Source organism: Tachypleus tridentatus, chromosome 1, assembly GCF_004210375.1.
Source record: "Tachypleus tridentatus isolate NWPU-2018 chromosome 1, ASM421037v1, whole genome shotgun sequence".
Taxonomy (NCBI): Eukaryota; Metazoa; Arthropoda; class Merostomata; order Xiphosura; family Limulidae; genus Tachypleus; species Tachypleus tridentatus.
Window position 1 is genome coordinate 27,761,374 of NC_134825.1, and position 142,816 is coordinate 27,904,189.

The window sequence follows — 142,816 nt, forward strand, 5'->3', positions numbered from 1 at the left end:
ATACTTGTTTCTGTTTTTATTTTTTCAATATATTCTGCTAGTAACTACGATATTTATAATATAGTGTATAAACAGTAGTCTTTTCAATCAGTTGTTTAATGCAAATTACAAAAAAAAAAAGAATCTTGCTAAATCGATGAAAGGTTATACCGTCTTCGTTGCACTTTTATCTTGTGCATGATGTACGGTAATTCGAGGATCACTCGACTCGTATTCCGAGGGCTGCGTGTTGGAATCGTCTTTTCAGCCGTGGTGGCGTTATAATGTGACGTACAACTCACTATTCGTTGGTGAAAGAGTAGCCCAAAAGTTGGCGGTAGGTGGTGATGACTAGCTGCCTTCCTTTTAGTCTTACACTGTTAAATTAGGGACGGTAGTGCAGACAGCCTTTGTGTAGCTTTGCGCGAAATTCAAAACAAACCAAACTGTCAGTGATTTATTATCTTTTCTGACGTAAACGACAATAAACTCTTACAACAAATTTCGTACCATATGTTTCGTTTTATTCAACTTTTAAATAATGTACTGATGTTTCCTGGACAAAATTACACTGAAGATTTGATATTTTGTTATGTTCTCGCTAGACTACTTTAGAAATTATCGGCTTTCGGAGACCAAAGATCAAACGAAATTAAAATAACAGATTAATTTACGTTATTGGAGCTTTCGGTGTTTATCAAAGAGGAGAAAACATCAGAATTATTATAAATTCATTAACTTATTTTCTATCTAACTTGCTTGGCTAATGACATAATTAAGAGTATTTAATAAAATTTGATTTTTTTGTCAATATGTTACTCTTTAGCAACATCTGTAAACACTTTAATGTTTCGCCAAAATGTGAAACGTTTCAATCGATTTTAAAGATTAGAACATCAAGTAACTAATCGTAAAGTCCTTAGCTTATTCGGTCAATAACAATTATCTCGTAGGTCCAGCACAATCAGGAGGTTAGGGCATCGAATCGTCATCTAAATCACGGTTCAATTCCCTGTCACACCAAAACGGCCTTTCAGCCTTTGGGACGTTATAATATATCGATCAATCCCATTATTAGTTAGGAAAAAAGTAATTCAAGAGTTTTCGGTGGGTGGTGATGACAAACTGCCTTCCCTCCATTCTTACACCGCTAAATTATGAATGGCCAGCGCAAATAGCCCTCGTGTAGCTTTGCACGAAGTTCAAAAACCAAACAAATGTATGCCCTCATAAATTAAAATAATAATAATTAAATGAATATTTAGATAATTAGAAATAATTACTAAGTCAGTTATAACACTGTCGCTCTAATGCAATCATTCTTTAGGCGGTGATGGATTCGATAATTACTAGTTTAAGAATCATTACAAAAAAAAAGGATTTCGCCGGTTCCTATCTTGGGTCAATAAAATGTTTACTTTGAAAGTTGGAACTATGAATAACAGTGATTGAATTTGTCCTAACTATATAATACAGATTATAATCTGATTACCCCTTGTGTAAACGTATGACACATGCGGAGAGTATGCGACCACATGTTTTCCTTCTTAGTGGCTGACACCGTTGGTAAGACGTATATAACAGCAGTTGAACGTTTCTAGAATGTCTGCTAAATACTTAATGTATTTGGTCTAATACCTTTCTATCAGAAGAATCTTATTGTAATTTTTCATATTTATAAAATTAATTTGAAACAACTTTTGAATCATTATTTGAGATTTACCTAAATTTTAAAAATATAGATTGAACTTATCAAAATCTCCTGAAAGAACTCAGAAGATGAACTCTTAATGTAACTTTTGTGTCGAATCAAAAACTAAAGGATAGATTGTCAAAGGTAATTGACTGAGAAGAGGTCATATATACGTAAACGCCATCTGGTGTAAAAACATGAAAAGGATATTTTTATCATATTTCAAAGTTGAAAATATCTTATCACCTTATATTTAGATCATGGAACAACACGATAGTTGTCTAGGTTTTTGAAGATGATTGTTGTCGAATTTTGCGAAAGTCACTAAAAGATTGTTTGCGCTAGTCATTTCTAACATTGAAATAACAGTCTAGGGGAAGACAGCTTGTGAACACCAAGAACCACCAGCTTTTGGATATTTTAATATAATAGAGGGATTTGACTACAATGGATTTTTTTTGTTAGTACTTGGACGAAAATCACGAAATGTTTCATCAACATTCCGAAATGCTAACCACTAGGACTCACTCAACTCCTTTGGAAATAGGAGCCATACACGGAAGATCAACTAGCACTGGAGTACAAACCTATTTCACAATTCAAGTAATAACAATATATTATATTTATACAATGTTGGTGAGCTCACATTTCCTGCAAGAGGAAATGAAACGAAGGAAATAAATCACCATTAAATATTATAATGCTTGTTGCAGTGGGAATATTTCATATTCTGTACAACAAGTTTTGTACACAGAAATATTCCTAGAACGCTTACACTGTAGAGTTCGTTAATAAATATAAGGAGACTGTATATCTCACATAGTCGGTCAAAACTTAATAGAACACTGGCACATTACCAACACTTCTCCACGACTGTGCGCGCGCTACGTATAATAGTGGAGAAGAGGCGAGAGTTTTCCTCAACAGCTTGAGCATTTGTCCTTTAGTAGAACATTCTGTCCTGCACCGAGCACTGAGAGTGAGCGAAAAGCGTTTATCTGGATGTGGAAGTCATACGTTTAGTCTTTCCTTTATTTCACAATGAAAAGTCGTAGTATCAAAAATTATTCTAAACTGTATTGAAGCACTTCGGCTGAATTTTCTTACTGGTATCTGTATTCCTGTCAGAATTATATGCTTTAGTTCGTAAAAGACCACCACGTTAGTTTAGGAATTTTAGACATTAAACTAACATCGAAGACTGAAAATTACATTTTTAACGGGGTACAAGTATACCTCTGGTGGCTGTGAATAAACTGTATTTTAGAATTAATAATTTAACGATCTGTGCCATGGAATGTCCGACCCCAGACTGCTTGGATGGACCAGTTTTCGTTCTAACTGTTCTTACAGTAAACACATCAGAAAACACATCTTCTAACAGAACTACACAAGAAGATGAAATAGAATACTACTATTTTTACAAGGTATTTGTCTTCTTTCTTAATTAATAATCTAGCATTATGGAACTGTTACGATGGCCTATGTAAAATGACGTAATGAAAAGGTTCATGTGCAAAAAAACATTTTCTCTTCTTTGAAGCTCAAGTACTTAAAACAATTTAATTATTGAATTTCATAACATATAGAATGTAAAGTGTTCAATAAGCAAATGATAAACATATTTACATATTTGTTTTTCTTTAATTTTCTCATAATTTTCACTGCGCTAGAGAAAATAATTATCTCACATTTAGTACCACCTCTATATTAACTTTTAATTAATATTTATAGCATGAAACAATTTAATTGTACAAAGTGTATTTTCAAGTAGAATTTCTCAGTAAAAGAATGTAATATATTATTATTTCTATTATTATTAAGCACTATGAATTTCGTTATAACTTTTACAGTCTTACTTACTGTAAAAACTGTAACTTGTAATAAAATATATTTAATTAGCAAGCAAAGTCAAAACGAAACTACAACAAATCTGGAGCTGCGTTACGGTAATGATACATATTTTCAAACATACTCCATATTAATAGTTTTATTTTAAGTTTACCTACAAATTACGTATTATTTTTTTACAAGTTACAACTTTTACAACAAAAACTTCTTTACACTAAAAACTTGAGAATGATCAAACTAGTGATCGAAACATGTAACTTATTACTGATAAACTATAACTTGCAATAAAATAATACATGAGAATATACTGTACGTACTTCTGATAATACATACTGTTAGATACATAATGCCACAGTGTTTTCAGTACTTATTCTTTTTCTTTTTGAAATACTGTTTTTCGTTCAGACATTAAGAGTAGAATAATGTGAGAAATGATCTAAATCTAGAGGTTAAGAAATTTTCAACTGACGGAGGATTAGATGGATTTATGCTAACAACGTTTTAGCGGATGGATCATACAACTTACTGTTTGTTAATAATTGTTTTTTTTAGTGTGTAGTTGTTTTCTTCACGAAAAGCTACACATCGAGCTATCTGCATTCTGTCCACCTCTAGTAATCGAACTCCGAGAATTTAGCGTTTTAAGTCCGTAAATTTACCACTGTCCCATCGGAGAACTAATTTATTTTACTATAAAAGATAAACTAGTGTCCTTTTATACAAGTACCATCAAACATGTGCTTAAAATAACTATAAATTACTTTTATTCTATGGATATTAATTATTAGTATAATATTACACATAATTTCCTTGATAAGCAGTTGATTGAACGTTCTGGTCATTTCAACCTTAGCTTTTTACAGCATATCTCTTTTAACTTAAACAACAAATAAATTATTAAACGCAATTTATATATATATTTTTATTATTTAACTGTGATTATTTTAATTTGCTTTAATTTTAGACGTGATATTATAACCCCTAAGTTTCTGACGTACCAAACAATTTCAAACTATGAAACGATAAATGTGATATAACTGCAATATAAACATAAACACAAAATCGGTGTTTAAACTTACAGAATGTAGAATGAAATAATCATGAAACAATCGGTTTTGCATGATAAAATTTTGTTACGTGACATTATTAATAATCCATTAATATTAAGCCTATTACAGTTTTACTGGCTTAATTTAATCCCTCAGTGTCTTTCGCTAGAACAGCGGTAAGTCTTCGGATTTACACTATTGTAATCATGGGTTCGTAGGACAGCGGTAAGTATTTGGATTTACACTATTATAATCATGGGTTCGTAGGACAGCGGTAAGTCTTCAGATTTACACTATTATAATCATGGGTTCGTAGGACAGCGGTAAGTCTTCGGATTTACACTATTATAATCATGGGTTCGTAGGACAGTGGTAAGTCTTCAGAGTTACACTATTATAATCATAGGTTCGATTACTCTTGGTGAACATATCAGATAGCCCGATGCTTTTTCGCTACAAGATAAACGCACGCACACGCATTGTCCCTTGGGGATTTTCAATAAATAGAAGAATATGTAATAATGGTATTCTAATCAATCTATAGTTGTCATATTCATTGCCGACGATGTGTACTTATTTTTTTACCGATTTGTAAAAGAGAACACACAACACCATTTATTAATAGGCCTGGTATGGCCAGGTGTTTAGGGCCCTCGACTCGTAATCAGAAATTCACGGGTTCGAATCCCCCTCACATCAAACATGCTTGCCCTTTCAGCTGTAGAGACGTTATATGTGACGATCAGTCCCACTATTCGTTGGTAAAAAAGTAGCCCAAGAGTTGGCGGTGGGTGGTGATGACTAGCTGGCTTCCTTCTAGTCCTACACTGCTAAATTAAGGGCAGCTAGTGCAGATAGCCCTCGCAAAATTCAAAAACGAACATTATTAATAAGTTATTACTAATTATTATATTTGTTTTAATTATTTAATTAGTAATATTTATTAAATATTGATAAGCCTTAGAGGAAGAGTATCAGTAGAGGTGAGTAAAGTTGGATGACACAACACGCATGTCTCTCTCAACTCACCTAACTTGTTTGACTTGTACAGAACTAGAAAAAAACATTATATGAAAGTGCCACTTTTGACACAGGCACTTCAGAACACAAAGCACATTCCAATTTATCGGCAAGTCACCTTCAACGTTTCAGAAATACCAGTAATCAAATTTCGAACGCAAATATCACAAGTTTCTCCAAACCTGATGCGATCTAAGGTTTTTTTACTGACGTATACAATATCACACTCTTCCCTATTTAATAGGCCCGGCATGGCCAAGCGTGTTAAGGCGTTCGACTCCTAATCCGAGGATCGCGGGTTCGAATCCCGGTCTCATCAAACATGCTCGCCCTTTGAGCGTTGGGGGAGTTATAAAGTGACGGTCAATCCCACTATTAGTTGGTAAAAGAGTAACCGAGGAGTTGGTAGTAGGTGGTGATGAATAGCTGCCTTTCCTCTAGTCTTACACTGCTAAGTTAGGAACGGCCAGCGCAGATAGCCCTCGAGTAGCTTTGCGCGAAATTCAAAACGAAAAACAAACCCTAGTTAATTTTGTTTCCTTGAACGTAAGATTTTTATGATATTTAAAATACTGATTCTTTCTTACCCTATAGATTTTTTTAGGGACCAAAAAATACATTTAGAAAACATTCCAATAAATCGCATCCTTAAACTTAGAACATTTTAAGACTTTTATTTTCAAAAATAACCCCACAGCTTGTTGAGACGGATGCAATGGCTCGTGATTACGAGAAACCTACTTAAAGTAAAAATGTATCACAGTTAGCTTGAAGATGACCTAAGAAGGTCGAAACGTTGTTCTCTGCTTTATTATTTGTAAAAGTGTTAATACCAACAGAAGGAATGGATACGTTGTTTTTACAAACACTTAAAAGTTCCCTAAAACCTTGGTATTTTCCGTGTTGTCCGCCCGCCAATCAAATAAAGGTAAGTACGTTTTGGAAACTCACACTGGTACTGACATATTGTATTTGATCTTCAGTGAATCTTAATATGTGAACAATATGAGGGAAGCTTATTATGTCAAATATTATGTCAATTTGACATTAAATTATGTAAAATAATAAAATAGTTTAAATTATTGCAATACGTGTTGTTCAATCTGTCGACAGAAGTATTTCTAGAAAGACCTTCATTTTAAAAAAGTCCAGGTGAGTGAGTACAGATAAACATTACCTAATTATGTGAATGACTAGTAAAGGAATTGAAAGAACTGTTGGAAATCGACGCTAGTTTAAAATCACCAATATAAAGGTAATCTTCACAAAGGTTCACAATAAGAATATGCCCATATTAAATTTCTCACGGATATTTTTGGATAGTTTAATACATAATGAGGATTTGATTTTGTGTATTTAAGTAAAAATTATAAAATGGGTTATATTAGCTCTGCTCGCCGCGTGAATCGAAACTCGGTAGTTAGAGTTATAAACCTTCAGATTTATCGTAAGGCTTATACGGTAATTGCATACACTTTGTTTTTTTTTCAGGATAAATAATTTTCACACCAAGAAAAACAGACAAATAAACACAATTATTACAAATAAATTGTAAATAGACAGTTTTTTCTTTTAGAAATTATATATACTTTCTTTTTATTTCGCGCAACGCTACACGAGGGCTATCTGCGCTAGCCGTCCGTAATTTAGCAGTGTAAGACTAGAGGGAAAGCAGCTAGTCATCACTACCCACCGCCAATTCTTGGTCTACTCTTTTACCAACGAATAGTGGGATTAGCCGTACATTATAACGCTCTCACGGCGGAAAGGGCGATCCTGTTTGGTGCGACGGTTATTCGAACCCGCGACTCTCAGATTACTAGTTGAGCGCCTTAACCACCTGGCTGTGACGGGACTTATATAAATACATACTTACTTATTACTTAAAACTCCTTTAAATTTACGTAATAAAATTTGATTTGTGTCTTGTAATTCAAACAAGGTTATTTTTATTTCTATGCAACAACTTTACAGAAAAATGTACATTTTTTTTTACATGAATAAAATACTTCGTTCGTTCACGAAACGACCAATAACTCATATAATAATTTATATCAGAGCCCTGTATTCAAATAACAATTTGGAATATGTGCAACGTGGAAAACATGACATTTGCTGTAAAACGTAATCATCGGAAAAAATTCCACAAACATTTTGTATCTCAAGTTATATAATGTTGTAATATCAACTCTCGGACTGACTTACCACTTTCGATTATGCAGATAATTAGTATGTAGTTTTATATCAGAAATACTTCCATCAGAATGATACAGTCGCTGTACGATTCTGAACATTAATATTCGGATGAATGAATCAGTACGTGGTCTTCAAATGTTTCCCTTATCCAAACATTCAAACGTCTGTCCGTAGCGAAATGACATCATGCGAAAACATGTCGACGCCGTTTCTGGTATTTACAATAGTAACAATGTGTTCTATTTGTGTTTTCAACTAACACAGGATATTTCCAAAAAAAAAACGTTATGTCCTGATGGCTGTGAACGGAAGATTAATTGTGTTTTATGCTGGTGACGCTGAGTTTCCATTGATACTTGAGGTAATATTTTCATATAAACAAGTCTTAACAAGATATTAAAATAATCACACTTTGAAAGCATTCATTATATGTATATTTTCTATGAGCTGAAATTCAACACTCTCTTTTTGTATTTTGGGTGGTTGAATATGCTTTAAGTTACCTTTTTACGTTACCTTTTCAAAGCAAAACATTTCATTTAAACGGGCATATCTGTTAGTCAGTAACAAAAATATATCTTCTGATGTTTTTCTATGTGTATGAAGAATCACTGTCTCTAAATATCGGAAACCACAAGCATTACACATTGATTTCAAATGGTTTTATAAAAGAATAACAAACATAACATACAATAACTTAACAACAAACACAAAGAAATGTGTTTAATTCATAGAAAAAGAAATCTTGATCGTTTATGTTACATCCACATGAGCCTATAACTGGAAAAGTTCGTGTTGTGATTTCTGCAACACTCTGCTTCTGTTGCTATGTCTTCTTAGTACCTGCAGCACTAAATCCGGCTTCTATTACTGTGTCTTTCCAGTATATAACCTACTTTGTTTCCAAGAACATCTTATTACGAAAACCCATTTGCTATGCGTGAACCCATCCCGGTAATGGTAATCGTCTAATTCCAAAACGCAAAGCGGTGACATTAGTTGACTAAGAATAACAACATTTGGAAGGAATTAACTCAGAAAAAGGTCTTTAAACTGTCGAAGTCAGAGTATAATCTCTTTATCACAGCATACATCTTCACAAGCATCAGAAGTGACAGTTGTCATACCGACTCATCTTATGGAGTGTTAGGGCCCTTTGCCAGCGTGCAAACTTTTAAAGTTAACTCTGTACACTTTGGTAAGCACAGTGGTTACTGTGAGAGCTTACGAAGGTTAGTTATTGCACAAAAGCATCTTGTGGTGCTTAAAGTCTATTTCCTTTTTATAAACAAACTAGGTATTCACTAGAAAGAGTTTTCTTAAGAAACGTCCTTAACATTCATCATATGTATTGCTTGGCGTGGATAACCCTAAAACACTTAGGTGTTTACTCATTAATTTAATATATTTTCACACAACATGAGTTTAACTGTAAGATAACGAAAGAATAAAAAGCTATATCAAGCTAAATGTGAAATGTTCTCTACTGTATACAACCGAAAAATGTATTGAAAGGTTTCGATAACAATTACACACGTAAATGAACTCTAGCTGTATTATATTACTAAATTTTAATGAGTGCGCTAATACCCCACTAATTTGTCTGGAAATAGTAGCCTATGAACTGAAGGTGGGTGCTGTTGATTATCTACCTTCCATTTAGTTTATGAGCTAAAAACTACGAATAACTGAGGGCGCACTTTGTGTAATGTTGCACGAAACTTGTAAAACAAATAAATGAAAAATACAGTAATTTCAAGTTGAGATGACGCCTATTAAAGCATTCGTTAGATACCACTAGTGATTTTTAAAGATTCTATATCGTTATATATCTTTGCTGTTATTGTATTTGCACTAATAGTATTTATCTTGTATTATATGCATTATTCTATTTGTTTAACAGATTTATTTCCTTTTACCACATTGGTCTTGGTATAAATATTAATAATTTAATGTTTCTTGAATTAAGTTAATTTAAAACTAGTTTCATTTTTAGGGATAATAGTAAATGTTATTACTTACATTTCTCAGATTCAATATACCATTCTTTCACATTGAAAACAATCAATCGGACATTAGATTGAATGACATATGATTGCTTTTGAACACCAGTCAAGCTTACGCTATTTTTATAGGAACTTTAAAAACGATTAACGTTACAAAATAAAAAAAATTAAGACCTCATTTCAGGATCAGTTGTGATTAACTTATCGATAGCGCCACCTGGTATAAATGTTTTACTTTTGTTGTGGATATTCAAGCTATCTGGAGTTAAACATCTCTTACAATCACAGCTTTTGATTTAATGAAGCTAACTTATGCATGTACATTTGATTTTCTTTCTATGCTTTTAGAAAATTGGACATTTTGAATAAATGTTTTGAATCGCTCAAGTAAACTAAATCTTACGAATTTTAAGTTTTACACAACTTAAAACTTACTCATTTTTCCTTTACTTGTGTATTATACAATTGAATTAACATTTTCTTTTCTACACGTATTTCTTTTCTAGCCTAACAGAATATGAACATATTTTGGGGGTAATACAATTAATGTGTTATATAATCTTGGTCTACGCTCGATATATCACAGTCCATCGTTCGTTAAAAAAATACGCTACCGAATTACTGTAGCTAATGTACTGAACTTCTATGAGGTAAACAATAACTAGTTTTATAGGATTTGTACATACATGTTAATCAATAGCGTGCTCTGTTTTGCTATGCAGTAAGCTTGCTGGGAGATTGATTTGATAGCTTAGACTAGTTAGCCACGTCACAGTGGCTGTACTTCCAACGATAATTTGTTATCGAGTCAGTTCTCTTGGAGTGATAACAACAGACAACTTACAATACAGGAGGTTTAATTACCTCCCTAGGGTTTTATAGACTATGAGATTTTGTTTTTCACTCGATTTAGCTAATTCGTCGGTCTCAAGAGGCATTTCACCTATACATGCTTCGAATAAAGAATATACCCCTGAGATGCAGTGAATGAGGTATTTAGGATAAACTTTCTTGAATGAAGACAAATCCTTAGAGCAAATTAATCTCAATTACAGTTTCAAACAAGCGACATAGATACAAATATAACTGGTTTATGATTTTTGCGATCATCAAATCATTAAAAACATTTTATGTATAAATCATGTGAAAAGGTTTCGGACCGCCAATTCTGCACCTCAAGAACAAAAAGAAAGAGTTATTCCATAGTTTTAGTTTTAATAAAAACTATTTTAAATTTATGTTAAATATCATCACTGAGGCTAATTAGCTTTGATACTAGGGTCTACTATATTGGTCTGGGAAAGGTATATTTGTCGCTAATGGGTTTTATAAAAAACAAATCAATTACGTTTTTGAATAAGAATTTAATTTCAAAATCGCATTTTTCTTTTAATATTTTCGATCTAATTTTACTTTACTCATATTACTCACTTCATAATTGATTTGGTAAACAGGAAATTACTGCAAAAGTTACTTCCATATTGGTTTGTTCGTTCACACTATAGCGTTACTGCGTGTTTTATCTAGCTTCGAAAATCAATTATCACAGTTAACAATAATTTGCATTTATTAAGAAGTTTACACGAGATGTTTATTTGACAAGAATGCTTGATTAATAACCACTAGAAAAACGACATAATTTGCCCTCTACCTTTACTATTGTTCACGAAATTTCTCACAAAGCCACTAGAGGGTTAACTGCACTAGCCATCCACACTTGTTATATTTTGTTAAGTGATAGACTATAGGAATGGCAGCTACGTTGTCTACTCTAATCAAGTATTAAAATCTAACTGTTACCCTTATAACGCCCCCACCATTCTAGGACCCCTAGCGAGTGAGCGACAAGTCTAAAGTATTTTAACACTGCAAAAAAACGTGTTTTGACATTTATGGTGGCTTTAGAAAGGACAATCCGTTGTGTAGCTTTGTGTTTAACAATAAACAAATGACCAGAAGTTCGCAATTTTGTATTTATTATTTTATTGGTAACAGGGAACGAACCACAGGACGTCGAGTCCACAGTCCGATACGTTAATAACTTTGCCGTGTTTGGCTCTATACTATAACTGTTTGATAGTTTACCTGAGATAAAAAAAGAAGTTTGCACAGTTATAACATTGTTTACCTATAGATGTGTCTAGGACGTACTTTTTGTATATTACACTTTTCATATCCTTTATTCATATAATTTCTTTATCCTTTAATGAAGAACTGTCTATAAAAAATATAGGCCGTATTTAAGAAAGGCTTAACTAATTTTTGCTGCTTTTGTTTTTGAATTAAGCACAAAGTTACAAAATGGGCTATCTGTGCTCTGTCCACCACAGGCATGAAAACCCGGTTTATAGCGTTATAAGTCCGCAGGTATACCGCTGTATCATTGAGAGGGCAGGCTTAACTAATGTAAACTTTAGACTTCGGTGTCTGGATTATAATTCTCTTTCTATTATTCAAGAAATCCTTTATTTAAAAAAGTACTATTGCAATAAAGATATTGATATGACCACAAATGTTTTGTGGCTATCTGCTACTTTACAATAAGTGGCTCGTCGGCTGCACATTTTGTTTATAACACAGAAACGAACCCGTATACTGATCACTTATATTACGTATATGGAACTTGTCTTAAAGTTAAAGAACCAACACTTAATATCTGAGAACGAGAATATAAAAAAAAAGTGACATTATTACGTTTCGTGACACAGTAATTTAGTTGTGTACGTCAAAAGCAAGTATATTTATTGTTCTTAATAATTATATTTTTACTTATTTCCTTCTGAAGTATTTAATTATTTAAATTTTAACTTATAATAGAACCACGGAATGCACTACGGATAGCATGAAAAATGAAGTGATTAATCTGTGTGCTGAACACTAGAATTCCCTTATGTTAGGCTTAGTAAGACGTTTTTATTAGTTATCATTAATCTTAGTAAAAAATTTCTATTTGTTTACGAAACCTTAGTACGAGTGTTTTATTTGTCTCAGAATCTTATGAAAAGCTATAATGGTTGTCTACACAAAACTTTCTTAATTTTGAAATAACAGATTAAAATGAAAGCAACAAATCAATAGCATCTAATTCTGCCTAATTTGGTCTAATATAGTTTTTAAGTTTGATAAAAAACGTAACCATGCTGCTCTTATTTAATCTAATACAGCTTTTAAGTTTCATAAACAATGTGATTATACTGCTCCTATTTTTAACACAGATTCTTAGTTTGTTAAATACCTAACAATACTGCTCTTATTTAGTCTAATACAGTTTCTAAGTTTGTTAAATACTTAACTATACTATTCTTATTTAGTCTAAAACTACATCTATGTTTCATAAACAATGCGGTCATTCTCCTCCTATTTTGTCTAAAACTACTTCTATGTTTCATAAGCAATGTGGTCATTCTCCTCCTATTCTTTCTAATACAGCTTCTATGTTTGATAAACAACGTGACTGTTCTGCTCCTCTTTTATCTGATCCAACTTTTAAGTTTGATAGGCAAGTGACTATGCTTTTGGACTGTTTAGAAACAATTAATAATGTCTAATGTTATGTAGACTGTGATCGAAGAAAAACAAAATAGAAACGATTAATACATAAGTTAAATATTCGTTATAAAACTAAAGCTATGAGTCGGTTTATGGCCATGACCATGGAAATTTTATCTAAAGATATATATATAGCTTTTCCAGTGGATTATATTTGTTGCTAAATGAAATTATTTATAGATTTTTAGCCAATCACCATTCTGTTCGATAAACATATTTTGTTTGTATATTGTACTTTGAAAATGCCAATTAACAGTATTAAAGTTTGATATTCACTGTCGTATTAACAAATGATAAAGATAGGGACAAAATAATTTCAACGAGCACTTGAAACCACAAAACGAGGAGTGTTAAGAGTGGTATAAGTGGTATATATTTTGTGTATGAAACATAAAAGAATCCTGGAAATTACGTCCCCAAACAAAACCTCAGGGCCGTCCTGAAGATGCTTTTTCTTATAATAAATGTTTGTTCATCATATGGAAGTTTAGTCGATATCTATTTGTTTGAAAGAAAACACACCGATAAGGCTAAGATGTGTATCAATTGTTTACAAGTGTGCAATGCTGCTTTTAAAGCAAAAAGAAAGGAATAATGAGAATGATTAAGTGCATTACTACTATTAAAAGTTAGTAGCGTGACTAGTGCTAAGAGTTGGCAATGTGACTAGTACTAAAAGTTAGCAACATGACTAGTATTAAGGGTTAGAAACGTGACTCGAAATTAGGGTTAGCAGCGTGACTAGTACCAAGGGTTAGCAGCATGACTAGTATTAAGGGTTAGGAACGTGACTTGAACTCAGGGTTAGCAGCGTGACTGGTACCAAGAGTTAGGAAAGTGATAAGTACTAAATATTAGTAACAATTGAGAATTTTAATGCATCGTTATTCATAATGCGAAGCCAGCCTTGTTATACAGTTATCAGACTTAATTGTTTTAATACTGTATTAAGTTATTTGGATCAATATATTAACCATTATGAAGTAGGCAACTGATGTTATGTGTAGTTAATTAAACAGTAAATTGCATTTCCTGCTATGCAATACAGGATAATATTGTAACTGATCGTTAATTAAACGTAGTATTTGTGGTGGGAAGATTACATTAACAGTATTTTACACTTTTATAGAAAGGTAAAATAAGATCAAATTGAAAATATGAAAAGTAAAGAGTATACTATAAGAAATATTTCGATAAACAACTTGTTTAACGACAGTAAGCAATGGAAGATAGAAAGCATATTTAATGACAATACATTTTCATTTCGTTTGTTAATTTTCTACGTATACTTGTGAGTAACTGCATCATACTGTACTTATCTGTATTTGTGACTTGTCTGTATAAACGACCGAAATTATCATTAACAACGAAAGCACCAAGTGATAAAGCAATGCATTCTAAACGTTATATATAAGAACATAAGAAAGTCTTGTTTAATTTGTTATATTTATTGCCAGGTAGATTTGTAGTTTTACTCTAAAAACAACCACTGAGTGTTGTCAATAAACAGTTACTGAGGCAGTCTCTGAACGTTTGTCCATAAATAACCACTGAGGTAGTATCTGAACGTATTATTAGTATACAGCCACTGAAATATTAGCTGAGTGTGTTGTCAATAAATAACCACTGAGGTAGTATCTGAACGTATTACTAGCATACAGCCACTGAAATATTAGCTGAGTGTGTTGTCAATAAATAACCTCTGAGGCCTGAACGTATTATTGTCAGCCACTGAAATTAGCCACTGAGGAGGCAGTATCTGAGCCAAGTTGTGAATGAATAACCACTGAGACATTAGACAGCCCTCGGGTAGCTTTGCGCGAAATTTAAAAGAAACAATCAAAAACAATACTTAGAATATAGTCGATAAACAGCGATTGAGACAGTCCTTGAACGTACCGCAAAAATAACTGCTTAGACAGTATGTGTGAGTATTCCGAAAAAAAACATTCATAAAACAGAATAGCCTTATAAAACAATGAATAGAAGGGCGTAATATTTACCAATAAAAAATTAAATGTTTTTGAGAAGAGTTAATGGTTGTGGAGAACACATATTAGTATGTTAGATAAAACCTTATATTTAGTTATTAGAGTATCGTACAATATGTGATATTCTTTAGAAAAGTAACATTATAGTTTAGAGTTAAACATTCCACTAGAAATAACAACTACGCATCCTTTCTTTGCTATTTCTTGTTCTAAGGAAGGTGTCTGGGCATAGAGTCATAGAAGGAGAGAGGAGGTAGTGACTAATATAGCGCAATAACACTGTTGGTTTGAATAACTGTTGCTATTCTACGAGTTCTGGAAAATAAGTACTTCAAAACAGTTTGGCTGTGAACTTAAGATTTTGATATTTGTTTTTTATGACAGCAATACAACTGTGGTCAAACTTTTTTAGCTAACCATCCAGAAAGTATTAAACCCTGAGAAATACTTCTTCAAAACGTGTTAAGCTTGAAAATATACTTTGTGACAGTGACATTCTATTTTTAAAACTCATTTTTGGCCCTTAGAACAAGCTTTCTTGATATCTTGACATTTAGACAAGCAGACATTTCATTGTTAAGTCCCATACCTATTTGTTTCTGTCTGTACTTATGCGCATTAAATCCATTGGGAAATACAGAGGGTGAGTCGTGTGACATATTCAACTCATGTTCAAAACATTCAATATTAGTTTCAATCATGTCCCAGTAAATCACCTAAAAAACTAACTGATCTTCTCGTAAGTCTTATCCGAAATACTTTAATACTTTATTACCAAAACTCCTGTTATCTGGCATTATCACGTTATCAACTCCCCGGGTTTCCAACAAGTGCAGTCAAGTTAAACTACTAGTATTTGTTTCAAGAATGTCCACAGCAAATTGCCTCCCTCTAGTACAGCAGTATGTCTTCGGATTTACAACGCAAAATCAGGGGTTCGATTTCCCCTCGGTGGGCTCAGCAGAAAGCCCGATATGACTTTGCTATAAGAAAACACACACCCACATCAAATCCACTCGGGTTCGTGTAGTTTCCGCGGAAATCATTTATTACCAAATCCTGAATCCACTGCTGCTAAATTAGATATAATTATAACAAATGTCTTAGCAAAAAATTTATCAAATACGTATCTGAAATAACTTGAGAGAATTTGTTTCACGGTATTTATATTCCTAACAAGATCATAAAAAAAACCCATCTGACACTTGTTGCTATTAATTGAAGAAATAAATTATCTGACTTCTTGAAATTAATGGTTCGTCTTCTTGAAATGTGTGCACCTAGAAATTTTGAAATTCAGTAAAAAAACTTCTTACCACCTTCACTAGAGAAATCTCAAAATGAGCCGTTCTCATTTCAAGAGCAAACGAATTTAACTTTTTAATCCTTTTGAGAAAGTTGGTTAAATTAAGACTATTTTATTGAAATATAGTAGAACATAGTTAATATATAGTAGAACATAGTTAATAGTAGTAGAACATATAAGGAATATTTTTAAATGTCAAAGCATTTTAAATGCTTAAAACATAAATTCTAGAACCCGGTTTATAGACACGTAGTGACAGTGTGGTCAGCTTTATTTATTAAAAAGAGGCGACTTGTTGAGAATTAACCACAAAGATACACAATGGGCTATCTGCATCTTGCCCACCACGCGTATCGAAACCCTGTTGTTAGCGGTGTGGGTCAGCCACTGGAGGGCTTTTTTGAAAAATGGACAAATGATATATTTTTGTTGTTCTTAAGCATAAGGCGACGCACTGAGTTATCTATGCTTTGCCCATAGTGGATATCACAACTCATGTTCTGCAGTATAACACCTCTGGCTTATCGATGAGTCATCAGAAGTGAGGGGGGATATATGTGAAATAAATTAATTTTTTATGCAGAACTATTTGCTGTTTAGACAATGTTTACACTATTTTTAAAAAGTATATATTTTATCAAATTTTATATTACAAATTATGTCTGGAAGTGTGAAATATTGACAAAATAGGTTTAAAGCTGCTGTAAATATGTGTTAAAAATACTTAAAGCAAACCTGAAACTAGGATAATTATTCAAAATTATAAAATATTTCTAGGAAATACTAGAAGTAATCGCTATTTATAAGAATGATATTCTTGGTTCAGTGCTACACTTGAAACTTTACTTCTTTTATCGATGATCGCGCCAGTCTGGCCATCATTATGTACTAGTGTTGGAAACCACAATTTCTTATTTAACAAAGTCTATAGAAAGAACAATCAGGCCACCCTTAGAACACATGCATTCACAAACGTCCTATAAACTTTTCAGTGTACAAGAATATTGGCCTCCGGGACCATGTTTAAGCACACTAAAAACCGAAGAGTCCATTTCAGCTACCTTAATAGGCTTGACAGATATTCTGTCATATAGAACTTTTGTAGTTCTAATTTCTTCAGCCATCTTTCATATGATAACAGCAATTGATTTCAAAATGTAGCCAAAAAGTTAGGAATGTGTGACATGTAAGCCTACAACTTCAAATTCATTTTATTTTATCTTTTGTAACACCATATGGAAATATATCTAGCTTCATCTCAATGTATCTTTGGGCCGATAGGCTCTCTTTCGTTACTATATCTTACAAATAAGAAATTTGATCCAGACTGGATTGAATTATTGTTATGGAGCTTAATACTGACCTAACTGCTTTATTGCGGGAGTTGCTGCCCATTGTAAGATATCGCACTAACATATACAAATTACTCACAATTCATTTAAGATTAGGTTGTTGTTTTTTCCACACAATAGCTACTGTTAAATATACGATTAAGAATTACTTCTGGCTTCATAGATATCCATAGTATCTGTAAAAGTTAATTTGTGTTACGTTTAATTGCTTTAACAACCACTCAAGGTAACTTCTTTTATATCTTCAGGTACAATTTTACAATATCTCATTAAATCAAAAAAATTCGTGCACGGCCTAGAAATTCCTGTATATTATGTTTACGTAATTTAATTGAAAGAAGTATTTGGAACTAACGTATGAGAACAATAACTTACTACAGATAAAGAAACATTAGCAGTTGATTTAGATCTCCCAGTTTAAAAACGTTTCGTTAAGTAGATTTAATGAGATTCTTGCTTCTTGCGTAATTTTTCTTAGTGAAAACGGCCGTTTATTTCAACATGTGACTGAAAGTTTCTGGATTGAGCCCCACATTATTGTTTACTAACGAAACTACACGGTTTCACCAGGTTTAAATTAACAGTATCTATTCTGTATTTCAATCAATCTATAGTATCTTTTTCACATTTAACCATTTCTTACCCCTAGAAATGAAGATATTGTTTTTTATATTATTATTTTTGGTACCTTTACTTTATCATCATTTTGAACAACGTGACCAAAACTACTAAGCAGAAATGTTATATTCTATTGGTACAATAAGAGTTAATGAACTGAGACAGAACAGCAGGATGTCCTAAACCTCACCCTTGATATTATTAGATGGATGCCCTTTTCTGAAGATGTTTCTTAATTGATAAAATAATTCAAAAACTTTTTATTTGTTTTATAACAAAGCCACATTGAGCTATATGTTGTGTCACTGCGGGGAATCGAAGTCAGGATTTTAGTATTGAAAGTGAGTAAACTTACTCCTGTTCTACCTGGGGACATAATGTAAATTACGTTTCATAACTAAGATTACTGACATTTGATGTAAAACTTTTGACATACATTCATTATCATTTAAAACATTATGGATTTGTCTTTGTTAAACTGTAGTTTCCACAAGTTCTTCAAACGTTTCTTCTTCAAAAATACACATATGATCAACAAAGAAGAACATGGCATATATTCTTCTAAGCCTAGAGATAAGCATTACATTTTTAGATACAATTTCTTTGAGTTAAAGAAACACTTGTAAATTTCTGTTCTTATTCGAATTCAATTTTTTTTGAAATTATAAAAAAATAAAAAATGTTTCTATATAAGAAATGATGCTTAACCTCGGAAAAAAAAATGATACAATAACCTCCATTACAAGCACAAAATAATTTTCGGAAGTTCTCTTGGAAAACCATTAAAGACGGAAACGGACGATGGATGTTTCTTTCAAAATTTTTGATACTATTCTTTAGGCCTCGTTCTGTTTCTAAGCAAACAGTGTCTATAGACGCCAGTGTCTTGCTTCACCGCTGTTGTATTTTTCCGGCTGTAATAAAAGCTGTTCAGAGAATAAGTCACTACTTATCAATAGCTATTATTTTAGCTTTTACAATCTAACGATCGTTTCCAGTAAAAAAAAAAAAATTAAACGTGTTTCAGATCTGTGTATACATACTATCAACAATCTAAACGCTTTTGATCTTCTCAAGTAAGTGTACAGCACAATGATCGAAATGTGTTACGACGTTAAAATTTCAATAATCAGTACTTTGTATGATTGTTTATATCCTAACAAAAATATGTTTAAAGTGCTGTTCAAATCAGTGAAAGAAGTTACAATGTGTTTCAACAAAAGTGAAAAGCTTAAATTTAAGTTTTCACAAGTAGAAAAAAGCTAATTATGAAAGTCTGTAAAAGATCAAATGTTGAAAATATTACATATAGATTTATTATTGTGGAGTGAAAAGTCTACATTTTTAGAACAGAGGAGTATTTTAAACTTCATTGCACAGATTGTGAATTTATAGGCTACATATTAAAATGTACACACCTTCGCAATAACAGAGAAAAAGCTTTTAATACATGAAAATCTCAATCTAAAGACGATAGAATTACGAAAAAATGAATAGAATACTCTAAATGTTCTAAGACAAAACTAAAAGCAAAGCTGCAAATCATTTTTCTATTATTCATCTTGCAAGTTTTTACTCAGGCTATTTCAAAAACCATCACGTCTTTTACTGTGTATGAATATTTTTTAGTAACAGTTGTAGTGGGTTAGGTAAAAGTGATGACTCGTAGTTCTGCTACGAAGAACATAAACACACATATAAGAGTTAGATTTGAAAAACTGACCATTAGCACGCGTTGTAAATATAAACTCATGAGAGACTAATTCATGCGGTACAGATGATATGTATAAATACTATCTTATAGCGTGATCAGCCAGACAAGAATATATTTTAATGGCAGCAAACTGACCAATAGAATTACTCAATTCAGGAACGTTATTTGTATTGGTAGAATACATAATGATTCAGCATGAGGTTGACTTCTAGAACAAAATGTTTTTGTTTAATTTCGAATGTTGTGTTCATTCTGAAAAAAAAAATTACTAAGCAGTTCTTCCCTTGCTATAACAATGACAAACTGATTACTTCTTTCAGGTATTCTCAAAAAGTTATACAAAAGCTATCTGCGCCAGTTGTCTTCAATGCTGAGATGATGGAGAGAAGGCAACTAGTCGAACGATAATAAATCTATAAGCGCTGTATGTAGCAGCTTGAATGGTATGTCTTCTCAAGGAGTAACATAAATATTTGCTTAATCTTTCAGCTACGTGAGGTGTGCAACAATTTAACGAATATGTCGTTGAAGAAATATGTTTACACTTGATTTGTGTCGCTTTTCCAACGGAGATCCTTTTTCATTATGTTGTACACTGTTCCTTGAAAGACGTTTAGGACTCTTTCCATAGTTCTTTGTGTTTGAGTCATTTCACCTGTTAAAAATGCCGCACTTTGCTTATTGTAGCTGAGGTGTCTCTTGTTGTAAATGACTTTTTTTTTTGGATAGCAATGGTGTATTGCTTTTCAATCGTATTAAGTCTACAGGATGTTACCGTCCTGAAAACTTTAAGTCCCCGGTCTAAACACAACTCCCCGTCGCGCCAAACATGTTCGCCCTTTCAGCCGTGGGGGTGTTATAATGTGACGGTCAATCCCACTATTCGTTGGTAAAAGAGTAGCCCAAGAGTTGGCGGTGGGTGGTGATGACTAGCTGCCTTCCCTTTAGTCTTACACTGCTAAATTATGGACGGCTAGCACAGATAGCCCTCGAGTAGCTTTGTGCGAAATTCCAAAAACAAACAACAACTAAACACAACTGTATTATATAAGTAGATATAATTTACGTCGAAAAGGGATTACATATTATTCACGAAAGAGATTAGTTCTCAGTAACATAACATCACACTATCTACAAAACACCAATTGTCAAAGTATAGTTCTGATACATTTCATTCCACCCTAACTTCAACTTATCACGGAATTTACATATTCAAAATCGTTTTTATGTATCGTATTCAAGCTTATTAACTTATGAGATACATCAGTGTTTGTTTTCGAATCATCATACCATCTTAATATAATCGAAGTAGCGTGTATGTCAGTATATATGTATGTAACCACAAGTTCCGCGCCATTTACTGAATGGCACCACAAATAAAAAGCTTTAAAGATTCATAGTTTGGTTATTCAAGATTCATACAATTAGAGAAAACTCTATGATATATATATATATATATATAATAACCACTTCTCTATAAAAGAACATAATTTTAAATAAAAGTATTATCCACATTACACGAAAACGACTTTCACTACGACTACACATGAAAGTTTGATTTTACCTTCGTTGATGTAATTTCAGATGTAGCATTAAGAAACTGAAGTTTCTGAAAATTGTATTTTTATTAATAAACAATACCACTTTTAATGTACAAAAACATTATAGTTTAATATTACGAATAGTAATTAATAGCAAAAACAGCCGACCATAGGGTTTCTGCTACTAGTAAACTGAGTAACTGGTTTATTCGGATTATTAAACTCACGGTATCAAATCATTAGGTCTGTTCCGTCTAGAAACATTAATAATGTGTAATTAATATTTAATTTTCCATCACAAGTTATGCACGAAGTGATGACTTTTTATGATCTGTAAAGTCTAAACCATATTTCAATAAATTTTAGAACATCTCAGCCGAGTAAGAATAATTGTAATTTGTTATTCCTCTACATTTTGAAACAATAATAATAATGTTCCATAGTATCTTGAAATATAAAAGATAACTGAACATTTAATTCTGATTACAGTAAAATTAGAGAAATGAAACCACTGATAAAAAGATAATTTAGTCCCAACAATCTCTTTCTCTGTGTTGTTTCTCAATAACACTGCACCGACGGAATGTCTGTACAAACAGCTAATTATGATAGTACATTAAATAATTATCGTCTGGTATTTGATTACGAGGGAAAAAATAAGCACAGCGACGAAATTCAGTCTTGATGTTTCTGCTTGGCAACATCTGTATGTTTTTATGTCTAGCACACCAAGTGTACTCAGTCTCAATGGTATGTATATGCTAATTTCAGACGTTGTTCAAAGGCCTAAAATTTTAATCATTAAATTATGATTACCATCACAGACAAACATTATGCAAGGAGAAAAGTATATATAAAAAAGAAATTTATGTATACAGTTTTTATATGACATTTGGACGTTGATAGAATATCAGCGTGGCTATATAATTTTTTCTGTGAGATTTGTTTTTTCTTTAGTAAATACATCATCAGCCTAAGTTTCAAAATGAATTTACTGATTACATAACATAGACAACAATAATGTGTGAACAATCCGTTTAATCAACCTTATACGTTCATTTATCGTGCTGATATACAATTTCAAATACGAAGTATTTTAATACATTTTTGTGTGAAACTTTAAGATAATTTCAAGACAGCTCTCGCTGAGAATTATAGTAAGCTTCTTTCTTTACAGATATTGTTTGTGTTATACAAAACAAAACAGCTCTAGAAACTGAACTTTATAAGGCGTTAGAGTTACTTTTCTTCACAATAGCTGTAAGGACTTGTTCCACAATGTTTACAGGAATATAAACAAACGTTAATTTATTAATGTCTATTTCTTCACAGTTCTTTGAAGCTTCTACAAGAACGCATTGCTCTTTTAATGCTAAATATATGTGAAGTAAGTGATCCGTTAAATTTCCCAATAAAAACAAGAAGTATTTTGTATGTTTTGTTTATGTGTTTTATTTTCTGTGGTTTTTATTTTAATTACAAATACATAATTATCTGTACACACTTTAAAGAACATTACGTGAATAAAAGTAGGCTAAAGATGCTGAATGTAAACCTTTTCTCGTTTTAATTATAAATACGTAATTATCTGCACACACTTTATAGAATATCCCATGAACAGAAGTAGACTAAAGATGTTGAATGTAAAACTCTTTTCATTTTTATTACAATTACGTAATTATCTGCACACTCTTTATAGCATTACATAAACAGACGTAAACTAAAGATGTTGAATGTAAACCTCTAAATAATTTTTTTGAGAAATGCAAACTTCTTTTTGCAAAGTAAATCTTCCAACAATATGGTAAAAAATGGTAATTTTTAAAGATAAGGCTGTGAGTTCATTTTGGTCACTGATATAAAAATTCACATATAAGTGTTTTCTACTACACAGTAATAATGTGTGGTAATATGTTAATGCATTAAGAAATGTATTATCACTCAGATTCCTGAAAACATTGTTAAACAGCCTGTTGTTTTATTTAATTTTTATATATTTTTGTTAATCGATAGAATGAAACTTCATGGTATCCACCATCCATGTTTTATGTTTTTGGTGTGTATAAGTATTCGTATAAAAGGAATAGCTCCAAAATTATTATATTGCTTAATTAACTGGCAATAGGCGATCAACATCAGCCCAATAAAACTTAATATAAGAAAAGTTCAAAACATTTTCTTTAAAAAATTATCAAACTTTTCAGTTGTAATCCAAATGTCACGACGGAGATTGCCTGTGTTATTAGCATCGAAAAGCGTTGAGGATATCCAATCTACCATATAAAATCCAAAAAAGTATATTAGAAGCCAGTTAGCAGACGCATAAAATTAGTTAAGAGTGTAAAATTAAGTGTTTATGTTCCCAACGTCTAAGAGGTAGTAAGAGTTGAGACGTTGTGGGTATAAACACTCAACTGGGGCTCGGTCTAATGACGACTAGGGTTTTGAGTTAAGGATAACTAGTGCTGGAGTTCGAAACGTTATGCTACTGAATAAGCTTGGTACTTTCAGATGTGAACGCATTATAAATGAAGCAGTCAGTCACTTTCTTCGATTAAAAGAGACAAGACACTCATGGCAGTGGATGCTGCTCACTGACTATTCTTTCTTACGTCAGTACACACAATGAGAAACGAATATACCATTCTCATCCTCTTGGGGCAGAAGAAACCAGAATTAAACAGCGGTCTTATGTGCTTCTAGGGCACAGGATGAACATAGCTTTAAATAACTAATACCTGAATCATAGACATCTCTGACGTGGCCGATTATCCCAAGTGCTCATGAGGTGCACCTTACAGAGAAAGTCTAATTGTAGTTTGTGTTTACATTTTTCCCACATTTACACTTACACGTAAAATTCTTATCTACAATAAATACTGGATGAGATAACAGAAACAACATTAGACCACACATATCTTGTTTGTCTAGAATATCTATAAAATTGTTAGATCTCCTCTTTTTTCTCCATTTTATCTTTCCATGCGTCTTCCTCCGACCAATGCAGTCTGATAGGTAGGATTACTTTAACGCACTTCATTCGCAAACACTTAAGCACATAACTGTCAACATTCTGGTTCTTGGTTGAAAAAGGGTTGTTGATTCTCCTGTTGTTTGTAGCTTATTCGGCTAACAGGCACAGCAGTTTAAAGCTGCACAAGACACAAAACAAGGTAATAAACCACAGCCCACTAGATCCAGGGGATGTATTTATTTACAATTGAATCACGTACTGACATATATGTCTCACTTTTAAGTCGTTCAAACTACCATAATTCAAGACCTGTACTGCAGCGAGTTATAAGGCTTACAAAACTCACAATTTGCTATAAACGTAGCAGTTAAATTATCACCTTGACACCTTATTAGCCCAAAGTTAAAGCCAATTGGTTATATTGGCCTTATTAACTGCTATTTGTTATTCTAAAACAATCAGTGCTCGTGTAATTATCAAATCTAAAGAAAAACATAAATAAATATAAGAAATTTGAGTTTATTTATTGGCCCCCGGCTAGTACAGCGGTATGTCTCTGGATTTACAACGCTAAAATCAGGGTTCGATTCCCCTCGGTTGGCTGAGCAGATAGCCCTTTGTGGCTTTGCTATACAAAAAACACACAAACACACACAGTTTATTTATTGTAATATCAGGTAAATTCGGACTTCCTCTTGGACATGTTATATTAAGAATGTTATAACAAGTTATATTTAAAATAATTACGCATTTCATATGCTTACAACCTAGAGATATTAAAATCTTTGAATAAAGGTTGCTGCTCATTAGCTTGTTTGTGATATTCGTTGATGTTACCTATACGTTTAAGTTGCAGTTAAGAATATATTGTTATAAAGTTTTCATTAAGAACACATAGATATCAGCCTGGATATTTTTAAGGGTAGGTGTAATAATGATTTTATTTTCGAGATACATATGGCAACTTTGACTGTAGTTTAATTTTTTTACTAAAGACACGCACCTTTCATTGGGACCTAGCATGGCCAGATGGTTAAGGCCTCGACTTGTAATCTGAGGGTCGCGGGTTCGAATCATCGTCACACCAAAGATACTTGCCCTTTCAGCCATGGGGGTGTTATAATATTACGGTCAATCCCACTATTCGTTGGTAAAAGAGTAGCCCAAGAATTAGCAGTGAGTGACGATGACTAGCTGCCTTCCCTCTATTCTTACACTGCTAAATTAGGGACGGCTAGCGCAGATAGCTCTCGTGCAGCTTTGCGCGAAATCCAAAACAAACCAAACTAAAACCTTTGATGGGAAATTAGCGAAATAAATATGAATCCTAAATATTTTTTTTTCAAACATATAGCTATGTAATGGGCTATATGCACTGCGCTAGCCGCAGGTATCGAGCCCAGATTTTAACGTTATAACGTCACACGTTATAACTTGGTAACTTGGCTTCTGTTGTAATTTCTTTCTAATACATAAACGATATTATTTTAAATAAGATATAGAACTGAGGTTCGTTACGTACTAAATAATTCATTCAAAAGCAATATGCTTCCTCCCCAATACTAGTAGTACGATACGCTACTTTCCTATATTTCTTAATATATTTGAGACTCTTATATGAAAACATCTCTTCTAATCTCAGTCTCAGATTCAAAATAAAAGATACAGTTTTCCGTCACTTCTATTTCAACCACAGGGTAACATTTCTATTGTATAGTTAATTCTAAATATTCTGAATCAATATTTCTATGATCAATTATGAGTCAACGGAAAGTTTACTGACGTTCAACACTAAGATACAGGGTTTCCTTTCTTGCTGTGGACAGATCGCACGTGACCTGTTGTCAAACTTTGCGTAAAAAAACAACAACTGCTATCGTGTTTTATACTAATTCAGCGTGATTTTTCTATGAAACAGCAACTCAGCAAAGCAAGAAACGTAAGGACTTTTTTATTGTGAAATTAGTTTAGGTTTTTGAATCATTTTTCTGAGAGCAGTTTCACTTACAGTGTGGTTATATAACTTTTTTTTTTCTGAGCAACAATTTGACAAAGCTGCACAATAGCTTATCTGGACTCAGCCCACATCGGATATATAAACTTGATTTTTATCATTATATTCCATGATATTATCACTGAGTTACATGAGAACTAGCTAAAAATAATTTCTGTTGCATAAACAATTAATATATAAGGGAAATTTGCAGATATATTAATATTAGCCTTCCCTTGTTATTTCAAATATGTTTACCACGTTTGATTTCTATCAGCTCGATATATTTGAAACTATCGTAAGAACTGATTGAAAGAAGCTTACTGAATATTACTTTCACAGAGTTTGAGAAAAGAAAAAGGTGGAAACTCTTTAGGGTTAGACATGGTTTAAATTACGTCTTCTAACAACATAAAGAGCTTGAACTCGAAATCTGAATATTATGTTCAAATTAATTTACATTGAATTAAAACTTTTACCGTTTATTTATTCATCCACAATTGTTTCATGTATTTGCTGCTAAAATAGGTGTTTCTAATGTTATCTTTACTTGTTAATGACAAATGACGACTCTAAAAGAGTTGATAATATTGATTTGAATCAGGAAAATGAGCTTTAACATATTTATAACTTCACGTGTGTTCAGTAAAAAAAAAAAAAAGTCATTGGGTTGTTGTTTTTAATTTCCCGCAAAGCTACACGAAGGCTATCCGCACTAGCTGTTCCTAAGTTAGCAGTTTAAGACTAGAGGGAAGGCAGCTCCAGTCATCACCACCCATTGTCAACTCTTGGGCTACTCTTTTACCAACGAGTAGTGGGATTGGCCGTAATATTATAATGCCCCCAAGGCTGAAAGAGCAAGCATATTTGGTGTGATTGGGTAACAAACTTGCGAATCTCAGATTACGAGTCAAGTGCCTTAACCACTTAGCCATGACGGGCTTACAAAGAAAGTAAAGCTTGCAGTTAGAAAAGCGTAAATAGAACGAGATGGAAAATAAATAATTTTTCATTATTAATAAATATGATCTCTAGACAGTGCCTTGTTGGTCCTCCTCAAATAAAATGTTGTATAACTAATGTATAAATTAAAGACAGTTTAATGTTTCATCCATTAGCTCTTTTATGTAATTGAAAAAAAATGTAATTAAATGGCTTTATAGATTTACCTTGCCAGTTAATGACACCACAGCTTTAAGCATTAACGTTGAAAAGATAAAAAAATTTATCTAAGGTTTTATTTCGGTTTAATGTTAGGCAGTAACCTACAATAATTTGAGTAGACAATTTTCAGCTGGTAACCTAAGCGTAATAAAATGCTAGTCCACGAAATTTAAACAGCATGTTGTGGTGGTGCTAATAGGTATTAGTGCTATATTCAGTATTAAAATATTGTATAAAATGTTTTTGTGTTTACCCTCCAATCATGTACATGTGTGAGTAATAAACATTCCGAAAATTTAAAGCCATTTTTGTCTCAGAAGTCCAAATAATAAAATAACATATCAACCAGCTAAGTACATATGACTTGGTTTAGTAGCAATCGTGCCATGTTGAAGATCAAAAGGACAAGGGTTAGATCCGTCATATGCCACTGAGTGAGTACACTCTGTGTTACAAAATGCATTATGTATTTATGATGACATTATCCTGCAGTTTAGCTAAGACAACTTTATAGGTGATGGGTGATGCTGACTGGACTACTTCCTTTTGGTGAGTAGTTTGAAATTACTATTTCTTTGTAAAATACTCATGTAAAAGGCTGTTTTTCGAACCAGAATTTGTTAGTCACGGTGGCTCTAATAACGTTTGAGTCAAATGCTAAAACATGTAAACAAAAAAATACTGTAGTTATTGTAATCAAAATGAATCGTCTTACTTAAATGCACACTGTAATATGTGAATGATGTAATATGTGAACCAAAGTTTTAGTAAAGTGTTTTAAACAAATCGAGAATTGAAGAGTTACACTAGATCCAAACAGAACAATGAAACATTAACATTGACAAACGTTCTATAAGATTTGTTGTAATATCTTTCATAGCAGTCATTAGTACTTTGCCATGATTTATGGTAAAAAAAGTGTGAAATGGAAACTAGAGCTGTGCACACTTGTTTATTTCGAAGTTTCTGCGCATAGCTGTAGAAGAGTTTTCCGCGCTTCTCTCTTCCTAATTTTATTATGATATAGTAGAGAAACGGCAGCTGAGTTAATAGTACAAACCATCAAATTTTGCAACTTTTGTTTTACCGAATGAATAAGATTTGTGATACCAAAGATCTTAAGAAAAAGGAATACAAAACCTCTCACTACAACACCTCTTGATAACTGTGATACTTGATAAAGAGTAAATTAGAGGATTTAAAGTTAGTAATAAGCAGCAATACAATCATAGACACACATCCGTATGACTTAATGTCAAAATTATTTCTGAAAACAGGGGATACGTAAACTACGAAATGTCAGAACAGTGAGAAGAAGATAAAACATAATATGTGTGTAGGTTTCACATAAGGACGCAGTAGAGAACAAAACTCTAATATTCTGTGTGAATAAGAAATCCAAGAGTCAAACAGAGAATTAGACCATAATAGGCATGTAGAGTTTACAAAACTCTAAAACCAATCTATCTGCATAACTCTTTATGCCAGAAGAAGAGGTCATATAAAAACTGTAATACTATTAACATAAGAAATATGAGTCGTACAAGAAAAATGAGGTATAAACGAAGCATTATAAATCTACTTACTGATAACACACTCAGTTAGCGTAACATAGATCTAAATCCACCTATTGTTAACACACTCATTTAGCCTAACATAGAACTAATTCTATCTACTGATAACACACTCAGTTAGCCTAACATATATCTAAATCCACCTATTGATAACACACTCAGTCAGCCTAACATTGATGTAAATCCACCTATTGATAACACGCTCAGTTAGCCTAACATAGATCTAAATCTGCCTATTGATAACACACTCAGTTAGCTTCACATAGATCTAAATCCACCTACTGATAACACACTCAGTCAGCCTAACATAGATGTAAATCCACCTATTGATAACACACTCAGTTAGCCTAACATAGATCTAAATCCACCTACTGATAACACACTCAGTCAGCCTAACATAGATGTAAATCCAGCTATTGATAATACACTCAGTCAGCCTAACATAGATCTAAATCCACCTATTGATAACACACTCAGTCAACCTAAAATAGATCTAAATCCACCTTCTAGTAACACACTGAATTAACCAACACCGAAATAGACAAAACTTGGATACTAGTAAACATTCAAAAAATTAGTTAGTTAAAGATGTCATAAATACAAAATACAAATAAAAATAGATATTAAAGACTGACATTAATTATAATAATTCCTCATCAAATTAAACTATCGGATGATAAACGGTCCCCTGCTGGAACAGCGGTAAGTCTACAGATTTATAACGCTAAAATCAGAGAATCGATTCCCCTCAATGGACGTAGCAGATGGCCCGAAGTGGCTATATTATAAGAAAACATACACACACTCTCACACACATGTTTGATAAATATAAATATAACTATATAATACAGTGTTCTTACTTACTTATGATCAGAATACATTGTTTCATCAGTTGGGTACCTTCGCTGTTATCAATATTTTCGCCTATAATAATAAACACAAATTCCATTACTTATTTTAACAGTAAACACAAATTTCATTACATATTTTAATAGTCACAGCACAGGAAGTCACACATTCTCTGAAGAAGAATCACACTTTATAAATACTGTATAGTCCTTTCAGTGACAGGCAGTAAAGAGACATTGTAAAAATAGCTTCAAAGACAGGAGCTCTCCTTCTCTTAGCACTAACTGTTTTGCTATATTCTCTCATTATCTGTGTTACTTATCTTTGTCTTTCCCGTTTCTGATGAATGAAGTTTCTTTGACAGGCCGTCAGGCATCCATAAATAACGTTCTCAACACACATGTTTAAGCCGAAGTCAAGCGCCAATTTTCCATTTTCCCAACTCTTTCATAGATTCCTTCATATCAGACTCTGCTATCACCCTTGCTCTCAAAGGCACAGCTAAGGCCATTGTATATTGGAATTTCATTGTATAACAACTCAGTAACTGCGACATAACTTTACCTTCTATCCGACTTTTATCAACGTGATCAAATATTTCAAACCTGATAAAATAATAAATCTTTCTCAACCAAACTGTAATAACATTTTGATCACGTTTCCAAAGAAACACATTTCAAGGAAAGGAAAATCCAGTCGAGGTTGTGACTGATGTCACAATTATGTTTAGGAAAATGATCTTTGAGAATGTGTTAATAAAATAATTTTAATAAACAAGTCTCAATGTGTAAACTAAGACTAAAAACACTGAAATAGTACCACATGCTTTGATGCGACGTCAAACAGTATTTGTATTAAAGTTAATTTATCTTTAGATACATTCAGGTTATTATCAGTTTTATAAAAAATAAATGTTTACGGTTCTTGTGTTTTTCACATCAAGTGTTATGATACAAAATTAAGTCAATATTTAAGGATACGCCAAACTTCAAAGCTATGCATTGTCTGAATCCAACTTACATAAAAATGCTAAGACACGATGAGTGAATAATGAAGACCTGTGGTGAAGTGTGGTACATAAACATTTTCTATATGAACATAACACGTTGATCAAGAATATCGTTCAGTTAATGTTAATCTAGTGTTTGTTGTCATTTACCTAGGGTAGCACTTTTGTCTTCGAGTAATAAGGATAAGTGGTAGTCATGGGATACTTAAAGGTTATGACTTATTTTATGTTTATTTGGGAGTGACCAGTTACGCAGAGTGCTAGTTACGAGAAAAGAAAATAACGTAAGACTGATTAATTATGAAATAGGATCTCTACGTATTTAGTCACAGTTAATTAAATCTCCAGTAAGGTTAAATACACTTTCACTTTGTTCGTTTAAATAAATATTGTTTATTATTGCATATTTGTGTTAAGTCGCTCCTTACGTCTCACAAACTTAGTCACTGAACCCAGTTATTTCGCAGTAAATCTTGACGTATTTTCTGTTATATAGCGGACCTGTTTTTTCACTCTTGGAAGAAGTTAGTGCTATCTGAAAATACAACAGAAATATAATGGAAATGTTTATCGCAAAATTTAGGTTGTTTCTGAAATGTATTATTTTATGGATTTTAGAACTAATAGCTCGTAGACATGTGGCAAACACAAACACCACCCAAAACTGATAAAAAGTTTTCACTTCTAAACAGAAACCTTCTATGTTCAACTGTTAGGCTTCTGACCAAATAAGAACCCTAACAAAACAGTAAAAATATTGATACACAGAAAAGACCCGTCGCGCCAAACATCCTCGCCATTTCAGCCATGGGGGAGTTATAAAGTGACGGTCAATCCAACTATTTGCTGGTAAAAGAGTAGCGTAATTGTTGGCGGTAGGTGGTGACGACTAGCCGCCTTCTCTCTACTCTTGCATTAGTAAATTAGGGATGGCTAGCACAGATATCCCTTGTGTATCTTTGCGCAAAATTCAAATGACGCATTTTTATTTTGTTTTCGATAAAACATAATAAAAAAGAAGTGCATCACTTCTATAAATTAACCCAGTGCCATCAGATACGACAATAATGAGCCAAACGACAAAAATCTATTTACAAAAAGTTCTGTTCGAAACTTAATTCAAGTTTAGAAAGCCTGCTTTGTCAAATTTTGGTAATCCGATGTTTGTAGAACTCTATGAAATAAAGAAAATGAAAATATCATCATGTTGCATATGAGATAGCAGGTTTTCATGTGTAAATTTTAAACTCGATTTTCAGTCGCTGAAAGAGAAGCCTTATTATAAATTTATAAGAATAATATAGTGTATTGTCTGGTTCATTTAAAGCTCAGCTTAAGTTTCTTATTTCAGAAACTAACTCATATTTATATTGATATTTGTGACCATGGATAAAATTGATATTTGTGTAATTTTTTTGTACGAGTTCAAGTTCAATCACAATGTGGCGACAACAGCTTGTAATATCAATCATGTATTTGATAAAGGTTCGGCTAATGAGCGCACATCACATCGTTGGTTTGGGAGATTTCGCTCTGGTGACACAAGCCTTAGGTATGAGGCTCGGGGCCGCCCTCAGACAGCCATTAATGAGAAAGAACTGAAATCCTTAACTGAAACAGATACCAGTCAAACTGTGAGAGAACTTGCTGAGAAAGTTACTGTTTAATATTCAGATACATCACGAATTCACATAAAATCGTGAAATAAGATGAGTTGAAATTTGTTCCTCACTCATTACTCACTAAAAATATGACACGTGTCTCCACGAATGTCATGAAAAACGGACTATTTACGACAATCGACGATGATCCGGACAGTAGCTTGACTACGAAAAAAGACCAAAACCAACTCTTCACCTTAAGAATAATAAGGTCAGTGTTTGGTGATCGTCAACAGGTGTGATTCATTATTCATTTTTAAACCCAGAAGAAACAATCATAGCAGAGAAATGCTATTGTGAACTCGAGGTATTGCCTCAAAAGTTGTCGCGAAAACATTCATCAATAATCAATCTCAGTGGACCCATACTGCTTGCTGACAATACATGGCCTCGTGTCTCACGCGTTACTGTTCAAAAACTAAGCGAACTTCAGTATGAAACTTTACCTCATCCACCATATTCACCAGATCGTTTCCCTACGTATTATCACTTATTAAACGTCTGAACATTTTTTTAAAGCGAAAATCAAAACCAAAGCTCAATTGAAACAGCCTTCGAAAATTTCATTGCATCAAAGGACATCCAGTTCTTCAAACATGGCATTTTTAAAATTGGAACTTATTGGCAGAAGTATATTAAGTCTATAAGAGCTTATTTTATTTAAATAAATTAAACAACAAAAAATGTACTTGTGTCACATTTTCGTTAATAATCCGACATCTCATATGCAACAGACCGATAATTACCTCGATCTTGGAACTCGCACGAAAGTTCCTTTATTAAAGAAATAAAATGTTTTATAATAAATAACATTATAAACACGCTTTAAATAAAAATGTTCAGTAATAATTGTCTTCGTATACAAGTCAAGAACGTTTCACTTATGGAAATCAAAAAATCAATATCCCCATGAAAGCCTCGCAAAGTAGCACGCAACATGCAATCTATGTGGTAATGGGAATTATTATCATTCTTGTTAGGAACGAATATTTTACAAACTACGAGTCATTTTGGTTGATGAGGATTATGAAGAACTGACTTCTTTATAAAATAACCTTGATTTTCGATACTTCTTATTCTACTTTTAAATAACAGGTATGTGTGTGTGTTCTTGTAGCAGAGCTACAACGGCCTTTCTGCAGAGTCCACCAACGGGAATTCAACCCCTGATTTTAGCGTTGTAAATCCGTACCAGCGGAGAACTTTAAATAGAGGTAGTACATGTTTTATGACACAAGGTTTTCCAGGTCTCAAAGGTATAATGGAAAGACAAATAAATAAACTAAGTAAACAACCCCAGCCTGTGATCTTTTATTGCCTTGAAATTCTTAAATTATTCTAACCTGGCTATTTTTTACATATAGAATATCTTAAAAACAGGTTTTACTTTTATCTCAAAGAAAAACTTCTAGTTATTGACAGGCATTAAGGAGCTAAAGCTTGTAATTCATGAAAAGTAGTTTTGATAGTTAGATATATATGGAAGCTAATATTACGCAGGCCTGCTATAGTTTTACTTTCTTGAAATTTTTACATGTTCCACAGTAATTCCTCCATACTGAATTCGAAAATGATACCCATTTTTCTCCATCTCGTACAGATTTCTCAAAGGACGTAACATGTACTTTTACATAAGTGAATATTTTTTATTGAAATCTGGTTATATTTTGTTATGCTTAAAATGTTGACAACCACTAGCTGTAGATTTCTTTAGACCAATCGCGACGTGAGAGTCTTATCGATCGTTTTGGAACCCATGAGAAAAACACTTATGGTAAATAAACGGTTAGCAGATGATGTGTGATTTCTAGATAGTATTTCTTTGTGCGTGCACTTTAACATTATTTTTTCTGTTCAGTATTATTTATTCGTCTATATGCAACAAAAAATTTCAGAAAAGACCCAAATTATTGTGTTATATCTGTGATAAAATTTGTTGCAAAGAAACAAAGGTAAGACATTACATAAATCGTAAAAAAGTGTATTTATGCGTATTTTTTAATAAGACTTGGGGACAGAGACAAATCCTTGGCTCCGCATAAAGCCGGTATCGTTTATATTTAGAAGTTGACACAATAGACTAAAGATAAGAATAAGAAAAAAGTTTTGCCTTTTGGAATTCCATTGGTCTGATATGAGCCTATAAACCATGAAGGTGATTCTATATCTGCTTATGTAACGTTCAAAGCTACAACACATCCGGATAAAAGGAAATTTCTCATCCGAAACTTTAGTTTACTATAAGGTATGTTTCTCAAGAATCTTATGTTCTCGTACCTACTTCTTGATAAGTTTTGTCTGATTCTAAATCTGATGTCAATAGCAATGATGATATGGATTGTTTTCAACCTGAAACGTGTGGTGAAACATAACGTTTTACATAGACTTTGGACTAAGAACTTATTTTCTCCATGGACCTCATTTTACTGGTACAGAAATCGTAAGAGTTTATTCTATATTTTTTGCAAGACGTTTCATTGGCTTATTACAAAAACATTGCTGAATTAATACCAGTGCTAGAAGCTGCAGAAGGTGACTGTTCATTGATTTCTCCAAATGAAGTTTAAAAGATGTTCTACTTCACAATGATAATGGATAAGCATCTGTTTCTATTGATCATTCAGCTTATTGAAAGAAGCATACAAATACAAAGAGCATGACTAACTACTTTGTGGTAACTTAAAACTCCTTCATATGTTGTTTTGTCAATAATCCGGTTATACAAAGTTTCCATGTTTTGTTTTGTTTTAATGTGACACCAGAACACAAAATTAGTAATGAATAAAGAACCATTGACTGCGCAGAGTCAGCCTGATACCAAGATCGAGAAACATTGATTGTGAAAATTTGGTTAACGCAAAGAAAGTCCTATTGCCTCCACTTCATATAAAACCTGGCTTGATGGGAAGTTTGTAAAAGATGGCAACTGTTTCAAGTATTTATGTAGTATTGTATAGCTCTTTCAGAAGCAAAATTTAAAGATTAAAAAATTGGCTTCGGATGAATAGGTCGAAAGTACAATGAGAGAAGTTGAAAACCAAGCGCGGATTGTCTTTAAACATGTTATTGACCAACTTTTTAGGAAACAAGAAAGAACCAAATTACTTAAATATCGTCAACAAAATCCTCGATAAATTCAAAGAGTTGGATTGCGATATGAACTTCAGAGTTCATTTCTTACACTCGCATATGGGCCCGGCATGGCCAAGCATGTTGAGGCGTGTGATTCGTAATCTGAGGGTAGCGGGTTCGCATCCCCGTCGCGCAAAACATGCTCGTCCTTTCAGCCGTGGGTGCGGGAAAAAAGTGACGATCAATCCCACTATTCGATGGTAAAAGAGTAGCCCAAAAGTTGGCGGTGGGTGGTGATGACTAGCTGCCTTTCCTTTAGTCTTACACTGCTAAATTAGGGACGGCTAGCACAGATAGCCCTTGAGTAGCTTTATGCAAAATTAAAAACAAACAAACACTCGCATATTAATTATTTCCCTGAAAAATATCGGTGTAATGTTCAAAAAAAAAGGTGAAGGATTCAATCAGAGTTCAGGAAGGTGGAGAGGAGGTATAAGGGAAGGTGTAACATCAGCATGATTGTCTAATTATTGCTGATCAATGAAACGAGATGCTCCAGGCGCAATACATAAAAGAAAGACTAAAACCTTTATTTCTGAGACTAAAAGATGTAGGCTTAACACAAACAAAATCAAGATGAATGAAGATACATATTCGTTTGACATCAATGTTTTTCATTTTTCTGTTTGTTTATATCTTTTTAACAAACATAATACTAAAAATGTTTATTGTAGTCAACGAAATAATAATTTGATCTCAGTAGTAATTTTTTATTTCTTCTTGATTTACAAAAACTCCATACGTGATAGAATCCTCATTGCTGAATTATGTGAAATTGGTTATTAAAACCAAAACAACATTCTTAAAGCTTAAATTATTTTAAATTAGTAACAAACTAGAATAGCCAGGTAATAAGTTGTATATTATATTTTATTACGGCCCAGCATGGGCAAGCGTGCGACTCGTAATCTGAGGGTCGCGTATTCGCATCCCCGTCGCGCCAAACATGCTCGCCCTCCCAGCCGTGGAGGCGTTATAATGTGACGATCAATCCCACTATTCTTTGGTAAAAGGGTAGCCCAAGAGTTGGCGGTGGGTGATGATGACCAGCTGCCTTGTCTTACATTGCGAAATTAGGGACGGCTAGCACAGATAGCCCTTGAGTAGCTTTGTGCGAAATTCAAAAACAAACAAACAAACAAAATATTTTATTACTTGGGTTATTTTAAGGTTAAAGCGCAAATGTTTGTTTGTTTTGGAATTTCGCACAAAGCTCCTCGAGGGCTATCTGTGCTAGCCGTCCCTAATTTAGCAGTGTAAGACTAGAGGGAAGGCAGCTAGTCATCACCACCCACCGCCAACTCTGGGCTACTTTACCAACGAATAGTGGATTGACTGTCACATTATACACCCCACGGCTGGGAGGGCAGCATGCGCGACGCGGGCGCGAACCCGCGACCCTCGGATTACGAGTCGCACGCCTTACGCGCTCGGCCATGCCAGGCCTTTAAAGCGCAATTGTTTACGTCGTTATTGAAGAGACTAGTCAATATTGAAGAATGTTTAAGATATATCAAAGTTATAAGTAAATGTAAAGAAACAAAAATTAATATCTTGTCTTTATGGTTGGTCACTCTTTCGATGACTGGAGATCATCTACTCCTAAAGAAAGGTAGTGACAGCAGAAACTAAAATATGAAACACCAAAATAGCCTTCACTTTAAGTTTACTGACGTAGAAATAGCGTAGATGTGAATACGCTGGAATTTTCAACAATATATATAACTTATTTGTGAGTAGAAAAGTACTCAATTTTATTTTTGTAACAGAAGTTTTCTATTGTTTTAGCAATCTCGATCCTTATACAATGTGAAGATTTATCCAGCTTGATAGTAGTTGCATACGCTTATTCATTCCAGTAAAAGAGTTTCACTAGATCCAATCCGCGATGGGAAATACACCTCATAATACAGCTTTGTGCTCCACAATAAACAAATATCACAACAAGGCTATGTTTGCGTTTCTATACAAATAACCTTTTTTTTAAATCTATGATTATGTGTTACGTAAGTAATTTTATTTATTGACCCCCAGTGACTTAGAACGCTAGAAACCCGGTTTCGATAGCTGTAGTGGAGAGAGCACACACCCACAGATATCCCTTTGTGTAGCTTAATTACAAACAAAAGTTTTATTTTTCTCCACCTACTAAATAACGTTTACAACAACGTACCTCACAATAACCCTACTCAACCATTTTTTTTAGAATATAGAAAATTATATAAACATATGTTGTACACAACAAGCTCATCATTTTCTGACGAACGAGAATATTGATTGATCCAAGAATCGAAACCAAAACAGAAGAAACAACCGAAAAAAGTTACTTCTAGTGAACGAAAAACAATTTAGAGCGAATACGTACTTAGATACAGTCCTACCCTTGTAAAGAACTTATAACGAAAGAGGTAAAGTATAATTGTCCTCTGGATCTTATGTCTGTTGTTGCTTGAATTAGGAGCTGTTTAATATATTTTTCTTGAAAAGAAGGTCTTTAGGTAGATTAATGGCATCAGTCTCCATACAAAACATCCTTGTAAAGCGTCACCTAATTACTCTTTAGGGAACCGCTTGCAGCCCTAATTACAGTAGCAAAAAATCAAAGAAAGGCGGAAATAATTTCATGTTATTTCATAATAGGTGCAGAGCGCACATATATCAAATAGGTATTACTCTAAAGCTGTTTTTCCTTTTTTTTTCCTCAATAGATTTGAAGGAAACACTAAAGGAATTGAGTCTAAATTTAATGATAATTCAGTCGCACAAAGTATGTTTTAGTTCTCTGTGGTTACACTATTATTTTACTCGGATGTCCTTTAGTGAAATAATAGTTGAAGACAAGTATTAGCAAAACTTGGTCTTTGTAATTAACCGGTTACTTAATCAATTTCTTACATAAATTAGGTTTTAGTATTTCAGTATTTTACTGCCTAGTTTTGAAGTTATGTCTTATCCCACACATCTATATACACAAAGCTATAAAACACAGCTATCGAAATGTTAATTTTTGCCTCGTAAACTTGCAGGCTTACGGCTGTGTCACTTTAGGTCTTTTAGTAGTTTTTATGTTTTCAGTTTTGTTCTTTGTCCATATATTAAAATCTGGTAATAAACAAATATTTTTAACCTTTTTTGAAATTGAAGTTTTTGTTAACCCTAATATAGATGGCAATGATTGGATTGTGTTGTGTGGCTTTCAATAATTAAGCAGTGTACCTTTGGTAAAGCAAAAAAGTGAAATTCAAAATTATAACAAAGAATAACTTGTTATTTTAGTATGAGGTACACGCGTTATATAACTTACAGTGCCGCATTATCAGTACCGAAAATTCAGTAGATAACCCAGTCTTTTGTAAGATGTAACACATATGAAACTTTTGAGTTGGTAATACGACATTATACGATGAACTTTCTTTTGAATCTACAAACAATTATTTGTTTTATAAAACATACATTTTCTTACCATGTTTATGCAGTACGTTTTTTTTCTTATATATTCAGTTGTTGTTAAGCTCAAAGTTACATAATGAGTTGTCCACCACTGGTACTCAAATCTAATTTGTAGCTTATTTAGCCTGAAGACTTACCGCTGAGCCATTATGGAGCATTTCTTTCCGAAGTGACAGTTTTCAACAGACAAGCGCTGTTGATTATAAAGATATGTCTGTAGTTACATATTTTTGTCATATACAGACTTTGTAGTTACATGTTTCAGGCTTATATTGAGTGAAGTTCGTATATAGATTAGGTTTTCGTGTTTTACTGCATAGTTGTGAAGTTCAAGTATAGATTAGGCTATATATTGTGTTTTACTGCATAGTTGTGAAGTTCAAGTATAGATTAGGCTATATATTGTGTTTTACTGCCAAGTTATGAAGTTCATATACAAATTAGGTTATTGTGTTTTACTGCCAAGTTATGAAGTTCATATATAAATTAGGTTATTGTGTTTTACTGCCAAGTTATGAAGTTCATATACAAATTAGGTTATTGTGTTTTACTGTCAAGTTATGAAGTTCATATACAAATTAGGTTATAATGTTTTACTGCCAAGTTGTGAAGTTCATGTGTAATTTACGTCTTAGTGTTTTAGTGCCAAGATAGATGTAATTTTCATATATAAATTCGATTTTAGTACTTTATTGCTTTGTTGTGAAGTTCATAGCTCAAGCTACACGTCTATAAAATTTATTCATTTTATTCACATATTTGAAAATTATGTATTTTTTCATATTTCCTCCAAATATATGCCTGTGAGATATTAGTTGAATTTAGATATACCAGAATATCTTGGTTTTAAAGACAATTTGTTGTATATTTTTTATCAGTTACCGGAAGTCTGTATAGAAACGTATATTTAACTGGTAAACTTAGAAACGGTATGGAGGAGTGACCTTACTAATATAAGTAGTTTCTGTATGAACATATAAATACCATTATTGATATAAGTAGTTTCTGCATGAACATATAAGTACCCTCAATAACACAAGTAGTTTCTATATGAACATATAAATACCCTTACTGAAATAAGTAGTTTCTGTTTGTTTCTTTTTTAATTTCGCGTAAAGTTACACAAAAGGGCTATCTGCACTAGCTGTCCCTAATTTAGCAGTGTAAGACTAGAAGCTACTCATCGCCACCCACCGCCAACAATTGGGCTACTCTTTTACCAACGAATTGTGGAATTCACCGATATATTATAACGCCCCCACGGCTGAAAGGGCGAACATGTTTGGTGCGACAGATATTCAAACCTGCGATCCCCAGATTACGAGTCGAACGCCTTAACCCACCTGACCATGCCGGACAAGTGGTTTCTGTATGGACACCAACCCACCCTTATTAACACAAATTGTTTCTGAATGGGCACATACCCACCCTTATTAACACAAGTTGTTTTTGTATTGAAACTTACTCTTACTAACACAGAAAATTTATATATGGAAACGTTTTTTTACTGACACTAGTAAAGTATGTATCTAAACGGAATTTTTCCAACACACTTAAAGCCAGTGTAAAAAAAAAAAAAAAAGAGTCTTTATAATGCAAACACATGTAAAACCGTAAGAAAAATTGTCATTAAACGTAATCTTCCTCCAAATTCTCACTTCCTTCTTCCCATCGTACATTAGAAGTACACGACCCGTATTTATGATATTAAACTACTCATGTTGTACGCTATTAATTTTGTTTTTGGAAATCACTGGGCTAAATCTCCCTGTAGTTAATTTCAAGTCTTTCGTTAAAATCGAGTACAACAGCAAGACAACATTCATTTGATGATAACTGTCGTTCATTAAGAATGCCATATGGTATTACATCAGATTTGGCTACGAGTTTTTCTGACGAGTACATTCTATAAGACATCTAAACATCATTAACTACTCTACTACATTTGAGATGTATGCTTATCAGATACACAGATGTTGCGGTCGTTGAACAACCAAAGATATTTCATAACGTTTAAGATAAAAAAAAATATATGTGTATAATTTGAAAAAAATCCTTTTTATGTTTGAAACAAATTATATTAATTCCTACAACTGAACATTTAAGACAATATCCTTGTTCATATATGTGTATATATACTATACTTATATTGAAGCATTGTTTGTTGGAAGTACGACTGAAACGCTCGTTTACAAGATATGAGGAGACCTCTGTTATACCTGAGAAACAATTCCACGTTATTTATGTGAAAAGTTAAGGTTTTCTGTCAAGTGAACGTTTTGATTTTATACCTTATGGTTATACGTAGTTTTCAGTTATCTTTAAAATACTGAAATACTTTTTCTGCGAACGGTAAAATCTCTAGAAGGCTCTACATATAAAACTGCTTTTGAAAATGTGCAAAACAAAGTAATTAATAGAACCTTTCCTATCTAAAAAATTCATTAAATTTAATGAGTGTTTCAAGCTTCCTTGAATACATAGCATAAAAAGAATCCTTGAAGTAAACCGTTCAATCATTCTTCAGAGAAAGATCTAAGATTGTTTAGCTACAACATATTACAGTAAAACGTTAAGAAATGGAAGATGAAATAAAACCTAGTGTTGTAACTATTTTGTATTAGCATATATATTGAAATATGGTGTTACTTGGGATATAGAAAATAAAAAAGAGAATCCTCAACTGTGTCCCTCGCTACGACTACAGATTTACAACGCTAAAATCAGGGGTTCGATCCCCTCGTTGACCACAGCAGATAATCAAATGTGGCTTTGCTATAAGAAAACACGCACTCTGTGTGTAAAAAAACACTATATGTATATGTATATATATGCATATGCTTTGTGTAGAAAAAAGTTACATATATTTTACTTTGTTTTCTTTAGCATAGGAAACCTAACATAAACAACCATAAACTTACCAAAGAAAGTCAGTTTGAGAATCTAATTTCTTTCCATTTTTGTTTCTTCCAAAATATTGTTCACACGTTTTCAAAATTTCATTAATAAAAATACATGATAATTTTTCCTCGTTTCCTATCGTCTAACACGCGTGACTTGTAAGAGGTTTGTTTGTTTTTGAATTTCGCACAAAGCTACTCGAGGGCTATCTGTGCTAGCCGTCCCTAATTTAGCAGTGTAAGACTAGAGGGAAGGCAGCTAGTCATCACCACTCACCTCCAACTCTTGGACTACTCTTTTACCAACGAATAGTGGGATTGACCGTCACATTACAACGCCCCCATGGCTGAAAAGGCGAGCATGTTTGGCGCGACGGGGATGAGAACCCGCGACCCTCAAGTTACGCGTCGCACACCTTAACACGCTTGGCCATGTCGGGCCTTGTAATAGGTAAATAATAAAGAAAGAAAATATTTACTTAACAGTTGATTTTAAATCATTTTACTGGTTTATTGTCAACGTAATTTTATTGCTCGAAGAAACTTCTTTCGTTGTGAACTATAGTAAGAAATAAGTAAACAAATTAACGAATCGTTCTGGACAATAACAGCGCACAAACACTAATTTCATTGTCAATAAAATACGTCATATAGAATTAATGAATTTTAATCTTTCCAACAATCGTCTTTGAACGAACAGGTGAAACAATGTGGTTCGGAAACAAGTAACTGTCACTAACCGTTATATATATGTGATAAAGCAAAGTAAGACGAGCTTGCAGTTATCCAGGCATTGCAATAAATTAGTATTACAGTCACCCATATAAGGGTTGTTGTTTGGCAGTAATGAACACATTTTCGATTATAAAACATTGTTTTACTTTAGTGTGTAATCCCAATCAGTACTTTAATTAAGTTCGTTCTAATCTGTTTCACTTATTTACTTACTCAGAATATCTTGTTTTTATTATGCTCGTCATCAAGATCTAAGGCAATTTTTCCATTTTTGATTGCCCACTGACGGTACTCACAAAGACGTTGTGTTGGCGCTTAAAACAGACAGTTTAAGTAACGTGTATTTCAGAGTAGACTCAAGTCGTGAAAAAGGATTACAGTGGTAGGGTATTTCGTTTTGTGTGTCTTAAACGCTAAGTTTGGTATAAATATTTAACAGCACTAAAAATAGTTCAGTTTATGTAGGGATAATTTATTTAGCAGCATAGAAATCTGGAAGATTTCTTGGCTTCTTAAATAGCCAGGTTAAGAGAAAATAATTTGGTTCAAAACTGTCAGGAAATAAATTAACAAGTCACCTTGAGTTTAACCAACTTCTGTTATTTTAATTCTCTTTGTAGCACCAGATACTTTCCTTTATCAACAGCTTGTAAAGTATATTTACTGTCTAGCAGCTAAGCTTTAATGTGCGTACTTGACTTACACAGAGAAACAGTAAAGTTTAATGTGATTGTTACGATTTTATATGTATATGTTTAGATAACAGCTACTTGGGTGGATGCTTAGAATTTCATAATCCTAAAAAGGTACAGCATATAAGCTGCTTGGAATGTAAACAAAATTACTTTTCATCACCCGCCAAGTAAACTGTGAAGATGTTTCTTATGTAATACATTTAATCTAATTCACTATTTCTTAAGGTATTTGCTAATAATGCTGAATTAGGTCTAAAATCATGGACACGTTTGATATGACTGACATGAATTTGCAAACTTATTTATGTAGCAATCTGGAAAGTTTGATAAAGTCTACTAAGTATGTTTCAGGCAACTTATTTATCAAATAAGCAGTTACCTCATATAACGTGATTCAGCCAAGTTTAAACTCATATCTTATGGGTTTACGTATTTATACAAAACTAAAAAAAACTAAGCCGATTAATTTTATATTTTAAACAATGACAACTTGTCTGTGCGTAGAGACGATAATTTGTTGTTAATAGTATTGTCACACACATTGCGAAGGATCTCATATCAATAAATAAAACGTAAATAAGGCGTAAGTGTTGTATATACATCATTTCGCAATATGCTAATGAAAAACTAATTTTGTACGTATGTTCAAATACGATTTACTAATCATCAAGTTTTACTGTAATGTCATGTTGTCATATAATAGCCAAGTTTCAAATTGATTTACTGTAGCTCTAACAAAAATATTTTTACTATAGAAAGCATGTATAAGAATGTCGTATTTTATTCTCATGAACATGAACCCATTAAAACTACCAGTATATAATATCTCTAATTTTAACGCATATATACTATTTATTAAATCAAGTATTTTACCTTTAGCTCGGAATATAAAAATTCAAGTAATGAATGCTCAAGTAAAATGGTAATGACAGTCTTAAAGTATTTATTATTTAACATATTACTAACAATCATATACGTATTTATTATTTCACATAACTTTAACATATTATTGACAATCATATACATGCGTGTATTTTTAGTTCACACAACTTTAACATACTATTGACAGTTATATATGTATTCATTATTTCACATAACTTTAACAAATTATTGATTGTCATATATGTATTTATTCTTTCACATAAATTTAACATATTATTGACAGTCATATATGTGTTTACTCTGTCACGTAACTTTAACAAAGTAATGGTTGCCGCATTTATTATTTATTCTTTCACATAACCTAAACAAGATATTCACTCTTAGGCTAGATTGCATCTTCGTTTTGTGCAAGACTTTTGTCAACATTGTATATTTACTCTATTTATTATAAAATTAAGTTATGGAAATTTCTTTATTAATTGTTGCGAAAACATAGTAAATTTCTTTAAAAATATTTCATAAAAGGAAGGTGTTTAGTATTTTGTGTCTAACTTACTTTCATTTACACACTGATAAAGATTCATACTTATGTTATATTCTTCTTGCACATGAGGTTCCACTGAACAATAAAAAGTCTGTAAACTCAGCTCAAATGAACGAGCTTTGAGTGAGCTAGTTCAACGTTAAATACATCCTGGTTTATAAAAAGTATGTGTGTTTCTTACTAAGAAGGAGACATTAACCTGAAATCTATATATATATCTGGTAAGATGTTAGTTGACCCAAGACGGCTATGTTAAGATGTGTTAGGAACTTGGTTGCAAAACAAATTAGTATAAAGTTGATGAATTTAGAATTTTAAAAATTAAAGATAGTTACTCAAATTAAATAAATGTCGTGGGCTTTTTGTGTCCGATCTACTTTAATTATATCAACTCGAACTCATAACTTATGTTTCCATCCTTCTAGTAACGAGTCTGATTGAAAAACAAAGTTTAAGGCAGGAAACTTAAGCAGTAAGTTTGTTTTATATGTTACAGGAAAATAACAAAATAACATTATGTCAAAGTTTCTGCCAAACTAACGTCAGATGTGCCTCTGTTTGTATAAGTTTGAGCTGCTGAATAATCAGTAACACAAATATCCTGAAAAACCTGAGACGGTTGGAGCATCAGTTCTTCATGTTCTCTCAGATGAATGCAACTTTTAACAGTACTTACTACGCAGAAGAAGTTGAATGCATCCTCTCTGAGACTGATAGAATACATCATGTTTTCAACTAAAACCTGTCTTCTTGTCATCAAAAAAATACATCTTTATTGTTAGAAGGGCAACAGCTCGTACCTTTTGAATGAGAACATATCCAATAAAACACACTATCAATAACAGAAATGTAAAGTACTAATTTTCATAAGTCAACAAAAAATTGTAGCATTGGAAACTTAAATGCATATTCTTATGCGTTTGCAAGATCCCCGCTAGTACAGCGCTACGTCTCTGGATTTACAATGCTAAAATCAGGGATTCGATACTCCTCGGTGGGCTTATCAGATATATACGCGTTTGGAAGACTGTTTAAAAATAATTCTCAGTACGTGAAAAAATATTCCATACAGTAACATATTTATAATTCTCATGTATTATAAATAAATTGTTTGCGTAGATTTCATTGAGTTATATTCTAAGTTCAAGTGACGTAATAAGCAATAAACTGTTTTCTTTTCATTATTTTCTCACAGAAATTGATTCAGGGTACTTTCTACTCAATATCTTGTGCTATTAAAGTTACGTTAATGTAATTAAAAAACTGCATTTCGATTACCTATTCCCAAATTTTTAAAAAATTATATAATAATAATTTTAAAACTGATACAAATATACTTTCCAGCTAAAACACAAAATAAAAACATCCCATTTAGCTATTAAACTGAAATATCTATACTGATAATTTCACATCTAGTTGTTACGCAAAAAAAAAAAAAAAATCAGCAACTTTGGCTTGTAATAGATTGATTCAGCCTTGAGTAGGAGGAGATTTCTACCTCCACAAATGTAGCTTTGATAAATATTACACTAGGAAGGCGTGCGACTCGTAATCTGAGGGTCGCGGGTTCGCATCCCCGTCGTGCTAAATATGCTCGCCCTTTCAGCCGTGGGAGCGTTATAATGTGACAGTCAATTCCACTATTCGTTGGTAAAAGAGTAGCCTAAGAGTTGGCGGTGAGTGATGATGACTAGCTGCCTTCCCTCTAGTCTTACACTGCTAAATTAGGGACGGCTAGCGCAAGTAGCCTTCGAGTAGCTTTGCGCGATATTCCAAAACAAACAAACAAACAATTACGCTGGAATGACTAGCCGTAATCTAAGTAACATGTTATTTATATCAAGGTCATTAATCCACAACCTCAAAAATTAGTTGAAGCTTGTTGCATTACGTCAATGTTTATCTGTCTTTAATATGCGCGCGCTACGTACTATCTAAATGCGCATAGCGCGCACTTTATTTCAAAATATGTAAATCAAAAAATGGATGTAAACATTTATAATTGTACAACTGTACAAAAACATACTAAGACCTTAATAAGTTATAAAAGGATCTAACATCAGATCTTAAAGTAATATTGTAAGGCCTAAAACAAGCATAATAATAGATTTAAGTGTCTACGTTTAAAATTACTTCGTAAAATTCTAGAAATCCTGTATTTAAAGAAGTACTGTTCCAATATAGATATTGGCCGCAACTGTTTTAGGTTTCTGCTAGTCTGTAATATTTATACATATTAAATACTGTTAATGTGAATCACAGGCTTCAAGGTTGGTAACAAATAGCTGACGATTCCATTTTAAAACTATATTAACTCTCATAAGACGAGATGCACTCTTGGTGATAAATATCTTTCAAAGAATATCGAGGCTTTTTTATTACAAATGCTTCAAGTTTCCATCCTTAACAACAGTCATAGATGATAATATCTTATCAGGTACAGTTTTATGGTGTCATTGTTGGAGGAGGAAACAAATGCATATTTTGGGTCCCCTGGCACGGTAATATTTTCAACATCACATGTCACATTATCATTTAGTGAAATAACATAGCAGACGTAGGCTTACACTGCCTGAAATACGATTTGTATTTTATTAATTTGTCTAGAGGTTGGAGCCCCTTGATGAACATTAAGGAAGCAAATGTCCCTTCTGTTTAGTTATCTGGCAGCGCTGTTGGCATCCTGCAACTAAAGTTTGTGTTCATGCATAAAGCTAATAAGAATTTGTTAACCATGTTTTTGGTTTACTGAAATTTTGTTGTAATATTTCTGTCAATGCACTTGTATTTAATCTTCTCTACCTCTTTTGTCAAAATTATAAAAATAGCTTTACGTTTACGGGTTAAACATAGAATTGTTACAATAAACACAATAATATTTAGTTTAACTGAAAGTTTCACACTTTGACACAATTTTTAATGCCTTAATTTGTTATTGAAATAGGAATAAATAATTATCAGTTTTCAAGCATTTACTTCGATGAACAAAAGGTTAACCAGGCAAGAAAAGAGAATTTGTCTACAAATTACCAAACTGTTGTGAAATAAATCGAGTTATTATTCTACAAATATTTTGCTATATGACCTTGAGATCACATTTAACTTATTTTAATTACAACATTATTACAAAATAATAGCACCTCTATTAAGACTATTTGTATAATAAACATTATTTTAAAGAAATAGTCACAAGTTTTGCAATTTCTGCTCAATAAAACAAGTAACCTCCCTTTACGATTGTAAGAACAAACCAATAGATACAAACAAAACTACAAGGAGTTATATTTATTTTTGTGGTCGTTCTCGATAAATCTGGATTGACCATCAATTACATCGATAATACGTCTTGTGAGAAGTATTTTGTATTGATAGTTAAAGTTCTACTTGAGGAAACTAAAGTAACACCTATATTGGCTGTTTAAACCAATACTGGACATTGTAGTTTATGTTTTGAACTCTTAGCAACTTGTAGTTCGTATTTGTGAAACTTACTTTACACTCCTGCCACAGAGAATAGTGTATATACACATTTACGCGTACATTATAATGTACATTACACAATATAATACTTTTTATTCATAGCAACTTTTGCTGCAAATATATGATTCGAGATAAGGAATTAGCCCTGCTGAGGTTTTTTTTTAATAAACTGATTTCAATACTGCTAATTAGATTAATTATTTATACTCCATTAAGTGTAACTTATTGTGGTTAACTGAAACCCTACGTATTTTACACTTTCCTTTTACTTTACTTATTTCTGATAAGAGATACAAACAACAGACAAATGATATTAGAATTATTAATTTTAAAACTAACAGTAAAAAAGAATTACGTTTAAAAATATCAGCCCTATGTTATTAAAATTTCATATCCTCAACTTCTAATCTAACAAAATGGTAAAAAGAGAATCATGTCTTCAAACTTAAGCAGTAAATTAAAATATGAAATCAACAAACTTTAAATCACATTATTGAAACAGAACTTAAAATTCTCCACCTGTACACCTCGTAGTTAAAACAATACCATTTGTCTTGAAACTTTAATCTTAGAAGTGAAATGAGAATAAGATGTCCGTTCCTCAAACATAATAGTGACTTCAAATATTAAATCTTAAAATATCAAAACTTGTACAGAACTCTTAGTTTTAGACTTCGTTGTTAGACTAATATCACATGATCTCAATCACTAATTTTAAAAATAACATTAAAATACTAGGTTCAGAATTTAGATTCCAAAGATCTCAAACATCTACCCTAAAAATGCCATTGGATTTAAAAGCTCTCAAACCTGAATCCTAACAATGTCAATAGATTCCAAAGATCTCAAATCTAAGCCCTAAATAATGTCTTTAGATTCCAAAGATCTCAAACTCCAACTCTAATGATATCATGATATCATTAGATTCCAAAGATTTCAATCTAACAATGTCATTATTGTCCTTTGTATTGAAACTTCACACATAATTTCAAATATTAGAGTTGTGATTTCAAATTTTAAAACTGTTACATTAAAATTAAAATTTCTACATTTCACAACTTTAAAGAACATTAGAGATCCCTAATCTTCAAGTGTCAAACCGAGCACTGAAGAACAATAAACTAAAACTTCTACATCTATAAATGGAAAATTTGATAATACAGTAATAACTCAATGTGAATTTATATTACAATATACAAACCTGATATCACAATACTATACAAACCTGAGACATAACTAAAACTACAAATAATACTAGAATATTTGTAAAACATTACTTTAATGATATTATAAAACCTCTGTAACGGTTCTTTATAATTTTATACAAATATGCACAAAATTGTAATAAAACGACAAAATTTCTGAAAACTTGTAAACGAAACGCTATATTATGATGCTAAAATTTTGATCCATCTGAAAGTTATTAACAATGTTAAAATATTGGACATTCTTTTATAATAATTGTAATAGTAATATTAATAACTTACAGAAATTTATAAATAATCTGAATAGTATTAGTATAATGTTAAGCATGTGTGAAAGTAACATTAATAATGTTACTAGTACCTTTTACATTTTTAAAATAATTTTAACAATTCCACTAATAGCTTTTAGCACCTGTAAAAATTGTAATAATCTTAACAATACCATCAGTAGTTTTCGACACTTCTTAAAACTGGAACAATGCTAATGGTACTGAAATTTTATATGATGTGTAAATAATCCTAATAATACCGCAGGTAACTTTAAACACTCGTAAAAATCACAGTAATATCAGTGATATTAAAAACTTACATAATTTGTAAATAATTCTAATGACATCATTAGTATGCTATGTTTCTGAAGCATTAAATCAGTCACGATAAAGTTTAAAATTTAAAATAACAATTTTTGCTTCTGTGGTAGATGATAAAAGCTCATAACTATAAAGATTGAAATGAAAACAATCTTTCCTTAAAGTACCTTTCTATATTTTCATGTCCAAACTCAAACTGTGTAACATATAAAATTCAAAATCATTAATATGTTAACGTGTGACTGACAGAATCATTACCATATTTAAGGAATAAACAATCACGGGATTTAGACAACGTTTTCTCAGTAGCAGCTTATCATTCAAGGAATATTAATACCATGACACTAGGGAATTAATATGACAACTGGATGAAAATGAAACATTCAAGCCTAATGACAATGGTTGTCGTGCTGGTTTTAAGTTTAGTAATTTTTGTTTTAATCTAATAGAAAAGGCCATGTCTTGTGTTGTTTCCTTCTGTAATTAGATGGGATATGAAACTATATATTTCAGTGTAATGTATCTTAAATCAAACAATATCCAAAACCAATGTCGAAACAACTGATATTACTCTAAAGAACAACATAAAAAACATAAAGTGGAAATGTTTGTGTGTATTATGATAACTCATAACGTTGTTCACAGGGAAAATATAAAGTATACTACATTAATGTATAAATTAATAAAAATGTCGATAGTAAAGCACAATTATATGTGTTCGGTTTATAGTATTCTTTGCTTTAAATTCTATAATAAAAATACCTTAAAAAAGATAGCCATACGTATAACCTTATCTACAACATAGGTAACTCACGATAATTTGAAGCAATACCTTCCACAACAAGCAAAAATAAGTTTTACTATGTAACGAAAACTTAATGATATTTAATTGCTGAAATAGAGTCGGCGCAGCAGCGAACAGTCACTGGTGAATGATTAATGTAAAATAGCATCTGATAAGAGACGTTGTACTTCTTGAAATTGAAAAATAAATCTCATTTTATAGAAGGTAAAATGAAACAAATCTATATATAGTTTCAGTTCCTTTAATGTAAAAACTAGAAGATTAGTAAAAAGAAGCTTTTCTCTGGGATAAACAATATTTAGAATATTGTTTTCTTAATTTCGTGCAAAGCTTTTTTTGTTGTTTGTTTTGTATTTCGCACAAAGCTACTCGAGGGCTATCTGTGCTAGCCGTCCCTAATTTAGCAGTGTAAGACCAGAGGGAAGGCAGCTAGTCATCACCACCCTCCACCAACTTTTGGGCTACTCTTTTACTAACGATTAGTAGGATTGACCGTCACTTTATAATGCTCCCACGGCTGAAAGGACAAACATATTTGGTGCGAAAGGGATTCGAATTCGCAACCCTCAGATTACGAGACGAGCGCCTCAACCATCTGGTCATGCCGGGCCTATATTCAAGAAAACATTTAACAATTGTTAAAAGTAACTGATTATGCTAACGATATTTAGCAGCTCAGATTGTTCCCGTCAACCTGTTGCTAACAGTATTTTGAATCTCAGACTGTACATGTTATCGTGGTTTTGAATAATACATGAATAGCAAAATTTACTTTTCCAATGAATAAATGTTGCTATATTTTAAACTCCAGCTGTTTGAATTTACATGTTTCTGAGTCATACATGTAGTGACATCTTATACTTATTTTATTTACATTGCACTAGTATTATATAAAAACCTTATTTTATTCATACTAACGAGTGGTTAATAATTTGTCTTTCATTATGTGATAAATTTTCTCCCATTAAATCTACTTCAAGTACGTCTCTTCCAGTTCAAGGCTCTCCATGTAACATTTATATTCAATCATTTATATATTCTAAATCCTTATTCTGAGGCTGGTCTCACTTCTTGCAGCTTATTTGTGTAGAAGCAGTTATTCCTTCCGTCTAAATTCTCTATCAAAACCATCCACACCGTACAGTATCCGAGAATAACTTTGTAGCTTAGAACATCGTAAAAATATAGATTGCTATTCACGATAGTTCGTTAAACGTGAACATACACAAGGAAATACTAAAAAAAACATTTATCGATGTATAATAATTGTTATTTTTAAATAACAATAAATGTCTTAGGTACCAAAATGCTAAAAACAATTCATTATTTATTTTTATATATCTCTTAAAATTAATTTACAACGAAAAATGTTGCATCAGTGACTTACAGTAATATTATTTAATTAAATAACGTGTCATAAGTTTGTTTGTTTTTGAATTTCTCACAAAGCTACTCGGGGGCCATCTGTGCTAGCCGTCCCTAATTTAGCAGTATAAGACAATAAGGAAAGCAGCTAGTCATCACCACCCACCGCCAACTCTTGGGCTACTCTTTTACTAACGAATAATGGGATTGATCGTCACATTAACGTCCCACGGGTGAAAGAGCGAGTATGTTTGGTGTGACAGGGATTCGAACCCGCGACCCTAAAACTACGAGTCCAACGCCTTAACACGCTTGGCCAACGTATCATAAGAAATATTCAATATCTGTACTTAACAACTGCTCTTTACATCCAATTAAACATTTTGTTTTAATATTTTACATCGACATTCATCTGTATTAGATAATTAGTTTTACAATATCTTATTACTTATTACTCATTTAATTAAAAATTTTATATAAAAGAAATGAGACAACTAGAACGTAATTCATAATCGCTTTTTCGGCTTTTGAAATGTAAAATTATTTTATACAACGTTATCGTTCCCTTCACATTTTGAAAGTCTTTTATTTTGTTATCATATAAGCTAAACTAGTTATTATATCAAACTAATTATGTGATTCTCATGGATTAGATTTTCCAATTCAACCAAATTAACAAGGATGTAAGAAATACAACAAAAATATTTGGTCATAATTGCATGGCACTTTTACTCCGTTAAATGTATATAACATATAATTATAGGATTTTTCTCTGTTTTCTTGTTTCTTTATTTTTAAGGGATAACTTTGAAAATGGGGTTTCTGCGTTTTGTTACCGTGTGATTTTACCCATATTTTTTCTTCATAAAACATCAAACTCATTGTTAAGCCATCTGTTGGCGAAACGCAAATAATATTTTTGAAATTTCTATGCGATACTGAATGCAAAAACTTTTGAAATTCTTTAGTCGTAAAACGAGTCATCGTGTCAGTAGATGCTATCTATTTAATTGTTGTGGTACGTCATCGTATCAATAAATGCTAATTATTTAATTGTGGTAGTTAGTCATCGTATGAGTAAGTGCTAATTATTTAATTGTGGTAGTTAGTCATCGTATGTGTAAATGCCATCTATTAAACTGTTGTGGAAAGTCATCGTATCAATAGGTGCTATCTATTTAACTGTTGTGGTAAACTTTAATCTGGCAACTGATAGAAACAACGATATATTCTTAAGGTAAAATCCACAATTCTATCCCTCACTTTCCCCCTGGTTTAGTGGTACGTTTGATGGGTTGTAACGTTAAAGCGGGGTTTAAATATCCGTCATGGGCACAGCACACATAACCCATTCAGTAGATTTAAGCCTAATAAGAACCAAACTATCCTCTAACCTGGACATAGACATATATCTCAATGTACAGATATCTCAAACTACCTACCATAATGGATACAGAGTAGGTAGCCTATTTTATATATTTGACCTTAACAAGAAACTACTTCCCACATGGATACAGAGCAAGTAACCAGTTGCATATACTTGTGTTTAAAACTAACAGAACAGAGCAATTCTCACGGTGGTACAATTATACAAAAATATTTCTTTCCTTATTTACCTTTAGATATTATAATATTATTACAACCTGTTGTTTTAAACGCTTATTAAACCAATCAGATCTGTTTATAAAACATATAGAATAGGGTTCATGAGTTCAGTTTTTAAGCAGCCACACTTCGAAAATGAGGAATGCATTTCATGCAACAGATGTCCATAGAGAATGTCTAGTATGACCATTCTGTTAGAAGAAAGTCCAGAGTAGACTATTCGTGCTTTTAACTACCTTATGTAACTGTTTAAACCCAAAACGCTTAAACAAGTTGCTTTAACACAGCATATTCTAACAGATAATCAAATATATTCGAGTTCACATTTATTAGCTCAACTTTAGATTATAAAAAAATATTTTTAGTAAAATATTTAACTTCCCATAAATTTAACAACCATAAATTTGGTGACTCTACATATTTTTACACATACATGCACTCATGTACTTGATAAAATAAACATAAGTTTCTTCAGCAACCTAAGTTTTGATTCGATTTGAGCACCACGTGACTTAATACATAACACTTAAAATATTACGAACAGAATACTATAAAAGCTGTCAATAACACAGAAAGAGAAACATAACATAACCGTTCAGCAACTTTGATAAAGCAATGTGTCAATGACAGTTCTTTTGAATCTGGTTTCTGCTTCAGGAAATAAAAGATTAACTGTAATCACAAGTTTTCACTTTTTCAGACGGAACAAATCACCTTCATGTGGATTATATTTACGATGATTGTCGTTGGTAACAGCTCTGTCCTGGTGACATTGTTGATGTCGAAAAACCGAAAGTCCCGGATGAACTTCTTTATAATGCACCTAGCACTTGCAGGTAAGTACTTCCTTTTTTTATATCTACAGGCAGCTTGCATTAAATCTTGCGTCAACGCAAAGCTATTAATATATGATTAACGATCCATTTGTGATAAGGCAGTATCTGAATAGAAGTGAATTAACGTGTAAAAATTTATTATCTCATGTTTGATAAGAAATAAAAATCTTAACTGCCAAAAATTGAAGTTTCGAACAATGTCAGCCTCTCTCCAGCCTTTTTAAGTTAACGATGCATCACGTACAGTTAAACATGAAACATGGATTGATGTTGTTCGTTATTTATTTTGCTTAAAATTTTCTTAGTGAGTTAAAAAAAGACATTAGATACCCTTGTATAATTTCCTTCGCATCTTATTCGTTCGACAAGCGTTTGATAAAAGTTGTTTTAGGATTATATTTAATAAAATATACATAGAAGATGGATGTATGTTTAACTTAAAAATGGTTTTTACCAAGTTTCATATCATTATGACTCAACATGTATATTTATTTTACGATTAAGATAAAACATTTAATGCAGGAACACAATAGTTTTAACATAGGTTTTCAAACAAGTTTCGTAGCGAGATGACGACACTTCTTAACATTCAACTAAAGGCTTTAACAAGTTTTGAACTCCACGTAATTGTTCCTGATATTCCACCGTCGTAAAGAACATCTTAAAAAGAAACATGAAATACAACGTTTTTAACGGACGCCCATATTTTAGTTTTTGTTTAGAGATAAATAAATTGCATTCAATTTTCTAAGTCATTAGAAGGCTCATATGTTGTTGTTAAGGGCAAAGCTACACAGTAGACTATCTAAGTTTTGTTTATCTAAGGGAAAAAACGTTGTAAAACCACAAACTTACCAATGACCCACGGAAGAACTGTCGTTTCCAAGTGTTCAAGCACTGTAGTCAGTTCAATAATAGTTCGTAACTCTTTCCATCAGTGTATTTGCAGGCTATGTAGCTTGCAACTTCTCAGCAGGTTTATTACTTTACTGTATGACTTTTTTTTTCAAACGTTATGACTCTAAGGGGAAATATTGATCACCTTTTAAATGTAAAGAAGGAATTACTTATGAACTTCCGCGTAAATGCAAAGAGAAGTACATAATAATATGCCATATATATCAGCTATATTCAATGCTGACGAAAGCTTTTGTCTAATATTAGAACTCTTAAGGCCGTAATGCTATTTACATTATAAACTTTACAGACAACAAAGGTTAACAACTGCTTCCAAGATTAAACAAAATATCTATTAATATATCGATGTGTAATTTTTTTGTTCTAGCAACATCTGAACAACAAAGTAAATCAAAATAAGTGTGAAGTCTTCTTATAAATTTCGACTTCCATTGGCTCACCGGTAGTTCTATAGGCTTACGACTCCAAATGTTGGGTTTCGATAACTTTAGGGGGTGACACAATACAGATATCCAGTGTGTACCTTTGTGCATAACAACAAATAACAACACTCATAAAATCCATTACGAGTCTGATTTTTCTTGCTTGATACAGAGTTTCCTTTTACATAGCAATTTCATAGCTACATCAGTGTGTTGTGAATATATTTAGAAAAACTTAGATCATAAGTTGCTTATTGACATAAATATCAAACTGAGAGCTAGTATATAATATAACTAAGAAAATAATTGTCATTTCCTTTTCCAACTCTGCCTTTACGTATTAGTTAATACAATAAATATTACTTCCTGGTGAATTACGTTTTCCATTAATATATGGATTAGACTGAACAGTTATTTCATCTTAATGTGTTTTATTTGTGTGTAATTTAGATAAATATAATTATTATTCCATGTTGTAAAATTTAAAATTCATATATCAAATTACTGAATCTTTGTTAGACTTGTCCGTGGGTTTGATCCAAGTTCTAACAGATGTTATCTGGAGGATGACGGTAGACTTTTATGGTGGAAGGATAGTCTGTAAGCTTGTTCGTTATTTACAGGTAAATGAAATAGCTTCTTGATATTTTATAAAACCTTATGAGGTATCACTTTTTTCTTTTTACTTCATCATTGTATTCTATGAGATATCAAAAATTTGTTTCTATTTCCCGTTCAAATACCGTCTAACAGGAATCCCTGGTGACATCTCTTAACATTGTTTACAATATTCTTAACAAGGAATATATTAACAAGTATAAATGAAATGTCTCTTTGTTTTCTGTTTCATTTTTAGTACCATGAGTATCATATCTGATACTCATTTTCATGCTTTATATATTACGTATTTGAACTACCTGTTCAACAGGGTGAATTAGGATAGATCTCTAAGAAATGTGTTCATTGGGAATAAGGGTTTCAATTCGCTACTTTTTCTTCAATAATTTTAAACACAATGTAGAAATAGTTGGCTGGTTCGGTGATATTTTTTGTGGGTAATAATACTTCGTTTTTTTTACTCCAGTTTAAGATAGAAATATTCCTCTGATTATATCTTAATGATAGACAGGTTCGTCTGATTACATTTTAGTTTAATAAATGATTCAAAATTATATTTCTTCTTAAATTACAATTATTTTCTGTGAGGCTTGGAGGAACACTCAAAGGTGCTTTTAGCTGACATAGGTTTTCAGTTAAAGTTCATTTTATATCATTGATAAATATAGTTAAATATATATTATTTTCTTATATAATAATATTCAGGCATAATCTGGGTATGGGGATTTATAAAACTCCTCTAACATACCAGAATTAAACGGATTTCTTGAATGTGATATATGGTTGGATAATTAATTCTAATAAAAAAGTCATGCGAAAAAGGTTTAACCAAAAAGGATTCAGCGTGAGAAGTAAAAAAATCAAAATCAAAATTGACGGCTAACCAACAGCTACACTTATAGCATTGATATGGATTTTTACAGCAAATATTCGTTCATTAGTTCAACTTGAGGCATGATGGTAAGTATGACAAAATACGCGGGCTAGCTATCTAATGAATGTAAAATTCTTAGCAATGCCATAAGTGTAGCTACCAGTTTGGCTATCAGTTTTCATTTCATTCATTTAAGTTACACACTCAATCTCTTTATAGGTGCGCACCTTTATCACACCTTAGGAGTTTTTAATAAAATATAATTTTTTGTCAATACACGCCAACAAACCACACCAACTAAGAAAGTGACACTTGATAGTAATCAACATTAACTTTGTGATCGAAACCGTATTATTGGGAACAGACTTTACTTTGCAGAACCAACCAAATTATTTAAACTATATATGGTTGTAGTCTTTCCTAAAATATTTTGATAACTTCCTTTTAGCAACGCCATGGAATCTAGGTCAACAGTTTCTTGTCATTACCCACATGTACTTGATACAGCCGTATCAAACATCATTATTTATATTAATTGCTTAAAATAATATGTGTTATAAAGTTAGCAATGAATAATAACTGTTAAACTGTGTGATTCGTTTGAAAAGTCTGAGCTAAAAGCTGCTATTCTGGTTTGATTGGCCTAACTTATAGTTATCTATCTGTACGTCATTTCACCTTATAGTTTTGCTATTCAAAGTCAGCCGTCTTTAATCCGACTCACAAAAAACTAGAACCTATTCACTTTTACTCTTCGGTAAAGATGCAGTAAAAGCGTTAGACCGAAAGCTCACTTGACATACGCATGGCGCGCGTAAAAGTATTTGTTAAATTTGAGCGGTTTTTGTTGAATAACTTTGTACATGTTCCTTATATTTACAACAAATGAAACTCCTAACTGTAGGGTATAAAGATATATAAGTATACAAATTGTGAAAAAAAATCTATGAAAATGAAATATGTTTTCTGTCATATAAAGTTTCCGAAGAAAAAACAATATTTAGAAAATAAAACTTGAAGATGCTATACCTCATGTATTTCTTTATAGATTAACCTGAAATTTGTATGAACGTAATAGTCCAGTAGAGCACATTCACTGAAAATATGTGATGATTTGGATTAAACATAGAAGGTGAAAAATCGCTAAACCATCACTTCTGCTAATAATACAGTATGTCTTGCAGCAGGTTGTTTTGGCCGTATGATACACTACCGAACGTCTTGATTGTAATATATTTAAATGCTGTGAAACGTTATAGGATATTATACGTAGTTTATACTTTTAACAATTGAAAAGCTTTATAGAATAATTTTGTTTAATATTTCGGATATTTCTGTATAAGGGCTAAGAAACAGGTTCGTCGATCATTTAGAGCTGTGCTTGTAAAGTACTTGTCTGTATGAAAACAACAAACTTGTTCAAAAAGATATTATTTTCTCTCTAGGTAATGGTAACATATTCTTCAACATATATGTTGGTCGCTCTAAGCATAGATCGTTATGACGCAATTACCCACCCAATGAAGTTTCGAGGAAGTTGTAAGTTTGGCTTTGTTATCTATTTTAGTGTTACAATTTACAAAAGATATATATACCTTTAATTGGAAAGGTGCCACAAAAGTCTTTTTACAGAAGAAAAAGAGACAACACTGTTTCTAAAAGAGTTTTTCTGAAACCAAAAAACAATAATTTATAAATTATGAACATTTGCTCTTTTTTTGACCAAAGAAATGTTTCCTGAGTTTTGAATAAGCGTATGACTGAAATATGTCTATTTTAAGATATTTGTAGAAATTTCCCACTAATATTCTTATGTTAAAGAGTTTAGTTGTTTACGTTTTAGCTGGATCGTTTTGTAAGTTAAAGCGAGTATTATTAATTAATTTAAGTTTTGTTCAAGTGAGCCGTTTATCTTGTAAAACATTCCCCTGAACAAATTACACAGTTCTTTTTTATATTATACTCAATATCTCATTCCCCTGAACAAATTACACAGTTCTTTTTTATATTATACTCAATATCTCATTCCCCTGAACAAGTGACACAGTTTTTTTTATATTATACTCAATATCTCATTCCCCTGAACAAATTACACAGTTCTTTTTTATATTATACTCAATATCTCATTCCCCTGAACAAGTTACACAGTTCTTTTTTATATTATACTCAATATCTCATTTTCAGTAAACGGTATAAACATCCACAAGAAATTACTCGTTGGTAAAAGAGTATCCCAAGATTTGGCGGTGGGCGGTGATGGCTAGCTACCTTCTCTATAGTCGTACACTTCTAAATCAGGGACGACTAGTGCAGATAGCCCTCGTATGGCTTTGTGCAAAATTCAGACAAGCAAACAATTTATTTTGCCAACAGATAACTAGTAATGGTTTTAAATGACTGAGCTGACTATGATGTTACTCCTAATGTTAGGAGCAACATATGTAAACTATATCGACTTCTTTGATAGATTATTTAGGCAGAGTATTGAAGAAGAAAGACGGAAGACTCAAAACGTCGTCCTCTACACTTGTGTCTCCACAATAGGCAGTTGCCGTCCATTCTACAAAGTTATATCAGTTTTATTTTTCGCCGCGAACGGTTGATGTTTTGACATTATGAGTGCAAACTACTCGAACATGTCAAGTCTTAGCCATTTTATGCTTAGCAAATGTCATAAAACTTGTGCGCAGAATTGTACTTTATTTCGTTTGAGGCTAGTCCTTGCAGAAAATCTTTTTGTTATTTTGTTTTTTAACAGTTTTAAACGATTAATAATCCAAATATGTATTTATATATATATTCTTCCCAGGGAAGCGAGCTAAGATCCTTGTGGTATCCGCGTGGGGAGCAGGCACGTTAGCCTCCATCCCCGCCATCTTTCTAAACGAAGACTTGATAGTCAAAGGTCGAGTACAGTGCTGGATTGACCTCAGTCCATGGCAATGGAAGGCTTACTTGATGCTGGTAGCAGTGTCTTTATTTTTCTTTCCAGCTCTGATTATTTCTACTTGCTACAGTGTGATTGTGTACACCATCTGGAACAAAAGCAAAGCCATGGGGTATCCAAAGGTTGAGAATAATTCAATTCTTTCAAAACGTAAGTTGAAGTTTCAGTAAAATCCTTGATCTCGATGAGTTTTTCCCTGTAAGTAAAAACAGAACTAGAACACCTGTATATTCTTCTCAACTTCGAATTTTTAGAAAAAAATTATTGCGAGTTTCATCTTCTAAGTTTTCTTGTATACACAATGAAATATTGTTGGCATGTACGTGCAAACATTAAACGTATTTCTGAAATATTTCTCTGTTACCAATTTTAGCGACGTTTGGCGGTTTTTTTTTTGTACAGGTATTTTCCTAGTAATTTCTGACAACATTTTGTATTTCATCTCAGATAAGATCCGGAAACAGTATTAAATTGACAAGTACATTAACAATAGTTAAAAAAAACTACCCTGTTTTACTATATTTAGTACAATAATAAGAACAAACGTTACTGCTCTGTAAATAACTAACCAAAGTATACCTATCGTTACTACACTCTTATTGTTTGTGCAGGAAGCACCGTACGACAAAACGCTTCCTTTGACAGTGATATAGACAGTAGAAGAGCGAGCTCAAGAGGAATAATCCCGAAAGCTAAAATTAAATCTGTAAAGATGACTCTTGTGATAGTCTTTGGTAAGTGCTCAAGTCTGTAAGGATGACCCATGTGATAGTCTTTGGTAAGTGTTGAAGTCTGTAAGGATGACCCATGTAATAGTCTTTAATAAATGTTCAAGTTTGTAAAAATGACCAATGTGACAATATTTTTAGATATACTACTCTGTGACAAAGGCCCTTGTGATAATTTATTCACACTGGAAAGAAATAAAGATTTTTAAATTAAAACAAATATTTTAATACGAAGCACATTGATGTTGGAGATAATAACCCATAGTGTGAGAATTACAGTCTACATCTAATTCTTTCGTATGTTTCGTACAACAACATTTGAGAGGTTGGTACGTTTAGCTGTAACAATTTGTGTTTAAGTCATCTGTTCGCAGGTACTGCCATGTAAGATTTTAACTGTCGTTCGTAATGTAATAAGATAAAATTACAAATTTAATTAAACACAGGAAAGCTGACATTCAGAGATAGTTTTATATATTTAAATTTATTTCACGTTGAACATTATTCATACGTTATTGATATCAGAAAACCACGACACGTAATAAACCGTTTAATTTCGTATGTTACGCATTGTAATTTATTTCGGACGAAACTACGATTTATTACGTTACGTATGTTAACATATTACTATTTCAAATAACCGTAAATTTGATTTTAAACTTAGAAGTTAATTAAATATTAAGATATATCAAATTTATGATATTTGCCAACAAGATTGATACACAAACGTTTCTTTTTGAAACAAATTTATTTGAATATACAAACAAACAATACCATTTATAATAATGGTTATTACTAATAGTTATTACAAATAATGATTTGTACACAACACTTTTACAAACAATACCGAATTTTATATCCGGTCTAGAACTGAATGTTTTATCGACGATCCAGGTCCACGACGAGCAAATTAGTTAAGAGTTAATATCGTCGTACCTCGCTTAAAAAACTCTGTATATTTTCGATTATTTGCTTGTTTCTTTTTAAATTTCGCATAAAGCTGCGCTAGGGCTATCTGTGCTAGCCATCTCTAAGTTAGCAGTGTAAGACTAGAGGGAAGGCAGCTAGTCATCACCATCCACCGCAAACTCTTGGGTTACTCTTTTACCAACGAATAGTGGGATTGACCGTCACATTATGACGCCCCCACGGCTGAAAGGGCGAGCATGTTTGGTGCGACCGGGATTCAAACTCGCAACCCTCAGATTACGAGTCGAACGCCTTAACCCACCTGACCATGCCAGGCTAGTTTTCCGATTAATAAGCATTAATAACAACCATAAGCTTCTGAGGCCTATAACACACTAACTGTAGCTGTTCAGTAATATTCTTTTTCTGTCTTTCGCTAGTTGCTTTTTAGACAAATCACAAATCCAGAATGCTCACTAAAGTTCGCTTGACAATAATACCCCCAATCATTAGTATTACATACACACCTAGTTCAATGTTGATTCTTACTATACTCTGCCTTCTATCTTGACATTGTAGACTAGGTGTCAACATTGGTTTTATACTTTTTTGTTTTACCTTCATTTCCATTTATGTCTATTACTACATTTATTTATTTATTTTTATTTTATTTTTACATTTTTACCGAATGTCTGGCGCAGATAGCCTCGCTGCTTTGTGCCATAAAACACTAAATCAATCAATCAACTTACGAGAACAGGTCGAACTTGCGCAATACACAATCAAGAATATACGTTACATGCAAAAAAGAAAACTATACAAAAACAAGCGTAAGCATTACAATAAATGTAAAACAGTAAGTCTGTTACACGTGCAGTGTGTTTTTATGAGTAAAACTATCCACAAAAACAGAAATTTTATTTTGTTTTTTGAATTTTGCGCAAAACTACTCGAGGGCTATCTGCACTAGCCGTCCCTAATTGAGTAGTGTAAAACTAGAGGGAAGGCAGGTAGTCATCACCACCCACCACTAATTCTTGGGATACTCTTTCATCAACGAGTAGTGAGATTGACCGTCACACATAACGCCCCCACGGCTGAGTCGAATGCCTTAACCCACCTGGCCAGAAATTTATACTTAAAATTTCCAATAAAAGCAAGAGTATACTCGTAATTTCTTCCATGAAACCTTTTTAATTGTCCTTGTCACAAAGTGTTCTCGTTGTTTTCGACGGCGGTACGTGTTCTTCTTGAGTGTAGAATTAAACTTGTTTCAAAACACACTAGTAATAAAACGAGAACAAAAATCGTTCTTTGAATTACCAAAGCACAAAGTAGGAAGTGGTCAAGTAACTATCATATCGGACTGTGAATCTGAGGGTCTATGGTTTATAACCCTTTGCTGAAAAGTCTCGCTCGTCATTTTGGGGCCATATTTGCATACATGTGAAAGTGACTATCAAATCTCATTATTCGATAAGATTAGCTAAGGATAGGCGATGGCTGCTGTTTACTAACTTAAATGAACAGCTTTAATTTATTTTCAGGATATTCAAGATCATTAGCTGTGGTCGCAATGAAACGTTTCAAGCTTAATACACCAATAACTTGGGGAGTATGTTTGTTTAATTTTTTTCGCATATGCTCCAGAGATACTTTATCATTATTACATCTGTAAGAACGAGCGTTTGTGAAGGAATATTCTGTGTGGAGCATTTTAATCTAAACTGGTGAATGTTTTCACACGATTAAATTTACACGTAAGCAGTTATGGGTGTACAGTGTCATTTATTGCCTTATATCCTTTCATGACCGTACGTATTTTGTGGAGAACAAATTTTAAAAGGCTAAGCATTTCAACAGTCCTTTCCGTTCATAAAATGTTATTCCAAATTAAATTATTTTAACATGGCAGTTACGTTCGAAACAAACAAATAAACCACTGGTTAATGACGCTGGTATCTATAAATAAACTCGGCGTCGACACAACGACTCTATCTCTTCCAGTTCCAGTATATTATCTCAACAACTCTATATATCGTTATCCAGGGATCATTAAGAGGCTTATTACTTTTTTCACTTATCTAAAAAATATTATTATTGTTAAATAGAATGGATTGATTTCGGTAGGTCGAAAATTACCAATATGGAAGGGGAATAACCTCATTGCTCCGATTCAACTACCGTTTTCGTGCGCTATAAAAAAAAAGTTACAAAAACTGTACAAAACGGTTGGTTTGGTTTGGTTTGAATTTCGCACAGAACTAAACAAGGGCCATCTGTGCTAGCCATTTCTAATTTAGCAGTGTAAGACTAGAGGAACCATCCACCGTCAGCTCTCGGGGTACTCTTTTACCAACGGCTGAAAGAGCGAACATATTTGTTGTGATGGGGATTCGAACCCTCGACCCTCAAATTACGGATCGAGTGCCTTAAGCATCTGGCCATGCCGGGCCCAAAACGATTGGAGACTTATTAGCTTTTTATAACTAGATAAATGAAGAAAATGAATTAAGGATACACACTTTATTTGAAAAACAATATTATAATATATTATATTATAATATAGTTCATTGTAATTTTTAAAAAATGTTTAGATGAGGGATCAAACCTGTTCTCAGAAAATTTACAATATCTTTGGCAGTTAAAGAAATTAGATAATTTATTTGAAGTGGAAAAATGTACTTCAGTTTTGTCAATGCATGAAATTCTACTATTCTTTAGCTGGCCACATTTGAAGTGGAAAAATGTACTTCAGTTTTGTCAGTGCATGAAATTCTACTATTCTTTAGCTGGCCCGTAATCTGAGGATTGCGGGTTCGAATTCTCGTTACACCAAACTTGCTCGCCATTTTAGCTGTAGGGGCGTTATTATGCGAAGGTCAATCCCATTGTTCGTTGGTAAAAGAATAGCCTAAGAGTTGGCTGGCGGTGGGTGGTGATGACTAGCTGCCTTCTCTTTAGTCTTACACTGCTAAATTATGGACGGCTAGCCCTTGTGTAGCTTTGCGCGACATTCAAAACCCACCAAACAAATAAACTTCTTTAGCTATACATGTCAGTCAAATATGTTTATGGTTGAAAACCAAACACGTAGCTCCATTTCTTGCTTTATATCTTTAGTGTTTGCAATCTCTTCCTCTTCTAAATAAAAGGGTTTTCTACATGACTTGCAAATAGTCATGTTTTTCAATACCCTTTATTTATATGGATATTTATTTGTTGTTAATGTGCTACTTCTCGAATTTTTTTTTTACATGTTAACAAGTGATTGGCAAAAATGTTTACATCCGTAATCCCAAAGGCTGATTTTAAGTGTCACTTTTGTGCCATCAAATCTTTAGAGTTAACTCTGGTAAACGAAAACAACTTTGAATTTAGGGATGCATTATCTATAAATATATGAATTTTCTTAAAGTACAGTGTATAAAAAAACTAGATAAAACAGAAACCAAAATTAAGCAAGAAATATTAGGACCAAAGTTGGATTTAATAAATAAATTTTCAATAACATTTTTTATTAATTACACTTTAAGTAATATTGTAATAAACAACATTATTTCTACAGTTTCTTTTTGTTAAGTGTTCAGAATAAATTAGCAAATACTGTTTTACAGAGCATCAAACAGCATGGTCGGAAGACATAAGAATAAATATGTATATTATGTTAGCCAGGAAAATGCATATTAAAGTTATTAGCATATTTGTAATCCTGCACATAACTGCATAATAAAAAGAAATCAAAAGTAATTATCAAGAGTTATTAGTAAACATAAAATCTGAAATTGCTTTAAGTTATATTATTAACCTTTCCTGATGTATATGCTGGACAGAAAAATTATTGTTTAATGTTGCACTTATATCCTTAAATCATGACATTTTTGTTCAAATGAACAATATGTTTTACTGAGAGACTTTTAATGTCAAATAAATTTATTGTTTTTCGTTCTTAGATCATATCTTATCAGTAGTATTTGTTAGTTTGTTTGGAATTTCTTACAGTGTAAGACTAGAGGGAAGGCAGTTAGTCATCACCACCCACCGCCAACTCTTGGTTTACTCTTTTACCAACGACTAGTGGGATTGACCGTAACATTATAACGCCCCCACGGCTGGGAGGGCGAGCATGTTTGGCGCGACTCGGGCGCGAACCCGCGACCCTCAGATTACGAAGCGCACGCCTTAACGCGCTAGGCCATGCCGGGCCATATCAGTAGTATACAGTATACAATTAAAATATGGTTCTCCAGAATCACATAACGTTATTTTAGAATACGAAATTTTAATATACTGTTTGCTTATTTTTAAGCGCAAAGCTATATGATTGGCTATATGTGCTGTGTCTACCATGGATATCGAATCCTGATTTTTAGCGATATAAGCTTACCGTTCAACTACTAGAAGAACATAATGACTGAAACTATTTTGATGAATGCTTGGAAATAGCAGTTTGTATTTATGTGTTGATCAATACAAATACTTTATTTTGAGTGTGTACCTGAAATCTAAAGGTGACAGGTTAATTCGGTGGAATAAATGACTGTTCGTATATGCCGTGAAAAAAATAAATAAAAGTAAAAGGTTTTATGACAAAAAAAAACACAAACGTTATTATAAAACATTTTATAGCTTGCTAACAAGTATTCACTTTACAAACACTTGGAAACATCGATATGAGGTGTTGGTTGGAGCTTGTAGAAATAATCTAGTTTTAACCCAAATACAGAACTGTAGGCTCGAAATATTTAATGAATTCCAACTGCACTATGGAAGGAGAAGACGCTTCCATACTGACACTTTCTTCAGGTTGCCGTAGGTATTTGTATAATGTCTCATCATTATGTACGCAGCCATGTGATAAAGAATGTATCTGTGATTGGTGAGTGTTATCAGTAGGACTCTGACGTCATCATATTATCGTCAGAGTCTGTTGAGGGTGGTTTTACACAGGTTGCTGATGTACAAACCGATTCCTCTGTTGAATTTAGGATGGTGTAGTTTGATGTAAACACTTTTTTCTCTCTCCAGTAATGAGCTTTATTTAAAGATCTTTGTTGATCTAAGTTCATGATACGTCCTGTTTTGTGGCTGTGTTCAGCCAAGACCGATTTATGTGGATGTATTAGTCTACTGCCTTTTTCTTTCAAAAGGCAGTTGCAGACCATTAGAATTTTCAAATAAACTACGTCTACCCTCCCAAAAGTTCCAAAGAAATAATTAACATACAGTTAACTTCTATGAGGTATTGAGTTCGTTTTACTACACCATATAGTAACCTATATACAATATAGATATGCCATTGTATAAAATCGAGTTAGATAGAAACAATAACAAAATACAACTAATAATTGAAAAATCTAGCTAAAATATAAAATTTTTCTTTCTTTTTTAACTATAACTTAAAGATATCAGATTAGGCTTAACAAGTACAGACAACTGTAAATACAGATATTTTCTGATTAATGTGTTTGTGGGCACGTATTTATAGTGCAAACATCTTTAAAATATCAGAAAACATCGACTTTGTAAAGCAAATCTGAAACGGTACAGCAGATTCAATTTATTTATTTTTTAGGAGGGGTAGGTCATTTTTATTACTTCTTACTCATCTTTATGTAACTAGAAATCAAGTGTTGTTGTCTTTCAGTTACGTTGCTGCTTTTTTGTAATCAATTAAAACATAATGTACAATATTACATAATGTCGTAGAAACTTTACACAACACAACTGACTGACATAGAAAGCGTCAAGATGTTTTGGTGTATTATTAACAGCTCTTCGTAGGTGTATTTAGATTTTACTTTTAAAGATTAATAATTTGATACTTAGCTTTGCTTGAGTAGACCACCACTATATGCATGTAACTACATCGCCTGGAACTATATAAATGTAGTTTTCTTCTTACAGTTGAGTTGCCCATTAATAGAACCAAACAGATTAACCTGTTATGTTCCGAAACGTGTTTAGTACACAGAACTGTCACGATAACATCTTCACGATTTGTTTGCTTACAGTGTGAAAGGAGTGTTTTAACAAGGTGTTATTTGTCAACTTTTCCTTTGTTTCCAACACTTATTAGTGAGTGGAGTGCCAACTTGCGATTGTTTCGTTTACTGATTTGGATGGATAACAAGCGAGTTAAAATAGTTACAAAACAGCCTTGTTGTGATCAAAGCCATAAATACTTTCAACTTCTAAAACAGTGGAACGTCTTCTACTGAACAAGCCATTAATTTGACTTAGAATAAAATCAGTTACCCACATTTTTAATGTTAGCTTGAAATGGTTTAATTCTGAAATTAGAGCCACATTGTGTCAAACTATATTGGCTTTGATTGCTGGATTTTCTTACGTTTCGTGTTATTTGGTAATAGTTTGTTTTTTTCACAAAATATAAATTTACATGACTTAGATAAAATTCTGGCTTTTAGCATGGTAAAGGCTCTTAATTAGCAATCTTTGGGTCGCGGGATAAAAACCCAACCCGAAGCCTGCTCGCTCTTTCAGCCGTGGGAGCCTTATAATGTCATATACATTTGTAAAAACGGCTCGTTTGGGTTCAGAAAATTGTTTTATTGAGGAGTGAACAACGTTTCGACCTTCTTCGGTCATTACAAAGTGATGTGAACCTGACGATGACCGAAGAAGATCGAAACGTTGTTCACTCCTCTACGTAAAAAACTTTTCTCAACCCAAACAAGCCGTTTTTACAAATATATTTCTCTGCAAGTGGGTTTTCTCGACATCACTGATTAATGTCATGTACAATTCTAATAATTGTTGATAAAGAATATCCTAAGAGTTGATAGTAGATGTTGCTGACTAGCTGCCTTTCTTCTATATCATGAATAAATCCTGTAAAAATACATGCAATTAACCGTTGTTTTTAATGTCATATATTTTAATTTTATTAAATTATCGTTAGTTTTTAATGTACAAACCATTTTTAAAAATACTACCATATCAATTGCATTTAATATGAATTGTTTAGAAAAATTACATGATAGGAAAAAGATAATATTTCTTTAAATTAAGGGAGAATTGTGATAATTAATTCTTTATTTTTACACATGTATCATACTTGTCCCAATTATGAATTAGGCATGCAGAATTCAAGAGGTCTAAAGTAAATACTGTAAGGCAGTCTTTCAGACCTTCAAAACTTTTGTAGGTTCTGTGTGTTTCAAAAAAGTGAAGTACACACAACGTTTTCATGTTGTTTGTTTTGAATTTCGGGCAAGGCTACCCAAGAGCTATCTGCGCTAGCCGTTCCTAATTTAGCAGATTAAGATTAAATGGAAGGCAGCTAGTCATCACTACCCACCATCAAGTCTTCCGTTACTTTTTTATCAATGAATAATGGGATTGTCCGTCACTTATAACACCCCCCACGGCTGAAAAGGCGAGCGTGTTTGGCGTGACGGGAATTCGATCATGAGTCAAGTATGTTAACCACCTGGCGATACGGAGCCACATGTTGTTTTAGTGTTGTATGTCCGCAAACATACCGTTGTGCCGCATGGGGGTTACATAGTAAATAAATTGATTTATGTGTAATAACCGTTAATTTAATTATGTGTAATAACAGTAAGGAACACTTAAAATACAGACTAAAACAGTTATGCTGATATAATATTTAGTAAAAATTTTTGTGAATTTTTGTGAATCTAACAGAGGACACCATGAATTGTCTTAAAGATCTGGAGTTATTTTACTGTAAAAGGTTTACTTGGCTATCAGTTGTTTTATCGTGAATTAATACAGATTTTTTTTTCACTGTAGTCTATCATTTCAAAATTAGGGTGGTAGCGCATATGGTCTTCGAGCTTTTTTTTCGTAAGATTTAATAAACAATAAAATCTACAAATATAATCCTTTATTATTTAGTAAGGAACTGTGTTTAGTCTGTGACAATGATTTCTTATTTTATAACACCAACGTTTACGAACGTTTAGCTTTGGAGGATATCATGATGGACCCTTGATTTTTCAGACGCTACAAATATGGCGAGTCAAGATAAGTACCATATTGTGTGCTCAATAACTTACAGAAAGAAATGCCTTTACTCACTGCCTTCTATTTTCATACCGCTACATAGTGTTTTGTTCTAATACGTGCTTAACATGCATGTATTATCTTTAAGCTAAAGACTGAAAACTATAAGCTGAGTTGATTTATTGAGACATTAAAACTAAAGTCATGTAGTAAGTTTAATCTTATTTTTCTAAGTAAAAGTTCCATGCAAGTTTTCTTGGTTGAAGCTTTATTAAAAAAAAAAAAAACATTCAGAAGGACTGCACATGCTGTTTCTTAGTGTCTCTGATTGTTGTTTAAAAGCAGATATCCGTAATCTAATCTCGTGTTTTGATTGCAGTATTCATCCTTTGTTGGAGTCCGTATTTCATATATGACTTGCTTCAAGTCTACGGGGTCATTCCCATCAACCAGACTCTAATCGCTATCTCAACGTTTATTCAGGCGTTAGCTCCACTCAACAGCGCAGCAAACCCTATTATTTATTGCTTTTTCTCCAGCCCTCCCTGTAAGAACTTCAAGAAAGTGAAGGTTTGTAAATTTTTAGAACAACTAACTTTTTTTTTTTTTTTAGTCTGCAAGATAAGAGAACAAACACTTATTTTCATAAGGGCAAAATATTGAGAAATGAAGTGATATATATATATATGTCGCTAGTACTTGAAACCTTTCGATCACTTAAAAAATTGTTCACTGTAAGATCACGTTTCGTTTAATTACAACAATAACACAGAAACACTTTACAAAAACGTGTCATCAAAGAACCAAAATACTATTTGTGTAATCATTAAGTTATTTTAAAACTTAGCCAATCCTTGGCTCCATAGATTTTTAAATAACACCATCATTCCATCTGATGCCATAATCTCTCTTCTCCAATTATCTCAAACTTTTCTTCAAGAAGAAGGGAGAATACATTAAAACAAATATTTTGTGTAAAACATAAGTCAGAGTAAATATCTGGCGGTGTAAATGAAGTAAGTAAAAAAAAAAGTAACCAGAAAATATTATTTAAAATTTGTCTGCGTTTCTTAGATAATGTAAAGCAACTTGAAATAACATTTTATTGTTTGCATTTCAAGTATGATTACTCATATTTACACAACCTACAGTGGCACAGCGAGATGTCTGCTGACTACAACGTTAGAAATTTGGTTTCGATACATGTAATGAGCAGAGCACAGATAGTCCATTATGTAGCTTTGTGCTTAATTACAACCAAAAACAACCTACTTACACTGAATTCTAAATATTGCAAGTTAGGCATAACTCAGAATAATATTACGTGAGCTGGACAATTTTTTTATTGGCCATGTCAGGAAACTTAATGTTTGGGTATATTTTCAGAAGTGGTGACATATATATATATATATATATAAGTCATTATGAGAATTAAAGGTATTTTGAAGTATTCAAGTTCAAATGGTTATCCAGGAGGTTCAACATTAGAAAGTAACATGGAATTGTTCTATTATATAATCAGTATTTAACTATTTATTAGATTGTTTGCCCAAACAAAAAGTGTTTTACATCTAAATAAATATACAACCTTCTACTATCTATCAAACTAAAACACAAAAGCAGCGTTACAAATGCTTCCAAAGAAGACAAGATGCCGAAACGTGTTAGGCCATGTACAATAAAAATAGTATTTTAATTTATACTTTACAATAGTTTTTCGTAGCATAGTTTGACAAATAACTTTGCTTAATTAGCAATTAACAGATATTTACATAGCAAAGCAGTACTATATGAAAAATAAATAAGGCCTAAAAATAACACATTCTATCTATTCTTACATGCTTATTTTAATAGCATTAGAACTCTTGAATTATTGTAAGGTGTTTCTTAAATCAAAACAAATAAAATATTTTATGGTAGAAAAAATATAGTTTCAAACTATATATATCACGGTTTTCCCGATAACCCTAAACGTTTGCTGTGTTCTATAACTTTGTATTTCCCGTTTATTAACTAGAATATCATTGAGAGAATTTGCGTATATCAAGTTTGATAATATATTTTCATTGGGCTAACTGATTTATTTTGTTTACTAATGTTTTGCTATTTATTTACATTGTTTGAATAACATGACTTTTAACATGTTTAATGTTCTTTTATTTATCTTTACTGCAAAATCTAGTACATATTAATGCCGGTAAAACCAACAATAACTATACACATACACGGTTAGCCCTAACCTTGTATTATAAAGTATCACTGCTGTTTTTGATAGTTTGTATATTTAGCATGAAACATTTTCGTTTTGTATATTATAATTATTATCTTAGGTCCGTCTTTTTGAATGGTTCTTTCAGAAAAACTCCACCTTAAATTTAGGAAGCAGGAAAGCAGAACAGCTGCTGAAGTCTGACGCTGCACATTCGACACGACAACAACTCAAGACTCACACTTAAAAGATGAAACAGAAACAGGAAACGAATGTGATGAAAGTTCGAGAAAAACGAGTTTCTGTAAATTAGCTTTTATTTTAACATGTTTTACCTTTTCGCTAAACATTACTTTATTGTTACTCCTTACTACTTATATAAAGTTTATATTATTTATATTTACTAGATGGATTTTAAAATTAGAACTGAATATGGTTTCTTGGCTTGTATCATTCTTACATAACAAACTTTAAAATTTGCATGACGAACAGAATTTTTATAATAATTTTAAATTTAAACTTTACACATTTATACATAACTAACCCTTATTATTTGTTATAACTCTCCTTCTTAACCGAACACATTATATATGGCACTAAAAAGACGTTGAATCACAACAAACATTAATTTTAAAATTAACTGGTTACTTTTAAGCAAGAGTTTCGTATCTAGTTGTTCAAGATTGTGTCGAAATAAACAGTGTCACGATATTTAATCACAAACGCGATAAAAAATCTAAAAGTCTATTTATATTCAGTGTAATAGTTATGCCAATGGAAGCTGGAATTAAGTATATGTACACATAAATAAAAATTACACAGTGCATATAATTAAAGTTAATGTTATGAAAGATTTCTGGAACTTTGCTAGCGATAAGTATTTTGCTGAAATATGTAATATATATTATTCTTCGTTCGTGAAAAAAAGTAATTTGCGCAAATATTTACCAGTCTATTTCACTTTTGAAGTATTTCTGTGACGTTAAAGTTTGTGTATTTTTACCAACTACTATGAAGGATAGATCCGATATGGAGAAAAATACCCAACACAAAAATAACTTTTGCCTATTTACATGTACTCGTAAGGTTTATAAGTACGTCAGAACTACAATTTATTTTTCTCTCAGCCAAATAACAGAACAATTTTAATGGACTGATGTATATCATATACCAAAGATATAAAAACTATGTTATATCTGTAGAGAACAAATAGAATTTTATTGGAAGTGTTATGAAACCGAAGCAACACAGTCTAAACTTTCGTTTAAAATTTCCGCAAAATTATTTAATTTTTTAACTAGTTTCGTGAAGTTTTGAAATCTGAAATATCATAGCTAAATTTGATTTAAGCTAATTATTTTATACTTGGTTTGAAAAGGTGAGCACTTTAAGTTACCTAGAAAGCAATGGTAGTGAAACGAGATAAGATTCAAATCTTGTTACTCATTTCAAAAAAGAAAAAAGAGAAAGATATATATATATATAACATGTCCTGTTAAAGAAACGTTAATAAATAATAAATACATTTTCAGCATTTAAGATGGACGAAATATATGTATTTTGGGTTTCTTACGTTATAGGAATAAATTAATGGCACTTAAAAAAATCTCAATAAATAAAAGGTGTCGTTCACATAGAATGATTAAATTAAAGTTAGTTAAAACATTTAAAATAAATAACAACATGAAACTTGCAAAATAAAATCTAATGCATTGTAGGGTTAACACTTCTATATATTAATAACTGTCTTATCTTAATTGTGAATACATTCGTTATTAAAATCTTATAAAAATATTGTACATTAATGATTGAAAGATAATTTTAAGCTAATGGTATCTCCTTAGCGAAAGCGCTGATATATTGTTTACAATAAACAACGACTATAATCGTAACCATCGAGTAAAGTAAATTTTTTCGTTGTTGTGACATACATGTTTATTTTCTTTTATCTATGCTTGAGAAAGAACATACACAGTAGTTATTTCCATGCTTCGTGTTTTGTGTACGAAAACAACTCCGACTAAAAAGCTTACTCTTTATTGATGTTTTGTTTTCATATCAATGTTTAAAACCATGTTTAATATGTCTTTTCATGGATGTTTTGATTTTCTGGCTTGAATAAAATATTATTTATGTATACATATTTGTTAATGATATATTGTTGATAAACTGATTAAGGATGAATATATTTTTTAAGTTTTTGAGTTGAGTATAATTAGTAAATGGTTTTAAATTGTAATTCTAAAAAATAACAGAAATTACAAATAAAAATCGAAAACCGTATTAGTTATCAAAATTTATCTAAAAAGGTAAAATATAAACATTGAATCATTGTAAATACGATCATTGCGTCAAGGAGATAATATAAGTGAAATAAATTACAATTGTTGTACCAAAATAAGTTCACCAATTTGTTTACTTATAACAGAAAGTACAAGGGAAACAACTGGTTTGTCAGTAAATATATCAAGTTCAGCTTCCTGCCTAGGAAGTCAGCTGATTAGTAACTATATATACTGACTCATCCTAAGATGTCGCACTGTATTGGGAGAGGACGATAAATTTGATGATATATTTTCCTTTCAATAAAACATATCCATTTCGTTTCCTTTATTATTAAAATTATATAATTACGCTAAAAATGAGTATTTTGATACTGAAAATCAATACATATGTACATACGAGTTTAGTGAAAACTGATAAATAAATTAAATCGAAATAACAATTTATTTTTTTTGTTATAGCTAATATTGGTTTCTTTATATTTCGAGTTTTAGAAAAAGTATACAAATATTGTTTTATCACCAACCAAAATAGGCCATGAAACAATAGTTTTAATAAACGTAAACGAATTATTTACAGATCTCTAATTTGCATAGATCTGTAATCAATGTATTGAAATTGATTTCGTTATGTAAAATCTATACTTATTTTTAACTTATCAAATTTTATATACGCAATCTTTTACACCACAGATATTTGATGATTGAAACAGAATATCTTCCAGCAACATTACATTATTTTAGCATCAGTTTAAAGTGCTCTTTAATGCGTACATTTAGTATGGACTGAGGAAATATTTGTAATATTGAAACCTCACAAATTTCAGTTTAATATCGTTACTTGAGCTATTGTTATTGTATACCGTATACAATAAAACTAAATTTACAGCTGAAATATCGTTTTGATTTGTTTATGGAAAAATAACAAAAATAATCTAGTCATTTAGGTAATTGCTTTAATAAGGAAAGTAGCTCTACTGGAAAAATTGTGAGATTAATAATTATATATTTGAAAGCCACAGCACAGATACTGATAGATAAAATTTAAATATTTGCAAAAATTATTTTGTAAAAAGAAATTAGATGGATTACTCAAACAATGAACCTTTACTTATTGATTAAACTATAATTCTTTGCTGTATTTAAGGATTTCATTTTTCATGTCTGTAGGCATGTGTGCCTACTACGATAATGTTAGGTAAATGGATAATTATAAGTTATATTTAATAATAATATATTGTGAATGTTCTCTGTATCTTTAGCAAGTTTCATTAATATGCCAGTGTTTATTTCAATATCGGTATTCAGTAAAAAAAAACTTTATTTTCATTTTATAAACATTGTTAGTCTTATTGTTTTAATCTACTATTTGAATAAATCATGTAATATATTGATTGGTGACTTTGTTAATTGCATTATAGTAATATTTGAACTATTTCTCGATATAAATTATTATGTACTACAATTTGAAATAGCATGAAATGGAATTAAACTGTAATTTAAATCTAGAAGTTAAATAAATATCTATATGTATCAAAGTTATGATATTTGCCAACAGGATTGATACACATAGTTATCTTTGTTACTACGGGCCTGGCATGGCCAAGAGTGTTAAGGCGTGTGATGCGTAATCTGAGGGTCGCGGGTTCGCATACCCGTGGCGCCAAAGACGCTCACCTTTTCAGCCGTGGGGACGTTATAATGTGACGGTCAATTCCACTATTCGTTGGTAAAAGAGTAGCCCAAGAGTTGGCGGTGGGTGGTGATGATTAGCTGCCTTCCCTCTAGTCTTACACTCCTAAATTAGGGACGGCTGGCACAGATAGCCCTTGAGTAGCTTTGTGCGAAATTCAAAAACAAACAAACAAACTTTCTTTATACAAATATATTTAATATACAAAAAATATCACAATTTTGTGATATTTGTATATAAGTTATTATAAATAATAATTTATATACAAAAGTTTTACAAACTTACAAACAATATTGTTTCCTCTATCTAGTCTAGAACTGGATATTTTATCGATGGTTCACGATGAGCTAACTAATTTTAAGTTGATATAAGTACAATTTACTTAGCGGGGAGATAGCTAGGTTTGCTCTGAGTTTTCCACTGTTAAAATACTAATGTTCGATGTGAATTCACTAAAGTTAAATGGTTTATAATGTTCGAAATCTATAAAAGCTCCTGTTAACTATCTCTGAATTTCTCGATTAATAACGTTAACCACAGTTATAGTTTCTGAGGTTTATAGTATACCAACTATAGCAAACAAATAATATATACTATTTCTTGGCGCGTTCCGTTGTTTGAATTCATAGGTGTGAGAACAGTTTCCAGAAATTTCAGCCTGCACAACAATACCGATGATATAGTAGTGTTTAGGAACACGCATGCATTGTTGATTCTTACACTCGAAAATATTTTACGACTTTAGTGAAATAGCGGGAATTCCACAATAAAGGTTTAAAGGTTTAAAATTATAAGTTATGTATATTGCTAAATATAAATTTAACTTAAACAAAAATATCGACATTAGAATAGATATATAAATACATCTGTTAGAAAACACATTTTTATTGTCCAAACAGAAACTTGTGATAGTTTTGAACGAAAACCTCATAATTATAATGACATTGCTTTCTGTTCGTATACGTTATCCATGGGTTTACTTGTAGTAACGTCACTTCACTTCCTTCATAAGGCTTAACCAAATAATACTCTATAACGAATCCTCTTTAACAGCTTCCCTGTAGTACAGCGGTATATCTACGGATTTATAACACTCAAATCAGGTGTTCGACTTCCCTCGGTGGACTCAGCAGATAACCCGATGTGGTTTCGCTCTAAGAAAACACACACACCCCTCTTTAACAGACTGTAAATTAACACTTTTTTTTTGTTTTAATTAGTTTCATAATACCTAAGACTTAAACAAAATTAATTCTTAAGAGATTCAAAGGCTTGGGTGAAAAGTCGTTTAAAGGCAGAAAGACGAGAAATATTGCATCAAAACTGTAGTGTTACAACTGTTGTCAAAAATGAATCCCATACATTATGTGGCTTGAAATTAGATTTTCTAAATAAAATTATCTAATTTGTGATTCTGGATGATTTTTGTATTCAAAACGTAAACAAAATTTCCTTTGTTGTTCTTTGTAGTGTGTACTGTCTATATGATCATAACTAAAAAATAGCTCTGATCGTATATCATACTTCTTGTTACGACGAGAAAATGCAAAAATACAAAACTTCTTATATACGGATATTTTATAAGGTGCAGATCAGTGTACATTATTATAATGAAAATGAATTATATCCTTCATTTAATCTACTTGGACTTTGAACCTTATAATCTGGAAACTCCATCATGCTTGAACACTAACTAGTAGAATGCAGTAAAGAACAATATACCATTCATTCTTTAAAATAATAACATACATTTTGTAATATTTAATCATTGCTTTAGATAAATTATAAACAAAATTATTTGTTGGTTTTGTTTCTAATAATCAGCTCTAAGAAAACTGCTAATTCCTCTAAAACATTTTAAACTATATGTGAAATCAGAAAAAAAATCATTACACTGGTATTTCTAAACTGTATTATCGTTGGAAAAGCTTACAAATTAATATACGTTTTGGACTTTTACATTATATCTTAAGAAAACGCATTTTCGTTGTTTCAGACTGGGGCCTTGCATGGCCTAGCGCGTTAAGGCGTGCGCTTCGTAATCAAAGGGTCGCAGGTTCGCGCCCGAGTCGCGTCAAACATGCTAGCCCTCCCAGCCGTGGGGCGTTATAATATTACGGTCAATCCCAGTATTCGTTGGGAAAAGAGTAGCCCAAGAGTTGGCGGTGGGTGGTGATGACTAGCTGCCTTTCCTCTGGTCTTACACTGCTAAATTAGGGTAGCTAGCACAGATAGCCCTCGAGTAGTTTTGTGCGAAATTCCAAACAACAACAACAACTTGTTTCAGACTAAAGCACATGATAGACTGAACATAAAAATCCAACATTTTTATTCCAGCATTAACCTGAATTTTATTAGTACAAACAACAAATGACTTTATATAGGTATGGGTAACTCTGAACGAAATCTATCACAAGCTACTAAAATGTGTGTGAAATGATTTGATGTTCGAGTAAGACCAATTTTACAGTGAGTTTGATTAATAGCGTGAGCCGGTTTGATTGTTTCAATTTCAAATAGTGAGTCATCTTGTTCGCCTCTATAACTAATGATTAGTTTAACAAGGTTATTAATCTGTTTGATAATAAATAGACCAAGTATTACTAATAATTTTGTATTATATAACTTTACCAATTCTCACGTCTAATTCTGTTTCTGTTTAATAATGTCAATTTAAATGAGGTTGTTTTAATCAGAAATGGTGACACTACTTGTATAGTAAATTAACTGGTTGTACGTTTTACACTGGTGTAGCCAGTAGCAATATTCAATATCACTATCTATTGATACTGAGTTTCACGATCTTAGCAACAATAAAGCTGTATATTTAAGAAAAAAAAACTGTTATCAAAGTTTATTGTTATAAGAAATATATAAGATGAAAGTTTTTTTCCACCTCATGACATAAATCATTTGTAAAGTTTAGCTACGTTGTTACTTTCATAAATTATTTCAGAATTATTAGAATGAAAATAAGAAATTAAAATTGCTCTGTGAATTATAGTTATTATTTCTCAAATCGCTCAGGAAAAGTCACAGGTAAATAAGTTTTGTGTAAAATGGCTTTAATTTCAAGAAGTAAAACTTAAAAAAAACGACAAAAACATAGCAGTAATGGTACGACAAAGATTGCTGTGTTAACCAAAGTATTTTAGCAAGATTTAAGGCATAGTTCTGACGTCTCTAACTTAATTCCACTCAAATGTATCTCATTTTATACATTTCTAATAATCACCCGGCATGGCCAGGTAAGATAAGGCGTTCGACTCGTAATCCAAGAGTCACGGGTTCGAATCCCCGTCGCACCAAACATGCTAGCCCTTTCAGCTGTGGGGGCGTTATAATGTTAGGTCAATCCCACTATTCGTTGGTAAAAGAGTAGCCGAAGAGTTGGCGGTGGGTGGTGGTGACGAGCTGCCATCCCTCTAGTCTTACAGTGCTAAATTAGGGACGGCTAACGCAAATAGCCCTCGAGTAGCTGTGCGCGAAATTCAGAAAACAAACAAACATTTCTAATAATACCTAACAATGAAACGAGCAAGTAAAGTATGATGTTATGTGACCACAAAGTTAAACACAAAAAAGGCCACAGAAAGAAAGTGACTGCTAGACATTCATCATAAGAAACCGTCTTTAATAGTTATATTAATAAGGAAGCATATTATGTTAATATAATAATAAACTAACAAACAAAATTTTATAGGCATAACAAAGTTATTTATATTTGAAGAAAAACAGTACATGTTTCAATATAACATTGGTGTGTCTTCAAATCACATCTAAAGGAGACAGACCTATGTTCTGCCAAAACATGTATTGCTCTCTCCTTCACTCCAAATAAACCTTTTCGTTAAGCTAGTAAATCATTGTTTGCCAGTTCAGTAGTTTAAAAGTTATAGCTCACAGATACACAATAGATACATATTATGTATTTTTGTATAGAAAATCAAACCATATAAATTCAGATTACTTATAAGTAATATAACATACAGTTCTAGGTTAGATAATTAATTCATATAAAGTCCTTTGCAACATCTTATTTTGTTACTTAGTACCAACATATACGATTCTGAAGATATCAAAATAATTTAAACGCAGTTAAATTGGTAAACTTACCTGCTGAACTGTATTCAAAACAAGTGACAAACGTCAAATTTCCCGTTGATATTTTTAACTTTACTTCTTATTTTTCGTAATTACTAAATTAATAAAACCGTGAAAAAATACCTGCATTCGAAAGTAGTGACAATGGAAATTTCTTTGTGATAAATACTTTCTATATTTAACAGTCAACCAACATTTACTTCTTGCAACATCTCAAAGCTTCGAAATGTTAAAAGTCAAACTTAATTAAACATTTAGCAAACCTTAACATGTTAAATTATAATTTGTCTAACATTTGGTCTGAAAGATGACGCTAATTTGCTAACTTTTTGTAGCAGGTTGGAAGAGCCATACTTTTCTTTCAGATTTGTGATGCTTTTCTACTTACCGAATCTAATTTGTTGCTTTTATCTCATTTGTAAGTGGAACGTCTGCTGGTTAGTATTACATAATTTTGAACAACGTCTAATGAGAAAGGTGGTGTGCCAACTGGTGTATCTACAAAGTTCCGTTTCTCAGAAGAGACAGAACCTCATTTTATCAGACACAGTTACTCTGTTTTCTGAGTAATAGGATATACTCTAGCTTATGGGAATAGATACTCAATTAAATATTCTTTCTGTGAGTAAAACAAAGTTCTTGAATTAATTCGTGCAAAAAATGTAATGACGATTTATTATTTACAACTAATATTAAACTTCGCGTTGAGTAAACGTTACGTGTTCTGAACTAGCTTCCTGCCCAATTGTACGGTGCATGCACTACATAAATTTGCTAAAAAATACGGTGTTATTTAGAAAATATTAACAAATAGTGTATTAAATATTATTTAACTAGAAGACTGGCGTGTCCACCGCTGGTACAGCGGTAAGTCTACGGATTTACAACGCTAAAATCAGAGTTTCGATTCTTCTCAGTGGACTCAGAAGATAGACAGATGTAACTTTGCTATAAGAAAAAACACACACAAGATTGTCCATATTTTGTAGGTGTTTGATAAATACAATAAACTTAGCTTTACATTAAACATAAAATTATACCACACCAACTACCTTGTAGAAGACCATCTGTAACCTAATTATCTTTCTGTAACACTTTATTTAACCCTCTACGGAAAATTGTTACAGTTTTGGTTTCTGCTGTGATCAGTTTCAATAACAAATGTTTAACGTTTTAATTAACAAATGTGTAGCTTGTCAAAAAATAACTAGGCAAGTGCTACCACCCCCACCCCATACTATATTCTAACTTCACATTTTATAGTTGACTGAAATAAATAGGCAGAAAAATGCAGTCGAGACATTTAAACGTCGGCAATTCCTTTGCGAGCCAATCAAAATTATGATAATTTATCATTTAAGATAATAAATAGACTAGTTATTGGTAAAAAATAGATTTAGATTAACGACTTCTTATTTATAGTGAAACCAGCGCTTTTTATCAACACTACGTTCGATCAGTGTCTTTTATGTCAAGTTATTTAATAACTAAAGTATAAATTAACATTGTTCTTAGCCTATCTACTGAAAGTTTAAAATAAAATATATAAACAATAAACTTGAAGAAACATTATAATGTCAAACAGTTGTGCATATTAATCCTGATGAAGCCACAAATTCGAAAGATTAGTTTAAAGAATATTTCATATATAGCTGGAGTAAAAAGGTCGTTTATTCTAAACTTTTTATCAAAATGTATAGAATACACGACTGGAAAAAAATATTTGTTGATTTCTTATTTAGAGTCTCAATTGATTAAAGACTTTTTTTTCTAAATCATTTGTAACATAACAAAAGAAAACTTAATTCAAAATCAGTTTAAGTTTAAAACTGATCGATGTTCTACGTTCATTATACATTTTATGCACTTGGCTCTAGACTAAGTGATCCCGCATTACGTTTTTAATGTAGGCTTATTATATCAACATTCACTACATCTATAACGTTGTAAACCATGATGAGCAGACAGCAATCGAACTCTTCTATTCTACCTCGATAAATGCATTTTGACTCTTATGACGTGACAAGCGTGACGTGACATACAATGCTTTTATGTCGGTTAGATGTTTGTACAAAATGTCTCAAATAAGCACCTGAACTCGAATTTAACATCCACGCAATACCTATAATATTTATATAATATAATAACAACAACAAAATTATATTAATTTTATCCACATTTTTTATCCATTGCTGGCTATTTTAAGACAAACTATTAATGTGTTAATGCCGTAACATGTTTCATATTATCTAGAACTCTAAAACGCTTTATTCTAAAGAAGCCAATATCATATTGATAAATATAAGCGTGATCTTGTAGTTAGCGTGCTCGGATTGTGAATCTATATATTCATGGTTCATAGTTTGCTGTTCCAAAAAAAAATCAAATAATAGTAACCCAAGAGTTCGCGATGAATGGCTTTTAACTACCTGTATTATCTTAAGTCTGTGAGATCTTATGCTACTAAAGCTGTCACTAGGTGTCTTTAGAGTTGAAAGCCCTTCACGGTTAATGTTCTGTCTTCTTGGGAATATGTAGTATGCTCCACCAAAAATCAATCACCTCATTATGCTTAAAAATCACTGTTTGTATTTTTTTAAATATATTAAAATAATGCGCTTCCAAACTTAACTATTAGACTCTTGGTTACGAAACATTATAATTCGATCTATAAGTTTGTTTGTTTGTTTTAATTTCGCGCAAAGCTACTCGAGGGCTATCTGCGCTAACCGTCTCTAATTTAGCAATGCAAGACTAGAGGGAAGGCAGCTAGTCATCACCATCCACCGCCAACTCTTTAGCTGCTCTTTTACCAACGAATAGTGGGATTGACCGTCATATTATAACGCCCTCACGGCTGAAAGGGCGAGCATGTTTGGTGCGACGGGGATTTGAACCCCGGACCTTCAGATTATGAGTCGAACGCCTTAACCCACCTGGCCATGCCGGGCCTCGATTTATAAGAAATAAGCATGGAAAGTCAAACAGAACTAAAAAAACCTACAAACAAGGAATTGAAAGACGATAGACTATTTTAGACTCGCTTGAGAATATTTTTACAAACGTAGAGAGACTGAAAAAGATCAGTAAAAAGAAATAATAAGAAAATGTTACAATGATACCTAGAAATAAACATTTCACTCGTTTGAGAAGCAAACTGTATTTATTTTGTGTCAAAAATGGTTCAGACAGATCCAAAGTTTTAGTAAACATTTAACCTTACTTTATTTTACTAAGAAAACTGACATATTTATAAATAAGTTTTATACCTTAAAGTGTTTTACGGTGATTCATCAGTAAGTTTTAGGGCTACTGTTAAAATTCTGGGTTTGATTATTTTCATTGGTGCAGCGTAGATAACTCATAGTATTGATTTGTGTTTAAGACAAGCATACAAATAATTTAAAGAAATATACAGGTCTAATTTATAACAAAATTTAACTGGTTTTCTAACTGCTGCCTCAAGTAAAGACATTTACAATATGTGAATTTATATTTTTTTATGTCTTTTCACTAGTTTTTAAAAATAAAGTCATTTGACGTGATCGTTAAAACCAAGGAACAAGCTTCTCGAAAAATATGAGTTCATTATATCATACATTTCGAAACTTATTCTAGGTTAAACGTTTGAGTTACTTATTACACACTCGAAATTGAACGCTACTCTATTGCTCTTACATTCCTAAAGTTGTCACCAGGTGTTTTTAGAATTGAAAGCATGACTCGTTTGCCGTTAAACACAAAGATATATAATGGGTTATCTGTGCTTTGCCCACCACTCGTATAGAAACCCGGTTTCTAGTGTTGTAAGTCCGCAGACACTGGGGGGGGAGCAGATATTTTTATCACTGATACTGTGATGTAAATAACACTGTTCAGGTGTATCCGGAAAAGAACAATGTATTATCTGCTGTATTCACCGGTGGGAATCGAACCGCTGAATTTAGCGTTGTAAATCCGTAGACTTACCACACTCCCATCGGTAGAGTGAAACCTTCCAGAAATTGTATTTGACGCAAGTTAATTATAACGGCTTTTCATACACTATTGTTTTAAATAGAGAACGACTGGAAGTAAACAGATTAATATGATCTGTAGAAAATATTGCTGATAACTCTTTAAAGCAAGGAAGGGTTCCTATTTATACAAAAAAGATGTTTGTTTTATTTTCACTCAAACCTATATAATGGACTATTCACCATAAAAATCAGTACCTGCGTTTCCGTATAGTAAGGCCACATCGGGCTATCTGCTGAGCCCACCGAGGGGAATCGAACCGCTGATTGTAGCGTTATAAATCCGGAGACATACCACTATACTAGCGGTGGGCCCGTAGAAGTCACTTTAAATAATATGTATTTGATTTTTTTTATATTCAATGTAAAGAACATATATGAGCAGTTACATATGCTGCCATGTAGCACACCATTAAATAACAACTATAAATAATAGGCAGTCTCTAGAACAATCTATAATAGTATTAATAAATATACATAAACATTTTCTTTCTTTTATTTAAATAAAAGAGACAATTTTAACTGTATGTGTGTTTTTAATTAAGTTGTAATATTCTGTGACAATTGTTTTCAGAGATGTTTAACTTGACTTCCCACTAAATAGTATTTAACGTGTTACCATGATGATGCTGACACCGAAAACGTAACCCTAAGAAAATCAGCACATAATGATGATATAGAAAACCTCATGGGATATCTGTTTCCATATGATAATGGGTCTATAAGTAGAAACTGTACTCGGGACACGCGCTCCTTACGTCAGAGACGTGAATTTTATATTCATTTCAGCTCTTGAACAAACTTAGACTCGCATGTTACATTGTAAGGTAAAATTGCTATATCATTTTTTTATTGTTTAAAAGTATTACCGTTATAAACGTGTTTCGTTTTTGGACTTTTATAAAAACTTTCCAGAAATGAATTCTAAAAGAAACAACAACAAAAAACACGAGTACAAAAAACTATGTATCACACGTAAAGACATTTATTACCGAGAAGTATTTTCACTGAAAAAAAATAACAGTTTATTTTGAACATAGTAATCCGATAAAATACCATTTTGTTTTCAAATGTTTCCCTTAACTTATGAAGAATTATTGTTATTTTGTTCATATATTTGTATTTTATAGTTTCCCTAATTTTTCTATTTAAATATTCTTTGTTTCACTTTTGAAAGAAAAAACTGCTTCTCAAATAAAAGACGACTTTACACAAAAACTTTATTATTTGTTGATGGTAATTTCTAAAAGAAACTCGAATGTACAGTCGTTGTTACACATCTGCTCGAAAACGCGCAGGGATTGGTCATCTCCAGCTGGTGTTGCCTAACTTAGTTTCCCTTAGTTTAGTGTCTAACTGTAGAAATTATTTGATCACAAACTAACATAAAAACAACGGATGCCTCTTTCGAACTATCTTAAATACGGCAAATATTTTATGAGTCTTGAAAAAACAGTATAAAAATATTTGATCAAAGCATAATTCACGTTTAGTGAGTGAACTAAAGAGGTTAAAACATGAAATACCGTTTTAAGATAAAATGATATTATGTTTTGTTTATTCACATTATAATAGTTCGTGTCTTAGAACCATATTTGATATAAAGGTTGAATGAGACCAAGAAAAGATTCCGAAAAACCGAGTTGATATCCATCTGAGTCAAATTAGCATGGTTGTGGAGAATATGAGTGGAAACCAATTAGCAAATGGAAGTTAAAATCTGAGAATAAAAAAAAACACCTAGTATAACCAATTAAAGCTAAATATGTTTATGGGAAGACTGAATCATACTCAATCGAACCAACTAAACTGAATTATACGACAGTCATAATGAATTAATATATAAAAGTTAATAAAAATATTAACAAATTATATAGATACAACTAAGAATTACGTGACTTTAATAACTCAGCTTTATGTTGATAGAAGTACGCGAGACATTATTATTCGTTTTTCAAAGTAAAGTATCACATGTTGCGATTGGCTTGAGTTTTATTGTGCATGTGTACCAATTGATATTCATTTCAGTTTTTTTAGTTTTGTATGCTATTAAATATTTCGTTATGATTTCCAACATGGATTATTTGTTTGGTTTGGTTTGGTTTGAATTTCGCGGATAACTACAGTAGGATTATTTGTGCTTGTCGTACTTTATTTAGCAGTGATAGACTAGAGAGAAGGCAACTAGTCATTGCCATCCACTGTCAACTTTTGGGCTGCTATTTTACCAACGGATAGCGAAATTAACCGTCAAGTTATAACGCTCTCACAGCTGAATGAGCGAGCATGTTCGGTGACAGAGCTCCAAACCCTCGACTCGCAGATTGCGAATAGAGTGCCTTAACACCAGTCCATTTTTCTGTGAGGAACACATATTATGCTAAGATGCAAAAAAATAAGCAAAAGAGCCTTAGCTGCCTAGCATTTGAACTCTAACGTTTTATAAATTATTCTTTTCTACAAACTTTTATGTTTTTACTTAACAGCACAAATATCCCTATAGAATATATGACACAAAAGAAATACAGTTTTGGTGGGATAATGTATTTTAAATGTGTGTGTGTGTGTTAATTTTTCCTCTGACTGCAGACCATATATTATTAGATACCAAATTTTAATTTTCTTTGTTCCTTCTTCTATGTCTTCCAGTGGCACAGCAGTATGTCTGCGGACTTACAACGCTAGAAACCCGGTTTCAATAGTCTGGCTGAGCAGAGAACGAATAGTCCTTTATGTAGGTTTGTGCTTAGCTACAAATAACATTCCTTCTTTTATACTAGCATAATAATATAATTATAAGTATTTATAAAACATGGAATTTAATGCCTTTTATTGTCGAAACCATTTCTTACCAATCGTGTTCCTGTACTTGAGTATAACCTGATATAATTAACAGACAGTTAGGAGATTAACACGAATTACGTATAACGTAAATAAAGTGTTTTCAAAAACGTTTCTAATATTTTTATCTTCATTATATTTTCTTCAATAAAGAACGATCGATAGAAACTCTAACGTTTTCGACAAATAAATTTTTCATTTATAGTACAACTCTAAAATCAGAGGCTCAATTCCGTTCAGTTGGCTTAGCAGATAGCCCGATGTGGCTTTGCTTTAAGTAAACACACGCTTACACACTATGGAAGATTAATATTATTCACTCATTACAATCTTAGTATCATTATACATACACAGGACGTATTTTGAAAATATTTGTGAATTTTATGACCATTTTAAATGCTTTTAGTTTGTTTTAGAGCATAATCACATTGACTATTTGTTGTGTCCACTGTGGGGAATCGAATCCCGGATTTTAGAGTTGTAAGTCCGTAAAGTTACTGCTGCCCCAGGGGAAGAATTTTACAAAAAAAAATACACTTAAGTAAGCCTTCTTGAAAGGACTACAGAATATTATCCGATTAATCAGACTGAATGTTGGTTAGACGAAAGAATGCTAATATTAATAGGCTGAAGTCATAATACAATAAAATTACAAGTGATGTAGCTCAAGATTCTGTTATTTACTTTTATTCATAAAAGCACTGGCAATAAAATATTCAGTAAATTACTCAAGTTTCCAAACGATTGGTAAATTAAATTTTACTGAAGGTACTTTTTCAGAAAGAACACCATGCAGGTGCCTTTACATTTCAATCAAAATATGTTTATACCTAGTGGTTATCACAAAATTAATTATTCTCATACACCTGTTACAAAAGCTTTAATGAATTTAAAACTAAAAGGAAGTTGAACATACGTATTACAAAATCCCTGTAGTAAGAGAGTAATAATAAATGTAAGATAAAAGTTAGTGAATATTGGAAAGAAACTGGATATGAAAATATTTTTTGTTGTTTCTTGAAAGTTTGATGTCAAACATCAAAAGGTTTTTATTGATGTCTCATAAAATTTTATAAAGGAGAGCATTACTTCTCTGTACTGGATGATAGTTTGAAGAGTGTGTACAATTTTAGAGTCCGTGGAAATAGTGTAGAGTTGATGAAAAATATTTCAGATTTGGAGGGACTGTCACATGACGAAAGGTTGAAATATTGTAACTTGTTATTTCAAAAAGCAGAAGGAACAGATTTTAAAGATTCTTAAAGGCTTGGAATACATAAGCACAGATAATATTTTCATAAAACAAGACAGTAAGATACAAATTTATGATACAAAAAGCTCAGATACAACAAAATTAAGAAAGGGTTGCTTTCTTAACACAGTAATCAAAATATGAGATAGTTTGCCTTTAATTGTGTTTCTTCATTACATAGTTAAAGTAGTTTAAGAGGTCATTAAATGAGTATTTAAATTATTATGACTGGAGAAAGTGGATTATTCTATATGTAGTTTGTAATAAATTTGTAGGATAACTTAGACGATCCAAATTATCCCTTAATTTTCCATTGGAAATAAAATGAAATATGTCTTGAATACTAATTTAGCGTTATCAGAGCATAAATTGAACTATTTTGTTTACAGAAAACAGAAATGCATTACAATTTTAAAACCTCAGGTCAGAGGTATTAAAAATTACTTTTCAATCGTTTTTAGAAAAAGAACTAACACTTATGTTTACAGTATATCATGTGAAGAAATGCTTATAGACTTCTGACACGGCACGTTTTAAATATGAGAATATCCTATCATGTATAAAGATCTGTGTATATATAAATAACAAAACTGACTAGTAGTGGTGCATGATTAATAGCAACTTAATAAGTGTAGAGATCTACAATAAGTGTATAATTCTATTCTGTTTTCTTTAAAAATCTGGAACAGCCATTAAAGAATATAAGTTTAACTCTCTTTATATAATACATATACTGAGGCAGAAGCAACAGTAGATGTACACCTCATACTTAGAACTTGGGCTATCGTGTTTGTTTTCCATTATTTAAGCCGCAATTTAACAGTTCAACGCTTTTAACGATCCAATTATGTTTAGCAGCATAACGTTATAAATAATACTGTACTTTACAGATAAAATAACAGACATTTTAAGTATAAGCAAGCTATAGAAAACTAGTTAACAGGGTGTATATGCTTATGGTGGTTTATAAACAAAATAAGAGAACTCGATCGCTACTTCATTGTATATTTAAAGACTATGAACTCTTGGCCTATCGGCAGTATTGCAAAAACCTGTACTTATTCGAAACTCATAATACATTCCAGCAACAGCTAAGATATGTTTTAACATGAGATTATTTCAGGATTTTGTATTTTATATTCCCAAAGTTAATGGTACTCTTGATCTACTATTACTATATTATTATTTATATATGTTTAAACATAGATCTACCATTACTATATTATAATTTTCATATGTTTAAGCATTGATCTACCATTACTATATTAGTTTTTTGATATGTTTAAACATAGATCAACCATTACTATATTACATTTTGATATGTTTAAGCATTGATCTACCATTACTATATTATTATTTTGATATGTTTAAACATTTATCTACCATTACCATATTATTCTTTTGATATGTTCACACAATGTTTAAAGCAAATGAAAACATTCTTATTTTAGAACAAAATTTGAGTTTTTTGCATTACTAGCTCAAATTTTCTAATATTCATAGTGGACAATATTTGGTGTTCGCTAATAAAGTAAAATATTACCTTATATCTACATTAAGAATGTTCTAATTCCTCACCACGTCTGAGAGAGAGAGAACGAAGTACAATCCTTTTTGTTGATGTATCTGTATTTATCACCACAACAACGTTTAAAACGTCGATGTGAATGAAAAACATTTCTGTACGTCACTACAAAGAGCGATATTTAATTTCACTGAACAATAACTTTATTAACCCTAAAATGAAAACAGGAACCTCAAAGTTTTACGTTTATTGTTAGCAGCTTTTACTCATAAAATGCTTGTATACAATAGATCAAAGACTACTCAAGCTCATTTCTTGTTCAGATTAACGTCATTGTCAACCTATCTCTCTCAATTGTATTAAATACAAAATTCTTATCTTGAACTAATCTCTTTAAAGGCAATCAATGATGTTTAAATTAAATTTAGTATTTATCAGTAACTGCATAGTTGACTAGATGAATACCTATTCTATACTTGTTTAAAGTACTTGTACAGATTTATATATAGTGAGCTATTGTTGAATTTAGTTTTAAATAAAATATAAATCAGACGTTTCTGCACTATATTTTCTGTTTATTACTGTAAGAGAACGTGTTCCTACAGTTTGGTAAATGTCCAGAGATCACATATAACACCATTTGTTGAGAACTTAATCGAAAATACTATTTAAACCGAAGACAATCTATTCAAAATATACCTATTGAGTTTTATCATTTCGAATTTCTTAATAAAACCGAATCAAACGTAACAGGAAAATACTTTTCGTTTTCAATTGTGATGGTGATATGGCTGTAACAATTGCCCACACTAGTTGGTTACGAGTAGCCATAAAACCTGCGACTGCTCCTCACTGATTGTTCTTCACCTGGTAAGTAGACCTAAATCTTTGGCCTAAACGTTTAGTCTTTGAAGTTGCATCGGGATAATTGAAGTCGAAAATACCAATACCAAAAACAAATGCATGAAGAGTTTACCTCCGTAACTAGTGACGCATTACTACAAACTGTGAACAAAGAACCTTAATCTATTCTATAAACAAGAAAAGAAGTAGGTTGATATTTAAAGAATAAAGGACCACACACACACACAGTGAACAGGAAACATAACACTTTGTCAGCATTCCAAGAGGGATGTGTGCTTGTGCACAGTATATGCAGAAACTCTTCTTCAGGCACTACGGTAGATGGAGTCTGGAATTTCTAAGTAATTTTATCCTCTTTAAACACCAGCAAACTATGTTTCAGCAAACTTCTATATATTACGATGACATCTTGGGTACAGAGGTTGTTTCTTATAACTTTAACAAGTCTTCCTTTATTCTCACGGATCGTGTGTACGTTATTAAGTGCAAAACTTGACAAATATTTTAGCAGATGTAGTTCAAAAATATCTCTGCAAGGGCAAGTTTTTAATGGAGCTTAAGACTTGTTTGTTTTGCGGGTAAAAGCTGGTATAAAAACTAAATCTGATGGTATTTCTTGGAACGAAAGAAACAAAATATGTCTTGGTAACAACAAACCTTTTAATTTCCAAGGTTCAATAAATATTAATTATCTTTACTAAGAAAAAAATATACATACTTAAAATCAAACTAAAATTCCAAAACTAACAAGAATCAAAGTGCTTTGACCGACCAGTCGAGATACTTATTTGGTATTTGTTTTGAATTTCGCGCAAAGATACACGAGGGCTAGTCGTCCCTCATTTAGCAGTGTAAGATTAGAGGGAAGTCAACTAGTCATCACCACCCACCGCCAACGTTTGGACTACTCTTTTACCAACGAATAAAGGGATTGACCGTGACATTATAACGCTCCCACGGTTGAAAAGGCAAGCATGTTTGGTGTGACGGGGGCGATACGTATTTGAACTCAAAATATAGCATTTATTTGTTTATAGAACTTACATCATCTCTAAAACGGGACGCCTCATTTTGTTTAAGAGAGGTGGGGAATAAGACAAAACGCTATGTTGGTCAGTCAAGTTTTAGTTTAATGCATGTGATTTTAGCTTGACTTTATATACAGTTAACAGGTCTTTAGTAACGTTGGCTTTTTCGTTTTATTTAAACGCAAACAAATCTCTACCATATATTTAATATTAATTAGCTTATAAGTGAATTAAATTATTTTGAAACCTATATTACAGACTTTATAATGTAGTACATCTATCTATTTGTTAATTTTATAGTTTCACTAAAACGTCGTGAATTTTAATGGAGAAAAGATGAAGTTCAGGCTTAATCTATTCTTTGATTCATTATTACGCTGCAACACACTAGTTTTGACAAAATCATAGCTTATAAGTGCTGCTTGTAAGAACGAAACAAATGAATAAAGTAGGCCTCATGTATCACGTAGTTGTAGAATGTAAACATTTTGTTTGGGTTCAATGCGGTGAGTAAAATAGAATACATATACATAAGTTTGTACTAAACTTTTTGATTTTAGTTACGATTATTACGTCAAGGTTAGGTGTGAAAGCTCTTGGAAATTCAGGATAAAGATGTTAATAAAAGATAAAAGTAAAATGTCAGTACATATGAAAGCAGTTGAAATGGTTCTCGACTGAACTGCTTTGCGCTGTTGTGTTTCGAACACGTTGGTGATCATGTTTCAACTAAATAGATATATGTATCTGGCAACTGAAGAACTGTACGTTAACATGCTGAAGAGATCACAGCAAATGTTCACGGATTGTGGTTTTCTTGAGAAAGAATAATTGTTATTATTGTTTCTCGTTTGGTTTGGCGCAAAGCTGTATTTTTTGACAGATTGTTTAGCTTACTCATAGTTTAACCTGTTATTCAGAAAATACAAATTGGCAACAATGATGACACCACCCACATTGAACAAAATTATTTATTTAGTAACCTGTTGTGACACCACCCACATTGAACAAAATTATTTATTTAGTAACCTGTTGTGACACCACCCACATTGAACAAAATTATTTATTTAGTAACCTGTTGTGACACCACCCACATTGAACAAAATTATTTATTTAGTAACCTGTTGTGACACCACCCACATTGAACAAAATTATTTATTTAGTAACCTGTTGTGACACCACCCACATTGAACAAAATTATTTATTTAGTAATCTGTTGTGACACCACCCACATTGAACAAAATTATTTAGTTAGTAACCTGTTGTGACACCACCCACATTGAACAAAATTATTTAGTAACCTGTTGTGACACCACCCACATTGAACAAAATTATTTATTTAGTAACCTGTTGTGATACCACTCACATTAAACAGAATTATTTATTTCGTAACCTGTTGTGACACCAACCACATTGAACAAAATGATTTGTTTAGTAACCTGTCAACATTGAACATAACGTTTAGTTTAGTAACATGTCGTGACATTATCTATAATGGAGCCAAATTGTTCTAGAAGCTTATAAAAAGCCACATTTATTTTAACATTTTAAATTTTTTTAATGAATTCACCTTGAAAATTCTTATTTTACTAACTACTGAAGTAAACTTTTAAAATATTAAAATTAACATACCTGCAATCATTAATATTTGGTTGTTGTTGTTTTTTTTGCATTTATGATAAAATTACAACGGTTACTCGTCGCCGTCCCTAATTTTGAACTACTTAGCAGAGGAAAACCAGCAAGTCAATAGCAAGTTAACATACCTCATCAACGCAAAGATATTGATTGTCTCTCTTATAACATCTTAAAATGTGGGAAATGTTTCTTGGTATCGTTCAGATTTTAACCCTGCTTGCCAGATCGTGACCCATAGCTCTAACACAGGGTAACTCCTAATGTGACCAAAAAAACACAGCAACTGTCGTATTAAAGGCTACTAAGTGACTCTGAAAAACTAGTCACGAAAACACAAGTTTAAAAATCTTTAAATATAACTTTTAGAAAATCCAACAATTTAGTTTTAGTTATTCTGTTTAATTATGAAACACTTCACATATTATTTAATTATATTATTTCTTTATTTCCTTATCCTGTCTTCAGACTTTTTTTTTTCCTACACCGGAAACAGTTGTTACACTTGATATCAACACAAACACTTCTGTATTTAAGTTGGCTACAGTAACCGCACCGTGAAACCGCTAAAGACAGCAAACCTTATCATTCTGTTTTTCTTCCATCCTATTTTTCTCCTGATAAAGAAACATTTATTCTACGGAAGCATTTGGGATCCTACAATTATGTTTTAAATACGTTTGTATTCCTAAATGTTTTCCAAGTAAAATTGACATTGCATTATTCAATTTGTTTTCAATTAATGTAATTAAAATGTGTCAATTAATTGAGAGGTTTCAGTGGGTTCGTTGCTACGTATTGTGCTGTTATATATTTTCAGAAAAATTTTGATTTAAGATAAGTTGCAATTTTCTTTTTGAGTGGCCTTTTACGCTCTTAAACTCTCAAAGACTAAAGAACTAAATAGTTTAAACTAATAAAATCAAAATCGGTCACAAAATTCACATTAACAACAGATATTTTTCCTCCCATATTACTCTGAATTTATGCACTTCAAAATTAGGAACGTGTAGAAATAATAATAAAAATTTAGGTCTACTAGTTTATAATTCCTCACCAGCTCTCTGTTCCTAAACCCTTACCTTTAAAGTATTACGCAACATATATCCAAATTTAGGATTGTTCTATATAACATTGAGGTATATGGAATGTCTTTACATTGGTAAAAAAAACGATAATTTTACAGTTGTTTTGTGTTTGAATTTAGTGCAAAGCATCACTAGGACTATAAACCCTAACCGTCCCAAATCTAGCAGTGTAAAACTATCGGGAAGGCTAGTCAACAACAGCTACCGCCAACCTTTGTACTACTCTTTTATTGATGATTAGCAGGATTGACCGTCACATTATAAGGTTCCCACAGCTGAAAGAGTGAGCATGTTCGGCGTGACGGGGATTCGATCTCTCGACCTTCATATTACGAGTCGAGTGCCCTAGCGACCGGGCCATGCCAAGCGTTCTGTGTTAATGCTCAAAAGATTAATCAATAAAATATAAAGGAAATTGCGCACATATCAAAAAGAAATATAAATACTTTTTTTTTTTTTCAAATGAAGTCTACTGTGTTGTTGTTTTCTTTGTGGAACGTTATGTAGTGGACTATAAGCACTTTGTTCACAGTGGTGAATCAAGTCTCGAATTTCAACGTTGTAAGTCCTTTAATTTACCGCTGAATCACTGAGAGACATTTCTAAGAGCAGTTTTTATTTCAATTTGGCAACGCTAAAACTTATTTTAAAATTATAATAATTATAAAGTTTCAAACTGAAGAACTCCTCTTAAGTTTCTTGTAACTTTTGTATTAAGTGTATGGTGGTTATCTAAATTATTCGAAAAAAAAATAATCAGTACAGAATATATGATGGACCTGAGATTCGTTTGGTGGTTAATACATCGAACCAAAGATCTGAGGGTCTTATGTTTGAAACGTGGTACGACCAAACATTTTACACATTTTCAGTTGTGATTACCTTATAAGAGAAGCAATAAACGCCGACTGGTTGCTATATCTTTTGGGTTGCAGGTCAAAGTTAAGAATGACTACGCCTTAATCCTATTGGTCTCTAAGCAGGCCGTTGAGCTAGTTGTATGTATAAGTTGTGATCGACTAAACAAACAAAGAATTATGAACATAGGTTTTCATATAAGCTTTGCAAAGTGACTTTATTGTTTAAAATAAAAGTCCAAAACGTTCATTTTTTTCTGTAAACTGAAAATTAAAAGCTACAGTTACAAAGTTAAATATCAGCTGTATGATTTATTTCAGAATTGTATCCAGTAGTACAACGGTAAGTCTACGAACTTACAACGTTAAAATTTTGAGTACGATTCCCTGTAATGGATACAGTAGACAGTTCAATGTGGCTTTGTTTTAAATCAATCAACCAACCAGACTGACGTAACAAGCTACTGTTATGAAAAAAAGGAACAAACAAAATAATTTAGTTTTGCGTAATTATTTTCTACTTCAAGTTAGGTGGCCCGGCATGGCCAAGAGTGTTAAGGCGTTCGACTCGTAATTGCGGGTTCGAATCTCTGTCGCACCAAACATGCTCGCCCTTTCAGCCGTGAGGGCGTTATAATGTGACGGTCAATTCCACTATTCGTTGGTAAAAGAGTAGCCCGAGAGTTGGCAGTGGGTGGTGATGACTAGCTGCCTTCCCTCTAGTCTTACACTGCTAAATTAGGGACGGCCAGCACAGATAGCCCTCGAGTAGCTTTGCGCGAAATTCAAAACAAACAAACAATCAAGTTAGATAGGGAAACAAATTATAAAAATAGAAGAAAAAACCCTGCGTTACTATAAGTTTCGACTAAACGTTAAGAAATAACGAAAATTTTCTTTCTGAATAAAGACATAAAACTTTATACTCAGTGTTAATACAACACCTGTGTTACTACTTCTGTTAACAAAACATTATATTCCACTTAATTGAAATGAATATCTTCACGGAAGGTTTTTAAACTTAATTAATACAATTCATAATAATTCCTTTGAAACAGTATAAGCTTTATATTTAGTATGCTTGTCGTATTTCAAGCATTATATAATCATGTTTTACGTACTAATTCAGTAAACTCTGTCTGGAATTTGAGCTACTCTTTTACCAACGAATAGTTGGATTGACCGTCTCATTATAACGCTCCCACGGTTGTAAGGGCGAGCATGTTTGGCTCGACGGGGATGCGAACCCGCGACCCTCAGATTACGAGTCGCATGCCTTAACCCACCTGGCTGTGCCGGGCCTGAAGTTACTCATAGCCAAGAGAAGACGATAATACGTTTCTTAAGAAAAATAATCACTTGTGTACATAATTAAGTTATTTTTGAATTGGCAAAATTACTGAAAATCTTAGGTGAAATATTTTTCCTAAATATTATCAACTCTGCTTTACTTACTATTAACCAATTATTCTACATTGACGAGATTATATTGTATTTAAAACGTGTCTGATCTTTTTGCTTTCAAATTACTCAATCTTATTTTTAAATATGAATTTCACTAAGCGCTCACTATAAGTATACTAGTCTCCTCGTGGGGTCAGTAAGAAAACAGTTTACAGAAGCACAGCCAGTGAGTAAATATTTAGAGACTCCCAATATGAAAGTTCTTTCTGCGTTTAATTTAAAAACACCTTCAACTTATTTATGCCTGGCATGGCCAGGTGGTTAAGTCACTCGACTCGTAATCCATGGGTCGAGGGTTCGACTCCCTCACACACCCGCCATGCTTTCCCTTTCAGCCGTGGGAGAGTTATAATATGACAGTCAATCTTACTATTCGTTGGCATAAGAGTAGCCCAAGAGTTGACGGTGGATGGTGATGACTAGCTGCCTTCCCTCTAGTCTTACACTGATAAATTAGGGACGGCTAGCGCTGATAGTCCTCGTGTGGCTTTGCGCAAAATTCAAAACAAACCAATCTATATATTTTGTAAATGTGTCACTGCTGCCCTCTCTTGACAACTCTATGAAATATTCGACAAGATCAAACGAATCATGAAACTTCTTTATTTCACTAAGAAACGTTGGTTTTACGTAGATACATACCGAAAGCTATTCAGTCAATTTTGGTGAATAAGGAAGTTAAATGATTTTGGTTTTAGTTTCGCACGAAATATAAGTAGGTTGATAAAGATTAAAATAAATAATTGAGCTATTATTCAGTGAACCGTATTATTATTAAACAACGAAAGATAAGAATAAATCATCGTCTTAGCCATCTATCGGTGAAAATATTCGATACATTCTATTCATACAAGTCACATGATTTCTTCCTGAAGTTAAGCTTTCAAACATTCAGCAAACGTTCACTTATGTTTCATAAACACATGGCCTGGCATGGCCTAGCGCGTTAAGGCGTGCGCTTCGTAATCTGAGGGTCGCGGGTTCGCGCCCGAATCGCGCCAAACATGCTCGCCCTCCCAGCCGTGGGGCGTTATAAGTGACGGTCAATCCCACTATTCGTTGGTAAAAGAGTAGCCCAAAAGTTGGCGGTGGGTGGTGATGACTAGCTGCCTTCCCTCTAGTCTTACACTGCTAAATTAGGGACGGCTAGCACAGATAGCTCTCGAGTAGCTTTGTGCGAAATTCCAAAACAAACAAACAATCATAAACACATCTTAAACTGGTTCAATCATCACATACGTGAGTTGGAATATATATAGCCTTATAACGAAAAACAGTTAGACATACAGTATTACCTACTGCTTTAAGGCCTAGGAAATTACTGTATGTCTAAATAAACTCAAAAGAGAAAGTTTAAAATTTTAGCCAAGTGGTACCTTGGAAGGTTTAAAAGTGAATCAGCAATTTAATCTTTGAAGCTAACTGTATATTTATACTTTTTATTCGTTTTTTTTCTTTCTGATTTTCGTATTTTAAACATTCAATACCAAAGCTTAAAAAAATTAGTTTCTGTATTTAATGGTTTAAAACTACTTATCACGGATTTTAAACATTTTGACGCTTATAATCCACAGACACAGTTGTGTTGGACAGAAAAAAATGTCTTAATAACGAAGGACCCATCAGAAAGCAAAGGAACATAAAAACATATCTGAAAAACGATAACAACTAATACATGTGTTACGTGGTTACTTTAGTAGGACTTGAATAACACTCAATAATATATTACCTGGTTATTTTAGTAGGACATTTTTGTATCTATTCCTTTAAAGGACTCATTGTTCTTGTTTTGGTAGCAGTGGTCATTTTAAAAAATAGTGCAAATATATGTTATTTGCATGAATTACTTTAAGCACTTGTTTGTAGTGTTGTTTTGTATAGATTATTTTAAGCAATAAGTAGTAGTGATTCTTTTGGATGGCTGTTTTAAAAAAAAATGGTTTGTAGTGGTTGATGTTTCACAGCAATGCCACGCTGGGCTGTCTACTTTGCCCACCACGGGTTATTTAACATTCAAAAAGTCCCTGAACTAACTGCTCTCTCACCAAGGAACTTGTAGTGCTTGAGTGACAAATTAGTTTTAAACACTGGTGATTAGCACTGTTTTGGGTAAAGCATATTTAACTATAGCTGTTTGTACTTAAACACTATGCATTAACTATCCCATAAAACACGACAGGTATATACAAATTTATTACATTTTTGTCATGAGAAGTATGTGTAATTTCTCCCTTTTTCTCTTCTAGTTATTTGCGATTTTGTATACAAAGACAAAAGGTTTATGTAATGTCCCAGTTTTCTATGCATTATTAAATGAGTTTTAACTTTCACTTCCTTTAACATTTCTTTAAATATTTATTTCAGAGGTTTAAAATAAATTTGAAATTAAAACAAATTCCAATACACAGACACACATATATACTGATAAGGAACAATCTAAATTATTAATGTTTCGTTTTATAGTCGTCGTCTGTTTGAAGTTAAGCACAAAGCTACATAATTGAATATCTGTGCTCTGCCCTCCATGGGTATCGAAACACGGTTTCTAGCATTATAAGTCCTCTGACATACCGATGTAGACTGAGAAGGAGGACTCATAGGCATCGAGCCAGTCTTCGCTTAGTAGTAAGTGTGCCTGGAATGCAAATCGAAAGATTCAAGGTTTAATACCTCACATGACGCAAACAGATTCCACACGTTCAGCTATAGCGGATTCAAAACAATCACATCAAATTACTAATCCATGAAACATATGTCTGTTAAATCACACATATATTTCAAAGTTTCCGTTTCATCGAGTAGCCAAGAAAATAAAATAAAAATGTTAGAGTGAACGCCATAAATAAATTATTAGTAAAGTATTTTGTTGCTTAGAAGTTGCAATACTTCATAATGTAAAGATTCCGAAAACAGAAGACGGAGAATCAAAAGGTTAAAAGTGTTGGAAACCAATGGTTGGCAGAAAACCAAGATAAACACATAAAGTCATGTCTAGGTTCGTTATTTTCCCAGTTAAAGCCAGAGAGGGTAAACCACTTGGTATCTCAGTCCTGATAAGTAACAGACTTCGTTTATTTGTTGTTAAGCGCAAAACAACCAAATGGGCTATTTGACTCAATCTACGGTGAGTATCGAAATTCAATTTTAACGTTATAAAGCCTCAAACATAACCGCTTAACCACCTGAGTCCAACAGAGTTTGTGAATTACCACTTGTCTTACGCGTGAATTACCCTTTTTTGTGCAACCTTTTCAATAATTATGATAATCAATGTATAAAAAACAGTAATATTCAGGTGAATATTAATAATTATATAAAAGAGTAAAATGTTGCAAGAACGTTGAATAATTATTTCGTGTTATAGTGTGAATGATATCAAAATATTTCAGAAACATATTTGCATGAAATTTTACATATAAGAGAAAATTCCTGTCACCCTCTGTATCTCCTGAATGACTAATAACGTAGAATATATATGTTTAGATATTAACATGTTTTTTTAATTACATTACAGAAAAATTGTTCATTTTTTTTGCAATACCTAAAACTTCACCATCGATTCGTTACTGCTTCGTATGTGCTGAATAATCAGTCTGAGAAAAAACATATTAAGAACAAAAATGTCTCTATTTATGAAGAGATATCGTGAAAACATTGAACTTCCTGCATTGAGTAACTGAAAGATACAAACATGAACAGAAAAACGTACAAAGAAATGAACGTGATTGAGTATATATTTATTGATGTTTGGCTTATGTATACATATTTTTCATGACAACTGTTATAAAGCACTCCCTTCGATAGCAGTCTTTTCTTGCACTCAGTAAAATAGCAGGGAATGGTATCATCTAGAGAAAAAATTCCCTGCTTTGCTTAGCCAACTCTAGCACTCTATCATGTTACCCTGCCTCAGTGGCACAGCAGTATATCAACAGACTTATAATGCTAGAAACCGAGTTTCGATACTCGTAATGGGCAGATCACAGATAGCCCATTGTGTAGCTTTGTCCTTAAATTTAGACAAACAAACAATCTATCATGCTAAATGCACCAATTGCATCGAAACCCAAACACTTTTGTCAAAAATGCATTGCAGTCAGTTTTCTTTGCTTAAAAACAAACGCAATGTAATTTTCCAATTGAAATAAAACGTGAACCGTCAAAAAACGGTCGTAAAACAGCTCACTTGTATTCAAATTGCATATATGATCTGATGCCTACTATAACGCCCCCATGACTGAAAGAGTGACCATGTTTCAAGTGACGGAAATATGAACCCTCGACACTAAGAGTGCGAGTCGAACGCCCTAACCACTTGGCCATGCCGGGGCAAATTCGATAGAAAAGAGTAATTCAAGAATTAGAAGAAGTAAGAAGCTATGTAGTTGGGCTGAAGACATATGAGAAACACACATATATGACACATTTCTAAGAGAAATACAGTAATTAAGAAATATATGACTTAATACTTTTACACTTATACGTTTTTAAGTAGCCATTCAGAATGATAACTCATCTTTCTTGTTTTCTACATAACTAAATCTTTTTTCACATATAAAACGATGGTACAAAATGTCAATACATAATAAAGAAAATGTAACGTGCTGTAATTACACTCTTTCTTTCAGAAAACACCTGAAGCCTATTCATTTTTCACAACTCATATTACCGAGCAATGAGGAATGTAAAAATATTTATTTGATTGTTTCAGCACAAAGTTACACGATAAGCTATCTGTATTTTTCACAACGGAGAATGAAACTCCGGAATTTAGCGTTGTAAGCTAATAAACATATAAACTCACACTAAATAATAAAACCAATACAATGGACAAAGAACCAGAGTTTCTTACATATTACACTTTGTTTGTCGAAGGTACTCTCATTTTATGATACTCGGAAACATATGACTTATTCCTTAGAAAGCTTTAAAACCGCATACTAAACATAGAAATAGCAATGAAGAAAAAATTCAACAGAAAAAAGTTTTTCAAAAAAATTGGTTTGTTTTTATTTTGAATTTCGCGCAAAGCTACACGAGGGCAATCTGCGATTGTTTCGAGAAGAAAAAACAAAAATAAAGAAAGAAGGAAGTAAGGAGATTGAAACGTTATAAGTTGTGTGAGAAAAAGCAACACCAAAGAAAAAGGTTTATAAAATATATAACTTTTAACATTTTCGTGAAGAAGTAAAAAATGTACATACGTTGTTGTTGTTTTTTAAATCGCGAAAAATAATGACGTATAAAATTTCACACGTAGCAGTTTCTCAAACATTTCATTAAAAAACCGTTTTCTTTCTCTATATAAAACATGTGGCGAACACACAAGACCACTTATTAATAGGCCCGGCATGTCCATGTGGTTAAAGGCGCTCGAATCGTAATCTCAGGGTCGTAAGAAGGAATCCTTGTCACACCAAACATGATCGCGTTACAATGAGATAGTCAATCCCACTAGACGTTGTTAAAAGAGTAGCTCAGGAGTTGGAGATGATTGGTAACGACTAGCTTCCAGTCTTACGCTGCTAAATTAGGGACAGCTAGAGTATATAGCTCTCGTGTAGCTTTGCGCGAAATTATAAAAAACAGCAACAAACAATCAAAAACATAGATTGGCGTAAATTAGATAGTATAAGATCGATATTAAAGAAGTGAACAACACGTAATGTTCCCGTTTAGTGTGAGATTTGGAAACTGTTGAATGTTATTCATAAAGTAGACTTCAACTCTGCAAAGTAACTACATAAAGAAAAAAATTCCACACAAGTTAGTTGCAAATTTATTTTATTTTGTTCAATATTCATGTGCATTTTACTCTCTCTGACGTGTGATTTGTTAAGTCATCCTTCCATGATAAAATATGTCTGTTAGAGCCCAATTTTTTATATTATTTATAGTGTGAAGATATTCACACGGTTTATCTTCAAGCACCTGAACTGCTAAAAACAAAGCTAAGGAATACAACAGCATTACCATACCATTGAATCTACAGATCTGTACATATTTTAATTTATTTTATCTTTATTTGTGTATTACTTTATCTTCTTTCAACTTCAAACTTTGTCACATATTTCTAACAATAGTTTCGATTTAAAAAAAAAAAACTCTCTTAGTAAGCCTTTATTAGCTAAATATTACTCATGGTGTCATAATTGTTTGAGGTAATCGTCATATTTCAAATTCTTCTTCCGCTTTAAATCTCATCATGTAACTATTTGAAATATTTTAAGTGGAATATTTAGATTTTGCTGACTTCCACGTTACGTCGCCTGAGTGTATTATCGTTTAGATGGGATATAAGAGACATCCTGGATTTTTCATTTTCTCCTGAGTGGTTAACATGTCATTATTTTCTTTAAGTTGGTGGATCAGACTTGATTTTCTTACATCGACCATCTGCAGCTGAAGTCAGCTTTAAACCATGTGTTTTCTGTATTCGTGATTACACTGGCATTACCTCTATTTGCTTGAATAATTCTTATGATACTTTATTTCTTTATGTTTTCAATGCCAAAAAAAAAACGAACAAGTTTATTGAATTTCCTTAGCACGTATGTTTTTCTACTTTTTGCTAATATGACATTTTATAAGATTAACATATCTTGAAGAAGCTTACACTGTTTGTTGTATTATTTATTTTTAGATAGAGCTGTCTTCAACGTTTATATACATATAATCTTATTTTGGGGTATCACATTGTTATTGTATTTCTCTAGAATACACGGGATATCTCCATTATGCCACTGTATAAATTGAACCCTGACTTTTGCAAAATGAAAAAGAAGGGGAGAGTTGGCCTTATTAAAAGCCAATACTTGACTGACAGTTTAGTCTGTTTGATTCGAGTTGAATTTTGCGCAAAGCTAAACAAAAGGATATCTGACGTAGATGTCACTAATTTAACTGTGAGAGATTAGATGGGAGACAGCTTGTTACCATCTCCCATCACCAACTCTTGGGCTACTCTTTTACCAACGAATTGGGATTGACCGCACATAATGCTCCCGGCCCGACATGGCCAGGTGGGTTAAGGCGTTTGACTCGTAATCCGAGGGTCGTGGGTTCGATCCCCATCGCACCAAATATGATCACCCTTTCAGCCGTGGGGGCGTTATAATGTGACGGTGAATCCCACTATTTGTTGGTAAAAAAGTAGCTCAAGAGTTGGCGGTGGGTGGTGATGACTAACTGCCTTCCCCCTAGTCTTACACTGTTAAATTAGGAACGGCTAGAGCAGATAGCGCTCGAGTAGCTTCGCGCGAAATTAAAAAAAAAAAAATGCCACCACGGCTGAAAGAGTGAGTATGTTTGGTGGGGCTGGAATTCGAACCTGTGATTCTTGGATTGCGAGTCGAGAGTCTTAACAACTTGACCATGCCGGGTGAAGACAGTTTAAAGTGTTGCTATGTCATTTGACTGTAGCTTCTTTAAAAGCTTTGATATAACTTTTCGGCGGAATGTGAGAGGGTTATCATGTTTTAATTCATTTAAAGATGAGTCTCAATATATTCCTTTCAACAACTGTTAGAAATAATTGATCAAAATGTATATAAATGTAATTTGAGATGTTGAATTAGGATTTTTCTTTATTGCTTAGCGACACACTGAAATGTCTGTGAACTTCTACTACTGGGTTTCGATACTCGTGATGTAGCTTTGTGCTTAACTTAAAATAAACTTTTATTGCTCAAATTGTTTTGGTGTTATGTACGTCATATGCTTGACAAATTATACGGATTATTTACAGAATAAATTAGTTAGTTAGTTATCACCATTAACTTCCATCTAGGAACATAGGGCCGCAATCGCTTGCGGATTCTTCAACAAGTATTTAAGTGAGTAGGTTGTTAGCCCACTGCACCGAACCGTCCCTAAGGCGTGCGACTCGTAATCCGAGGGTCGCGGGTTCGCGCCCGCGTCGCGCTAAACATGCTCGCCCTCCCAGCCGTGGGGGTGTATAATGTGACGGTCAATCCCACTATTCGTTGGTAAAAGAGTAGCCCAAGAGTTGGCGGTGAGTGGTGATGACTAGCTGCCTTCCCTCTAGTCTTACCCTGATGAAGTTTTACTACATTGAAGAAGGAATGATGAAACAACTTATAAACATAAGTAAATATTAAGATATATTTCTTTGTACTTACAATTAAAAGAAATAAAATGTTAAAATCGTACACAATAAATAGTTAGTCAAAACACGGGCTTTCCCTTAAAAGATTCTGCATACGTTTTGGTATCTTTAACACCATCTTCAGGAGTAACAGTAAAATCTTGGTTGTGGCTTATAAACTCACATGTTCATTTACATACCAAAACGCTAGCTGGACTTAAATTACTCAAAGTTACACACATCTGTCCACATCTAATAACTTCTGTAGCCAATGAATTATTGAAACAGAAGAGTAAGCCTAAACTTAAGTAAGGAAAAGAAAGAACAGTTACAGACATTGAAGAAAAATGATAAAATTGTAATTATCAAAGCAGATAAAGATACTTCTTATAGTAAAGCCACATCGGGCTATTTACAGTATTTACTGATGGGAACTGAACCCCTGATTTAGCACTGTAAATCTGTAGACCTACTGCTGTTCCAGCAGGGGACGCAGATATGGGTGGTCAAGTCGTAATATTGGATAAAATGGTTTAAGAAAATTGAATGAATTGTTAGAAGGTGGTTCTTATGAACAAATAAAAACGCACCCTATGTACGTGGTCCATAATAGGTTAAAAATGCTACTTAAAACTACCTTGTTTTGATACCACAAGAAAAGAAAGTTCTTGTCCCCACAATGTTTGTTTTACTAAAGTTCTTTGTTGTACCTAAAATTTACAAAATACGTATCTCCTTTCATCCAGGTGTGGACACTATAGTTTCATCATTTTATTCTTTATCAAAATTTATTTCCCGAAAAATTTAATCTTTTTAACGAACTCTCATGAATACACAGTAACACGTTCGTTTAATTTTATTAGCAAAATCTTGGAGATAATTATAGACCCAATCGATAGCTTAGCCTCTTTGAAGCTGTGTCACTGTTTGCGAATGTTCCACTTCAGGAGGCTTTAGATTATTTGGAAAATGGACTTATCTGCTTGAAGTGAACGAAACTGTAAAGCTTACCCATGAATGAGTATCAAACAAATATTTCAGTATGATCAATATTTTTTATAAATAGATTAATGGTTTAGAAATAGGATCTCCCTTGGTCCGTCTTTATGTGGATTACTTGCGTTCAATTTCGAAATGAAGATGTTTAACACATCCGAGGTGAGACTTTTAAAGGTACTTAGTTGACACGTTTTTAGTATGGTAGAATAACGTTCTGATACTATTAAAATATAAATAACATCTTAATTTAATGAGTCTTGTCAACATATTTATATTAGAGATTGAAAAAGAGGATTAACTTTTTTTTTAATATGACAGTTAAATAGAACAATAGTCGACTCTATACTTCTGTTTATAGAAAGCCATTTTTTTGTAACAGTACCAACACTCAATATATCGTGTCACTCGTGAGCACAAAAACTATTTGCCTTTTCTACATATGCACGTGATTGTGATGTGAAAACACTGTTAAGTTTCTTGAAACATGTAGTCATAGATAAAAGGATCACTCAGAAATATTACATCATTATCGTATTAATAATTTAATAATATAAATATGTACAAGATTAGAGAGAAAATGTAAAGTAGATAACATAAGAATTTGTTTACCGTATGTTCAAGGCTTATCTACAACAATCTGTCTTTATTTACATCGAAGCATTATAAAGTTTAAAAAATAATTTTATCGTTTAGATCATCAAAGTCGAATATAATTGAGAACGAAGAAGACCAACAGTTATTGAAACGGCAAATTCAAAACCTTATCAAGTCAACCAAGTTTAGTCTGGAGCAAACGTAAAGCCCATAGTGGTCTCGTAGGTGGTTGTACAATCCGAACTCCCGAACAAACAATGATCTTATTAAAAGTTTAGAATAAAGGGGAAACTGTTCCTCAAAATGTTTTTTTTTTATTCCTAGTATTGGCCTATTTGAAAACCCTGCTTAACTTTTGCTTAATAACCTAGTTTATTGTCGTTTGTGCTTTATGAACTGTTGAATTAGGTGTTTTTGAAACTATTTCTGCATGCTTGCTAGTTTCATAACAAATATTTATTTATCACATTCTACCAATTCCCTGTTAGGCATTCTTGTTCGGTATCAGGGAAATCTCCTATAACATGTTAAATGAATTGGACTACGGTATTTTACTTATTTCTTGCGTATATTGATTTTGATATGGTAAATGTTTTCAACATATCCAGCTATTATTTGTGACCTAAGTGTGTTGTATTTCTGAAATAATAGCAGTTTTAACAATAATGTTAAAGCGTGAGGGACGTTTCAATGTTGGCGAAGTATAATCAAATATACTTGTCATAAAACATTATGTTAGGCCAATTAGGAGTTCACTCTACAACAGTTGTTAATTTGTTTAATAAATAGTGTTCCGACTACCACTATGTTTGTTAGACCCTCTGCAGCCTGAAGAACTCTGGATTGAGCAAGACGCGTCGTCGGTAATGGATGTGACGAATGAGGTGTGCTTTAAATACTATTATTAAATATCCTTCTAATTCGTGAAAACCCCAAAGGTACTAGATTAGGAACGTGGTGCTGATGATATAATAGACCTAACATAATATCTTACAACAAGTAAAACCATTTACAGCTAGGTATATTCTAATTCTGAAGTACCAATTATTTTCAACAAATCTAATTATGATCTGGTACCTGAGTGTCTTTTACTTCTTAAGTGGTAACTGTTCTTAACATATTCTGGTTCATAGGTATTAATTACTTTTAAATTGACTGGTTGATTTGGTGTTTTATGACGCATACTTTTAACATACCCAGTTAATAACAAAAAACTGGTTTATTAGTCTCCATTACCCGAATATCTTTTTTGAACGAGTTACCGTTTTTGATGTTTTCAGTGTATTATTATACTTATTAATCATGAATGAGTTGAAAAAGAAGGTTCTATGTTGAATTTTTATGTAATTTGAAACAAATATCAGAACTAATTATAACAAAAACATAAAATAGTTTCCATTAGATTTATTGATTGGAAAAGTTGCAGACATTTTCAGAAATATTCTTTTTTCACATCAGTTATGCATATTTACCACCACTTGATGGTTAGTCATAGGTTTCTTTGTTTTTTAAAATTTCGCGTAAAGCTCTCGGGGGCTATCTGCGTAGGCACGGAATGGCCAAGCGTGTTAAGGCGTGCGACTCGTAACCTGAGGGTCGCGGGTTCGCATTCCCGTCGCGCCAAACATTCTCGCCCTTTCAGCCGTGGCGACGTTACAAAGTGACGGTCAATCCCACTATTCGTTGATAAAAGAGTGGCCTAAAAGTTGGCGGTGGGTGGTGATGACTAGCTTGCCTTCCCTCTAGTCTTACACTGGTAAATAGGGACGGCTAGCACAGATAGCCCTCGAGTAGCTTTGTGCGAAATTCAAAAAACAAACAAACAACCTATCTGCGCTAGCCGTCGCTAATTTAGCAATGTAAAACTGGAGGGAAGTCAACTAGTCATCACCACTCACCGCCAACTATTGGGCTACTCTTTAACCAACGAATAGTGGGATTAATCGTCACACTATAACACCCCCACGGCTGAAAGGGCGGGTATGTTTGGTGCGACCGGGATTCGAACCCGCGATCCTCGGATTACGAGTCGAACGCCTTAACATGCTCGGCCATGCCGGGCCGCAAGTCATAGATGCAGTTGTATTGTACGTAATGTAAAAAAAAAAAAAAGTGAATCGTTTATTATATTATGAGCTTAAAAATTCAGTAATACCCCACAACATTAAAAGATATACACATACGTGTTTCTAAAAGTATGAATATATGTATATAGATATATATCCTGTAATTATTATTTTATTAGAAGTTTAAGAATACAGTATGAACTTCAATCAGTCTTTAAGCCAATGAACCACAGATATCTAAATATATAAAAGATTTTGTTTTGTTTGTTTGATTTTTAATTTCGCGCAAAGCTAAGTTAGAGGACTCCGCGCTAGTCGTCCCTAACTTAGCAGTGTAAGATTAGAGGGAAGGCAGCTAGTCATCATCACTCACCGCCAACTCTTGGGTACTCTTTTACCAACAAATAGTGGGACTGACCGTTACCTTAGAACGCCTCCATGGCTGAAAGGGCGAGCATGTTTGGTGTGACAAGCATTCGAACCCGCAACCTTCGGGTTACGAGTCGAGTGTCTTAACCCACTTGGCCATGCCGGGCCTGTATAAAGAAAGCGGTCCGCCGTATTAGCTACAATCAAGGTTATATTTGATTGTTTATGGTTTTATCATAATCCGTGTCAAATTCTACAGAGAATTACCGAAACGAAATACTAGAGCAACAAGCCTGTTATTAATACAAACTAACTTAACGTGAAGAGATAGATATACTTCTGTAATTCATATACAGTACTCTCATTGTGTGAGATTACGTTGAAATTGTCGTATCTCCAGTACGTAAATTTTTAAATCATGTTTATTGAAATACTATATTGTGTTATAATATTTCAAAATTGCAAGCCTAAATGTTCGTAAACGTTAGCGATATGATATGTTAAAACTTTCAAAGTTTTATAACATCATTAAATATTTATTTTAAGGAAATTGTAAAGAAAACACCCATAATTGTTTAAATAAGAAAAATAGCTCATCAAACCGTTTGTCACATATTCCATTTCTTGCATCAGAGTACTTTTATAAATAAGTAAATTTTGAAATAATTTATTTAACACATTTCTTTCCGATTTTGCACAACTGTATAATAATGAACAAAATAATACAGACTAAACTATAAGGTGTGTAGCATAACTGACAGTGATTTATTTTTACAAATTAAAAACCTAGCACAGGATCACATATAAAAAGTTCGATGAATTGAAAAAAAGGCTAAAATCTCTATTGGTTTCGAATAGTTGACTATTGTTCTTAAGCAGAGTCAAATACTGAAAAAAAAAAATTGATTTTGTTTCAAATTCATTGATAATGATTTAATACAGAGATTTATTTTTGCACATTAATTTTATAGAAGAAACGCTATATAGTTTTTAGTTTGCATATCCACGTTGGGGTTGACCGATCTGTTGCGAGGGTTGAAGAACAGCCTGGACATCTTCCATTAAAATTTCATCATCGTCGTTATCGAAGTCGAAATCATCATCATCGTCAGCAGAAGCTTCCTGGTACTGTTGGTATTCAGATACCAGGTCATTCATGTTAGACTCAGCCTCAGTAAACTCCATCTCGTCCATCCCTTCCCCTGTGTACCAGTGCAAGAAAGCTCTGCGATGATACATGGCTGAGGAAGACAAAGTCATATATCTGTTTTTATCAACAACAATAATGTATTCTGAACTAAATACAAGAAAAATAAACATATAACTTGACTCTGAAAAACCAATGACATTGTTTTATTTCTGCGTTTCGCTTCAAGGATACGTTGGAGTATTCATTGTGCTTTTTAGCTTGTGTTTAGCCTTGCAAAGTGAACCTAGAGCATATTTTCTTCCTTAAAAACGTACCTTTCAAGGAATATGATTTTTCTTCTTCGCGACTTCGCAATAGTATTATAATTTAAAAGTTCTAAAACCTATTTTTGTAGCTTGTCTTAGAATAATCAGTTAAAAACACTTTAATAATTTAATAATATCAATAAATAATTAAAATTCTTACGATAAAATGTGCATGATGTAGAAAGTATTTTTATCAAATATAGGCTCTGTAATAGGTTACCAAATAAAACAATTTCTTTTTTTACAAGGAATTAGCTTAACAAAAATAAATACACTCGATTTGGAATATTCACAAACTTCATGGACAGGGAAAAATCTGTTATTGTTGTACTATATACAAGTTTGTTTGTTTGTCAATTCTTAGACACCAAGAAATACTCCAGGTACACAACAGAATTCCTAGTCGGATAACAGCCACTTCGTTCATACTGTAGTATTCTCTCAATTTATTTCCGTTTTTAAATTTATCATTCAATTTACAAAATTACATCGCATAAAATATGTATTTTTTACCTTCATCTAATTTTTATTTAGCTATGATAACAAAGTAAACAAGGGGAAATATTAGTAATATTTTTAGCTTTAGTTAAAGACAAGTCTTCAGTAAAATAACAAGTATGTTAAGATATTTTAAAAACTGCCATGATGTGCGATATTACTCACAAATTATAAATCAAATAGTACATACATAAAATATTACCTGTAAACTGTTCTGCTATTCTCTTGAAGATTTCTTGGATGGCCGTGGAATTCCCAATAAAGGTAGCTGCCATCTTGAGGCCACGAGGTGGGATATCACAAACAGCCAGTTTAACATTGTTAGGGATCCACTCAACGAAGTAGCTTAAGAAAAAGAAAAAAAGTTTTGATTCAAGCAAAATCGAATCCATCATATTCCATGATATGTCAAGTTTATGAACAATGTGTTTCATATTACAATGTATATCATCAACATTGTTTATCTTTTACAAAAATATATAAGTGTTTGTATTTTTGATGCACACACTGTCCAGTTGCTGTTTCAACAGTCAGCGTACCGAATTATAAAGACCAGAACTTTTACATATATTTGGGTACAAAAACTGCCAAACCTGCTATTTTTATTCTGAACGTTTAGAAGTTGTTCGTCTATTTCTTTCATGCTCATTCTTCCCCTGAAGATGGCAGCAACTGTCAGGTACCGTCCATGCCGAGGGTCACAAGCCGCCATCATGTTCTTTGCATCGAACATCTTAAAAAGTATACCTCGTTAAGTTTCATGTTTCCAAGGTAACAAAAATATATCAATGGATATTATTCACTGTCATATATTTTTAGAAAATGTAATACAACAGTTTTATAGATGATATATAATGATTTTTGCTTTCCAATTGTGTGTATAAGTATTATTATACCTCTAAATCTACACTACAAGCGTGAGGTAAATATAATAGATCAGTAACCCTAAAATTAAGACCGTTGGTGCATCTCGGAATTATTTTGAAAACATAATTAGATATTTATTAACGCTTCAAATGCTCTAATTAATGCAACCTGTTAAATATATTTTTAACAAAGCGTCAAATCTGGCTTAGTTGACTATATTTTTTACGACTTTTAGGTGAGTTTTTCATAGATCATATTTACTGTTATACACTCTTCTGGTTATCCTGAATACGGTAGAGAGATAGATATATATTATTTGTGAAATTTTAGCATAAGTAACACTCGAATATTTGACATGTGAGTATAGAGTAATTATATATATGTTATAGTTTTAGTGTTTTGTTTTTAATTTCGCGCAAAGCTACGCGAGAACTATCTGCTCTTGCCGTCCCTAATTTAGTAGTGTAAGATTAGAGGGAAGGCAGCTAGTCATCACCACTCACTGCCAACTCTTGTACTTTTTTACCAATGAATAGAAGGATTGATCGTCACATTATAAGATCCCCACAGTTGAAAGAAAGAGCATGTTTGGCGTGATGGTGTTTCGATCTCGCGACCCTCATATTACAAATCGGGTGCCCTAACGACCGGGTCATAACCGGCGTTCTGTGCTAATTATAGAAAGTACAATCCATGTAATATAAAGGAAATTCTACATATATCAACCGACGACCGATTGACCGAGCATTATAACGCCCCAACTGCTGAAAGGGCGAGAATAAGTTGTATGAAGGGGATTCGAACCCGCGACCCTCGGATTATGAGTCGAGTTTTAGCGAGTTGATTGCTCTGTTTTATGAAATTTTGACATGTTAACGTCTTGCTTCACATTCTGTTTTTTATTAAAATAAAATACCAGTAATATGGCGGACTAATCAATCGTTTTCTGATAAAATACTACCTTTTAGAATTCTTAAGATTTTATGTCCTGATTATTGTTAGATTTGCCAATAAAATGGCAAGGTTCACAAAAGTCTCAGTGTTACGTACTATATCACTAGCGACACCTTACATCACATAAATATACTATTCAGTCTACAGTAATTACATTTAATTACGTATTTTTAACAGACCGGTTTAATTTGCCTTTGAATCATTTTTGTCAGAAGGAAAGGAATTATTATTTCCACTTCTTAGTAGTGAATGGAATACCAACAACACAGCTCTGAAAAATAAATCATTATTTCTACGTCTTAATACTGATCAAAGCCACCAATAACGCTATCCTGAAAAAGATGGCGTGTTGTTGATTGAACAAAGCATCGCTTTCTGGAATTATTTGGTTCATTGTTGGTTGTGGAGGTAAATGAATCAGTCACGGTTAAAAAAACAAAGAACTCCAATGTAGATACAAAATATTTCAAAACCTAAATGAACTATATAAATATAAAACAAATACTTAAATAACAAAAATATTTACAATTTTTAAAACGATTGCATATTCCAGTCTTAATTGCTATAACCTTCATACAATCAGAAATGGTCGAATCAAAACAAGCTCAATTAGGTGTCTTCTGTGATTCCTATGGTCTTTTGTTTTTATGCTTTTATAAGGAGCAAACGTAACATAATACGTAATGTTTATTTCTTTTTCTCACTCTTCTTCCCTCTTCATTTTTATGAATTAATGTGAGACAAAACTAATCATGACTGAAATTAAAAACTAATTCATAAATATTGTTTTGTTTTTGTAAAAGAAGTTACACATTAAATATAGGTGTTAACATAAAAATGTGAATACGAGAAATGTTCTAATTTTGCCAAAAAAAAACTTCATCAAAACGTATTAGATATGCTGTATTTGTAGGGTAGCTTAATGTTTTGAAAATATTTTGTCTGGGAGATTCAATTTAATTATTCTGACATAAGAGTCCTTAATATTTTAACGGTAATGTAAATCAACCATTATTACAGCGGTATACAGGTATATTTTAAAGAAACAGCCATAGTCATTTCACCTGTTGAGTCATTTCTGGGACTGTAACAGCTCGGTATTGTTGGCTTCCTCTGGAGGTGAGTGGAGCAAACCCAGGCATGAAGAAATGGAGGCGTGGAAAGGGCACCATATTAACAGCAAGCTTGCGGAGATCAGCGTTCAACTGACCAGGAAACCGAAGACATGTTGTTACACCGGACATAGAGGCTGACACTAAGTGATTCAAATCACCATAAGAGGGATTTCTGAGTTTGAGGGTACGAAAGCAGATTTCGTACAGAGCCTCATTGTCGATACAGTAAGTTTGATCTGTGTTTCCAACCAACTGATGCACAGATAATGTGGCATTGTATGGCTCAACTACAGTCTCAGATACCTGAAAATAAATATTGTTGTATAATAATATAATTTTTACAATCAATTTATTTATTAGTTTATGATATTACAAAAACACAGGTTCAAAAACTAACTAAAGATTAAAAAATAAGCCAATAACTCGAATATTTTCGAGAAGGTAATCTTTCTTCGTAAGGAGTGTAAGTTTGTGTGTGTGATTTCTTATAGCAAAGCCACAACGGGTTATCTGCTGAGCCCACCGAGGGGAATCGAACCTTTGATTTACCGCTGTACTAGAGGGAGGCCTTCATAAGGAGAAAACTGGGCAAACTTTTCGTTCTTCTATGTAATCTCGTATTTCTTTCTATATTTCTAATCTAAGAACAAAAAAGCTTGTTGTAAACGCCCTAAAAGAAACAGTCAATGTAAGTCAATACTTCAAAATAACTTGATCCTACTTATAACGTCACATATTTTATGACGTTATTTATTGTACCCTTTGTACAGAAAACTTGGATAAATGTAATTTAAAAAATTAACAGGTCTAAATAGTTTTTCTAGTTTATTTTGTGCGACGTTTCGAGTAGACACCTTTGGTCAGACAGTAAAGACCATTTTACAATGGAATCGGTATTTTTATTACTATGCTCTACGTTGAATGTGTATGATTAGAACCTTTGTATTATCTTGCCTTTTAACGATTATTTCTTAGTCTAATTTCATTCTACATTAAAGTCGATATGTTCAGTGCTGGTGTCAGACTTGTACAAATATGTGCACAATATGAAAACACTGGCCTAAACAGTTCATCGCTGGAGGAGTAGCCGTGAATATCACTGATAAACTTATAGAAACGAAACAAGGTAGCAAGGTAGTCATTCCCTACTCATTACTTGATTAGTCTCCCCGCTGGTACAGCGGTAGGTCTACGGATTTACAACGTTAAAATCAGAGTTTGAACTCATCTCGAGGGACTCACCAGATAGCCCAATATGGCTTTACTATAAGAAAAAAAACACAAACACAAACCTACTTATATCTTGACTGATATGCTAGGAGAAACCGATTATGATGCTTTGGTTAAGAAATTGATAGCCAGCTTTGAGCTACTGAAAGAGATTCACGTAGGTTAAGAAATTAAGTTCAACAGCCAATTATTCTCTGAGTTTTATAAAATGTTGGATCCAGTTAAGGAATGTATTTTGCCTTATAATCCCCAGTCTGAAAGTTCAGTACAATAGTTAATACAAATCTTCAAGCATATGCTTGTAAAGCTTATGAATCCCAACCAAGACAATTGTGGTAACCACTTACCATACATCATGATGGCATACAGTACAAGTGAGCAGAGATAAGCAGGTTATCTGTCGAACATGCTCATGTTCAGGTTGAATACCTTGCTCCCTAGAATCATGACGTCCCTAGAGTTAATGTTCCACAATGTGCATAAGAGTAAGTGAGATGATTATGGTATACTTCAGTTGACGTGCATGAGTTTACACCACACAATGGAAGAGCTATGATAAAACAGTAAACGAAAAGGTGTACCAAGGTGGAGAATGTATGTGCCAGTGACATGATAGCTCAGCTTCGGCTGCAAAGGGAAATGGTTTATGCTACAAGTTCGTCCATTAACATATGACAGCAATATCAAGAGATCATTGGATGTATTTAGTGCATGAGAAATAGCATGATTTGTACAACAAACATTTTATAAGTTAACTTCATCATGAGTCAGAGAAAGGAACTATTGAGCAAGAAGAATACCACTCTAACAAAGCAGAGGAAGAAACAAGTTGAGAGTAATTATTTGGTCATTCCTGTTCAACCAGATGAAGAAGAAACACATCTTGAGGCAAAAACCATGTCTAAAATTCAGCCAAGCCATCGATGATGTTCTCCAAATTGCTAAGATATGGATTAATTATGGTTACCAGCATCTACAATGGTCATGAGGTTGAAAATCAATGTCTGAAATGAGGAATTATTTATAGTTTCTCAACCTACCAGGTGATTATGTTCACCATCTAACGTATGATTTTCACTGTACTATCACAAAGAAAACAGTCTTTACTAAATCAAACACTCACCTGAAAAGAAATTGTGACCCTTTCTGTCTGAGGTAATTGGTGTTATTGTATGGTAAAATGTAAGCACTGTATTCTATGATTATCACTCGATTGCTCAAATTAAAGATGGTTTAGAGGTAAAAAGATTAGGATCATGGCCTTAACTCTTCAAAATATCAACCAGAGTTTCACTATAAGTTATGTATATGAAATCAAGTGATAGCTGCTCAGCTCACACAGTATTATATGGACTAACAATAATATCCACAGCTAAAGATTATAAGCAGAAATTATTAAACACAACAGAAAGTGCTTTAGAGTCCTTACTTCCTAAATTACCAAGTAATTTCCTCAAGTGAAATGTTGCAAGTTTTGCAAGAATCACTCACCATTTGTTACGTTTTCTCTTATTGTATATTGATGCTGCAGTGAGAGTACAAGTGTTATTCTTAGCTGAAGAGAATTTTAGGTGAAATTTCTTAATTTGTCTAATTTCTGGCCCTGATTCCTTACTTGATGATGCCGAAAATTACAAACAATGTGTTAAACTGAATGTTTATAAATGGTAGCACTTTGTGTGATTACAACTACCAACCTCTGAAAACTAATGAAGTAATTTGAATATGAAATAGGACAGTCTGTGATAGCGTACTAATTTATATGACAATGTATAATGTGTGTACGTATACATATATATAGCTGTGTATGAACATTAGAATATATTACTTACAAGCGTTGTGTGACGCAAATGAACCTATTATAGTGTAACGGATTTACTATTTTATATTTACTTTAATATCTATATTTATTTTAGTTAAATATATATTTATATATCATGTATCATGCAAAATTCTCGCCTATTCACTAAATTTGTAGAAGATTCTTGACTGCAAGACTCAACAATATATGTTTTACGATAGCACTAGCACACCGTCCAGCGCCAACTGGAATTTTGAAAACCTCCCCTAAGTTTACAAATCGACGTGCCAAGAGACAGTTTATATTGTTGGTTTGCTACAGTTAGTATACTAAAAGCCTCTGGAAGGTATAAATGTAATAAACGCTTATTGATTGGGAAGCTATAGATATTTGTCCAGGAAAGTTTATAGATTTTGAAAGTTACAAATCGTTTAACTTCAGTAGATTAACATCAGATGTATTTCTACAAAGAAATGGTACAACTTGGGCTTTTAAAATATACTTGTGAAAAACTTGACCTGTTAAGTGAACTGCACCGATATCAAATAAATTCCCTCATCGTGAACCGTCAATAAAGTATTCAGATAAAGACTCATTATTGTTTGTAATATATATCATTTGCAATAACAATTATTGTAAATTGTATTATTGTTTGTATATAAAAATAGATTTGTATCAAGAAAGAAAACTGTGTATCAATCTTGTTAGCAAATGTTAAAGTTGATATGTATCAACATTTAATTCAAAATTACAATTTAACGCAGTTTCAGGCTATTTGAAATCATAATACGTAATATAATAAATTAGAGGCTCGTCCAAGATAAATTAAAATACGTAACAATACAAATAACAAAACTATAAACAATTTGGTAATGTAACAAAAAATTGATGTAGATGTTACAGCCTTCTGACATAAGGTTATCCGTGATTACTGTTATTTGAAGTATTGCTTGAAAGTACAATGCACTTGTTATTTTTGTTGATACTTTTAAGAGAATATTCTAGTTTCAACATTAAAAAATTGTGTAGATAGGTTAATTAAATTTTATGTAAAAATAACAGTAAAACGTAAACTCAGAGCGTGTCTGATAGAAGATATAATTTTATCTGTTCTTTTTCAATAAGTGTAATGCAAGATTTTTTGACTAGATGAAACTGAAATATTCATGAGTGGAGGAACTTATCAGAAATGAATGACATTCGTGGACAGTAGATTAAATATCATATCAAATATCCACTTGGTGTAACCTACGTTTTATTCAGTTATGAAAAGAAAATGTTTCAAAGTTGAAGATTGAAATATTGTAGAAGTATGTAGTTCTTTATATAATATTTTTTACAAATATGCAATTAAAGAGAATGAAAATTCAGTCTGTAGGTATACAGTCAGAAGTGTAAAGTAATATTAACGTGATGTGACCTTGTAGATTGTACCTAGGTAACAATAAACTTGTAGCTGCAAGAAAGATCTTAGAGAAAGATGATGAAACATCACTGGATTCTAGTAGTCAAACGTAGTGGTTGCCATATACTAACTTGATTCAGCTCTTTGTCAGAAACTATTTTTTTAGTCTAAATGCTATTCCTTTCTCAGTGAACCCAGGATCTATTTATATAACAAACTGATGGTAGTGGAGGGGAATTTATCTGAGTTGCAAAATAATGTGTAATAGTTGCGTCGTGGAAATGATAAAAGCGGCAGCATAGCTATATTTATTAGTTGAGTTTAAATCCAATGAAGCTTATGGTACCATGGTGAGGTATATTTACTTTTGTTGTTTGATTTTGTCTAGGTCTGTGCGTATAATATTTTCTACGGTTTGTGGAGGAAACTTATTGATGTTGATGAAGTATTGTTTTATTTTGTTTAATTCGTCGGTTAATTTTATCTGGCGAGCATAGTTTTATGGCTGTGTTTATTTGGTTTCTTAGTATATTAACTTTTTGTTTTGTTTCATGTGCCAAGTTCCAAGGAATGTATAGTCCAGTGTGGGTGATTTTTTTCGGTGGATTTCTGTTTTAAATTGTGTATCGGTTCTAGTAATTTTGAGGTTAAGAAATGATATTTGATTTCTTTCTTCCTGTTTACATGTGAAGTTAATGTTGGGATGTATAGAATTAATGTGATTGAAAAAATTAAGTGTGAGTTCTGTAGATGTGAATCCCGCAATCGTGTCGTCTACATATCTGTACCAGTATTGTGGGAGATGTAATGCTGCTTATACCTATATTAATAAATATATTCAAACATCTAAGTACGCCCTCTACATTCCGACACTACATTCCTCTGCATAAAAATTTTTTCTCAACCCAAACCTGCCGTTTTTACATATATTAGGATAAACCTGTTGCTGTGGAGATCACCATTTTGGTAAGATAACTGGCCAGGCACCATTTCCAGCCATGGTATTAATATTGGCAGTAAGTAACTCCCAATTTTAAAGAGTTTAGGCTACCATTCCACAACAAACCCAAAGAGTTACCATAATGTAAACCGAGTATCAACCTACCAATGACTCCATCTCCCAATACCAACATACAGCTCACCTTAAAACAAATCCTTGTGATAGATCTGCATTTCTAGGATATGAATACAAAGTGGATTGACGCTTATGCCTTGTACAAATGCAAGGAAAGCTAATTGTCTCAGAGAGATACCTCTCCTGCCTAGAGGAAAAAAGTCTACCAGGTATGTGTGGAGCTATTGCAGGCTATGAAGGCCTAAGTTTCAGATATCATCTGTGCCTCTTCCACAACAAAATAACCTCTGTTGTAAAAGGTCTACCAACAGGCTGGAGAAGAAAAGAGTTAGCTGAGCCTCGTACTAGTCTTTGTTTAAATGTGTATGGATTGTACATATTACTTACATATTTGTTGATTTCAATGCTTTTGCTGTTTCAAATGTATAAATATCCATTTCGGTTTTCCTTTCTAGGAAGGAGAAGTATTTTGTGCATTTATTTATTATTACAGCAGTGCGTGAGTCAACCAGTGTATATTTTATTTTATTGGCATCACTTCTTCTTTTGTTTAAGTGTAATTATATTTTATTTGTTTTTATATTGTGAATGTGTGTGTATTACCTCCACGCTGTTTCATTTAATTCAGTGTTATACGCATATTAATTTGTTCTTTATGGTCATAGTTTTATGTAATGCACGTGTAAGAAGTTTATTTCTTTTCCATTTTTGTGCATTTTAAGAGCTATTTTGAATTTTTTTCTGTAACGTAATTTTCAGAGGGTTTATTATATGTAATGTCATGCGTTATTTTTCTATTTGTATATCTAGTGTAATGAATTTATTATGCATTTTGATTTACCATCAAAGAGTTAATTAATTAATTTGTGTATTATGCTACAGTTTTAATAATAATACGTCTGTTAGAGGGCTACTTTTTATAGGTATTCTACTTGAATTTTATGGCGATTTTTCCGAAAGGGTTTATATTATTTTTTGCTTTATAAATTTGAGTAGTTGTTTGCTTAAGGACATGTCTGAAGTAAAGACGGAGGAGAAGTGTAGTATTTTGGCAAAATACCATGAATTTGTTTTTATTTTCTTGTTCTAATATAGATTTTTTTTTTCTAAATTATTCAGTTACTCTAGATGTACGTAGTTTTCACATCAATCATGGTTAAGAAAGATGTCATTTTTGTTGCTGATTTTTTTTATTTTAGTAAATTTATCCCTTGTGTTTTCATCCAGATAACACGTAGTTTGTCTATAGGTAGTATAGCCATAAAACTACTCCTTAATACAAACGTATACAGCAGTGTCCTCTGGTGGTTGGTCAGATGATGTTCAAAGATTACAATGTCTCTTATGCTTGAATGGATGCAATCACTAACATGAACAGCGCTAGACATTTTGGGGAAATGTAACATCACTATTTAACAAATTTCTCAAGGTTTGATTAGTCCGGCAGTTTGAAAGAAAAGTAGTTTCAATTCAGTAAAAGTGACTGTCCGTCATATGAAACAAATACACATACTGTGTTAGTATCAACAAATACAAAAAGAATACTCATTATACTTTTCGTACAATTTGTTCTGTTTCTTTACTTCCTTCACACAAACTTAGAGGACATAGAATATCTATATCTTGTTTGAACATATTGGACATGGCCGTCTTGCTTTCGTAAGGATCGGAAAGAGGAAGTTGTTCTATCAGTTTTTTAACTCATCGTTTTCTTTTATCTGGAACTGATGCACCAGTGTGTTGTCTGTGTAACACTGAGATCACAACAAGCCACATTTTACTTTCTTTCCGTTGTTACAACTCACAACAACGACACCATTTTAAACATGTTCTGTCCCAAGGTTTGTCCATAACGTTAGACAGTGTTATTGGCGATGGTGACACTGTCCATCTTGATAATGTTTTTAGCTTTTTAAAGGCCATTAATCTTTTTAATGCCATTTGCGTTTCTAATTTATACATTAAACCTTTTTAATGTGGTTCCCTTTTAATAATCACAATCTCTCTAGTTCGATTTGAAATTAAAAAATGGCCGTAACATTAAATAACTCGACACCAGGACTGAAAACGCCAACTTCAGATGACTAACGCTGCTGTTTGAACTACCCGTTATTCATCCTGGTGAATTATTATTAAAATTTTGCTACACGTCTTTTAAAACTTTTATTACTTTACTTTTTGGAAATGGCCATAATGTCACATAACTCGGAACCAGGACTGGAAAGGCCAACTTCAGGTGACTGATGGTGGTTTTTGTACTTACCTTTTAGTCTTCCTGGCAGGTTATAATAATAACCATTATGCTACAGAAAGTCCTTTACGACTTCTGTTACTGTAGTTTTTCTCTTAACATTGTAGACTACATGTAAACATTAGTTTTATGCTATTTATGTTTTTTAAATTCTGTTTTGTTTTACCTTAATTTCCTTTTGTGCATTTTACTACATTTACTTTAATTTTACCTGATGTTTGTCGTAGATAGCCTAGCTGCTTTGTGCCATAAAACACTAAATCAACCAACCAACACAATGCTTTCTGGTTTGAGAAACAAAAAATAATGAAATTTATTTTTCACTATTTTACCTAAAAGAATTGATTTTATATTTAATTCAAATTTAGTAAAGTTACTGCTGTCCCGGATTCAATTTCTCCGCCATGGACACAGGAAATGGCTCAATGTGGCTTTGCTTTAAAACAAACTTCCATCCAATCAACAGTTAACTAAACCCAGAATTAGGTTTTGCTATTTATTTATACGTACATATTGAGGCTATTTCGAAACTGAATTTAAGGTTAGAACCAACCAATGCACTTACATAAATGTCATTAAATGCATGTTAATTTGGGTTTTTATTTACACTTGAGAATAAGCCTCGAAAATACCGGTTAGGTTTCATTTTTACCGTTAAGTTGAAGTTTAGAGAACAACCTAAATGACAAACTAGTAAATTAATTTTGTTTGCTGTTTAGTTTCTATTGAATCTTGTAAATATCTACGTTAACTGTCCAGAACTTTCAAGTGGTAGATTAAGGGTAAGGCATTTAATCAATCATTCACCGCAAACTCTTGGACTTCTCTTTATCAACGAATAGAGGAATTAACTGTCACATTATAATACTCAAATGGCTGAGTGAGCGATGGGAATTTGATCCTACGAGCAGCTGACTGAGAGTCGAGCTCTCTAACCATTAAGGCTTAGCAGGTTTACTAAATTAATAATTCGGTTATCTTCATATAATATGTCTGTCTGGGATAATTATTGATGTCTACTTCGTCCTACTATAACGAACGATTTGTCTCTCCGCTGAGACACTGGTAAGTCTTCCGATTTACAACTCTAAAACCAGTGGTTCGATTCCTCTCAGTGTATAGCTCGTCATGGCTTTGCTATAAGAAACACACACACACATTTTCCAAAAATGATCAATTAACCTTATCATTCTTTTTTCTCATTGAAATCTGGGGAATAATAATAATCATATCTATAGTACTAAATAATACTTTTCATGAGAATTGAGGAAATAAGGAATCCCTGCATCAGAAAAGGGTATCCAGGGTTAGAAAAATACGTTAAAATTTGTAGTGAGTAGATTCAAATAACGATTCATTTTACACTGAAGTCTAACCTAAAGATCTGATGATATTACCTGAAGTACAAATACATATCAGTCTTTAAAACTATGATCCTTGTCATACATTTATGAAATGTCTTCTCCGTGATTGTAAAACAATTCGTTGTCAGGAATGTTGTCACGAAATATTATACATTTTCTAAACAAAATATAAGAAAGGGAAACTTTCTTCTGAAGTTACACAATAGGTTACACGCACTACAAAAACATCATAAAAAAGGATATTATTAGCAGTACTAATCCTCAAAGTACCTGCTTGTTCATATACTGTTTACTGCTGATGAGGGCCAATATTACACTATATTAAGTCGGTAAAATACATTGAAGGTATTTTAATTTTTTTTAATGAATCATATATATGTTATTAGGTATCATATAATTAACAAAATCAATGACACCAAAGGAATTTGGTGTATAAATAGTTTACAAATATTTACAAAAAGAAATCACAAGTACCAATCAAATAAAATTAACAAGGAATACTAAAAATTGTTTACTTGGAATTTCTACTCTTACCTTGAAATGCAAAATTATGCATGGACTTTTCTCTGACGTTAAAATATATCTATTTGCGAGCTTTCAGCCCTCTTTCCGAAGCCTATTAATTGTTCGTATTTAAACTTTTCAACTTTAAAAAAAAGTGTTACATATATTTATTTATTACTTTAGTAAAGTAAGTAAGCTGCAATAAAAGCCGATAAAAAGTTCAAACACTTATTTACTGTTCACAGTTCATAGTCATAAAAAATTAAATGTTACTCAAAATCATTAAAAAAAACGAAATAATTACCAATGTATCTTTAGATTTTCTCTAAACTCTACTTACTTTTGGAGATGGGAAAACGGAGAAGGTGGCCATGATGCGATCTGGATATTCTTCTCTGACTTTAGAAACAAGAAGTGTCCCCATGCCAGATCCAGTACCGCCACCTAGAGAGTGGGTCAGTTGAAAACCTTGCAGACAGTCAGAACTCTCGGCTTCTTTTCTCATGACGTCCATTACCATGTCTACTAGTTCTGCTCCTTCTGTGTAGTGTCCTTTGGCCCAGTTATTACCGGCCCCACTTTGACCTGTAAACGTGCATTGAAATGTTACATAAGACAAATGCTGATCGAACAAAAGTTCAAATATTTTTGAAGATTAGAGCTTGAGTCCATCAATCTAAGAAATTTGACACAGTTGGTTTTACTATGCAATCTATAGGTTTGATAGCAGTAAAAAGTATACTATTTGAGAAATTAGAAATGTTTATTGCTGCTTAGTTTTTAATGCAATTTTCAAGAATTAAACAGCAGAAAATAAAAGCAATGTACTAGATGTACTTACACTGGGTCCAAGAAAGTGCTCTGTGTCAAAAGTAACTAAAACCAAAATTAAGAGTAACAGATTTTTTTATTTTTTGCTTGTGAAGTTCATATGTTGAATCATACAGTCATAGTTCTCATGATTCGTAGAACCCGCACGCTTTTTACTGACGTCACGAAAGTAACACTGCAACGTTAAGCGTCACTTATCTGATGTCATTTTAGTGTTTACTGACTGACTGACAGACAACATACTACTATATATTGGTACAAATGGTTAATGTACCTCAGCGCGATCTTAGGCCCCCTTTCCGGGAAATGATCGTTTTGAAAAATTTATTGCTTTGATGGTGGTTTGTAAGACGTACTTCAAACACACATAACTAACACCAAAACAAGATCCGAACTTTTAATATAGAAACAAAATACTAATATTTAATAAAGATGTTTAGCGATTGTGAAAGTGTCACTTAATATGAGATAAACAATCTTTCATTCTGGGAATGTACATTAATGACCTCTTGATAAGAATTTATCTACAATCATTTAACTAAATATATTAATTGCTGAAATGATAATTAAAATATATAAATGATCTACTTACCAAATATAAAGTTGTCGGGTCTAAACAGCTGTCCAAACTGGCCAGACCGGACTGAGTCCATAGTTCCAGGTTCCAGGTCCACTAGGATAGCTCGAGGAACGTACTTTCCTCCTGATCAAAGATTAAAATCCACCTGCTTTAAATACGGTTTCAAATTTTAGTTACAAGTATCATTACACTCTGGCCGGTCGAAAACATTATGCAGTTAACCGCTTTTACGCATGCTCAAAAAGTGAGTATTGTTTAACACTCCTGGGTTTGAATAACGCTCTCCAGTGGCTCAGGAGGAGGTCTGAAGGTTCATAACGCTAAAACCCGGGTTTCGATACTCGTGGTGGGCACAACGTAGATAGCCTATTGTGTAGCTTTGTGTTTAACAACTACGAAAAGTAAAGTTTAAATAATAAATTCACTAATAAACTAATAATTAGCCATTAAGATAATAAAATATAGTTTTTAATTTACTACTGCTCACTTAATAATCGAGATATATTATAGTAAAATCATAATAAGAACTTCTGAATAAAAGGTAAATTTGAGTGTAAATTAACATGTCAACTACATTATATACAGTGTCGATAAGCACTTTCTCTCGATGTCATGACTCTGAAGGTTAGAGCTAGAACGCCGAAAATTAGAGAAGCGACGGATTTTATTTTTGGTTTGTTTTGAATTTCGCGCAAAGCAATACGAGAGCTATCTGCGCTAGCCGTCCCTATTTTAGCAGTGTAGGACTAGAGGGAAGGCAACTAGTCATATCCACCCACCGCCAACTCTTGGGCTACTCTTTTACCAACGAGTTGAGCGTAACATATAACGCCCCCACGGCTGAAAGAGCGAGCACGTTTGGTGTGACAGGGATTCGAACCCGCGATCGTCAGATTACGAGTCGAGTGCCTTAACCACCTGGCCATGCCGGGCCAGAAGCGATGGAAACGAATAATCCTAATATTCGCGATAAAATTATATGTTACAAGTAAGAAAAGGTTTCTCTCAAATCTCTCTTAATTTAGTCTTTGCGTATGTCAAATGAAAGATGAATGAAAATGACACTTTAAATGTATCTTGTTTTCTACTTCGAGTCAGTACCCAGCGAGCCTTTCAGACTACATCAAAACTTGCCAATTGAGATGTAAATAAGAGAGAGAAGTTTATGTGAAACGCTATTTAGGTGTGTATCACAACATATATTTGGGTTTTGATTATTAGACGAATAGCCACCTGGGCACTGATTTGTAGTTGACTAAAGATAGTTATTTAATACTCTTTTAATTTTAATACAGTAATGAACAAATTTAACAACGCAAAGAAAAATTAATCTGTGGTGTATAGTGATTTATACCTCGAATACTAGGCGTAACGAAATCTTTAATACGCATATACATATTGTAAACCATAATTACAAATATATTCTTGCTAATATTATGGTTACCCATATGTACAGTTTATTGAATGACAAATATACATATAGTAATATTCACAAATTGTTATTCAACTTTAACTACAGGTACAAAGTAGCTTGTAGATTAAAAATAATATTTAACATTTCTTTTTATTGCAACAACTATTATATAAAATACAAAAGAAAGAAGTATGTTTTAGTCTAAAGTACTCTTTTACACATATTAAGATAAATCACCTGATGCTTCATTGTAATATACATCTATTCTTTCAAGCTGAAGATCAGAGCCACCTATGTAAATCCCACTTGGATCAATACCGTGTTCATCTGATATCACTCCCCAAAACTATGATGAAAAGAAGGAAATAACAACAAAACAATAGTATCAATGTGAATCAGAAAAAGTTATCAGATAATTCTTATAAATAATGAATGAGATGTTATTACACGTGTACAGTGTAATATGTGCATTGATATGAGTTTATCTCATGGATGTCTTATGAGTGTCTTAAATCAATAAAAATTTCATACACGAAGTCAGTTGAATATAGCGCTTATTGACACATCTAAAATTGTAACGTGATGTACTTTCAGAAATATTCTGAATATAATTATGATTATTTTTATTGTGAGAGGTTAAATAGAGTTTCTACTTGTTTAAAGTGAAAGAAAAATGTCAGGTGGCATAGTGAATCTCTGCCTTGGATCTATGCATCTAATACATTATTTCTCAATCTTCTCTTGTAATTATTTAAATGATTGTTAAAGATTTCAATAATAGTATGTGTGTTATTACATATAACAGGTGTATTCCACACGAACATTGATTTCTATGGAATTATTGTATATACCTGAATGCTTTAGATCTTTACTTTCCTGTTAAAAAGGGTCACAAAACTAATATAAGCATATAGCTAATGCTGAGGGGAATCAAACCCCTGATTTTAGCATCTTAAATCCAAAGACTTATCTGTGTCCCACTTTTTAATACACATATATATAAAGGAAAGCTATATTTAACGTGATTCCTTCAGCTAAGTTCAACGAATTAAAAGAATATTTATCAAAGTCTCAGAAAATTAATTCATTGTGTACTTGTAACTATTACATTATCGTTGTTAAAGAGAACCGTTACAAATGTTTGATTTTAAAAACTAGCAAGATAATATACTTAAGAAATATTTCAAAGATCGAAAATCTGTTTTATCTTTATTGTTGCGTCTATATGCTTGTCATTGAAACAAATATAATAAATTTTTATCACCGCCTCCGTAACTAATAAAGAATAAACCAATGCTTTAAGAAATCGGCAAAAGCTTCAAGTTTGAAAAGTATGGCTTAATCTTGAAAGAATAAAGGAAGAAAATATAGTACCTAAAAACCAAGCCTTGTTCTTACCTAGGGATTTCGTATGTTTATAACTTCATTTGAAGTGCCAACCAATAAGATAACAAACATATTAAAGACAATCGAGAATAGGAAAGTTAAAGAACTAATAACTAATAATGTGTTAAATAGCGAGTAATCTTGCATAAATTATGCGATTGTTTTAGCTGTTTAAAAAGCCCAAGTCGTGATCTTATAACAAGTGTAACAATGTATGTAAATGAATAAATGACATACAAAACGTTAGAAAAGAGAAAAATGCCGAATCCCGTTGCATTTTTAAAATCGGCTCCAGTTCAGCAGAAACCATAATTTCGAATCCCGAAATGATCTCGTCTTCAGCTTCCCTAATTATTACCCGAATTGATCTCCCCTCTCAGCCCCAGAAATTACTACAAAGTTATAAATTGTGATCAAATAGAATCCAAATATTGCAATTTTTCAACTAAAACCGATTTTAAATCAAACTGTAAAAATGTTCTACTTTTTTAATAAAAAGTCATTAAGTCAAAAGTTTATTAAAAAGTATTTTACTCTTCATTAATGGAGCCATAAACTTATCGGATTTAATCGAACTAGACAGGCATATTGAGGTAATTACATAGGTAAATCGTACTTTCAAACATTGAATATTATTTAAGAAAATTCGTACCTTTACAACAAAGTTTTTAAGCTCACAGAATATGTTTGCACTCATGAGTGTGTAGAAGCTATAAGTGAAATGCAAACCTAACGTTTCGGCATTCCTACCTTTGAGCCAATCTGGTTGCCACACTGGCCTGCTTGAACGTGAATGATTTCCCTCATGACAATGAATTCAAAGAAATCAAGCCGAATTTTCTTTAAATGTACAGATATATGTATATTAAAAATTAGTAACACTGCTACTATGTTCTTGAGGTGGTCCCTTTTACGTCCGATAGAACTGTCACACTTTAAACTGTGAGGTATTCAACTAATTATCAGGAGGTGTATCTCTAATTGTTGATTGGATAATCTTCTAATGACGCCATATTTAATGAGTCGTTGTTAGTAAATATAAATATTAGTTTCATATTTTAGGCGTAATTAGATAAATTAATATCTATATGTCAAAAATATTACAGAGACTCAAAAATCAAAATTAATTTTTCCATTACCAGTCCTTGTTGTCATTAAAACTCATAACAGATAGAATCTGCAACCATAACATACAAACGCGTTGCGGATGTTCCGCCTATCATTCAAGGTCCAGACGCTGATGTAAAACCAGTAGCAACTAAGGAAAATCAGCTAAGGGTTAGGAGATGACTGCTTGAGTTTACAGCGTCTAAGCTTCTCTTGCCTTTCACTATCTGCAGCGAATTGTTGGAAGGCAGTTACCCTTAATATTTAGATAGAACTCAAAATCCTATTAGTCCTATTGCTAACTACAATACACTGTTTAGGTGATTTAAGTAATTATTCGATCACAGCACCAAGATCGTTTTCTTCAACTACGTTATTTAATATATTCTCATTGATACTGTGACAATAATTTGAACTGTGAAAACCTATATGAATTACCCTTAATTTTGGAGAGTTAATCATCATCTGCCACATATTTGCCTAGTTTATCAAATAATCTAAGTCTCCATGTAAGTCTACTGCGTCACTGACACAGTTAGCCAACCTAAAAATGCTAATATCATCTGAAAACATTAATTTTTTGTTTGTCACTCCAGGATCAATATCATCAATGTAAATCGAAAACAGCAAAGGGTCCAGCACAGAGGTCTAATACACATCACTTGTAATTGTGATCTATTTAGACATATTTCCATTTATTATTACCCTCTGCTTTCTACTCTTCACCAAATTTTTTATCCAGTATAATAACATTTTCGCCACACTCACAGATTTAATTTTCGGCATCTCATCAAACTCATTCTGAAAATCAAGTAAACCAAATCCGTAGCATTTCCTTCATCAACTCTTGCAGCAACATCCTTAAAGAATATCATAATATTTTCCTTTAGCAAAACCATGATAGCTCTTTGACACTATATCAAATTGCTTTAAGTGACTCTACAACTCATCTTCAATCACACTGTTCAAAACCTTTTCAACTCCTGATGTAAGACTAACTGGCCTATAATTGCCTAGACAATGTTTATCATCTTCAAATATTTGACTAGCATTAAACAACTTTCAATCTTCTAATACACTTTCACTACTCAATTACCTATAATATTTATTAGCTAGTGGTTCACAAATGAAATCTTTAATTTATAAGGCATATCTTTACTATACATTTATATTACAATATAATATTCAGAAAGTGTAAATACATTTTTAAAATGTAAAGTCTAAAAACAACTGTTAGTTACCTCGGTAAATATTAAAGAAATGGCCCGGCAGGGCAAAGCGTGTTAAGGCGTGCGACTCGTAATCTGAGGGTAGCGGGTTCGCATCCCGGTCGCGCCAAACATGCTCGTCCATTCAGCCGTGGGGACGTTATAATGTGACGGTCAATCCCACTATTCGTTGGTAAAAGAGCATCCCAAAAGTTGGCGGTGGATGGTGATGAGTGGCTGCCTTCCCTCTAGTCTTACACTCCTAAATTAGGGACGGCTAGCACAGGTAGCCCTCGAGTAGCTTTGTGCGAAATTCAAAAACAAACAAACAAAAACAAATTAAAGGAATAAATGTATCAAGGTGATGAAATCTTTGAATAGTACTCTTGAAATTAAATAAATAAACCTAATATAATTTATGAACAGAATATTCTAAATAATAATGATAGATTAATCTTTTGTGGAGATTAACGTAGATGATACCATAATTCATAAAAAATTGATATTGAATTTTGAGGTAGTTCAAATACTGTTCTGCATTTGTGAATTATTTTAAGTATTAAAGACCTCATGATGCTTAAATAATATAAATGGAATATTAAAACATGAAAATTACATCGCCTCCAATGCTTTTTCTTCAATCAACTCATCACCTAAAACAATAGCCCAGAAGACTTTGCATAATAACAAAATTGTCCGTGGGAAAGCTAGAGTATGAATATTAAAGTAGGATAAAGCTTATAAATTACTTAATATTAATTCTCATTACTCAGTAATTGCCACACTTCTAAGGCCCTTTCTTACCAGTGTATTATTCTAAATCTTCAATTGCATGAGCAGATATATCTAATTTTCAAATATTTTGAGTAAACAATAAATACAAAAAGGTAATATCGTCAATGCTTGTTAATATACAAACATATATATACTGCTAGTATATAATGATCGTTTAACTGTTTAAGCGCACTATAAATAACATTTATTTGTCGTAAACGAGGAGCAGCAACAACATCTCTCTTTCTCAAGAGAAAGCCATAATACTAACATTTTTCTTATTAGAAATATTTCTTACATATGTTAAATCTGAAAAAGATCTTATTACAGTCTGAGAAATTGGCAACTTTTCGTTTTTAACTAAAACAATATTCTGATTTCAAAAGAGATCAAAATTCCTTTTTCTCGTAAAAGGCAAAATTGTTACTACAGGCAGTGTATTTTATGCAAGTAATGAAAACAATAAGTGGACCTAACTATCATTTGAGTAATTATTAACTTACAAAAAATAATTATCATTTAGACATTGAATTACACAGAAAGGGTTGGTCATGATTTAAAACTATTTACTTTTACTTCTTTAATGGTCATTAACTGAAACTTTATCGTTCAGATGTGAGTTGTTTGCTGCTCATTAAGATCTCTTACACGAACAGTTTTCATTGCGACCTCTAGGGAGAATTTTGAGAATTAGTATTATATATATTATGCATTCATCAAGCATTTGACTTAATATTTTAAATGCCCTCCTTTTAGTTAATCATTAAACTTGTGTTTATTTTTGTCATTTTATATTCATGAGATATTTTAAGCGCTATCAAACCTGAAAATACATAGAAGTTTATTTTTAGGTTTAAAATCCATTTTAAATCAACTTGTGGATGTGTTTTACAAAAGAGCTTCACAAATTTATCATTATTTTTAAAATTTTAGTAATTATTTACCTGTGTACGATAGTATTATAGCTGCAATCACTTTTTGACACATTTAACTTTTTCGTGTTCGTTATATTATTAACATCATTGAAATGCTCATGTACCATGTTGTTGATCCTACTATTTGGATTGGAAAAACATTTTAATCGAAATTTGATATATTTTTTAATTCTTTATGCAAGCATTCGTGACTGGCTACTTATTTAATATGCACGGTCTAAGTATTTTAACAAATCAATTTTACACAATTTTGTAATAAAACTAACAAATTTTAAAAACAAAACAGTTTTTGTAATAAGTTCCATATTCGCAAAAAACAATCGATTTCCTTCTTTTCCTCTTGGTACATGTTAATGCTCAAAGATCTTGCTACATGTCAAATCTTAAAAGTTTCTGTGTACATGACATCTTACTGATAAACAAACGGAGAACTGAACAATAGAGTTTTAGTTGCTAATATTTTAATGAGTGTGTAACTTATAACATTTTAGTCTTATACTAGTGTACTTGTTTTCACTTTGTAATAAAAATAGATTTATGCAATTTTTCGTTGACGAGCCTGTATTCATATCAAATTCTACATTATTTTAAATGTGGAGGAAGCTTACACGTAGATGATCTCTATTTGATAATGCTATAAATACTGCTGAACCAAAGAAACCTTTTCTTACACATTTGAAACTTTGTAGAGTCAATATTGACTTTTGTTTTAAAAAATAAACAAATTCAAAGCGAATCCATCTCAAATTTGAAGTCATTCATTGATATCCTAAATAACTAAATCGTATTTCCAGTTTATCTGGTGTGGTCTATTTTAAACTTAACTTTTTATTTCTTTAACAATTTTGTGTTTCTTATGATTCTGCAATCCATACTTCACATATACATTAAGATACAGATATAGATACGCTTTACGTATAACTGTATTTTTGTTTGTAATTAAACATAAAACCCCACAATGGAATATCTGTTATCTGCCCACCAAAGATATCAAAACCTGGTTTCTAGCGCATTATTTTAGTATTGTATATTCTTCATTTATTAGACAAAGAGTAATAAATTTATCTTCTCACCAAAGTATGATTTAGACTTCGACTAAACCTATTTCATATCATTATACTTAACATTTCACTTCTCATAAATAACTTAGCATTCGTTGAAACATCTTGTATTGAAACACCTTAGTATAGGCTATTTACCATCCCTATACAAAATTTAAGATCTCCACTTTGGAGATCTCAAAAATTAAATGTCTGATAGAACATAATTTTTGTATTTTCATCATTTAAATAATTCATAACTTATTTTTACATGTAAATATTTCATATGTAACATTAGGATTTCGAACCTTCCCAGGTTCGCTGGAAGTGACCCGAACTGCATATATTATCTTGGCTCCTGGAGGGATTACTAAATATTCCCGATTCTCAAATTAGTTTTTCTTGCTGACTAATCTTGTGATAATCACATAAATACGACAGCAACTAACAGAAATAATCTTGTCCGAAATCAGGCTGAAATTGAAAAATATTCAACTCTAGATATCAACTACTTACAGGATATTGCTTTATGGCCAAGTGTAACACAAGCCAGCAATTTTTTGTTTTCAAAGATTTACATGTTCTGCTGTAATTTTTGTACGATGAATCCGAAAATGTTATGCATATTTCTCTATCACGTACAGATTTTTCACAAACGTCACAGGTACTTTTACATAAGTGAATGATTTTCATTGAAATAGGGTCATATTTTATCCTAAAAATGTTGACAACCACTAGCTATAGATTTTTCTATACTAATCGCGACGTGGCAATCTTATCGATCGTACGAGAACCCACGAAATAAACACCTCTAGTATATAAACGGTTAACAGACCGTATGACGTGTCATTTCTCGATTGTATTTGTTTGTGAGTGTATGTTGACATCATTTTTTTTCTTTTCAATATTATTTATTCATTGTTATGGCAACAAAAGGTTGTGAAAATGACCTAAAAATATTATCTTATATTTGTATAGGTTATTTACCATCCCTACACAAAAGTTGTTATAAAGAAAAAAAAGCTAAACATTACATAATTCGTCAAAAAAAAAAACGTATCACTCCTATTTTGGAATAACACTTGGGGACCAAAACAAATCGCGGACTCTGCACAAAGTTGGCAATGTTTATGTCGAAGAGACAATAGACTAAAAAAAATCATTTATTCTTCGGAATTAGAATGGTCTGGTATGAGCTTAGAAACCAGAGAGATGACTGCTATTTCTGCTCATATAATGTAGAAGGCTACAACACTCGAAATAAAAAAGAAATTTTCTTATCCAAACCATCAATCAGCTATAGGTCCTGTTGCTCATAGACCTGATGTAACAGTACCTACTCCAGCAAAGACACTTGATACAGTTTCATTTGATTCTGAATCTGTTGTCAATAGAAATGATGAGAGGGATTGTTTTTAACCTAAGAGGTCTAGTGAATCATAACTTTTCATACAAGGTTAACATAATGATTTGGTGAGAGATTTGGGTTTTTCAAAGGATACTTCAGAGGTAAGAGGGTCTAAACTTTGGGCTAAGAACTTACTTTCTCTAGACACATCATTCTGCTGGTGCAGAAATCTAGAGAAAAAGTTTATACTATACTTTTTGCAAGAAGGTTTACTTGTTTAATACAATATACCTGAATTAATACTAAAGATAGGGGCTGCAATGTATAAACTTGGTGATTAGTGATTTTTCATTGTTTTCTCAAAATGTCTGAAAGGTGTTCTCCCTTAGAATAGTAATATATATGCATCTGTTTTGAATGCTCATTCTGCTCACTTGAGGGAAATGCACGAAAATATCGAACTTCTTGATAAGGTCAAATACAAAGAACATAGTAGGCTGCTTTGTGAAAACTTAAAAAGTTATTTGTATGTTGTTGGGTCAACAATTCGGTTATACCAACTTTCCAGGTATTGAGGTGAATGGGAAAGGAGAACACAAAATCGGTAATGAATAAAGAAACAATGATAGTGCGGTCAGCTTGATACCAGAATTGAAAAACATTAAACATGATAGTTTGGTTGACAAAAAGAAAGTCCTGTTGCCTCCACTTCATATAAAACTTGGCTTGATGAGAAAGTTTACAAAGATCTTAGACAAATATAGCGAGTTTCAAATACCTATGTGGGCAATTCCTAGCTCTTTCAGAAGCGAAACGTAAAGAAAGGTGTTTTTGTGTGCCTCAATTTAGAAAATCTACTTCAGATTAACTGTTGAAAATGACAATGAAAAAAGATGAAAAGAAGCATGAATTGTCTGTAGAGATGTTATTGACAAATATGTAGGAATCAACAAAGACCCAAATTACGAAAATATTGTCAATAACATACTCGATAAATTCAAACAGTTGAATTGTATCGTAAGCTTGAAAATTCATTTTTTACACTCACATATTGACTATTTCCCTAAACATATCGGTGCCACCAGCAAAGAATAAGGGAAAATGTTTCACCAAAACATCATGGAAATGGAGAGGAGGTATCAGGAAAGGTAGAACACCATCATGGTGGTTAATTGAAAGGAAGTGCTCCAGATGCAATACATAAAAGATTACAACTAAAAGACAAATATTTTGCTTGAAATCTTATATTATTAAATTTTAAGATATTTCTAAGTTTGATAAATAGCATTTTCGATAACCAAAAAGACTTATGACCAAGAAGGATGGTCAGTTACTGGATGGAGAAAAGTACCTGAGAGTTTAGGAAAGATTATCTTTCGAATGTTGAAGTTTTGTAATTGCTGCAAAGGTCCAGGCCATATTTGTAATTTTGTTGCATATACAACTTGTGTGGAGGACCTTAAAACATCAGGAAACCTAGATATGTCGACTGAGAGTCGATCTTAGTTTGAAAGAAGCACAGGCTCGTGGCAAATTGGTGTTAGGAGAATCTGAGACCCATTTGGAAAATCAGTACAAGCCTTTCAGATTGATAAAGACCACAGCAGCTGAAATTAAGACGAAAGGAGACTTAAAACACCATTGATTAATGCTATTTGCCAACTGGGAACACCTTACAAGGTGATATGACAAGCATCGAATAAATTATGGGGCAGTGGTTAACCTCCTCAAGCTGGAAAGTATGCTGTTACCGAGGAATTTAGGATCTGACAGAGTCATCAAATAAATTTCATAACAATAAGCTTATCAGAACATGAGGTAGCTCAGAACTCTTACCTTGCTGAGTTAATGATGTCGATAATTCTCACACAGGTGATGATTGGGAGGTTGAAAAGAAGTATATCAGGCTACACTCATGGATTTCCATGAGAAAGGAAAAAAACAATAATTCCATTGAAATTTAGGGTAATATAGAAGGAAGACTTGCATTGTTTGTTGAATTATTGCAGACACGTAATTGCTTGGAATGGCTGGAGTGTTCAATGCTTACTACTAAGTCTTGATTGGCTATCCGAGACTCTATCAAATACTTGTATGAGGTAAAACGGTCATAAACAAGTTACACTGAAAGATCCACTTGGTCAAAAAACTTGCGAAACAGGTGAAATGTTACTCGCTAGTTATCAAGTATTAGTCAGATGATTCTAAGACATAGTAAACTGCAAAACTATTTGTGAAAGAAGAAATAAGAGTATCCACCTGTACATAAATGATATTGTATAATACTATGAACGAAGCCTTGTTATATGGTTAAGAAATCCGCACACAAAATAGGCTGCTTTTTATCCAGGAATCGAATAGTATTATCTTGGTACTTATTATAAGAAGAGTGGTGAAGTTCTAGTGTGGTTCTACAGTTATGATCGATCATTTGTCCAGCTACAAGCTGAAATAGTCATTAACAGTGTCAACAAAGTGAAAGTAATTTATATTAACAGTAATGTGTGGATTACATCCCTCGTGCCACATCGAAAACTAGACACTCAGATATTAAGATGTGTTTTATCGTTAACTGATAATTGTGTAAACAATCTACATTCAATGCAGCAGAAAAAATTCAATGGCATAATGCCAGAAGACTGATTGGGTGAAATGAGGCAGTACATATATTGGTGACTTCTGATTAAACAACTGCTATACAGGTATCAATGGAGAACTAAGGAGATAGCTGAATTAGACTGAACATCAGAGAACGAAATAAAATCTTTTGAGAGTATTTGGTCATTCTCAGTAGTGACTGTCGGAAAGAAGATAGGAGTACTAATCTTCTCTGTTTATTTTAGATTTGTGAACATGGCAACTCACATTATCTTTTTCTCACTAGAAACAGATGAATGTTTCGACATTTTTTAACCTGTTCATTGTTTTAGCGCTGGCATCCAGATACTGTTAAGTGGAACTCGATGACGAGACCAGAACAAAATTACTTTTGGCATAATAAATGGCTTATATGCATTTTCTACCATGCAATTTGATATGTGGAGTGCAGCCACCACTTTCAAGCTTTTTAAATGCAGCTTTTCCTGAAAGAATTTCAATAAAAAGAGTTTGATCTATGTTGACAACGTCTTGTTGATTGGTAGTACATTCAAATCTTTTGCTGAGAAATGGAAATGTATTCCAGCAGATAGGAGAGCAGTCATTTCAGTTCCTGAAATGTACAGGGTAGCCCGTAAGTTCCTACTCATCCATATATCTTATCTTGTCACAATACGCTCTTCAAGTGTAAATGGGCTCACATCAGCCATATTTCTCTGAAAAAAAAAAATATATAATACATGCGTAATTGAATATAACATAACAACATATGGATGGGTAGGGGCTTACGGGCCACCCTGTACTTTAGTAGAAGCCTCAATACTACATTGCCAATATAGATTGTAAATGCTTGCTGAACACTATTGCTGTGATAGTGAAACTGAACGGTTTTCAGTTGCAGAAGATAATAGAACATGTAGTTTTCCACACGAATTAAATACTGATATTTCTTAACTGTAGATACTGTATTATTATGAAATAATTTCTTGCAGTTGTTGTCATTGTAAAATATTTCCAAAATTGCTTGTATGACAAACAACAATTCATTGTTCAAGTGCACCTATATTTTCGAATTAACTGACGAACTTTATAAAATAATGAGAGGATGATAATATATTGAGCAGAGATGCAGAATCACAATTTATCCATACATTTATATGCAGAAACGGCTCGTTTGGGTTGAGAAAATATTTTACATAGAAGAACGAACGTTTCGACCTTCTTCGGTCATCGTCATGTTCACAAAGAAAGAGGTAACTGACCGGAAGCTGACCACATGTTTGAAAGGGGTTGTGTAACTGAGTGTCGGAATGTAGAGGGCGATATTAGATGTTTGAATATATAATTTTATATATTATAATAATTTTATATATTATTGCAGCTATATACTATGAACTTCCAAAATAAAATTGACTTCCAATTTTATATATTATATATTCAAACATCTAATACCGCCCTCTACATTCCGACACTCAGTTACACAACCGCTTTCAAACATGTGGTCAGCTTCCGGTCAGTTACCTCTTTCTTCGTGAACCTGACGATGACGGAAGAAGGTCGAAACGTTGTTCGCTCTTCTATGTAAAATATTTTCTCAACCCAAACGAGCCGTTTTTGCATATAAATTTCTCAACAAGTGGGTTTCTCGACATCACTGATTATTATCCATACATTACTGTTTGTGCCCAGATTAACTGCCTTGATGAATAAAAATATATCAGTTCATTGAATGTCAAGACCCTGAACATCACGTGGTAAATAAAATCATTACTATTGTAATGACATGCGTTAGTAGATGCGATTGGGAACTCCAGGTGCAGCAAATGAAGAATCCAAATCTAGCATGAACATTATTCGACGTGCATCAAGGTAAATCAAGTCCAACTTAGATTATGGAACGTAGTACAGATGCATATAAGCCTATGGCAATTGTCCAACTAGTTAAACATACAGGAAGGTAAACTTCATCGTTATCAGCAACCACCAGCAGAGGTTCTCCACCTATATTGCTCCTTGTACTAACCAAGGGTACAAGTTGCAAGAGAGATTTTGTACACCACAAATATTGGAGGACACCAAAGTTTTATGTACACTTCTTTAACAATCATTATTAGTTTTTGTTCCTGTATTCGAATCGAGACATTCAGCACTTGTGTTACTACTATATAGTGTATGCCTTACAGAAAGAAAAATCGGCCTAAATAGGATAAAAGGTAGAACCAAATGCATTTAACTGTCGGTTTTGAATGAGTTAGATGAGAAAGAGGCATTTAATCAGCTCTGACAGTCTGCAGAATCTGTGGTGATAACCTTTATTCTGGTTGAAATTGAACATGTGTAAACAACTTTGATAAGTAGTTGAAACACTACTAACTAAAGAGGTATTACAGCCTTTGCTTTTTGATTTATTTTTTTTTTAGTTTTATAACGAGATAACCATGCAATATCAGTTAATTTCTGCTAATTCAAACAATTTAGAAAGACTAGTGTCATTAGATATAGTATCTAAAATCGACAGCTTCAATTACTGAAGATGATAGTTACGAGTTTAAAAAACACAGTCGAAATGGTTTCGTAACTCTTGATTTCTAACTTTTGAAATGATTTTTTCCTTATTCAACAGAGTAGTGAGAACTCCATGGAGAATACCTCAATTTTTGCAAGATTGTTGTGGCTGACAGAACATTCCCCTATTTGGTAATGAATCTGTGTTTATTTTGTATATTGACATACTATAGCTATAAAATTAACAATTAATCCTCTTTTACAAGAAATCTTTAGCTGAAAAATCTTAGTTTATCTTAATTTAATCTTTTACTTATTTTCTAAAATCATGAAAAGGAAAATGGCAGAATACCAAGAATTGAAGACAGCAGCACATTACTTAAACAAGGGTATAAATCATAACTTTGAAAAGTACCTTGGAACAATCAAGATGTAATTTGAATGAGAGCCAAAGGATTGATAGTATCAGTGAAAAACAAAGGTTATGTTACCCTTTATCCAAGTCAACGTAGAATCCTATTTCAAAGAAAGAATGCTGTCTGTTGTCTCAGGCTAAATAAACATTGAACAAGTAGAGATACAGCAATGTCTTGTGGATTGAGCTATTCATGGACGTTGTGAGAATACACATTCTATAAATGATTTTTTCATAAATATCATTGAATGCCATGCAACACTACCAAAGTCGTTTGGTGCTACTTGGCTTCTAGGAGAAATTTATGAAAGTAATAACTGTAACCAGTTGATTACAAATCTTTTCCCAACATAAAAATCTGGTTGACCTTTTGACCAATCAGATTTAACTAATCTAGAATTTTCAATTTCCTGGCCTAATCTGACCATTTCATCTTAAATTATTTAATGCTCTGTTCCTGAATTAAAGTGTACCAAAGCTTTAACATTCCTGCAATAGAAGGTTAATGCAATAAAATGGTTTTTTTGTTTGGCAAGCAATTGGAAATTCCAGTTATCTCTAGTCACCTTGAATTGTCCTGACCTTCCACTCAGCAGAAACACATTATTGCTGGCTAGTGCACTTGTCATATAGGACCTTGCCAAGTTAGTTAGAATACACAAGTCTCTGCACCCTACTCACTCAGGGTATATCCATTATTAAAACCAAAACAAATTTTATGAAGTTTAAATTAGCCCAGCATGACCAAGCTGGTAGGTCATTCGTTTCGCAATCTGAAGGTCGAGTGTTTGAATCCCCATCCCAGTAAACATTCTTGCCCTTTCAGCCATGGGAATGTTATTATGTAACAGTTAATCCCCTTATTCATTGGTAAAATAGTAGTAATATGTGGTCATGACTACCTGTCTACCCTCTAGTGTTTTACTGCTAAATTATGGACAGCTAGTATAGATAGCCCTTGTGTAGCATTGTATGTAATTGAAAAAAAAACAACCCAATAACAAGTCTAAATTCACAGGCCTGTGTAATTAATTTCTCAATCTCAAGAGCACACCATAGCTTGAAAGTCCATAGTTTTCCAGCAATACCAAAACTATTAATTAAATTCTGTCAAGTTCCACATGTTCATCTTTACTTTAGTCTATTTTTTCTGTCCTCTGGCATCTTGTCTGTTGCTTGATAAACACAGGTATACCATCCTTTAGTCAGTTTTGTATTTCACACAAAGCTACTCAAGAGCTACTTGCTCAAACAGTCCCTCATTTTAACGTGACAGAAGATAGCTTGTCAACATCAGCTCAGATGCCAATTATTTTAAATGACTGAGCATAATGATTGTAGACAGAGTCCTTTCAAAGTTTTAGTCCTTTTAGATTTGCCAGAAACAAGACAATCTGGTGAACGAGGCCTCTTTTTTTCCATGTTGTGAACGATCGCATTGGTGTTTCTATAATGCTTAGAAAACGAGAAATACCCATCTACGCGAGCGCCGATTGGCTAACAAGCACTGATGACGTAACTATGGCTTCCCCCACGTACCAAGTATGGAGAAGCACCACACTCAAACTATTGGTAGAAGTCAGAGATACAAATATTTTTTATTTCAAGCACAAACATGATTATTGCAAGTAGCCATTTGGACTATGTCTTTTATTTATTATCAAAATCTATTTGTATCTCACTAGAAATTTTCTTTTCACCCCTTTCAAGCTCTGGGGGAACAATTTATCACTTTATTGTATAGGCCCATATAATATATAATAATTTGGGAGTTGCAACAAGTCGTAATATTTGTCTGTATGAGAGTATAGTCGTAATGTATACACCAAAATCGTAATGATTACGCTCAAATCATAATGATTGGCATCTCTGCATTAGCCATGACCAGCTCTCGAGTTACTCTTTCACCAACAAATGGTGGGATTAGGCATAACTTTATAATACCCTCAAATGCAGGTGAAAGAGCGAGCACTAAACATTTAGGGACAGAGTTCTAACCTGCAACTTTCAGATTACACCAACTTTTAGAAACGTTTTTCAGTGAGAATGTTACAAAAAATAACATTAATGCAAGCACTGAAGACAGTCACCTTTCAGTAAAACAATGTCATGTTATCCATTTCCTGCATTAATAAACAATCGAATTTTTCCTGGAGCCAGTCATCCAACCAACAGCAATCCTTAACAGGAAGCTCCTAAAAAGTGTAAGCATTCGTTCTGCTTAGAGAATCAGATGCATACATCTAAAACTCACGTATTGGCAGCACAACAGAAAGTAAATTTTCCTAACATTATTTAGATATGGGAGGTATTAAATTAAATTATCATGATGTAAACATGATGTATTCAGTTATTGTCTGATTAGGTCATCAGGTAAACATGACGTATTCAGCCATTGTCTGGCACATATTCAACTGTTTCCACACAGATTCATGGATA

General features: G+C 32.5%; 2 protein-coding genes and 1 long non-coding RNA gene across 4 annotated transcripts; 2 read left to right on the forward strand and 1 right to left on the reverse strand.

Moving 5' to 3' along the window:
* Positions 1–2,625: 2,625 nt before the first annotated feature.
* LOC143244897 (cardioacceleratory peptide receptor-like) lies at positions 2,626–74,328 on the forward strand. Of its 2 annotated transcripts, XM_076490387.1 has the most exons (8): positions 2,626–3,099; positions 55,178–55,313; positions 57,173–57,276; positions 59,591–59,684; positions 60,955–61,242; positions 61,704–61,826; positions 71,104–71,294; positions 73,082–74,328. In XM_076490387.1, exons 1-8 carry the CDS (start codon positions 2,965–2,967, stop codon positions 73,178–73,180), a joined length of 1,170 nt encoding a protein of 389 aa, XP_076346502.1. In that variant the 5' UTR covers positions 2,626–2,964; the 3' UTR covers positions 73,181–74,328. The 2 variants fall into 2 exon arrangements, with proteins under 2 accessions (XP_076346502.1, XP_076346511.1); XM_076490396.1 differs by lacking the exons at positions 71,104–71,294; positions 73,082–74,328 and adding an exon at positions 70,685–70,830 and having other exon boundaries at positions 2,817–3,099.
* A 26,253-nt stretch (positions 74,329–100,581) lies between these two features.
* Positions 100,582–111,055, forward strand: LOC143244909 (uncharacterized). The gene is made up of 3 exons (XR_013025378.1): positions 100,582–100,706; positions 108,072–108,166; positions 110,705–111,055. It is a non-coding gene; the product is annotated as an uncharacterized LOC143244909 (long non-coding RNA).
* LOC143244903 (tubulin beta-4B chain-like) lies at positions 110,678–129,352 on the reverse strand. Its single transcript, XM_076490412.1, has 8 exons — positions 129,198–129,352; positions 127,299–127,407; positions 125,660–125,770; positions 124,577–124,821; positions 114,556–114,909; positions 112,264–112,403; positions 111,873–112,015; positions 110,678–110,958 (listed from the first exon to the last, which is right to left on the reverse strand). The coding sequence occupies exons 1-8, from the start codon at positions 129,252–129,254 to the stop codon at positions 110,708–110,710; spliced, it is 1,410 nt and encodes a 469-aa protein (XP_076346527.1). The 5' UTR covers positions 129,255–129,352; the 3' UTR covers positions 110,678–110,707.
* Between the last annotated feature and the right edge of the window lie 13,464 nt (positions 129,353–142,816).

What these genes read in the sequence shown, in the direction of transcription:
- LOC143244897 (XM_076490387.1), top strand. Translation starts at nt 2,965, where the DNA reads ATGGAATGTCCGACCCCAGACTGCTTGGATGGACCAGTTTTCGTTCTA. An exon ending in AGCTTGTTCGTTATTTACAG is followed by an intron (nt 57,277 to 59,590) that starts GTAAATGAAATA and finishes TTTTCTCTCTAG; the next exon opens with GTAATGGTAACATATTCTTC. An exon ending in GACTCTTGTGATAGTCTTTG is followed by an intron (nt 61,827 to 71,103) that starts GTAAGTGCTCAA and finishes TTTTGATTGCAG; the next exon opens with TATTCATCCTTTGTTGGAGT.
- LOC143244903 (XM_076490412.1), bottom strand. Translation starts at nt 129,254, where the DNA reads ATGAGGGAAATCATTCACGTTCAAGCAGGCCAGTGTGGCAACCAGATT. An exon ending in TCCCAGAAATGACTCAACAG is followed by an intron (nt 112,404 to 114,555) that starts GTGAAATGACTA and finishes ATACTTTTTAAG; the next exon opens with ATGTTCGATGCAAAGAACAT. An exon ending in GTTCAGAATAAAAATAGCAG is followed by an intron (nt 112,016 to 112,263) that starts GTTTGGCAGTTT and finishes CTTTTTCTTAAG; the next exon opens with CTACTTCGTTGAGTGGATCC.